This window comes from Sturnira hondurensis, unplaced genomic scaffold, assembly GCF_014824575.4.
Source record: "Sturnira hondurensis isolate 20B ecotype Veracruz unplaced genomic scaffold, ASM1482457v3 Scaffold0004622, whole genome shotgun sequence".
NCBI classification, from domain to species: Eukaryota; Metazoa; Chordata; class Mammalia; order Chiroptera; family Phyllostomidae; genus Sturnira; species Sturnira hondurensis.
In genome coordinates, this window is record NW_028077253.1 from 1758017 (window position 1) to 1902195 (window position 144179).

The 144179-nt window shown below is 37.6% G+C and overlaps 1 protein-coding gene across 1 annotated transcript; it reads left to right on the forward strand.

Moving 5' to 3' along the window:
* The first annotated feature begins 40034 nt into the window (after nt 1–40034).
* Nucleotides 40035–84630, forward strand: IL1RAPL1 (interleukin 1 receptor accessory protein like 1). Its single transcript, XM_037045938.1, has 5 exons — nt 40035–40156; nt 42049–42194; nt 66626–66769; nt 82532–82702; nt 83143–84630. Exons 1-5 carry the CDS (start codon nt 40095–40097, stop codon nt 83859–83861), a joined length of 1242 nt encoding a protein of 413 aa, XP_036901833.1. The 5' UTR covers nt 40035–40094; the 3' UTR covers nt 83862–84630.
* Nucleotides 84631–144179: the final 59549 nt, after the last annotated feature.

Here is a 144179-nt window from a genome sequence, read left to right on the forward strand (position 1 = left end):
TTAAATTTATAAATGGTTAAGTGCTTTTTTGTTTGTTTAATTCATGTGCTAATAGCTTTTGATTAATATAACAACCCAAAATTGTTAATTATTTTTATACAGTATTTTTCTGGCAACATTAATACAATTTGTGTGTGGTGAGTGTTACATTACTTCCTGCCAAACTTGGAAACCAAGATGACAAGTGCCATAAGTGCTAAAAATATACAAAATTAATAGTTTCGTGCCTAAGAGCCTCTCTTTGCACATGAGATTACTACACCATTCCTAGTTTCATTTTGTAGTATAATTGGCCTCTTCAAAGCGCTCACTTTATTCTATTCAATTGCAAAGCTGGAAGACTTGATATGCCAGTAATAAATTTAGAAAATTAAGTTACTACTACAATGAAGTTTTCAAAACTTCATCCATTCAAATATTTTAGCCATACTTTTCATAATAGAGCAGCTAGAAAGACAGGTGCTATCAACATTTCTCTTTCCTCCCTGAATTCATCCTCATATGCCTTAAAAATGAATGCATGATGTGATATCACATCGGCATGCAGGCCTATACATCTAAAAGATGAACGAGTGTATATCTTTGAAGCCAAATCTTTGTCCTACATTTTAGTATCAGATATAGGTACCTTTTCTTATGTTAGAATTTAAGCCAAAGAAAATTAAATGGCCTACATAATTAATGATTTTCTTTTATCCCAATGTAGGTTTCCTCCTTCGTTTTGCATGCAAAGTAATGCAAGTTTGTTGGGGTCTTTTCCATGGAGATATGCTAAAAGGAATCCTGCCCTGGCTGGTGTAGCTCAGTGGATTGAGCTCAGGCCTGTGAACCACATGATCCCGGTTCAATTCCCAGTCAGGGCACATGCCTGGGTTGCAGATCAGTTCCCAGCAGGGGACTCACGAGAGGCAACTATACATTGATATTTCTCTCCTCTCCTTCCCTTCCCCTCTAAAGATAAATAAACAAAATCTTTAAAAAATAATAAAATGAAAAAATAAAGGGAATCCTTATGACCACGAAGCACGGTCTCTAGAAGAACTGTGTGCCATATGTAACTCATAGAAGAACTGTGTGCAATATGTAACTCAAACTAAACAAGAGTAATAAAGTAAGGTATTCAAGTGGCTACTGAATGAATTGTTATGTTCATTTTATGACATCTAAATATTTCATGTTTCTATTTTATGTCAAAAGTTTAACTGTAATAAAAAATTATTTCTGGGTAAATTCGGTTGATTTAGAAGTTTTAGGCCTGAATCAAAGCTTTCAATCAGCACTTCATTCTGTCAGATTTCCCTTCACATGGAAAATTCTGCTCCTCATTTTTTCCCTTTAAACATTATCAAAAAGAATAAGAGAACACCAAGTGTCTCTTTTTTTGTTGAAAGAGTTGTAAAACAGACACCACAATAATCCTGTGTTTTCTTATTTGGAAGCTACCTTTATAAAAAGGCAAAGTTTGTACTGGAATCTGCTATTAAAATTGTGTGACTAAGGTTTCACTGTGAATCATGATCACCAACAGGGTCCTTGTGTACAGCAGAGCTGAGAGATGCTTTCAAGCACCATTCGACAATAGACATTTGACTTTAAGGGAACAAATGTTCCAACAGACAAAGAAGGGCATTGTATATTGATACAAATGTTAACCCATCAAGACTATATGACAATTATAAACATATGTGAGCTTCAAAACAGAGCCCTAGAGTAAGAAAATAGGAATAAATATTTGCATGAGTTTGGTTTAATTTCCCCTATTTTCATGGGAAAGATTCCTTCTCTTGCTTCTCAAAGCATTCCCTTGCACCTTCCCTTGGTTCTCCTTGCATCTGGGCCTCCCTCTTCTTACACACTATGATACCCTGCAGGGTCAAGGGCCTGTGGATCGGGAGGGTTTCTTGAGGCATTTCCACAATTCAATTCCAGTTGTTGAAGACTCATGACAGACCACATCCTAAGGTAAAGCAAAAGTGAGGGTTAATAGATCATAAGCAAGAAAAGATGCCAGGGGCCAGGCCACGGAGTTGATCAAATCCACAAAGTCTTAAAGGACACGTAGAGCCAGAGGGAGGCTATCTTATTTTGGAGTCATCAACTAAGGGCTAAGGAAAAAATGATCTGCAAATTCTGCTGTGCCAAGACACAGGTAGGGATTTTGGAAGGAAATAAGAATGCTGATTTTGCCATAACAAGTCTTTCAGCCATTACTTTGCCTTTTGCTAAAACTCTTGCCATTTTTCCTTCTCTTTCATTCTATTCCATTCTCTTTCTTGGCCTTCAGAAATCTCTGGTTCATATAAGGAGAGACTTAGTAATATTTATTGATCAGAATTTAGCATATGAATACTTTGTTCTTTTTTTAAAAAATTTTATTTACTTATTTTTAGAGAGAGTGGAAGGGAGGGAGTAAGAGAGGGAGAGAAACATCAGTGTGTGGTTGCCTCTCACATGGCCCCCACTGGGAACCTGGCCTGCAACCCAGGCATGTGCCCTGACTGGGAATCAAACTAGCAACCCTTTGGTTCACAGCCCATGCTCAATCCACTGAGCTACAGCAGCTGGGGCTAATTTGTTTTTTTATATATTCATACATATGTACATATGTGTTATTCATCATGCTATTATAGTTGTCCCAATTTCCCTCTTTGCCCCCTTCCACCCAGTACCCCCATTCCCTTCAGCAATTCCCCCCTTAGTTCATGTCCATGGGTCATGCATAAAAGTTCTTTGGCTACTCGATTTCTTATGTTATTCTTAACATCCCCCTGTCTATTTTGTACCTACCAATTCGTTCTTAATCCTTGAACCTTTCACCCCATTTTCCTCATTTTCCCTCCCAAATAATAACCTTCCAAATGTTCTCCATACCTATGATTATGTTCATGTTCTGGTTGTTTGTTTAGTTTGTTATTTGGATTCAGGTATTGGTAGGTGTGAATTTATTGCCATTTTAATCATAGTTCAATCATAGTTCATAGTTTTGACCTTCTTTTTCTTAGATACGTCCCTTTAACATTTCATATAATAAGGGCTTGGTGATGATGAACTCCATTAACTTAACCTTATCTGGGAAGCACTTTATCTGCCCTTTCATTCTAAATGGGAGCTTTGCTGGATAGAGCAATCTTGGATGGAGGTCCTTGCCTTTCATGACTTGGAATACTTCTTTCCAGCCCCTTCTTGCCTGTAAGGTTTCTTTTGAGAATTCAGCTGACAGTCATATGGGAACTCCTTTGTAGGTAATTGTCTCATTTTGTCTTGCTGCTTTTAAGATTCTCTCTTTATCTTTAACCTTTGGCATTTTAATTATAATGTGTCTCAGTGTAGTTGTCTTTGGGTCCATCTTGTTTGAGACTGCCTGTGCTTCCTGGGCTTGTATATCTATTTCAAATTCACCCAATTGGGGAAGGTTCGTTTTTTCACTTTTTTCAAATAAGTTTTTAATTTCTTGTTCTCCCTCTTTTCCTTCTCGCATATCTATGATTCTGATGTTGGTATGTTTAAAGATGTCCCAGGTGTTTCGAAGCCTTTCCTCATTTTTTTAAATTATTTTTTCTCCCTGCTGTTCTGATTGATTGCTTTTTCCTTCCTTGTGTTCCAAATTGTTTATTTAATTCTCAGCTTCGACCTCTGCACTGTTGGTTCCCTGTAGATTTTTCTTTATTTCACTTAATGCAACCTTCATTTGTGCCTGGGTCTTTTTTATAGCATTGAAGTACCCAATGACTTCCTGGAGCATTCTGACAATCAGTATTTTGAACTGTGCATCTGATAGGTTGCTTATCTCCATTTCATTTAGTTCTTTTTCTGAAGTTTTGTTCTGGTCTTTCATTTGGGCTCTATTTCTTTGTTTCCGCATTTTGTCAGCCTCTGTATGTTTGTTTCTGTGTATTAGGTAGAGCTGCTTTGACTCCCTGTCTTGGCGCTCCTTGAAGTTGTATAGGGCATTGTCTTAGGTAATTGCTAGGGTGGACAACCGGCATCACTGCTCTGTTGCTCTGTGTGGGGGAGGGCATGTAGAGACCACAATGCCATTTCCTGGCCTCTGGAATTTTGCCTGAGAGGAAGCTATTTCCCCACTTGCAGTTCATCCTCAGATGCCACTGGTGCCCTTCCAGATGTCGCCCTGGTGCTGAATCCCAGAGGCGGATCTGTGTGAGTCCTAAGTCTGTTGCAGGTGGAAGAAGATGCAGTTTCCTCCACTGCCCCACTAGTTTTTACAGCCAGATGTTATGGTGACTTATCTTCCTGGTGCTGTAGCCCTTTGCTCCCAAGGCATCTCTCCTGTTTCTTATCTACCACATGTGGATGTGGGACCACCCATGCCTCTCTGTGCCCCACTGTGTCTCCACACCTCTCCAGGTCTCTGCACCCTCCATCCCATCTGGATGAATGTGGCTTGTTTAAATCCTTGGTTGTCAGACTTCCACACAGCTTGATTTTCTGACAGTTCTTGGTGATATTTGTTTTGTGGTATAGCTGTATTTTTTGCTATATTTATGCATGGAGGTGAGGTGTATTTACCTATGCCTCCATCTTGACCAGAATTCACCTTATTATATATTCTTTACATATGGCTGGGTTCAAATATTTACTCTGGCACAAGCTACTTGGTGATTCAGTCAAGTAATCTGAACCTCATGTATTCAAGTTCTGAAATGGCTACATACTATACTATGAGAGAGAAGTAATTCAGTAGAGCGGAGTCCTTGAAAAGGTTATATGTGGTGCTAATATATATGTAGTATAGCTAATGGTACATTGTTTCATTTCTATAGCATTGATGACAGGTGAACTAAATTTTTTTCTCTAAGCAGTTAAGTTGCATATCTGTCTCTATCCATCACATTTCTTTATAGCTGAATACCAGAATATTGCTAAGTATATCTAGGATCACCATGGTTTTTGGAATACAATTTTCCTCTACACATTGACACTTGCATTATTTCTGCTAATATGGTCACCTTGAGACATTATTGGGAGGCACTGTATGTGATAATTAAGGTCATGAATTTAGGAGTTAGTCCTGGATTCAGATTTTTGGTCTGAGACTTTCTAGCTTGTAATCTTGGGCAATTTATCTAATTCCTCTGAATTCCAATAACTCTTCTTCCATAAACTGGGATAATAGTAGTACTAAACATCAAGGGTTGTGAAGAGTATACCCTTATCCATGGGGGATACCTTCCAGGACCCCCAATAGATGCCTGCACAGTGCACTGAACTTTATATATACTATATGAGGGGTGACCCCCCTAAATGAAATTACCTTCTGGAGGGTAGGCCCCTTGTAGTAAAGGCTTCCCCTGCCAGATGAGTATTCTAGGAACCCACCTGTATCAGTGTGCCAGCTGGTGTTATTGTGAGAGGTTGAGTTTGGCTACAATGAATTTTTTTAAGACTCTTTCAGTGTGTTTGCCTATTTCATGCTGGGTGATTTATGAACACACCTGCCCACACTGCACCAAGTGTTCAGCAGTTTTTGACACACACACAAAAAGTGCGATCCTGTGCCCCACCCTCCTTGTTTACCCAATCTTGCCAGATTAACTTTTTTTGTTACCCAAGATGAAAAAAGTCCACAAAGAGAAATGTTTTGCCAATATGGTGAGGTGAAATGAAAAACTGCAAAAGTACTAAAAGGCACCAAAATTGACAAGTTCAAAAGCTGTTTTGATCCAGTGGGGGGAAAAAAACCGTCTCAATAGGGGAATTTCTCAAATGGAGAGTATATTTTTAAGGTGACTGAAATTTAAACATGTAACAATGCATACACAATTTTTATAAATACATTTGGGGTTTTTGGGTCCCCCCTCATACACTTTGCAGCTTCTCTTTGGCATATCCAAATTGCCAGCAACTCAGAATGGTGCACAATTTAAAACTTACGAATTGTTTCTTTCTACAATTTTTTATTCAATATTGTCAGACTGCAGTTGACCACTGGTAATGGAAACTGCAGAAAGCGAAACTGTGGATAAGGGAGGACTACTGTGATGCACATCAATAGCCAACAAACATTTTGTATAAAAAACCAGATAGCGAATCTTTTAGGCTTCGCAGATCATATCGTAGACTGTCTTTCATGACTACTCAGCTCTGTCTTTGTGGTGCAAAAGCAGACCTAGAGAATATGTGCATGAATGGGTGTGGCTCCAATAAAGCTTTATTTACCAAAATAGGCTGAAAGCTGAATTCAGTTCGCTGACCCTGGATTATTAACTACCCACAATCTACATTAATGCTAAGCATCATTGTAAAAATTAATTTTAATTAATCTGAATTAAGAGCATATTAATTCAGTAACATAAATTTAAACTTATTTTGTGATTCAAGAATATGTCACAATCGAGTAGTATGCCATTGTGTAAATGCACCACAGCTTTTTTATCCACTTGTTTACTGATGGGCACTTAGGCTGTTTCCAGATATTGGCTACCGTAAACAATGCCGCAGTGAACATAGGGGTGCATATATTCTTTTGAATTAGTGTTTTGGGTTTCCTCAGATATATTCCCAGAAGTGAAATCCCTGGGTCATAACACAGTTCCATTTTTAATTTTTTGAGGTAATGCCACACTCCTTTCTACAGTGGCTACCCCAGCCTGCATTCCCACCAGCACAATACAACATACAGATGATGTATTATAGAATTACACATCTGAAACCAATATAATTTTATTAGCCAATATCACTCCAATAAATTCAATAAAAATAAAAGTAAATTGAGATAATAATTCTAAAAAAGAATATGTCATAATCATATGTGGCTCTATTCTATTATTTCAGAAACTAAAATCACTAGCTCATAAAGGCAAATATCACGGTTTGAAGAGTTATGTGTGTGACGACTTCTGCAGTAGAATCTGCTTTCCCGATAAAAGAGAAATAAGAGTCATTAAACACTTTGAAGGGGTTTCAAAACTACTAAGTAGACCAGGATGATAGAATATTGAAACAAAATTCAATTAGATGAAATTTGCTATCAGGCATGGCCACATATTTATTCATCCTTCAAAGTATTTATCCTCTGACTGGCATTTCCTCCCTAAATGTTGCTAAACATGTGCACCTAGTAGAAGCCTAATGTGCTGAACTTGGAACATTACATCCCTGTTCCTTGTCTTCCTAATATAGTGAAGCTGATTATATCCCTTGTTTTATAATGTTCACCCTATTAGGATAGCGAAATCCATTGGCTACCAAGCTCAGCCTTATGTTCATGTTCTTATCATTAGCACTGCTCTAGCTATGGAGCTGTCAGCATTTTCAGGGCTTTGCAATTCAGCCATAAAAATTAGCTGCAGGGAGAAACTTGGCATAGGAAGTCCAGACCCAAGAGAAAAATTTTATTACATTTTTCGCAGGGAGAGGGAAGTACGTTAGCCATTATAAAAAGCATAAATATCATTGTAGTGGACTTCCTCTGGATCTTTTTCTGTCTTGGCAGAACTCAGATTGTATTTGTACTCTGCCTCCTCCATTCACCACGTATCCACAGAGGAATCCTATGGACTTCCAGTGTTAGACAACTTGACAACAAGTTTCCTTAAGGCTACTGTTCTATTTAAGATTGGACCAAAGCAGCTTTTTTGAGTGCCATTTGTCAATGGGAAAAGGAAATGTTAGCTTCTTACAGTAGCCTTCTATGGATTCAAACTCTGAGTCATTCTTCTGCCACAGTATAGCAACATACGATGACCTGTGGCAAACTTCATGTTTTATGCTCGCACTTTAGAACTGGCTTGGGTGGGCCGAGACCATTTTTTTGTGTGTGATGCAAGATTGAATTAAGAAAGATTAATTAACATTTTTAATTAAATACTGCACTGCAAACTCAATCATGTTATAGTCAATCTCGACATTGATGAGATTACTCTATTTTCATTGAAATAAACAAGATGGGTTATAGGATTAACGGCCTGGACAGTAATCATCTCTTTCCCACCTCACCCTGTTTTCCAGAAACATTTTGAGCCGCTCATGTAATTGCAAGAATTTGGTAGAAACACCTTTCTCAGAAATGCTCAAGGATATTAAAAATGATACCTGATTTCATGACTGAGAGTGGCATTGGACCCATTTAATACATAATTCAAGGTTATTCTATTCATTAGAGACATAGCCTATTTTTTACTCCCTTTAAGCTTATTCTCTACAGAGCAGAACATGTGACATATAACATACATCAGGGGATACATATATGTGAATTCCTGTGACCTCCATGTTGTTCAATGTAACAGCTAGTGCGCCACTCTCGCCTCACGTGGCCTGAGTACAGCACTCACCCTCCTCCTCTGTGACAGTCCTTTTCCCTGGCTTCCATGGCACCCGATCCCTGCTTTTCCCTCCCACCTCTCTGGTCACTCTCACTTTCTTTTGATGATCACTCCTGTTCCCCCTGAGCTCCCAGAATTGCGAAGCCCCAGGTCTTCTTCACCCTCATTCTATGGGTGATCTCATCCCCTCTACATGCCAGTGAGTCCCTAAGTGTATCTACCGATTCCTGATAATTCTCTAAAGTTGCACATCTAAGCACCCACCCATTGCTACTGGAATAGATACCCCAAACTCCACAGCTTCAAAACTGAGTTTCTGATCTTTCCCTGCAGACCGGCACTGTTCACAGCCCGGGCTGTCTCAGAGACAGTAACTTCAGACGGGAATTGCTCAGGCCCAAAACTTTGAAATCATCCTTGATCTTTTCTTATTCTCTCACTCTTCATCTCCAACCTATCAGGGAAAGCTGATAGTTCTAACTTTACAATTTTCCAGAATTGGACCACCTCTCACTTCCACAACTGTTACTACCCTGGTGTGAGGCACTTCTCCTTACTCATCTGTTCAAAAGCTCCCGATTTCACATGCAGTGCAATAGTCCTTGCAATTCCCTGCGAGGCCCTCCCCAGGTAAACTCTCCACCCACTATATTACCACATCTCTGCCCTTCTCTGACTCCACACCAGCCCCTTGGTCTCCTTGCTGTTCTAACAAGCCTGGCACTCTTCCTTCTAAGGACTTTGTACTCACTGCATTCTGCCTCTGCCTCTGCCTGCATTCTCCTCTGTAACATATCTACCTGGCTAACTCCTTCCTGTCTTGCAATTTTTTTTCTCAAATATCACCAGTTCAGTGCACCCTATTTAAAATTGCAGACTCAGCCCTGACTGGTGTAGCTCAGTGGATTGAGCCCGGGCTTGTGAATCAAAAGATCACAGTTTGATTCCAGGTCAGGGCACATGCCTGGGTTGCAGGCCAGTTCCCAGCACGGGATGGACAAGAGGCAACCATACATTGATATTTCTCTCCCTCTGTCCTTCCCTTCCCCTCTAAAGGTAAATAAAGAAAATCTTTAAAAAAGTTGCAGACTCACCCCACTGCCAGAATTCCTACGTTCTAGTTTTTCTCCTTTTCCCATATATCTGACGAGCTTTGACATAATGTGTTACCTTTGCCCATTCCTTGTCATCCTGCACTAGAGTCCAAGTCCCATGGAAGCTGAAAGTTTTACTTTGTTGTTTTACATATCCCAATACCCAAGAGTAATGCCTGGCACCAAGATTAGTGCAATAAATACCTAAAATGCTGAAGCATACATAATCATTGAAAAAATTATAACATATAACAATAAAATTTTAAGCATTCACCATAGGTAGTACAATGCCAAATGATTTGTTAAACATTTTTTGACTTTTCATTATTTTTTCCATCTTTTTAAAATTGTTGTTGAAGTATGGTTGTCTCCATTTTTCCCCCATCACTCCCTCCACCCCAGTCATTCCCACCTCCCACCCTGGATCCTACCCTTCTTTGGTTTCATCCATGAGTCCTAGGGGAGATGATCTTTTAAAGTAGTATTTGTTATAAATGATTCTTTTTAATATCTTAAAAGGTAAAATTTTTACATAATGAAAGGTGGATGATGACCTATATTAAGCAAGTTTCAAATAAATAACAGTTACGTTGTCATGGAGTGGTAAATAAAATTTTCACATGGAAAATTTTCACATGTAAAGCGATTGCATCCTCATGATTTAGTTAATAAAATGTCCCAGAAAGATAAGCTCAGCTGTAGATTTAACTAAGTGGCTCATGACAAAAGCCATTTTGTACAATGGGAGCAAAACCAAGAACTCTGGAAGATTTTTCTCCAAATTTTTTGAGTGTTGTTATTTCCTCCTAAAGCACATGGCTTCTTTCGTTATGCATACTTACTGGAAGCAAGCAACCATCATTTATTTTAATCTTGGGTGTATAGAACCTCCTGCTTCTGTCTCTTCAACCTATGTTCTGCTTTCTCTACTCCAGAGGTTTGGGTCATATAAAATCTCCCTTAATGAAGATGATTAGAGGGTGAAACCCAGTGACAAATTTGGGTCAGAGATAGATTTCCTTTGGCATTGAATTCTTACCAAGTGAGATACAGATATTACTGATACTTATTCAGCATTTCATCTTTAAGAATGATGATTGTGGAGTCACCACTAATAACTTAATGACAGTAGAATATGTTAGGTGCTAAATAAATAAATGGATCTAAATTACAACTCCTGACTCAAATAACTATAATAATTTTTCCATAGCCACCTCTCCCAGAATGCAGTTTAGATGGAGCTAAAACAAGAGTCAGATGCAACATGGAGTAGACCTGAGAGAACATCAGAGTTGGGTTGAAAATTATAGTTTCTGATGTCATTGTGCTGCAGAAGTCTTTCATTAAAAATATAAACTATGAGATAAAACTTGTATGAAGTCCTTATTGAAACCTCATTTTATGCACTTACTGTTTTGATGATTTACACTTCTAATTTTATATCTTTAGTTCAGTGTGCCTTAAGCAAAATTATAAAACCATGTTTCTCATTAGAGTACTTGGAATCCCTTCATATAACTGATCCCATCAAGCGAATAGGAATTTTTTTTCTGCAATGAATATTGCTGCTATCCCATTATCTATATTTTACTTGTATATTAAAACTGCTTCAGCACTGATTCCTTAGCTATTAAAATAGTCTAATCAAGTTTTGCTACTCCCACTTGTAAAAACAGAAAAATTATTAAAGTAAAATTACTACAGATTATCTTCTCAAATTATCAGAATAGCAAAATTATAAAGGTTTAGCAAAATATATTTTTAATATCATTCAACTGTTTTGCCTAAAGTATTAATGCCATAAAAGTTCTATTTTGAATTATTTGATGGAGAAAACTTATAGCTGAATTTCTGCAACTTTCCATTCCAGTACACCTAACAGTAGAGTCAATTTGACTTCTTTATGGCTATTTCAACGTTAAAACTTTAAAAAATTATCTACCTTTGGGAGTCTATTGTTGTGCTGTTTAGTGAGTGAGACACAGTTACACTGAATCTCTCAATTAAAAAAATTGGGTTGACACACATTTCAAGACTTCTCAGATGAGGTGTTGCAATATTTTGATTGAACAGGCTTATGTAACTATGAGGATAAAAGTAGCAAGAAATAGTTTATGTTTTTTCAATTGCTTTCAGTTCAGTCAGAAAGATTTCTCAACATATATACCCAGAATGATGCCAAGAAGTGGAAAAGAACATTTAGCACCTTTTGGTGGATAGTTTTTTTTACTAAAAAATTTAAAAAGATTTTATTTATTTATTTTTAGAGAGAGGAGGAGGGAAGGAGAAAAACAGAGAATGAAACATTAATGTGTGGTTGCCTCTTGAGCACCCCCTACTGGGAACCTGGCCAGCAGTCCAGGCATGTGCCCTGACTGGGAATTGAACTGGCAATGCTTTGGTTCCCAGGCTCACGCTCAATCCACTAAGCTACACCAGGCAGGGCTTGGTGAATATTTTAATATAAGTTCTTTCTCTTTCAAGATATCAAGTCACCTGTGTCCAGTGATGGATATAAAGGCTCTGTGAGGCATTGATTAGTGCTCCTTATTGCTTTGGGGGAAAATAAAAGGGCTTTATTTTATCATTAAGGACAAAATGACCATGGAGTTCTATATTTATAATTAATGGTGTGATTTTTAATTTGTCAATCAAGTAAGAATCCCAAACAACTCATAATCTCCATGAACTCTTTGCCCAAATTCAATATTCATTTCACTGTAGTAATATTATCATGAGTAATAAAAATAGTTATAGCTTTGCCTTCAAGTTGTCAACAAGAAGACTCAATTTAGGGGAAATCTTATCTGGGCTTCTACTGTTTCTTACTGTATTAGTTCAGATAATGGTAACTGTTCTAATATAGGAAAAAAAACTATAAATCTCAGTAGCTCAATATAATGAAAGTGTATATTTGGATCACGTGAAATGAACTCTGTTAGTGGCAGGGATTATTGGTGCAGTTCTCTGCTGTCATTTAGAAACCCAGGAACATAGGGACTCTGTCACATTCAACAACAAATGTCTTCCCAATTTAGCCTGGGTGTTAAAATCCAGGCTGGAATTCAGAGAAATGAGTGAATTTTTCAGGTGGGTGGGGAGAAATAGAAAGAACAGGTCAGGCCTAGAAGTTTCACTTCACATTTCTGCCTACCTCTCATTGGCCATGACTCAGTCTTATGGCTGCATTTAACTGCAAGGAAGACTGGTAATGCTATTTGGCTGCCTGTCTAGAAGGAAAGGAATACAGATTTGGTGAACGGTTAGCCAGTGTCTGCCACAATCATGTTTTATTTGTTTGCTTGTGTCCATGAAGACAATGAACAATGCTTCATAGAGTTTGAAAGTTTTTCCCTGGACCATATATCACACATATGTGCAATAACCAGGTTTTTTAAAGTCGCTTCCCATTTTGATACCAGTATGTTTAAAGCATGGGAATTTCAACTCCTGCTGTTTACAAAATCCATGCTTTTTACCACACTGTGTTGAGCACCTGGGGAAAAATCCAAAGGTGAACTATTTTAGAAGGTGTCCTTTGTAAGTGATGCAGCATCAGGGGAACTGGGGGGTGGAAAGTAGGCCCAACCAAGGCTACTGTACTTCAGCTCTATCTTCTGTGAGGTGATGATCCTTTCTGTGTACATATCCATCTGGTTACTTTTCCATTCATTTTATGCTCACTTAAAAACATATACCTTGTTGAAAAGTTTCAGCAACTGTTTTCCATTAAACAGGGCTTCACAAAGATTATCATTTGAAATAATGAGGATCAAAGACTAATAAAACAACAAATCATCTAGAGCTTTAGTACTGCACTTCTTGAAAGCTTTAATAAAACTATACGGCACACTGTAGATGTAACCTCAACCTGGAAACCAATTGTTCTACAGTGGTTCTAAGCACTTTAAAAGATGTCCCTTGTTAATGTCAGTAAATAAAGGCCTTTTTTTCCTCATCAGCTTTTTCACCTCCCATGCTTTTTCCTCCATCCTTTTGGCTCAGAACAGATTCGAGTATCTTTACTATCCAAGTTTCAAGAAAATTGTCTCATATTAGAAATTCACCCTCCAAAATGATATTTCCAAGATGAACTCTTTTGTTTGCATTTTTCCTGGCCCAATTTTATAATTGTAGAAAAAATAGCCCATTGTTTTCTAAATGTATACAATTGACTTTAAAATGCCAATGAAGAGGGATGGTTTCATGGAGGAGAGCTTCATGCTTTTTTATGTGTCAGATGCTAAAATGTAGGCTCAGTTACATCACTAAGTTAAAAATCATATTTGACATAAGAAACTAAGTGTAGGCTATGCAGGTTCAGATTCACTGCTGCTTACTGTTTACTACTGATTGGACTACTTTAGGTATTAAGTTTCATAAATCTCATAGCCCTTCATCATTTCAGATAGTTCTTTGTCATTTATCTTGCACATTTTCACCAGTTTCAAGAACTCGGGGAACAACAACAAAGACAGCCCAGAGCAAGTAGAAGGAAGGAAATAACCAAGATCAGAGCAGAATTAAATGACATAGAGACTAAAAGCACAATTCTAAGGATCAGTGAATCCAGGAGCTGGTTTTTTGAAAAGATAAACAAAATCGACAAGCCTTTAAGCAGGCTCATCAAAAAAAGAAGAGAGAGGACCCAAATAAACAATCAGAAATGAAAAAGGAGAGATCACAACTGACACCACAAAATAGAAGGGATTGTAAAAAATTACTATGAAGAATTGTATGCCAAGAAATTTGAAAACCTAGGTGAAATGGACAAATTTCTAGAAAAATATAATCTTCTAAAACTCAAGGAAGAAGAAGCAGAAAACCTGAACAGACCAATAACAGCAGACGAAATTGAAGCAGTAATCAAAAACCTGCTGATGCACAAAAGCCCTGGACCAGATGGTTTCACAGGAGAATTCTACAAAGCATTTAAGGAAGAGCTAACCCCTATTCTTCACAGACTATTCCAAAAAATCCAAAAGGATGGAAGACTCCCAAACTCTTTTTATGAAGCCAGCATCATCCTAATCCCAAAACCAGATAGAGACACAACAAAGAAAGAAAACTTCAGGCCAATATCGCTGATGAACGTAGACGCTAAAATCCTCAACAAAATTTTGGCAAACTGCATCCAACAATACATTTAAAAGATCATACACCATGACCAAGTGGAATCCATCCCAGGGATGCAAGCAGTTTCAGATTTACACTTTAAACTTTCTGTTTCCATCCATGATCCATTTCAACAGACAGGGTCTGGTGCAAATGTCACCCCTTTTTCTTACAAAACTGTAAGTATGTAATTCTGTTACATAACAATATTACATTTAAGCACACCATATGACATTTTAGGTGAAATGTTTGATTGAAAATATAATTTATTACACCCAAATTATTACCCTACCAACCACACTCAAGCAGGCCTTACTTCAGCTGGACCCTGTATAGTACACTTTACTGCAAATATATCTATTCAAAGAGATTTAGTACATCCTTTTTTATAATATAAGTACAAAAAGAAACTTTAAAATATTCATGAGGATGCACTGGTGAAAGAAGCTATGATCCACATATTATCATACTCTGTAACTAATGCAATGACAGAATACAGCCACTTGTACTGACATAATCTAACTTGTACTTCAGACTGGACATATGTGTATGTGTTCATGTATTACATGTGTATACACCAGACAGATATGTGCATTTATATTTACATGCATATATGCATATGTTTTTATGCATATGATTAGCAGAGAAATAGAAGAAACTGTTTCTATGGTTACCTCTGGAGGAGTAAAGCCATAGCATGGACTGTGGGTAGGAGATCTTTTGTCTTCATCCTACATCTTTCTTAACTGCAGGACTTTTGTTTTGTTTTGTGTGTTTTTTACCATGACCATCTGATGTAGCCTGTCATTTGTTCCATATATGTATGTGTAGATACATGTAAACATGCATATGATATATATAGCATGGGGAGAAAGTAGATGCACAGTTGTTCATATGGAAAATAATACAATAATTAGTAAATAAAAATACAAGAATAAACTTTCACATACTTAAAATTGTAAACCTACTTTTGCCTTACTGTGCAAAAATATATATGTTTGTATAGATATTGCATATGCACATTCTTATAGTACCTGTCATTAAAGTTTTCATATAACTAAGGAATAAGAACATTATGCCTGGGCTGGTGTGGCTCAGTGCATTGAGTGCCAGCCTGTGAACCACAGGGTCGCCAGTGATTCCCTGTCAGGGCACATGTCTGGGTTGTAGGCCAGGTCCCCAGTAGGGGGCGCATGAGAGGCAACCGCACATTGATGTTTCACTCTCTTTCTCCCTTTCTTCCCCTCTCTCTAAAAATAAATAAATACGATCTTTTAAAAACAAAGAACATTAAAGATGGAGGGAAACTTCAAGATCCAAATTACTTAGAAGTCTTTGAATTCTACTTTTTCTTTCTGTTCTGCCCCTGTCTATTCCACTTCTCGGCTAAGTTCATCCTCACTTGAGAGTTAAGGGCAGCAGCTTCCAGAATCACAACTGGGAAACTTGTATTGGGGAAGCAGACCATAGCTTTAAACCAGCCAGCAGCCATGGAAACTAAATACCAGACATTAGGAGTGGTTGCAAAATGTAGTCCCAGCCCACTCCCTGTCCTTTCTAATTACTCACTAACTGTTTCTTAACTGCTGGAAGCCAGGCTGCTGTGATTGGGTATGAAGAGTGAAGAACTTTTGAATAAGGCAATGCTTATTCTGGAATAAGACAATGCTAACCAAAAACTCAATTGTAACTAAAATGAGGCAAGAGTTCCTATTACTTGCAACAAATTTGTTCTGCTCCCAAGGAAAAAAAAAGATGATGATTCTATCTTAATTATGCTAACAGCATTTTAATAGCCTCCAGAGGAAATGCTTATTTTCCAAAATACAGGTCCCTAAATTATACTGTATTATTTAGCAACTCCTACCACTGAAGATTGAAAGCATATCCCAACTGTGGTTGGTTTGGGCTATCCTAGGATTCTAGTCTATGGTTTCCTCATAAATGCTGCCTACCCTTCAGTTCCTAGGACACAGTCTCTGGGAATAAGGGTCCTTTCAAGCCACTGTGATTCCTCTGATTCACTCAAGATAGCTCAGATTCTGGCTGAGGACTGGCACTGTATTCTCTCTCTCTCTCTCTCCCTCTCTCCCTCTCTCTCTCTCTCTGAATGCCCCACCCTTTGCCTCTAATGTCCCAGATCTGTTTCTTTCTGTCACAGCAGGAAAAAACTTGGAGGTTCCTAAACCTGCTATGTACCTGAGTCACCAGGAAAACTTAAATAAACAGATTCTTCATTCTGAGACTACACACAGACAGGTTTGAAATCCCTTCTCCCAGTTCATTGCTTCTGAGTCATATGTACAGGCAGCCTCTCCCTGACAAAGGGCTCCCTACACTCCACTTCATGTAACCCACCTTTTTATCCATAAGCGACCTTCTATTTTTTAACTCCCAGTTTCCCTTTTATGAACTATTTAAACCAACTCATTGAGAACAGTATAAATGATGCCAGCACCAACAGAAGAACAGTGAGACCTTTGCTTTAGGCCAGGTCTGCTTCCTGAAGAGGACTTTTACTTCCAGACTCTTGATTCAGAATGAGTTTCCCACTTTTCCCAAATGGTCATTAGCAGGGATTGAGGGGTAATCACAATTAGTGTCCTCTGGAAGGCATTTGTAGTCCAAAGTAGGAGACATGACTTTGGGGCTCAGAATCCTCCTCACGGGTTCAGAGGCTCAGGACTCCAAGAGCCTGCTGTAATAGGTCTCATTCCAAAGACATGTCGGTGATGTCATTAGAGGGCATTGTTACATTCATGTAGGTTTTCAGAAGGGGACTTCTCTTCATGAAGAACTACCTCAAAGATTATTTTGCACACTCTTAGGAATGAATAAGAGGCCCAGAGTAAAATAATCTTCGCTGAAAAGACTTCAGTCTAAGAGTTTGATTTATCATTCAGTGCGTAACACCTATGAAAATCTTCCTTGGTTACCTTAGAGTTTACATAGGAGGATATGAAGCTAGCCCATGGAGCTAAAATAAAAGTATGCACATTTCATAAATTTTTAGTTGTATGCAACTGTTGTTCACAAATATGTTTACAATCTGGTAACAAAAAGCAAAAAATAACATGTGGTTATGATGAACTTGAAAAAATGGATTGAATTTAGATGGTATCTGGATGATATAACAAGGGCTTGTATGAGCACTTGGGAACATGATGGGGGAAATGATGGAAATACTTGAGAAAGGCTTTCTGGGTGGGCTGGATCAAGTCTAAGTTCTAAAAGACAGTCACAGAATAGTAGGTGAAACAGCAACTTGAGCCCTAGCTGGTGTGGCTCAGTGGATTAAGCGTGGGCCTGTGAATCAAAGGGTCACAGGTTTGATTCCCAGTCAGGGCATGTGCCTTGGCTGTGGGTAAAGTCCCCTGTAGGGGGCGCACAAGAGGCAACCACACTTTGATGTTTCTCTCCCCCTCTTTCTCCTCCCCTTCCTGTCTCTCTAAAAATAAATAAAATAAAATCCTTTTAAAAAAGCAGCAACTTGAAGTGAGATTGGAGATGAGAAAAAACTTGAGCACAAAGCTTGGCAAGAAAGGGTCTGTCTCAAGATGGAATTCTGCAGAGCAGGACAAAGCAGTGAAGAATCTCCAGTTTGGTGGACAGCATTTGTTCTTTCATTCTTTGGATAGACTAAACTGGAGTTCAACAGTGCTTCTGGAGACTAATACAATATGAAGGGGAAACAAGACACAATCTATTAAATCAAAAAGTTTGGAAACATTGGGAGTGTGAAAATTAAGCATGGCCACTTCTGTTTGCAGAATGCTAGTTCTGTTTTATCAAGGGATGCTTTTCAGGTACCTAGTAGGCATTTTATTTTTGGGCACTTTATTTTTTAGGGTCCTGTATCATTTTTACTAGTACTTATACCCACTAGTTATTGAACTATTACTCTCTCGTAACATACAATGAGCTAAGTCCTTTATATACCTTGTTCATACATTTAACCCTCATAATAAACTAAAGAGTTAAATAGTTTCGCATTCAGTGTTGCAAATGAAAAAATTAAAATATTAGAGTTAAATGGTATAAATTGCTTAAGTTCCAGGAGTTGATAAAAGATAGAGTCCTATTTGTACATAGATTTAGCTGACTCAGGGGTCTGGATTTCAGCCACATTTCTGCTTTAGGATAGAGATTGCAAAGTGGTGACCGGAGCACAAAAATCAGCCTAGGAGCCTGCTTCGTGCAGCCTACATAGCATGTTTTTAGACAATCTAAACATGCATTTTTATAGAGGAACTGTTAACTGGAGTCACCATGCTTCATTGCCTTAAACCATCTTGACATTTAAGATTTTAGTCTCTCATTTAAGGTTACATGTTGAATGTTCCCCTTTATCTAAACTCTGCATGTATGGAGGGGGGAGCATGGGGGTGGGATGGGATGGGAGTAATAGACAGAAAACTGTACTTGAAAAATAATTAAATAAAAAATTGGGGGAAAAAAGAATAGTATAGGAAACAGAGAATTTGAAGAACTTATATATACCATCCATGTACATGAACTAAGGGGGGAATGCTGGATGGTGGAGGGATACAGAGTGCAGGGGGAATAAAGGGGAGACAAAATAGGGAAATCTTTAATAGCATAATCAATGAAATATAGTTCAAATAAAAAGTAAATAAAAAGACATTGCATATATAAAAACACACATACACATATATATATACACAGTATTAGTACTACCCATGTTTAGTGGACATCCTTATTTTTTCCTCAAAAGTCTGGGTAAAGTATCCAATATACATGGCAAAATATGGCATATGATTGTTAGAAATATTTAAATAATTACTTTTTTGGTTTGCCTTTGTTATGATAGTTAAATAAAAGATTCCCTTCCTTTCCACCAAAAAATAAATAAAAATAAACTCTGCGTGTATGTATGCATATATATATGTGTGTGTGTGTGTGTATATATATATATATATAGAGAGAGAGAGAGAGTCTATAAAGAAGGTATCTAACCATATAATGTGAAAAACAGAGACATTTGTTGAAGAAGATATAAGATAACAAGAAACATTGGACATAGGACAATGACACCTCAGTCCCCTTCAAAGTAGGCACTTGGGACCTCACACAGTTCTCCCAATCACCATCAGCTGCCCTGTCATATTTTCCTGAATCTCATGGATAATCTGAAGTCTCTTCCCTTTCAAAGGTGACTTTAATTTGGGGAAAAAACAGAAGTTACAGGGCACCAAATCTGGGCTGTAGGAAGGCTGAGTTAGCTGGGTGATTTGATATTTCACCAAAAATCTCTGCATGAGACATGATGCATAGACGGGTGCATTGTTGTGGTGAAGCTGCTAATCACCAGTTGCCTATAGCTGCGACATTCTGAGTCACATGAATAGTTTCCATGGATGAATGTTGAGACTTAATGCAAAATTTGATGCAGATTCGTTATTCTGCTCACTCAGTCCTTTTGAATGCAACAGCCACACAGTACACGTAGTTACTTAACGGTGTCTACTGCCCCCACTGACTAGCACAGTGAAGTTCTCATTGTTCATGCAGGTACATTTCAGTTCACTCTCCTTGGCTGCCAGGTTACATTGAGGTCATGCAAACCATTCTAGTTCTGTTAGTAAAGGCTGCACTTTTTCCAGACAGACCTTGTATGTGTGTGTGTGTATACAATGCAATATATTTATAGAAACAGAGCACATATTTAAGGAAAGTTCCATTGTTTATGCTAAAAATGCAAAGAGAAAACATTGGGAAAAAAATTACAACATTCAGAAAATACCCCGGTATATTGATTTTGCCATCTTGAAGTGGCATATTTCCAAAAATTCCTTCTTTGTCCTTCAATTTTACATCTTTTTTTTTTCAATTTTACATCTTGCTTTCCATGAATAGACACATCCAGAGGGATTCCCTTCTGAAATCCCCATCCACATGCCTCTGCCAACCAATTAATTGATCATTAATGCATCAACCTAGGTGTTAATTTGTTGATAGACAGATGCATTTGAAAAAGAGGGTGTGCATACTGTCCCAGTGGCCCTACCCACTCTGGAACATAGGGGAAACGGTAATCACAGTGAATGTAACATCAAATTTCTTGTCTCAAACATGTACTTCCAGCTACTGTGATAATGTTTCATCAATGTTGTATTGACTATATTTTGCTTTTATTTTACATTAGTCTCTGTTATGGAACTCAATTTTTCTTTCAAAATAAGCATATCTTGAGGGATGTGGCTATTTTTAATTTCTTTTCCATCTTTCCCACAAGCTGGTAGGCCAATTACTATTTGGATGTGTATAAAACTATTTCATTTTCCTAAAACCGATAATAAATCTATTAACTAGAGAAAGAGTGGTTGAAAATTCATGATATGATCAGTTATTTTAACACAGAATTGGTTTTTGCATTTTTAGCACATCAAAACAATTTTAAAAATTGATTTATTAAGTTCTGCCTAAACATTATGTTAAGTCCTCACCAATGTTTTAATATTTTAAAAAGAATAGCTTATTTTGTGTACATTTTTTGCTATTTTATTATTTCAGATAAATCGTCAGTATTTCAGTTATTTCTTTTCAGAGGTAACAGCAGGACAATTATGTTTGTTTTGAAAAACAACTCTAGGTTTTCATTCTGTTAACCCATATAGACAAAAAATATATACATTTACTAAAGACAGCATGGATCTCCCAACACTTTCCTGAGAAATTATAACTCATATAGAAGTTCACAGGTAGGCTGTTGGGAAGGGAAGGTAATGAGCAGGGCAGAATCCGTGAACACAAGCTGGGTTTACAGTCCACACAGTCGGCAGTCAGGCGGGAAGAGCCTGAGCAGGCTTGAACTCAACTAGGATGCTTAAATCCATGTGAGTTCCTGTTGCCTCTGAACTTAGCAACAAGAATGAGCTGGGCCTCTCATCACAAGCTAAACAGGTACATTTCCAGCCAAGGATTCAGAGACACTGATGGGAGGCCCAACTGCTACTTTATGTCAACAAAGTGAGGGAGCATAACAGCATATCAGCAACAATGTGTACACACGTGTGTGTGTGCATGTATACACATACACAAATGGCTGCTGCCTCCTTTCCATTCTCCTATTAGTATGACAGAATCTCTCGTAGCCCACTCTAATGGAACATACACCATTTTGTGTGTGTGTTCCATTAGAGTGGGCTAGGAGAGATTCTTGTGTGTGTTCCACACACACACGTGTGTACACATTGTTGCTGATATGCTGTTATGCTCCCTCACTTTGTTGACATAAAGTAGCAGTTGGGCAGGAAAATCTCAGATATTCACGCAGCAATATTTTTACTGATATGTCCCCTAGAGCAAGGGACATAAAGGAAAGAATAAACAAATGGGATTTCATCAAAATTAAAAGCTTCTGCATGGCTAAGGAAAATGGTATCAAGATAAAAAGAGAAGCAACTGTTTGGGAAAACATATTTGCCAATGATACCTCAGACAAAGGTTTAATCTCCAAAATATACAAAGAACTCACATGACTCCACTCAAAGAAGATGAGCAACCCAATTAAAAAATGGGCAAAGAACTTGAATGGACACTTCTCCAAGGAGAACATACAGAGGATCCAGAGACACATGAAAAGATGCTTGATATTGCTAGCTAGCTATCAGAGAGATGCAAATTAAAACCACAATGAGATACCACTTTACACCAGTCAGAATGGCTATCATAAACAAAGAAACAAACAAGTGCTGGAGAGGTTGTGGGGAAAAGGAACCCTAGTTCACTGTTGTTGGGATTGCAGACTGGTACAACCACTATGGAAAACAGTATGAAATTTTCTAAGAAAACTAAAAAGGAACATGCCTTTTGACCCAGCAATTCCACTATTAGGAGTATATCCTGAGAACCCAGAAGCACCAATCCAAAAGAACCTATGCACCCCGACGTTCATAGCAGCACAATTTACAATAGCCAAGAGTTGGAAGCAACCTAGATGCCCATCAGTAAATGACTGGATAAAAAAACTATGGCACATTTATACAAAGGACCTGTTGGGGGAAGGAGTGAGAGCATCCTATGTGTCTTTCTAATATTTCCTATACACCTTGAGTTCTGGACCCCATCCCAAATCCCTGTTTGGGGCCCCCATCTTGGCTGTACCCTGTTACAAAATCCCTAATTGTGGAGCAAGATGTTGCTGGGAAGAGGGAGCTAGTTGAAAAATAAACAAAAATTCAACAAGGCTGACTTAAATTTTTTATCTGTGTTGTGGAAACCCACAATTCCTAACTGTGAATGAGGAAGATGTCTCTTCTAATAGTTATGTTAATGCTGTGCTCTCAAGAAGTATCCTTAATCTATACTCTATACAACTGCACTTCTCTCAGCATATTGAGTGTCACAGAGCAGATCTTGACTGAGGGAGGATTGTTCCTCCAAGGGCCACAGGAGGAAAGAGGTAGTGGAGGGAGACAGTACATGACCTGCGGTGCTACCTTGAAGTAGAATATATGGTGACATTTTCATGTTATCATTAAATCTCTCCTAAATTATAAAGGCAATAATTTTATATTGGATCAATTTTTTAAAATAAAGACAAAACTAAAGAAAAAAAGAGTAAGTCCAGAGATATAGAAAGTGCTTTAAAGCTTTATCCATGAAATCATAAGAGTTTCTCTCCTGCTTCAAATGAGAAAGTCAAGAAGCACACATTTTGAGTAAATAATGGTAGAAAAAGTACTAATTAAGATGTTTTAGAATTGTGATCTTCAGCTCACAAGAGTCTGATTAGGTTTAATAGCTTTATTAACGTTGTCTTAATTTTTGCTACAACAACTTTTTATTATATGATAGGCCTGGTTATGATAAATGAAAGTGTCACATTTGATCAAGTTAATCAGATCAGTATTTTCATTAATCCACAATAGTTCCTGATTCAGAGTGTTCAGCCTATCAGCAAAACTTACCATTAACTTTCAACACACCATATTCCAACAGCTAGCTGCAAGGAGTTAACATGTTAGGAAACATTATTCAGATATGAGTGAATAGCTTTATTATTTCTACTCTCTTGGACTGTGTGAAAGTTTCCAGGGTTTCCTGGAAAAGATTTAAAACTGAATTGAATGTATATACTAAAGGGCATTCCCCAGGAGAGTCAAGTGTTGGTGAGGGTGGGAGGGCAGGTGAAACAAGCTTATTCATGTAACTACAGATAGAACACCAATAATGTGAATGATCCATAAACATGGTGGACAAGATATTCATCTCTTTGAAATAATAACAAGTGGTCATTTTCCTAAAGACAAGAAGAGTCAGTTATTTTAATTCACTTCTACAACTTTCCACTTAGAGCATTGCTAATATTAGAACATAATTTTTTTTAAATCGTGGAATAATAGTGATGGGCACAAAAATAGACTTCAGAAAGTCATACAGCTTCTGTAGGTAAGAAAGCTGTAACAATATTCTCACACGATCACCTTTATTAGATGCTGACAAGTCTCAGATGCTACTTTACAATCTCTTTTATTGAAGACATATTGAGGGTTATAAACCTTCCAGATAGGTGTCTCATAAGCCTTGCATAAGGCAGTTGTGATTAAAAACTATGTGAAAAATCTCTCAATAGCTCACAAAAGAGTAATCAGTATGGGTAGTATTTGGGGTGTGTGTGTGTGTGTGTGTGTGTGTGTGTGTGTGTGTGTTTTAATAAAATACTGGTTTAGTATAAATACAAGGAATAAAGGTAACACCATGAAGGACAATAAAGTTACAGAAAATGAGAGTAGAATTCCAAAAAGGAAGAAAAAATTAAGAAGAATTTCATACCCTCTCAAGAAATTTCAGGTATAGACATAATAAAAATACTTTTAAGCATGGGAATAAATGTCTTCTAAACCTGAGTTTCTATTAGTAGGAGAGAGGGATGAAAGTTAGCCTAAAAGGTTTACTTTCAAGTGATTTTAAAGACACCAGTAGTGGAATGAACTGAGAAGGCTAGATGCAGGTTCCAAAGATAAATAATGCATCTGTTCAAGAATGAAAAGAACTGAGAGAAATGGCTGTGGTCATACACTGAAAGGAAAACTAGCAGTGAAAAATGTTAAATACTAAAAATATCTATGAATACTATCCACTTCTGATTAACTCAGCACAGAAAATGTCCTCCCATTTTGAACTTCAGTTTTTTAAACTATTTCCGTGGTGGTTCAAACTGCTATCATTTCTCCTTCTATCAAATGTAGACCCAAAAAATGCCATAGTGTATTTTAGGCTCAGAAGCTGTCAGAAGCATTTTACTAAGCCACTATGGAGGGGAGACAAGCAAAGCAAACCAATGTATGAAACACCAGCAGCTATACCAAGTGCTTTCAACATAACGCTGACCAACAAAATCCCTTCCAGACTGAGTTCACTGATGTTCGCTTGTATTTTAAATAATAGGTATCATGCACGAGCTATCATTATGTCCTGCATTAGCCATGTTTTATAAGCTTATAAAACTTTTAAAGAATATTTCATTAACTGTAAAAGCCACATAAACCTAAGGATTATGGGTTCTATTTTTAAAACATAAGAAAAGTAGGCTTCGTACATATGTAAATTGCTTGTTATGACCTTGGGTGTTAGAAAACTTAAGGGAAGGTGTCTTATTAAATTGCACGGATATAGCAAAGTGCAATTTGTTTTTTAATTATATTTTATTGATTATGCTATTACAGTTGTCCCAATTTTCCCCTTGGCCCCCCTCCAACCAGTTCGCCCCTCTCTCTCAGGCAATCCCCACACCATTGTTCATGCCCATGGGACATGCCTATAAGTTCTTATGCAATTTGAGTTAGACCTTTCATTTAGCCCAACCAGCCCATGTAAGAAACAACAAAGCAAAACAAAAAATCCTTTTTAAGTCACAAGGTATATATGTGCTTTAGAACAGATGCTATTGACTGTATTGCCCCCTAAATAAACTATGACCTAAGTAAATGCCTGATAGTTGTCTTCTGATTAAAGTTAAGGACTTCCTTAAAAGCACCATCACTCCTGATTTCATACTTTCCTTCTCAAAGCGAGTATTTTGTATTTTGCTGCTTCTCCATTTTATACACAGGTACTGTGGGGAATTGTTAGAGTACTAACAAGAGAGAAATATGGTTCTTGTCTACAATACTGATTGGCTCAAATGAGCCAACATAGTGTCATGGATTTTATCCTGCCTCACTGCAAAATGGCAGGCAAGGCGGAAAAGTATATTCTACTGGTGCTGGTTTGGCATAAGCAAGCCTGGGTAACAAAGGTACCCCCAAATGCAATGTTTTCCAAAATTAGAAGTAGCCCTGGCTGGTGTAGCTCATTGGACTGAGTGCAGGGCTGTGGAGCACAGGATCAGGGTTCGATTCCCAGTCAGGGCACATGCCTGGATTGCAGGCCAGGTCCCAGCAGGGGACACAGGAAAGGCAACTATACATTGGTATTTCTCTCCCTCTCTCCTGCCCTTCCCCTCTAAAGATAGATAAACAAAATCTTTAAAAAATTAGAAGTATATTTCTCTCATCAAACAGACCAGTAGAGAGAAGCCCAGACCAACGGGGTGATTATGTTACGTTAAGTAAATCTCGGATATTGATTCCTTGTATCTTGCTGCTCCAACATTTTGTCTTCGTGAATATGATAGAAACCAGTTCACTGACACAGTCTGCTTTGCAGCCTACAGGAAAGAGAAAAATAAAGTCCAGGACATGAGACTTCATCATGAAAGAGATGACCAGGAAATTGTGCACATTGCTTCTTCATACAACTCATTGGCCTGATCTCAGTCATATGGCTGCATCGATCTGCAAAGAAAGCTAGGAAATATAGTCTGTAGCTGGGAAGCCTCGTGCCCAACTAAAACATTGGGGGTTATGTTACTAAAAGGAAGAAGGATAAGAGACACTGGGAATTATTTATCTGCCTCTGCCTTAATAAGTACCAACCAGGATTTGAAGGTTACAAATTAAGCACAAGAAAGATGAAGGCAATGTCAGGACAGGCTCTGTTCAAGAACATGGCAACCTATATGGAACACTCGTGTTTGAGTACGCTGTTGGGAGTTTTCAATATCATTCACCTCCGCTACTAATAGCCTGTTCTTACCTCCTCCTTTTATTATTCTTTCCCTCTCACTCCTTCTTGTCATATTCCTATTTTTACCTCAGTCTGTTTTTTCCCCTTCCTGTCTCAAGTGTTTATGATACTGAAGCCTAAAGGACTCACTGATCACTCGCCACAGATGAATGCTGTCTGTACATATGTTAAGGACTGATTTAAACATACTTGGAGGCTAAGGGGGGGAATACTTTGCTTTCAAATGAGAGACTCTGGAAGGATAAGAAAGCACCAAAAGAGTTAAAAGAATCAGTGCAGGATTTAGTACACTGACTATGCCATTAATGGAGCAAAAATAAAACGCCTTATCAAGATGCAATCACAAAGTTTTGAGATCAGTAAGGCCTCTGCAATAAAATCCTAAAAATGTCTGCCCTACAGAAACAGGCTTACATCCTGGATGGCTCAAAACAGTTTTAGAAATGAATAAAATCCTGAGCAGTTCTGATGTCTTTGGCAGAAAGCAAACCACAAGTCACTTCTTTCATTCACTCTTCAACTGATGAGCCAAATGGCCCTACCTCCCTGTAGGTTTCAAAATGGCTAAGATTGTAACATTTACGCGATGTGTATTTTAAGTCAATTAAAAATATTAGAAAGTTGATCTGAATGGACAATAACTAAGGGTGGGGAATGGAAAGGGGAGGGAGGTGGGGAGCATGGGGTGGGGGGCGGGCAGGGTTGGGAATATAAGACAGACACCTGTACGTGAACAAGAATTAAATAAAAATTATATTAAAAAAAAAAAGAAAGTTGATCTGAGTTCCTCTTCTTCATCATCACCACGAGTTTCTGAGTAACCATTGCGAGCAAGTCCATTTTTTGGCACTTGAATGTTTCCCCTGAGGCAGTCATCTGTTTCCCCGCTTCTTTTAACTAATTCCCAACCTTTCAACACTCAGGTGCAACCTCACACTTTCCCAGGGTGAGGTACTCAGGTGGCAACAGGTGTTAACTGATGCATGCTAAGTCCCTCTGTTCAGCCCAATGTCCTTTGATTTTGCTAGATGCCATTAACTTTTGTAACATGCGAATGAAAGGCAGCCATCAAGAGCTACAGTTTGAGTCCTTACAAGGATCTTTGAACCGGTGAAACACAGTGCAGCAATAATACTCTTACACTGCACACCCTTTCTTTTCAAGTGCATGTGTTTCCCTCCAGTCTGGAGGGGCTCTGCCCCTGCTTCTATTCCTGTCTTTAGTGTGGGTAATATCTCCAACATTTCATTCAAATTCTAGAATGCAGCCCTCAGCTGAAAGACATACCTGGCCTAACTTGATGCACGAACTGCAAGTCATCACTTATAGAAAAACGTGACAATAGCAACATGAGTAATATTGGTAATTGTTTAACAGCTTGTGAGTGCTCACCCACCATGTATACTATAGATGTATATTAACTCAGTTGATGCCAAGTTATTGTGACTACTTAAATCCTCTTGCAATTCTATTAGCCAACCAAATAAGTTGTTTTGTCCTTAAAAGCTAAAGAAATATGTTGTAAGATAGTCTGAAATACACTATCATATATAAATCTGACATGACGGCTGAGTCATGGTGAGCAGATTTAAAAGTGCATGTCTTGTTTTTTCTGTGATTTTATTCCCCTGAAATTTGAGCAGACATTGTTACATCCTTCAGGAGTAAGATCCTGAACTATGCGCTTAATATAGCCCATCCCTTCTATTTCTTTCCTTTCCTTTGGAACCCTGAGAAAAACCTCTGATTTCCAGAGAACTCTCTGCAGTTAGATACTGTCAGATATTATGTGCCATAGGATCTGATACTTATTCGGGCCAAAGATCTTGAGAAAGTTACAAGGGAACTAACTTTCTTTCTTTCTTTCTTTCTTTCTTTCTTTCTTTCTTTCTTTCTTTCTTTCTTTCTTTCTTTCTTTCTTTCTTTCTTTCTTTCTTTTTCTTTCTCTCTCTCTCTCTCTCTCTCTCTCTCTTTCTTTCTTTTTCTTCCTCTCTCTCTCTCTTTCTTTCTTTGAGAGAGAGAGAAAAAGAGAGAGAAACCGGATTGGAAGTGGGGGTTCGAGAGAAGAGGAGATTCTTCATTTCTGAATAAAGCTTTCTGGAAGAGAAGCCATTCAGTGTAACTGATGACAAAAGATAAATATGTTTTGCAAGCCACCTTGTTTTATCTTAAATGAAGAGTCTTTGGCAAATCATTTATCTTTACCATGACCATAGTGTAATTTTAATGTGCATGATTAATGGTGCAAATGAAATTAAAATCCCCCTACCATTCAACATCTTATTTAAGAACAAAATACACATATATTCCAATTTCAGTGAGTAAGATCTCTGAATGTTGATACTTTTTAATTAGGCAAGAAATTTCCTTTTAATTAAAAAAGACGCTTCTTTTTTATTTAAACTTTTCAATAAGTTAGAGAGTGTCCTCTAGTGGAGAAAGAATTTCTGCTCTGAGCACTTTTAGAAGTGGCCAGATAATCCCTAATTAGAAGGCTGCACTAAATCACAAGTGACCCTACTTACTGCCCATTCGAATCCAACTTTGAAAGGGGAAATGTATCATTTTTCCTCCAAGGCCTCCTCACATGGTGGCTAACTTGAAATCCTGATGTATGACAAGCATTGTTCTCCTTTTAGATAGCAAATGATTTTTTATGACCAATTTTAGAGTGCTTCTTTTGTAACCTGGTAAGATTGAGCTGATGGTGCACCTTTCTGCCAAAAAGGCGGCAGAAGCATTTAGTGCAATTTACTGTAGTTTTTACTGATATCAACATGAGACAGCAACACTATTATCTTCAAGACTCCAGGCCTGGCTGACTGATATATCTGATGTGTGCAGCTACCTAGGGCATACATTAAAGAATTCTGCTAGTGCTTGAGGAAAAACAAAGAAACAAAATTAAGATGAAAATGAAATTGTGTCTCTCTCTTCTCTGTAACTCATGGAATTCTCATGCTAATCCGCTATTTGTGGTCAAGTGTAGTAAATACTATGAGCGCTATCACTTGGGTGTCAGAGGTGGGACTGGAGGTGTGTTTTCAATATCTAGATGGAAGGGGTTGAAGAAGAGCTGTGATGTTTGAGTCTCTGAATTACAAGTTAGGATTGCCTTATCAGAAATTGCAGGTTCCAGCAAATTAGAGACTAAAAGGGAGGAAAGATGGATAGTTGCTGTTGATAACAAGATAAATCATTTGGACTTCAACAGAGTAAAGATAAAATTTTACTTCTGCTCTTATAGTTGAAACAAGAAAGAAAAATAGCATGTTCATAAAATCCTTCAGTAATCCAAAAAATGCCAGAGATGTATTGCATAAGTAGAAATATTATGTGTTGCTTATTTTAAGGGCAGTGATAAGCATCGAGGCCAGCAATGTATTCCTGTTAACAGATAACTTTCAGAAAAATGTATAATCATTACTTTCATACAGATGTAAGGATGAACACATGTTAAAGACATTTTTGCTCATATGATATGAAGGGACCAGTCAGATTATGACCAGTACAAAGGTAATATCAAAGCAGCAGACTTGCCCTGGCTGGTGTAGGTCAGTGGATTGAGCATGGGATGCAAACCAAAGGGTAGCCAGTTTGATTCCCAGTCAGGGCACATGCCTGGATTGCGGGCCAGGTCCCCAGTGGGGGGCATGTGAGAGGCAACCACACATTGATGTTTCTCTCTCTCTTTCTTCCCCCCTTCCCCCTCTCTAAAAATAAGCAAATATTTTTTAAAAAAGCAGCAGATTTATATAGAATAAAGGAATCTTGAGATGAATTTCAAGTAGAGAAAAAATAGATTTTTCTATGTGTTTTGGGGGTGGTGGCTAAAAGACCAGAGGGAAATAAAATCAATTAAAACACTGCCAGACAGGGGAGAATTTACATGTCAGTTACCTATAATTTACAGAGTCAAAACACAGCTCAAAAACAGTGAAAGAGTTAGAATCTGGTTACTCAGAAAAGTGTGCAATAGGTAAGTGAGTAGTTTTCCACTGAAACACAAATATTTTGCTACATTTCTTTGGAAAGACAATATATTTCCATAGCTTGGATGGGGTCACCAGGGATGCAGTTGTACATTCTATGTCTTATCTACACTAGCTACCTCTCTACCCACCATTGTCATTATTATGAGCCCTCTTTCCTCTTTCCCAGCCTCCCTGTCCTTGCTCCCTCATTAAGGGCCCTGCCTGAATGGTTTTCAATCTTGTTGCTTTTCTGAGCCCCAGTTCCACTTTAAACAAAGTCCAAGGTAAAAGGAAATTGTTCCAGACAGTTAACTGTAACCACTTTGCATGACAATCTCCTGAGAGAGCTTGTCAAAAATGGAATTCCCCAGAACCCTCTGCACTTGCTGAGTCAGCATCTGGGGGGGGCAAGTTATTTGCCAATAAGTTTGCAATTCACTGGCTTAAGTAAAATAAGAAAACAATATACCACATTTGTCAAACTATAAGATGCACTTTCTTCCCCATCTCCAATTTGGGAGCGATAATGGTTGTTTAGTTCTGTTTACATTTACATTGGTGAAATATTATGTTATTTATGTTATTGAATATTTTACCACATTTTTTGCTTCAAATTTTTTTTTCTATTTTCCTCCTCTAAAACCTAGGTCTGTCTTATGGTCCAAAAAATACGGGTAACATGTTAAATTGTATTTATCTAAACTAAATGATATTGTAGAAGATACAGGAATATAAAATAAAATCTGGTATGAAAGTTAATGAAAATATGCAAGAAAAGTTAATTGTGGCATGAGGAGATGCAATAGTAATAACCTTTTCTCTAGTTTCTTACAAAATCTGTCTGTGTTTTGTTTTTTTCTTTTGTTGATTATGTTTCAGTTAAAGGTGTGATCATATGGTATTTGTCCCTCACCACCTGGCTTATCTCACTTAGCATAATGTTCTCCTTTCCATCCATGCTATCCCAAAAGATAGGAGCTCTTTCCTTCTCTCTGCTGCGTAGAATTCCATTGTGTAAATGTACCATAGTTTTTTGATCCAATCATTTACCGATGGGCAAAATATAACCAGGGACATTGAAATTAAGAACAATCTAACAATAACCAGAGGGAAGTGGGGAGGGGACTGTGGGGAGAAGGGCTTTCAGGAACTACTATAAAGGACACATGGACAAAACTAAGGGGGAGGGTGGAAACAGGGAGGAAGGTGGGTTTGGCTGGGGTGGGGGCAGAGTGGGGGGGATATGCAGACAACTATAATTGAGCAACAATAAAGTAATTTTTTAAAAATCTGTCTATGATCATTTTCGAGTTAAATGTCTGGAATATTAATCCATTAAAGAAATTTCAAGGCACTTGGCTAAGTGTTATTTTATCACATTTTTTTATAACTGAAAACATACTCAGACACACATTAGATCAAAAACATGATCAAGAAAATTTCACCTCTGTTGCTTTACTTTTCTTTATATTGTTTCCCAGTGTACTGAAGCTTTACTAATTATTTCTTTAAATCTGCCAATCTTGAATTTTCTTGTTATGTCGAGGCTGGAATTCTAAGAAATTATTTTTCCTCCATAGATTCCTAAAATAACATACTTCTCCTAGATAGTATGTCTGTTTTATAATAATAAACTCTAATAAGTTTCAATTTTTGTTATATGAAATTAACCTGTTTCCAGATCATAATTTAAAATCTGATAATTCATTGCCTGAAGTTAATCTGCTACTATTTTTAAGCATTACCCATCATGCTTTACACCTTAAATATATGCAACATTTATTTTATAAAAATCAATGCATTTTGCCCTTTGTTTGGACCATTCACATGCTTATACTTCTTTAGGAAATTATTCATAATATCTATCTACCTAAATTTCTAAATTAATATGGACTTATTTTTTTGAATTCTGTAATTTATTGGATTTTCACTAGCAGTAACATTGAATATAAACTATAACTTGGGAATGGACCTCAAAAATATCTAGTTTTTTTATCCAAGGCTTTGCAAACTTTCTGTATATGCTGCATTTCATAAAACCTTTCATCTGACTCAATATTATTTTGTGGTTCACTTATTCCCAACCATTTCTGATTATTGTTTAGTTTTTTGTTGCTAGTATAAATAATATCTCTACTATTTTATATTCAGTTACTATGAAAATCATGTATAATATAGAATTTTAGATATCATAGACCATTGCTAGCCCCCAAGTTTTCTTCTTGAGGCTAGCAAAATGGTGATAAAAATCATTGTCTCCTAGAGAGTAAGATTAAGGAAAAATAACTTCAGACTAAATTAACTATAGCTAAAATAAAAGTACATTAATTTCCTACCAATCATCTACTTTAAAAAAAAATTTGTCAAACTTACCCCTTTAAGGAAAACTTCTTTTCTCCTGAATTGCCTTCTTCAATTGCTTGCCACAGGGTTCCAATATGCTGAGATGGATTCCCTGACCATTTCATATTGGGCAGAGTACATCTCATTTTAAAATTTCATAAGCCAGTTTTTAATAATTTTAAAATTAATGCCCTTTAGATTTGCATAGTCTGTTGTTTTTGTTTTGCGTACTTTAGCTCTATTGAATTTCTTAAAGGCATTTTTTTGCATTTTTTTGACGTGAAGTTCTCTTCAAATATATGGAGATGGTGGATAGTCCTTCTCTAAGCATTACAACATACACTCCATTTGTTCGACAGGTATGTATAGTGATATGTTTACATGATTTTGACATGGTCTATTTAGAGTAACTCAAATTACACAGATTTTCACATTTTGTGATACAAATACAAAAAGTATGTTATATCAAAAGGCTAAATATTAAAACTTTTGCTAGTAAGATATTCCTATGTATTTCTTTTTTTGTTTTTGTTTTTGAGAAATATTTTATTTTTATTTTTTTAAATTTAATTCTTGTTCAAGCACAGTTTTCTGTCTTATATTCCATTCGGACATTTGAAAGAACTCTTTTTTTCAAAGAAAGTAAAAATGTAAGTTCTTCTGAACTGTTTAAGTATGCAATTATATTATTTTCAAATAATGCTTTTATCACCTTTTAAAGCATCTTATTATATTTTCACTTCTAAGTGAATTAGCAAAACTACAAAAAAGATAATCGTATGAAAATGATGCCAGTAGGTGTTCTTATATTGAATTTAAAGGATATGATCCTACAGGCCCCATCTATATTAATTTCTTGTTTAAAATATGTTTACTTTTAAACACTTGAAAATAACTCTTTTCAGTTGTTCTTTAAAAGTATAAGCCTTCAGTAATAAAGTTCTTATTATTCTCAACTAAAATCATAAATCCATCATAGGGTCTATAACACAACAATGAGGAAATTAGCATTTTCGGTGTGATGTTGACACACACACACTGTGGTCCGATAAAAGCCCTTTTATCTTTATATTGGTTTTATAATTTTGAACCACACCAGCTATTAATAAAATAATTATATGTAATAATAACTTTGTGGTTTTATATGAATGGTAAGGATCACAAAGAAATACTATTTCACACTCAATAGGATGGCTATAATCAAAGAGACAGATAACAAATACTGGCGAGTATGTGGAATTAGAACACTCGTACACTGCTGGAGAGAATGTAAAATGGTACAGCCACTTTGGAAAAAAAGCCTGGCAATTCTTCAAAGATTTAAATATAGAATTATCTTATGGCCCAGCAATTTAAGTTCTAGCTATGTATATACCCAAGAAAATGAAACATATGTTCACACAAAAATTTGTACTGGAGTGTTCAAAGCAGCATTATTCAGTACTGGCAACAACCCAAGTGTACACCAACTGATGAATGAATAAACAAAATATGGTCTATCTATACCAGGAAATATTATTTAACTATAAAAAGAAATGAAGTATTGATACATGCTGTAATGTAGGTGAACCTTGAAAGCATTAAGCTAAGCAAAAGAGGCCAAACACAAAAAACTATATAATGTATTATCATTCCATTTATACAAGATACCCAGAATCGGCAAATCTATAGAGATAGAAAGTGGAAATTGATTAGTGGTTGCCAAGGGCTGGCAGGTTAGGAGGAAATGACAAGTAACTGCTAATTGATTCATGGTTTCTTTGGGGGGGGGCCATGAAAGTGTCTTAAAGCTGATTGTGCTGCTGGTTGCACAATCTTGTGACTGTGCTGAAAACCATTGACTTACATGGTATTTTAAATGGGTAGGTGGATGATATGTGAGTTGTATCTCAATAAAGCTATTAAGGTGTGCTTGCAGTATCTTTGAAAAAAGCAATTTGATAGAGAGTATGCTGGTAAATGCTTAACAATGGGATGTACAAGTACAATTCTGACATATAGGTGGTTGATACTTTTGTTTACATTAGCAAATGAGTAAACATAGGAGATACATGTTAGAACTTTGTTCATCAATGATATGAATGACTTCCTGGCTGAATCAAATTATAGTTTTGGGCGTTGTTTGCCAATGATGTGAATGACTTCCTTGCTGAATCAAATTATATTTTTTGGATAGTAGAGGAATATGTTTCTAATATCTGTGCAATTACCAATGTAACAGCTATACATGTGACACTTTTAAGTTTAATCTGCATTATTAACATTTTCTCTGTAGACAATCAACAAAACAATAAATCATACCTTGATTTGTATGTAGCATTTTGAAACTTACGGGTAAATATTCCTACCATGGTTGACTTCAAGCTACCAACATAATCTTACTAAATGGGCTGCTGAGATGCACAGTAGCACACTGTTACATAGTATTTCTGCCATATGGATGCTACAGATTAAAAATGTTGCAAAATACTATAGGACATTTTGATTTATCTACCTTTGTTTTTAATAAAGTATTTTGATTGTAATTTTTCACCATTTAATTGTAAACAATTACTATGTTTAACAAACTGCTTACAAATTTTCCAAAAAATGTAATAATCGACTCTTGTAAGCTGGTATGAACCGGCTCCAGCCCACAAGTGAAATAATGTCTGAATGAGGAGATTCTGCACATGCAATGTTGACGGCTAGTTTCAAGATAGATTTGGCCTGTTGAGATAAGCTGTACGCATGTTAATTAATTAATTAGTTAATTAATTAAGCTTTGATAAAAGGAAGCAAGGGAAAATGCACATTTGAAAGATATTAAACAAGTTATTAATTGATTTGAAATTATTTATTGAATTCCTAATATAGTCAAAACACTGTAATGGGTCCTGGTAACACATAAAGGTAAATGCAGATACAATTTCTACCTTTGGGAGTGAATGCTGTAGTTGCTTGGGTAGATATGCAAATAAACCAAATATTGTAGGGAATATATTCTGATAAATACAGGGATGCTTCAAGGACTATGGGAGGTGAAGACAAAGTGCCTGACTATTCCTGGGGAGGGCATGTCAGTTTCTATTTGAGTTAGCTCTTAATGGATGAAGAGTAGTACCTTAGGTGGGAAAAAAGGGAATATAAAGCAAAGAATATACCTTTAAAAAGCATGAGAATATGAACTGAATAGTGCATGGACTACTTCTAAAACTCAGATGCTAATAACCTATTGTGTAACTGGCATGTCCTACCTCATCAGCTAAAGGTACAAACATAGTCATAACATGTTTACTTTCCTAATTCCTATTTCCTAATTGCCTAATTAGCTTCATAAATAAAATGTCCTCATTTTCCTAATCATCCTTATATTAATCTCAGTCTTCCCTTATTGAGTGGGAGAGCATCATCTCTCCCTAGACCCCACCCTGCCCCATGAATGTCGATCAACTCCTGGTTCTTATTCAGCCTGAAGGGAAGTGATGATAGTTCTTTATTACAGCTTCCAAACACAGGCAATAGAGATGTGGGAGCTAAGGTCACAGCTCCCTGACACTCACATAATTGGCTATTATCTAAAGGAAAAGGACTGGGTGATCCTAGCTTTCCTCCCAAACATTTGGGTGGTTGGATCTCAAGTGTGAGCCTGACTTCACCTTATCTTGTCTCAAGATTGACTACATGGGCTCCTAGTGTCCTTTTCTGGCGGTGGTGCCTTTTGCCAGGCACAGATATAAGTATAATTAAGAGAACCCACTCAAAAACCTCTTCACAGAACAGAGCTCTGCCAAGTTGACTTTCTATCCTGAGTATATTGAGAACCATCTGGCAATGTCCCAATTCCCCCAATCTCTCCTATGACACACAGTGATGCATGTAAACTATAAAAAAATAAATAAAATGTATTTCTACCTCATTAGACTTCCTATGAAATCTCTACTTTGAGAGGTTCTCTATTATCACATTGATAAAAAAGCATAGTGATCTGTCACCAATGCTATGCTTTATCCTTTTAAGTAATTATGTGAGAAAATTCCAGTGTTTGTGCAGTGACTATTCCTCATGTTATGATCCCCAAATACTCTAACACTCTCAATGCTCTTGATTCTCTCTGATCCAATCTCAGCATCAAGTACAGCGAAAGTGATTTCTTTAGCATGCAGATGGAATTATGTCTGTCTTCTTGAAATCTTTCCCCAGGCTTTTTAAGGGCATTGCCCTTAAAAGCACATCCCAAATCTTCAACATGGCCTGTAGGGAAAGTTAGGGCTGCCACTACTCAGGCCTCATTGGTGCTCTATTTTCCCCCTAATCCTCTCCTCCACCCCACACCCCACCAAGTACACTTCAGCTTTAGCCAGTCTGAAGTTACTTATTTCCTCCAAAGTTTTCTGGCATTCTTTTACTTATACTTTTTCCTCTGTGCCTGGAGTGCTTTACTATTTTTCCCTCATCCTCTTTTAATTCCTCTCATGAATTTTAGTCTATGACCCACAGCAAGACTGATCCAAATCTGGATAGAGTTCCCCAAGGTGCCCCCAAACACTGCAGATACCCCTAGTACTAGAGCTCAAGGCAAGGTAGATAGTCAAAGACCAGGTGAGCCAAGAAGATTGAGAAAGCAAATCGTTTCTGACATGGGTGCAAGAGCCATTTCCTAGGTGTGATAGCAAAAAGCCTGCAGGTAAGAGAAATGAAGAATTAGGTAATGGAAAATCACTTGATCTGCAAAGGTAGAATTGTGACAGGAGAGACAAATTCAGGTCCCAATGAGGGATTCAACTGACTTCTGTCATAAGGAATGTCAGGCTGAGTTGCTCAATTTATGATCATTATTTATAAGCCTCATATTTAGTCAAACTGTAGTGGAATGTTAGGTAATTTCTGGAGACTTTTAAAATGAGTTTTAGTCATTAACTCCCTCCTACAAGCTAAAACTTGATCCCTTAAAAAATAAATTTTGTAAATTATTGCCATAAAAATGTAAAACTCTCTGATGTATGTTCATTCTGTTGGCATGTAATGTTTATTATCACAACAGGTAGTATTTTGAGATTTACTATAGAATTCATGACTATCTCAACACTATAACGGGTAGTAAGGTTGCATATAAGTTAGTGCCCTTATAAAAATGTAAAGCCAAAGAATACTGGGTTTAAAACTGTTTTGTCACATTGAATTGAGACTTCTCATAGAAGTCTCTGGCTGATTTCCAATCAACAGGTTTGGCATTTGAATATCCACTCTGTAATGTAAGTATTCTCCAACAAAGGTGTGATGCCATGTTAGAATATGTAGTCAATATTTATGTACAAAATTAATAATAAAGGACTTCTTGGAGCTTCTTAAAAGCTTATAGACATTTTCTGAACTTGCCTTATCTGGTTTTTAATGTCAACTATTGCATATAGAACCAAAGTCCAAGAGTAATCACTTACTTGGAAAAGATTCAGGCATGAACAAAGATAAGATAAGAGGAGAAAGCTATAGCATGCCATCTTAGAAATAATAGAAGAGTGAGAATTTATTTATGAACTATTCTTATACAATGAACATAATTAAGATAATATTGATTTTATCCAATGAAAATTATCTTGCTGTGGGACTTGGAGAATAGAATTTGCATATAAGTATACCCATAGCAGGGTTGGAAAGAGTTCATCTAAGCACACTGTGCTCTCCTTTGGATTTACATTGTAGAATCCCTCCTAAGCATAATTTCGGTAGATATTCACTATTAACTCATAGCTTAGCTCTGAAGCTTCCAAGTCTTTAGTCTTGTTCTTCTTTGACCTTGTCAGGTCCTCAAGAACCTTTACAGGAATTTCTGAAATTGAGAAAGTTTTCTTACAACAAATGCCAACAAAGTTTTCTGCCTTCAAATGCCTTCAAATGCCATGCTGGGGCATCGTTTTCAGCCTCTCATGTATGTAGTGCCCATCCCTGAGAGTTCCCTTTCCTCAGTCCTACTGGAGTCAGTCCTCATAGGTTCCCAGCCCACCCTGACCCCCACTTTCTGATTCCACATGGAGGCAGTGAGATTTGAAAACAAGCCTGTACTGAAATATTTAAGTTCTCTAATGCTGGCTGAGGCTTGGGTAAACCAGATGTTCGCAAACTGGCATTACCTGTCTAGAGATAAATGTTACGTTTTCTGCAGGCATGAAATAAATGCACTTCCACCCTTTAGTCAGGGGCCCCTACTTAGCTTTTTTTTTACATTTTATTTATTTATCTTTAGAGGGGAAGGAGAGAGGGAGAGAAATATCAATGTATGGTTGCCTTTCATGCAGGGAACTGGCCTGCAACCCATGCATGTGCCCTAACTGGGAATTGAACCACGATCCTCTGGTTCACAGGCCTGTGCTCAATCCACTGAGCTACACCAGCCAGGGCTTCCCCTACTTAAGCTTTTTAAGTAATCAACCAATCTGCATTCACCATTACAATCATCTCCCCTGAGGAGCATGTTGAAAGAAACTCACCTTACCATGGTATCACTGATTTTACATCTAAGAAAAATCCCTACTATTGACTCTTAGCCATTCCTTTGTTTTTCATGTTCTTTTCTACCTGAGCATGTGTTGGTTTTCCTAATTAAATTATTATTCCTTATATAATAAAAGTAATTTAATAATGTTTTTTGAGGATCCTGGATTTCCAGTTCCTTTTCTTTCCCACTCAGTGATTTTGTTCCATTTCTATTACTTGTATTCAGGAGTGAGAAACACCTTCTACTTGCACTATAAAATCTAATAATTATCAAAACTATGTATCTCCTGATATCATACTTTGGGAAGGGCACATCACCTCTGTGGTACTCTCCCATATGTTTGTAGCCTCAGTCCGATCATGTGAAAACATCAGGCAAACCTATATGGTAGAACTGTCTATAAACTGACTGGCTAGTCTCATTTAAAATTTTATAAGTCACTATCATTTCATTCAATGAGTCGTCAAAAGCATACATTTTATAAACTTGACAAAGATTGAAAAGAGCAGAAAAATGATTGTTTTAGAAAGATGTTTCATTAAATCAATTAAGAAATCAAAATGGTACCTGCCAGTCTGCCTGAAAAAAAAAAAACAAAACAGTGTACAAAGAGTTTTATAACATATTTCTATCACTTCTCTCCACAGGCGACTCAGCTAATCTAACCTGCAGAGCTTTCTTTGGGTACAGTGGAGATGTCAGTCCTTTAATTTACTGGATGAAAGGAGAAAAGTTTATCGAAGATCTGGATGAAAATCGACTTTGGGAAAGTGACATTAGGTAAAACATTTTTTTTCTTTTACCTTGTAGTCAAGATTAACATTTGCTCAGTTGGTGACTAGAAAGTAAGCTGAAAGAAAAGACCTTTTTTGTTTTGCTTTACTATTATAGTAAAAATACTACAACATTTAATGGCAAAGAGGCAAAACACTGTTGAGAGACCATGGAATTGCAAAACATGAATGCCATTTGCAAAGAATTAAGAGAAATAAAAAGGAGTTTTTCATGGAGGAATGTACTGAATGTGAGACAGACCGAAGTATCAACAAATTCAAGAAATGCGATATTGTGCATTTTGTTTGTAAGAGCTCTTTGTTTTAAATTGTTAAAAGGAAATACTAACAAGGTACCAGGACTCAACCAGACACAAGCTCAGTCATTTCTTTTTATATATTTTCATATTTGAGGCATCGGGTAGACTATAAAGCACTTGGTAGGAATGATAAAGGATACACTGAATGATTTTATTACCTTTTCTAGTCTGACTTCAAGTTCTAAATATGAATATAGTGGGAATGATAGAGAATAGCCATTAAAAATACCATTGATTTGAGGGCATAAGGCTTAAGCCTCTTTTTAAAAAATAATTTCTTTGTTCATTTACTTTTAAGAATCAAGGTATTCAATTAGAACTAAAATGATGCTTGGGCATAGATACTCATTTTGAATCATAATGTACAGAAACAAGCATATTAATAATAATTAAGTTATAACTGAATCCCAATGCTGGTCATTTGCAAACACTCTCCCATGTAAAGGTAACATGTTCCGGGAGTACAGGAGCATTTTAACCAAGTTTCCTCTTCTTGGAGGAGAACACTTTTAAGTGTGAGGACTTTTAAAATTTTCAAAGGTAAAAAGGGATCAAAGGTAAAGGGGAAAAAGTTTTTCAATAGAAAATGAAAACACATAAGACTGTCACATAAGGCCACTTCTACTAGGATCTTCTTCCTGGCAACAAATACACAAGGATCTAACGTACCAACTGGGCCCAGATAGGCAGTTCTCCAATATGTATACTAAGGTGTTCTCAGCCATTTTCATATTTACAACTTCATGGTTACCACTGACCCACACACTTGGAAATGCTAAAATTAAAAAAAAAGGACACTAAATCTCTTAACTGTCACCCTTTCTCTTTTTGTGGGTGCTCAGGGAAGGTTCTAGAAAGCTATTTTTCTTTAACTCTGCCTTAAGAAGTGTCATGCCAAGATGGGTTACCAAACAGGTGGGAAGTTAGGGGTGGAAACTTTTTGAGCAGGGAAAAGGAGCTTTATTGTGAAATTTCCCATTTGCTCCAAAAGATTGCTAAGCTCTTTGACAGTGAGATTATTGAGCACTTAGCATTCATTTTAAATGTCAGAATTAAACACTTCATCACACTGCTTTGTCTACAGGTTTATAATTTCATATTTTAAAAAAAAGTTGGCAATTGATTTGTATCAGAAAAAGAGGCCAGGCTGGAGGTTTTGACTGAAATGTCAAAAGAACTCAAGAATGTTTTCTTCTTGAAACATAATTAGTCCTCTAGCCTAAGACATTAGAATTTCTTATCTCACTTTTACATCATATTTCTTCTTAGAGGGAAAGCAGTTCATAAACTTTTCTTCAAGGTCTCTCTCACTTCTTTATTTTGACAGTGTGATTGTCCTGCTAAGAGAGATAATTAACTGCAACTTCATTAGCATCTACAAAGACAAATTTACTCATTAGAAATGAAGAGGGCATGATATAATTTGATTAAGATAGCATCAATCCATAGCTAAATTTGAGGCACAGATGCTGCAGGTGTTTTCACATCAGATTCAGATTCATCTAATTTTTTCTCTTTTTCGTGTATGTGTATGTTTGTGTGGGTTTTTTTTGTTTGTTTGTTTTGCTTTATATTTTAGAATTCTCAAGGAGCATCTTGGGGAACAAGAAGTTTCCATCTCATTAATCGTGGACTCTGTACAAGAAGGTGACTTGGGAAATTACTCCTGTTATGTTGAAAATGGAAATGGGCGTCGGCATGCCAGCATACTCCTTCACAAACGGGGTGAGTACAACCTTCTAAGCTGCAGTGGTCGACTGACCCTATAATGGGAAGGAAATAGGTGGGAAACAAAGAAAAATTCAAGTTTGTTTTTTGACACAATTTTATCTTAAATAAAATCATCCCATTAGCATTCAGGCTTTCAAGGCAGGTAACACAGTGGATGAGTGAGTAGCTCAGGCTCTAGAGTCAGATATGGATTTATTGATCTGTTTCAATACCAACTGTATAACTTCGGCCATGGTGTCAAACTTCCTTATGCTTCAGCTTCCTGATACATGGGATGGGGGAAAAATAGTGTCAATTCTGTAGAGTGTTCTCAGGCTGAAAGAAGGCAAGACATGAGGAGTTTGGCACAAAGCCTGTAGACAGGAAGTACTTAGTTAAATGTAATTAATTACTATTAGAAAGAGGCAAATCAGTGAAAAATAACCGAAATAGTTTTAAGTCCTGGACTGCATTTCTTATTAGAAGTTATTCCTTTAGTGTAAAAATTCTGCCCAATGGATTCCCCATTGCAGTACTTCTTGATATGTTTTCCACTTTGGATAGCTTTTACATGTATAATATCCTCCCATATTCAAATAATAATTCATTAATAAATTATTACAATTACTATCTGACTGTCACTCCTACCTTGTCCTAATGAACTATTAATGAATTATTATTTAACTATAATTTATTAACAATGATTCAAGTAAAATAGGTTTTGGTGGAGTACAACATCTGCCACACTAAATCTGATTCCACAACAGCTCCAATGCCTTATGCACAGGGTTAAAATATGTATATATATATGCATATTGAATTCTTCGAAAGTAGGGGTAATTGTGAAATTTGAACCATGCCCTTCGGTTGGTAAAATTTTTCATATACATGACAAGAGAAAAATATATTTTTCTGTATTATGCTAAGGGAAAACTTTCTAGTTTTTGCAACAGTTACATTTGATGTTCTCTTACTCAGCAAATTTACAGCAATTTTCAATTCAAAGTATATGTTTAATCCTAGACTCTTTGAAGAAAAGAAAAGAGAATACTGATGACTGTTTTCCCCATTTTATTGGGAAATGGAATCCCTTTGAATAATGTCACTTAAAACTATTAAAACAGGCACCTCTGTTGTCAAGGTGACTATAATATTAAAATAGTTTACTTTAGGGGAATGTAGGTAAGGGGAAAGGTAGGCAGCAGCTAGCAATACTATTGTTTCTTTCTCTAGGCCAACATATCTGTTGTTCAGTGAAGGGATTTTGAGTCAAAATATATTATGCTTGTGAAAGAGCTTCTCAGGCTTGGAAACAGCCTCCATGGTAAAACTACTGCACATCTTCACGAGTGATCTAATAGCTTCTACTGGATCACATTCCTTCTCAAGGAAGCCAATTCTCTCTTTGGAAAAGCTTACCTATTAGAAAAGCATCCTTGTTTCAACATGTGTCAGCCCCTTGTCTGCAGCTCTACACTTGTCTTCTCTGTTTTCCAAAACAGCCCTTTCAAAGTTTGATGGCATTCACCATGATCCTGCTGGATCTCTTCTTCCTTAGATTCTACTTGTTCAGTTTCTTTTACTCATTCTTCCTTTATGTGGGGAAAGCGGTGTCACCACTCTTGTCATTCTCTTCAATATGCTCTAATTAAAGAGTCTGAGTTATTCCCCAAGAAGGGAAGGAGTAGAGAGAACATATTTGGGCACAAATAAATAACTGTCTGTTGACTCAGACATTGTGTATTTCATCTCGGGAAAAGACAGGAGTGACAGTTAGGTAGTAATCATAAGGAGAGAGGCAAGAAAATGAAATGCATCTAAGGAGGATACAACTATTAAAGCCCCATTTTTGTAGTCGGGCACACAGCCAGGAAGGGTCAAACACCCCCTAGCCTATTTTTAGCATGTGTAGCCAAAAGTTAAGTTGCCCATAGCTAGGTAAAGTTCCAGTACTACAAAAATAAATGGTTGAAGAATCAAGGAAATTGAAAAAAACTTGCACAATAATGTCTGATTACTTAACCATGAAGAGGAGAATTGTAGCCAATGTTAAAGCACCTTTCTTTTCAATAGTTAAATCTTCCACAATGGTTTTCAAATATGTATTTATCCCAACATTATGTTAGGTAAAATAAAAGCATTAAGAAGCCAAAAAGAATCCTTCAAGGTCATATATTCCAAAAGTTCCTCTTCAAGTTTAGCATGTACCTTCTTTTAAAGGAGCCATAGCAAATGAGTCATCAATTCACCAAAGCAGCAACACATGAAATCTCCAGCCCTTGAGAGGTGTATAATCCTGTGGAATGATCCACCCCAACGATCTTTGGAAAAAAGGAAATGACTTTGGTTAACATATAGCATAACTACAAGTTCACCAGCTCTGCAAGGTGCACAGCACACATGAGCTGATAGTTTGGGGTTTTCATCACAGGGTCCCTTAAAGAGTCAAGTTGCTGTCTTGCTAGTAATTGGTTAAATTATGAGATGAGTTGCTACATCGCACACAAGACCAAAGCTGAGAGAAGGAACTAGGAGGTATCACTATTAATCATATTTTTCTGCCGTTGATTCAAAAGTCCCTTAACTTACTTTACAGACCATCAAAGACATTCATTTGGAAACCTCCCTAGAAAGATATGTTAAAGCATTTGATGAATATGCATTGTGCAAACCACAAATGATCAGTTCTGTGAGGTAAACATGCCAGGACACACCAGAAGTTACTTGAAGCACTTTTTCCTTTGCTATTACCTTTTTTTTCAGTACTGTTAAAATAATAAAAGTGATGTTAGAGCCCTCCAATGGGTTCTGTGGATTCTTTGAGACATCGTTTACATGTATGAAGTGAGTCTTCCTAAATTCCAAGTCGATGCTGCAATAAATAATTCAGCTAGAATTCTGGACCATCCTTTTATCAAATATACATATCATATATAAATATAAATTTGTATATAAATAGAAATAAACATAAATACATATTTATATCTATCTACCTATATAAATATATAGGTATTTATATAGAGATATACATATATATCTTAGTTCCAGAAAAACTGGCTGAAAATTTACCAGGGAATTAGACCATAGAAAAGCCTTACTTGAAAATATTTAAATTTGTTGATTCTTGCAGCCAGGGAAGGTATTTGGACAATTAGGATTATGTCAGACATTCAGTAGACACGTATTTTACATACAACACAGAAAACTAGATTATGCAGTGAAAGAGGAAGCAAAGAATGAAGGAGAAGCAAGGGCCATGGGGCTATATTAGTCTATCAGTACCCTGCCACTTATTCCTCACTCTAGTTCTTGTCCTCACAAACTGGAAAATTAGACTCTTGCTTAACAAAGAACCAAAGCAGAGTTGATACATTCACTACTGTGTCATTTCTTGTCCCTACTACTGTTCATATATGACTGGGTTCCCTATTTGAAAACTTTTACCCAGACGCCCTTGTTTAGGTTCTAATTGCGGGTACCTGACTTGACTTGCATCAGATACTGACCTTCAGTTTCCCTCCAAAACCCTGAGCTTTCCTATTCCCTCCATTTTTACATTTTACATGTCCCTAACACAAACAATTCTCTAGAGAGAAATTGCTGGGGTCCAGGGTAGGCCAACCCAAAATATCCACTGTGACATTGAGGTTTTGGAATTAAAGTTACTTAAGAAACTTCCAATGCAAGAAGAACAGTCTGACCTCTCTCTCTATCTGCCCCCCTTAAATCTCCCAGGTGAAAGCTGCCCTCCCTGCACCTGGAGGCTAAGAGATGCCCTGATTGCTAGGGTTAAGGAATCCAGAGCCAAAAAGCTCACATAAACAAACCTTGTTGCACCTTTATTAATTTACTATCCAAGTCCAAACTTTGCTTCAATTTCTTCCTAATGAATACTCACTTTTTTTGGTCCCATCAATTCCTCAAAAGTGTATTATTTCTTCATCCAAAATGTATGAAAAGGTGCCTGCTTCAATCATTTTTCTGAGCATCATTGATTAAATGGGCTTTTCTCTTCTTAATCCGGTCTTGTGTCAGTTTTATTACTAATCTAGCCATAAGAACTCAAGAAGGGTAGAGGGGGGATTTCACCATCCCTGACAACACCCAGCAGCATTGACTCTGGCCTCCAGCCTAGCTGCTCTTGCACCCATCAGGCGCTCTGACTTTCTTCTTCGCTCTGTGGTCTTGGTCCATACTCTAACTCTGCCTGCCCTCAAAGTGTGGACATGTTTACTATCTGGAGCAAAGCAGTCGAATGGTTATGGGGTGGACTCTGGAGCAAGGCTGTCTGTTTGAAACCCATGTCTGTGCTATACCACCTGTGCTCTCTTGAGCAAATTACTTAATTTCTGAGAGCCTCAAATCTCTTTTCTATAAGATGCTAATAGTATTAATGTCTTCTATACAGAGCAGCTCTGAGGGTTAAATAAACTAATACATGTCAATACAAATCACAATATGTTTATTATTATCAAGCAATGAATAGTAGCAGCTATTACATGATTTTTCTGCTCCAACTACATGATATTGTGGGCAACTTGGGGTGCAGTATTAATGTGTTTCACTTTTTAAAAAATGCCTCAAATCTAATTTATCTTTCATTAAAATAGTCAGCTTTATCTCTAGCAATTTTGTCCAATTTTGAGTCTATATTTTACCTTATAATAGATTTATTTTAGTTTAAATGTACTGTCCTAAAGGAGATGTTCATTCATTTAGACATGAATTTAATGGTAATTATAAGAACCTACTGTTAGTGGTGGAAGTAGGACCCTTGTAGTGTCTAAAGGAAAGAAATTTCCTGAGACCTGCACCCGAAGATGTGGTTCTGTGGTATGGTTTATTGATGATATACAATTAAGGGGATTCCCCTCCTGACCTTCCAATGTCCCATCTTCATCCATCTCACCATAGAAAATGTCCAGTCTTGTCCTCAGTAGGGCCAGGATGAAGGTCATTGCCCAGAGTTTATGCTCCATATGAAGGTACAATCCAATCCAGCAGCCAGCTAGCTTAGCAGATGTTTACACCTGAAGTCCATTGCTGTGCTACAGATTTCAAGCTCTGCTAAATGGCCTCAGTCCCCATCCAGGTAGCTTAGCTTATTCCCAGCTGCTCTGGTGGTGGAATTTCTGTGGCTGTGGAGAAAGAACACAGGAGAAAGCACACGGAGCAAGAGTGTTCCCAGGTGGGAAAGGGAGAGAGAGAGTTTAGTCCTTTTGGAAAGCACGCCATCTACTATGGGCCTGGTAGCTGGGAGACCCTCATGATTGTGTGCTTCCGGGAAAGAAAGCACACCAACACACAGGTGGAGTACAGGTGGAGTACATTACCAGGTGGGTGAGAGAGATAAAGAGAGAGAGAGAGCAAGAGAGAGAGAGAAAGAGAGAGAGCATCTTTGTTCCCCTGGAGATATATAACCAGGAGCTGCAGTTTGGGACAGGCCAGGTACTTTTTCAAAAGAACTAAATCAACTTCCCGAACTTTCAAAGGTTTTGGATGGGCCCACCTCCTAACCAATCCCTTCTTTCCCCAGGCTAGATTGACAGGCCTCTTTGGTCAAACACTTCCCCTTGTGCCATTTTGACTTATATTGTGCCTGTGTCTGCCTTCTTCTGCTCCCACCTGGCAGTCTGCTTCTGGGGGGAAGGGAAGAGTTAATCCCCTTGGTGGAGTAGGATGCTATACTCCCCTGGGTTGTGAAACTATAGTTTCCTGACTATCAAGCAAGCTTATGTTCCCAGTTTATTAAGCCCAATGTCTAAGTTCCATTTTGCTCTCCTTTGAACATCTAGGTAAATACTGAGAGTAACACTACTATGTGTCTGGCACTCATAACAGGAAATAATGAATAGGAAATAAGAACCAATATAATTTGGAATGCCATCATCTACTTTTTAAATTGCACTGTTATTAAGCATTCCTAATGTAAAATTGTGCTTCTCGGGAATGTTTGACTGGGAAACTGTCATGTTAAAGGGATGCTCATTATCAATCCTATTCTGAATGGTTAGGTTTAGATATATTGATTACAACACTATGGCAATTCATTCATCATGTAGTAGTTTGGGAAGTGGCAAAGTAGCTATCTGAGAGACTGTTACTGAGCAAATTGGGGCTCAGCCATGTGGCACCTTTACATATGACCCAACAATTAGTGTTGAAGAAAACAAATTTTTATTAACACCTGGAGTAAGGGGTGGGCGGCCCCAGAGCACTGCTGCTCAGAGCCCTCCTTTCTCACGAGACCCAGAGCCTCCCTTGCTCCACAAAAGACTACAAGCCAGAACCATGCCCCGAAGTTCCCCATGTCCTTATCTGTTCTTAAGCTGGTCACACAAACAGGTCTCCATCCCCTCTGGAAGGTGCTCTTGTGGGTCTCAGAGTTGCCATCCCCTCGCAGCAGCTCTCTCCTTCAGGATCTAGGATGCGCTGTTCTCAGCCTCCATGCAGTGGTTCAGGGAAATATGTGCCGTGTTACACTGGGTCATGGTGCAGTCCAGGGAGGCACACGTCCCAAAAGAGTGACTTCTCTGTATATCCTTCAAAGAAGCAGAAGTACCTCTCTCTCTCTCCAGACAGCATAGCTTCTGTCCCTTCTCTTTCAGCCTGCTGTTATTTAAATTCTTGGACCTGGAACTTCCTCTATGATCTTATATTTGGTCTTCCTATGGTGTGTTAGCATCCACCATTTTTGCCAGTTCCCCAATATCTTTTATCTTCTTTGGGCTGCCATCTTTAGTCAAAGATGCCCAGGGCAGAAGTTTCCATCGATGCACAGACATCCAGGGTGGACATCCGCACTCTACCTCTTGCGCAGGTGAAATATAAGTTCCCCCATCCCTGGCTATGTCACCAGTCATTGCAACTTGCCCCACCCCACCACTATGTCAGGAGCCTGTGAGCATTTTCACAGTTGTGTAGACAATTCACCCTCAGCCACAACCCTCTTCCCTTCAGGAAGGCACAGCTATTAACTTGCCATTGTTATGCAACATATCTCAAAGGCCGGATCATCCACTTCCCTCTTCTTCCAATCTAGGAATGTGGGAGGTATTCTCACATTTTCGGGGAACCCTTGCTCTGTACCCTGTTGCAAGACTAACTCTACTTAATAATGATGAACATTTAGGTTTTCTCTATTCCTCCTCAAACCCATTTTAATTCTTGTGTACATACACACACTCTCTCTCTAAAGGATGTAATCAATGGGAATTAGACGTGTTCAATAAACTGCCTAGTCCTTAGAATATCTTTAATAATGTAATTAACATACACATCATTTAGGATGCCTTGTTTTAAAGCCAGATGAATTTAAACCCAGTGGACTTCTTATGCCTTCTTATAATGAATCACATTTGTAATATGTGCCCCTATCCTTGTTATTACTTACCCAGTACATTTATTTACTGAGAGATGCAATAAGACCAAAAGAACTATTTACACCTCTCTTGGGGCTCATCTTTGACAACTTTAACCACTCATTTCAGAAAATGAAAAGGCCAAACTTTTCCCAGATATCAAAACCTCCTACCTCTCTATATTGGCAGCATCTCCCTGGAAAGAAAATGATCCATTAAAAACTGAGTAGGCGTCCAGGAAAGAGTCACTTTTACTGAGTCATGGCTGTGGGGGAGAAACAATAATTTTCCCTTTACCTTCTAAGTTTTCAGTGAGACACCCCTTGCAGTAAGAAACCAGATTAACAGGAGAAAAACAAACAGAAGTTTATTAACATGCATACTCTCTGTATACATGGGGGACACCCAGAAAAACTGAGGAACTCCTCCAAATGGACCAAGCCACCACCTTAAATAGCATTTCAAGCTAAGAGCCAAATAAGATGTTGGAGGAGGGACCATTACGAGAGATTACCTACAAAATCACAGAAGATAAGCATAAGGTTGTTACGTAGATTTAAGTCATTGCCTTCACCATTGGTAAGAGTTTGCAGAAATTTAAAGTCATTCTTCCCTTTGTGGTACAGAGAAGGAAAAAACCTTACAAATGAAAATTTCCCTTATAAATATCAATCTCTATTACAACAGGGTAACTTCTTGGTTTTCAGAGCCTCTCCTGTGCCTTCTGTTTCTTAAAAATAATCAGCCTTAAATAATACTAATGCCAAAAAGGCACATCTTGGGATGGTATATTCTGCTCCCCTCCATTGCTTATACAATGCCAAAATACTAAAGAACTTAAGTTATGTTGCTTCAGCATCTTTAAATCAGAGGCATCGAGTTTAACAAATTCTCTCCTTGGATGAGATCTGATATTTTGCATTCAAAATTTTTTTCTATCCTGTAGCATTTTTCTTACTTCTCTGCTCTTCAGTTGTATAAGACACATAAATAGATGACCCCAACTTTTGTTCCTGTTAATTTATGCTGAAATAAACAAACAAACAAAAAGCAAACAAGTAAGGACCACACCTGGAGGCTATTTATTAGGAATGCCAAGAATACAGATTGTCTGACACTAGTGATTTTATACATTTTAGTGTCTTGACATGGACACTCCAACAAGGTTACTTGATTGCCACCAAAATTACAGGCATCAAAACTGAACTTTTCAGCTCCTTCCTTAGACATGCAATATATGATTTAAGTGGGGTTAACTTATTTTTACCTCAACACTAGAATACCTTTCCAAAGGCCTGTTGATCATAGGTTTTCCTGATCAACTACAGCATGGAGATGTATTATATAACATAGCTTTGCATTTTAGTAGTTTTGCTCATTCAGTTCTCTTTATTGTGAACTAGAATATCCAAGCAGCATATTTTTTGGGAAAAAAAACAGGACGGCTAGTTGCTGATGATTAGCTTGTTTCTTAATTAATAAAGAGCTTTGGCTGGTGTAGCTCAGTGGATTGAGTATGGACTGTGAATCAATGGGTCACCAGTTCTATTCCCTGTCAGGGCACATGCCTGGGTTTTGGGCCAGGTCCCCATTGGGAGCCACGTAAGAGGCAACCACACATTGACGTTTCTCTCTCTCTTTCTCCCTCCCTTCCCCTCTCTCTAAAAATAAATAAATAAAATCTTAAAAAATAATTAATAAGGAGATAATCCTTGGTAAAAACCAATATGGAGAGCCAAGAATGATAACCCCTTCAGTTTTTTTTATTATTCCTGGTGAACTAATCATGAGTGCCAAAGCTCTTAGTACTTAATCATACAAGGTATAGCCTTTAAAAATCCTTTATTTGCTTTATTGAATTTTTTGCTTGTTTTCCTCTAAATGTTAAATTATTGATAGAGATCTTTAACTTGTACTTGTCTGTTATATGGTTCATTATGCACAACCCATTTTGATGAATGGGATGCTTAAACATATTCTGAGTAACATGAACTTTATCTGCAGTAGGATTTCTCAATCTTGTCACTATTGACCTTTAGGCTGGGTGATTCTTTGTTATAGGGGGCTGTCCTATCACTACACACTGTAGATTGTTTAGCAGTGTCGCTGGCCTTTATCCATTAGATGCCAATAGTAGCTTTCCCAATTGTCAAATATTGTCTTCAAAGATCGCCAAATGCCCCCAACACACAAAATCAGCCCCAGTTGAGAACCACTGACCTACAGTATAAATATCAGAAGGGTGAATATTTTATTATATTTTATTTTAATTCTTCTTTTTATTGCTGTTCAAGTACAGTTGTCTCTATTTTCCTGCCACCAATTCCCCCCATAGCATCCATCCCTGCCTCCCACCCTTAAACCCACTCCCTTTGGCTTTGTCCATGGGTCCTTTATGAATGTTCCTTGATGATCCTTCTCCTATTTTCTCCCAGTGTCCCTCTCCCCACTCCCCTCTGGTTACTGTCAGTTCATTCTCACTTTCAATGTCTGTGGTTATATTTTGCTTGCTTGTTTGTTTTGTTGATTTGGTTCCACTTATAGGTGAGATCATATGGTATTTGTCTTTCACCACCTGGCTTGTTTCGCTTAGCATAATGCTTTCCAGATCCATCTATGCTGTCGCAAAGGGTAGCAGCTCCTTTCTTTCTTCTGCATAGTATTCCATTGTGTGGATGTACCAGTTTTTTGATCCATTCATTTACTGATGGGCACTTAGGTTGCATGAGTATTTAATCTCATCCAAGATTATATCCAATGCAATTGGAAGGTCAAGAGAATGAGTGCTTCTTATGCCACAGGAAATGATAAAAAATACGTTTCTTGTGTTTCCACTCTTGGAGAGTCGACTAGAAGTCACCAGAGCAGTTCTTCACAATCTTTTTGTTGTTGTTGTTGCTATTGCAATCTTTGCAGTGCACACCAATCACCTAGGGAGTTTGTTTAAAAAGGGATTCAAATTCAATAGTCTACTGTGGGATTCAAGATTTGAATTTCAAACAAGTTCTTTATTGATGCTGATCTTATCAGTCTGTGGACCCCGATTTGCATGCCAAGATCTTTGCCTAGGCAATAGATCCTCTAATAAACTTGGTAGCATCTAATAGATTAAGAGCAACTAGCTTTCTTGAGTTCACGGTTTCCATGAGAGGGGAATGAAAAAGGGAGGAATAAAGCCTGTCAGTGGGACTAATTCCAACTAATTGCTCCATTCTTTTTACATGGTCAGCACCTTTGAACCTATTTGAACATTGCCCTCACACTCTACTCTTAATGAGATTACTTGCCTCGTGTGTTGAAAGAAATTGTGCTTTATAGGACATATTTGCCACTCAGAGAGATGTCTGAGAGGGCATTCTCTTCAAATATTAAATAATTAACCTCTTAAGTGAAGAGAGCTTGCATTGTTAGATATAGTTCTTCCATTACTTTTTCATTGAAAAAAGGAAATCCACTTAGGAAGCTCTCTCTCTCTCTCTCTCTCTCTCTCTCTCTTTCTGTGTGTGTATTAGCCTATGTAAATAGCCATTGCCAAGAGGGAACAAGGTATATGATGGGCAGTAAATACTGCTAATTTCCTGTGTTGAACACTTGTATTCTGCTAACTTTCAATCATATACAGTAAGGAAGGGCAGGCATAGTATGAGAAATAAACTGCCACATATTATTGATCAATGATATGACAGCAAAAAGGCAAAGAAAGGAACTAATACAGAAACACAACCTGTATAGATAGTTCTGATGGGTTCAAAAGTTTAATTCATTTTGTATTATTTTTATTTAAGTATAGTAGGCATACAATCTTATATTGACTTTGTTTGTCTCAGGTGTGTGATATAGTAATTCAACATTTTATACCTTACAATATGGTCTCCCCACTAACTCTAGTAATCATGTCACCATGTAAACTTATCACAATATTATTGACTATATTCCCATTCCCCTTTTCACCCATCCTCTACCCCCTCACCTATCTAGCATCTAATAACAGAAGTTATAAAACATGAGTAAACCTAAGGTGAGAGTAGTGGGAATCCACTGAAACTCAGATCTTTGTGTTAGAAAATGACAGGCAGGCAGTTTTTAAAAAATAATTTAATTTAAGGTATTTGCAAGAAGCCCACCAATATCATCTAGCACACACATAACACATTTCCATTGATGTGGTCAAAGATCACAAACAAGATAACATATTCATGGCCAAACACATCACTCATTCTTCCTTCTCAGAACCAGCTCAATATTCTTATTGTTTTTAGGTGAAAACAACCTGTTGACTGATAATGTTTCATAACCTGCTCAAAAATCTCACTTCACTGCAGCCTGCTTAGAGATGATTCATATAATGCTATTGTATGAAAGAGCACCAAATCATTCCTATTCACCAAATATATATTGAGTGCCAGCTATGGGCAAAGCACTGGGTTAGTTGTCTTTAGTAGTTGAGTCAGTGCTGACTGAGGGATGTCTACCACCATCCTGGGGCACTGAATCCACATTGTTGGGGAGCGGGAGATGGCTGTGCATTTTTATGGCTGTGAATTCCTGCAGTCAGTTGAGAAATGGCACAACTGGGTCATAAAATGCAAGGTTCGACTTTTAATAGGCAGTTTCTGCATATCGTACTTTGACAACCAGGTCAGTAAAGTGAGAAATTAGACAGGACACATGAAAACTGCTAACTACTCTCTCAGGCCATACAGTAGGAAAAAATGTGTTTATTTCCAATAAATTACCATGGTAACTTGCATTAGATTTTGTTGTTGAAAATTACATTTGCCATCTGTAAGAAATATATTAGGTATTTGTCTCTTTTTAGGACCCATTACTATTTTTAACATGTGTTCTATGAAGGATGATCTATCTGCAGGTTGATTTCTCTAAATTAAAAGTTGACATTTAACTGTTATTAAAGTAGATTTTACTTTTACTTCACAGAAAATCCAGTGGTATATTTAAGAAAGCACAAAAAGGTCATTTTTAAAACCACCCAAGAATCATTACCATAAATTCAAATTTGATATGAATGAGGATTGACTGGAAAGAAATTGCAAACTGTGAAAAAAACAGCATTTTGTTTTTGTCTCTTCACTTGAGTTCAACCTAAGCAAGTCTCTTTCAGTCATTGTTCTTCATTTTTATTATTTGCAAACTAATTACCCTTAAGCCTCAGTGCATGAATCTTGCAAGAACATATTAAACCCTGGGTGACTAATAGTATATATTAACCCATTTTTCAGGTTTTATAGATTCTCAAGAGTTTTGAGTCATTGTACCTCATTTTGCAAATCTTGAAAGTGAAATAAAGTAGTTGCTCTTCCCAGGCATTTTCTCTTTTTTTAAGCTTTTATTTATTTATTTTTAGACAGAAGGAAAGGGATGGAGAAAGAGAGGGAGAGAAATTTCAATGTGTGGCATCCATTACTGGGGACCTGGCCCACAACTCAGGCATGTGCCCTGACTGGGAATCCAACTGGCAACCCTTTGGTTTGCAGGCCTCAATTCACTGAGCTACACCAGCCAGGGCCAAGGCATTTTCTTATATTTTTAAGTATTTTTCAAGTTGCCTCAGATCTTTAGATGAGAAGTTCTTAAAACTGCACAGTAGAAATTGCAATTCCTTAGGAAATGTGAGGGCAGTTAAAAGTACTGACTGGTAATGGTTGTCAAATTCATAGAAACGAAAATGGAAGAGGCCATTATCAAAGCTTAAAAGAATGACAGACATAAATTGCCTGACTTAAATCAATTTGGAATTCTAATTCTAGTATGTAATGCAAAATGAGTATGACTTTAAAACTCATTTCTACTATCCCACAGTTTCAAGGGAATGACTCACAACTGCTTGGGTGCACTTTTAATTTTCCCCAAACAAATTTGTCTGTATTATTTAAATATCTTAGTAATGGAAATAGCTTAGAGGAATATATTAAAGGTACTACAATAAAATTTCATATTGACTGTCTTCTTAAGTAGGCTGCTGTCACTGACAACTCAGTAGTCACATAATTTGTATTATTAAAATGTATTTCCAACCGTTGACTACTCACACACCAGGTTAATCTCCTCATCTGTAAAACAATGCAATTAAAATAAATGAAATTTGAAATTCATATTTTCTCTGAAACAAGATTATGTTTTTACCTACTTTTTCAATGAATACTTATAAAATGTTGCCAAAATGATTATTTACACATAGAAAAGCACCTTGATGGTGTTAAATAATTTCTGCTCAACTTGCCTTGCTGAACCAGGAATTTATAAATGATAGTTGGATAAATAGATATGTTACTGAAAGATTAATTTGGCTAAAGACTTTCCCATGACTCTTAGTAGAAACACAGATTATAAACCACCTTGTACAACACTATTCCAAACTGTCCAGAGTAAAAAGCAAAATACAAGCTATACTGGAGTATTAGCATTTAAAGCTATATATCCCTTACCTCTTTTAAGGTTACTTGAAAACCTAATATATTGGAAAAATGTATTAAAAAATAATTTAAACTAACTAATAATAGTGGTTATCTCAGGGCAGTGTGATTACACATGACCTTTAATTTATTCTTCATGTTCTTATATGATTTTCAAATTCTTTATAATAAGCATGTTTTATGGAGTCAGGAAAAAAGGAGAAAAAATAAATCTGTTTTTGTACAGACACTGAAAAAAATTTAAATCCTGACAGGAAACCTATTATTACTCTGTTTGCACTAAAATCAAGTTATTTGCACATTTTTCGAGTGTATGAAAACCTATTTGCTTGAATGTATGATCTTGCTCCCATTTTATGTCTGTGTATACTAGAAAAAATTGCATTTTAGGGGACACCTCTCCTTCTGCATTATTTTCTCAAACCACTGCTAATTTTCGTGCACCAGAAATCAATACACAGAGTGCAATGATAAGATACTCTTATCATTCTTTGTGAAGCAGGGCTCTGTTATTGCCATTTTAGTTAAAAGAGAATTTATTCTTGAGGACAGGCCCTTTATGTATATATCCCAACTACATATACCACTAAAATATACAAATTAACCACTTCATCTCAACTTTGTCATAGTTTAAGAAGTCATTTACTGTTTTCTTATGAGGAATCAGGGAATGGTAAGTTCTGCTGTTGATAGTTCCCCAAATATGTCTATTTCCTCATAGAGTATTAATGGGGGGGGGGACCTAACCAAGTTTTAATTAATTATTGACCTGTATCTCTTTACAAAATGAGAAAAGAAGGCACATGTACCACTATTTTCCTCAGCAGTTTTATGTTATTAAAAAACAAAGAGTGATGAAAAAAGATTCAAGAGATAAGAAATGGGTTTTCCTATTACTTCCATTGAAGGAAATGAACCAGCATATGATTTGATTATTGTTTTTGCCTTAAGAGTCTCTAGCTCTGTAAAATCCCTAAGACTTTGAATGAAAGTTGTCTCATGAGACAAACAGCTTTTGCTGAACACATAATTTCAATAATTAGGAAATGTGTTAAAACCTGAAAGGAAGAATATTAGTATAATAACATAAAATTCTGAAGTTTATCAAAGCATCCCATTTTGTATATTACAATGCAATCAGGTTTTACACGTGTAGAATATAAAAAAGAATATTTTATAAATCTATTTTCAACCATTGAATATACTACAAAACACCGTACAGTCTTTTTTTAAGGGGTTCAATGTTTCTGTAGAGAACATGGCTTCTTCTATTGGTTATCGAAGCAGTCCAGATGTTCTGGATTCTCTGGCCAATCCAAAGCATTCCCAATGGAAGACCAAATTGTTCTGTGACAATATATCCTCTGGTTGCTTCCAGGATAAACATTGTAGCCTTTAACAAAAAGGAGAAAAATGGCAATGCCACCTTCACTGTGGCAATTTGCTCTCGAGAGATGTTTTGCGACATTCCATCTGTGTCTGTCTATTTGTATGACATGTTCAGAAAGAAATCCCTAGAAGAGGAAAAGCAAATACTTTTTCTTCTGAGAGATTTTCTTTCAGGCATCAGTGAAGTTTGACACCTTGATATACAATAGCCCTGTCTTCTGAGCTGGTTACCTGAGGCCCAGTTTGTTCTTTACTGTAGCAGTATCCTCTTTCTTTTCTGGTTTCTCCTCATCATACTCAACTGTATATGATTTATATGATCTAAGATGAAGGAGTGTTCTTATGAATATTTTGTATGTTTGTATGTGTGCAAATACATAGTCTGTGTACATCCCATGTTACAATCTTTAGATAGACCTATGTCAAATACTGCTTTTATAATCTAAAGAAGAAATGCTTTCAACAACAAAAAAAGCTCTGTGTTAGTAAACCAAACTGTCCATTTTTTAAAATGTTGATTTTGCACTGGACAGAATGAACCATCATCCTATTTTTCTGACCTGATTTGGGGAACCTGGCTTAATTGATATCATGAGTCCTCCAGACAAATATTTATTGACAAGGTACATGCCAGTTGCTTTGAAAAGGAAAAAAAGATAAACAATGTATTCTAGCTGAGAACTCACTGTATGAATTTGCCTACCATCACCCACCATGCCATGCATTTGCTTTCCTTGTCCTCCATACCAAACTACTTGCCAAGGACCTTTGCAGACAGTGTGCTGCACTGTGCCATGCAGTGTCTGATCCCCATCTGTGAAATCCCCTAACAGAAACCCATGTCCGCACAAACACTCCAAAAGTTGCTCACCTATGGTTATGCTACTTAGAGTAAAACATTTCTAGACTTTGGCTAGTGTAGCTCAGTTGACTGAGTGCAGGCTGCGTACTAAAGGATCACTGCTTCAATTTCCTAGTCAGGGTACATGCCTGGTTTGTGGGCCAGGTCCCCAGTAGGAGACACACAAGAGGCAGCCACACTTTGGTATTTCTCTCCCTCTCTCTTTCATTTCCCCTCTCTCTAAAAGTAAATAAATATAATCTTTAAAAACAACATTTCTTACACCCATATAAAAGGCCTGGCAGAGTGACACCTAAGTGTACAATAAATAGTAGCTTTTATTTTGTTTTTAAAAATTGCTTGCATGCCCAGTTCTGCAATTAGACAAGAAGGCAAGAAGCATATTTCTTTTTTGTTTATTTTTAAAATGATTTCATTGTTGTTCAATTACAGTTGTCTGCATTTACCACCCACAACTCCCCCCCTACCCCAGCCAAATCCAACTCCCTCCCTTGCTTCTATACCCCCTTGGTTTTGTCCATGTGTCCTTTATAGTTGTTCCTGAAAACCCTTCCTCCCACTATATTTCATTTATCATGTTTTCACTAGGACTTAAAGCAGCACACCTGACATATGTAAGGCACTTACTACACAAAAATAAACTGAATGACTGAATGAAAAGAAAAATGAATAGCAGTATAAAAGATATAAAGCAATATGTGATTTATTTCTAAATACTAATTGAATACAAACTTTTCTAGTCTGTAAGTCTATATATGTCTATAGTATCAGTGGACTTATGAATGAAAAAACATTTCTAAATCAATATTATGAAGTTGACCATTTTTCTATGGAATGTAATGGATTGCATATTAATAATTATACCTCATCAGTTGTTTGAACCTTCTGGGTGGCTGTAAAACATGACTTATAGAGATATTCTTGGAATTTTAGAGTGGGGATGTACAAAAATCTAACATTTCAACTTTTAGAAAGTTGAGTTTGTTCTTAATTATCCAGTCATTCATTTAGTCAGCAAGTACTCACTGAACACCTACTATGTGTCAGAGAGTTTTCAAGGCACATAGATAAATAAAAAATATGAACAAATAAAAACTGCCCTCATGAAACTTAAGTTCCAGTGGGATGAGATAGATGATAAATAATAATAAACTTATTAATAAGAAAATTAAATACCATGGTACATAGTGATAAATGATATAGGAAAAAATTAAGAAAAGCAAATGGAAAGACTTGAAGAAGCAAAGGGAAACATGTAGAAATCTAAGGAGGAACATTTCAATTATAGGGAACAGCCAAAGCAGAGGTTCCAAAGTACAGCACATATTTATAATGTAAAAACCACAAACACAACCAAATTATATAATGCAATGTGGTAAGTCACAAAAAAAAAACTACAGAAAATACACATTCTAAGGAGATGATTCACTTTCAGTTGAAAAAGTGTCAAAAGTTCAAATCTTAACCTTGCCTTGCAGAATTGGTAGAGCGTTGACAAACAAAAAAAAAAAGAAGTTCTAGGTCTGCACACAAATGGGCAAACATGTCGAGTTCAATTCACATTTGGAGGGATGATTCTGGCTGGGGATTAATCAGCTGCTTCAATTAAAGGAGTGAAGGACTTTGAATGCCAACGCAGGGGGTTCACACTTTCTTCCATCAGCAAGGTAGACCAGCTAACAATTACTGAAGAAAATCCCAAGGTTAGGGCATGTTTTTGGAAAATCAAACTGAAGGCTTTGTACAGAATGCATTACAGTAGCTGTAAATCATAAAATTTCAATCCAAAAGTAATCAACCCAAAATACACTCTAATTACAGTAATGCTTGCAATAATGTAATCTTGCCATACGACCTGTCTTTTAGTTTTTTAACTTTTTATTTTGAAATAAAAACCAGCAGACATTACAGAAAAACTGCACAAAAATCATCCAATAAATTTCCATCTATTCTCTCCAACTACACTGACCAGTTATTAGCAATTTGTCACATTTGTCTCATCTCTCTTTGTTTAGATAGGTAAATAAAAAGATAGGACTACCCTCTGTGTAGTAACACACGATGCATATTGGCATCTTCGGCTGACAGTAAGTTAAAATTAATTTGGTACGTTGTCAGAAAACTTCTTTACAGAATGGCAAAATATGCTACTTTGAATGTAATCTTTTGCCAAATGTTGCCACACCAAGCTGCGACATTCATTTCGTCAGCATTATTATTATTATTATTAGGTAATAATAATAAAAAAACCTGTCTTTTTTCAAAAAGCACTTTTTCAAGAGCAAAACTGCTGTCTTTACATATTGGTTTTTACCTTTCTAAAACATTTCCTTGCTATTATGTGAATAGCAATTCAGCTTCTTAATGTGTTACCAAAAAATTATAACTGCTTCTAAATTGCATTGATGTATTATGGAATTGAATTGAATATCTTTGTAGGTTGAGCATAATTATCCTCCTGCCAGGAACAAATAAGTTATACTGCTCCAGAGAAATAAATATGCATATGAATTTATGTGGATGGATAAATCCTTATAAAGTTTAGCTCTTTGTAACACAATGAAAGAAGAGGAAATGTACTTGGTGAAGCTAATGAATAAACTGGGATCATTATACTGCCTATCATGCATTTCCCCCCACAAACTTTCATTTTACTGCATATAAATCAGTGCAGAACATTTCAAAGGGCTTTATACAATGAGTGAAGCAATTTTCACCTAAAATCTTCAGTCATACTTTAAATTAATATACACACACATACATATATGAAGAGAGAGAGAAGGATAGATACAAAATGAGCAAGTGACGAGTTCAAAAATACATATAAACTTTAACTTTGTTAACATCTTTACCTGTTCAAAGATACCTAGCAGAAAAAGTTTGTACATAATAACACCAGATATAGACCAATAAAAATTAGAACCCCAAACTATACTAGGTAATTGTAGCAAGATTAGTGTACACCAAATGCATTCATTATTTGCAGTGTAATCCAATATACTAAGAGATGGCATGTGCTTTATTTTAATTAGCTGTTTCTTTAAAGGGTTGCTTGGTCCAGCTGTCTTGATAAGAAAAAATTGTATTCATTGCTCAAAATGCTTGTAGCAAATCTAGTTTCAAATTGAAGCAATTTATTCCAAAAGCAGTCTACTACTGCAGCAATAATCAATGTGTTTTCCCTTAGCCCATAGTGGAGCTTTCCAAGGACTATTGTTAATTGCGTGTAACTAAATGACTACTGGTGCCCTTAAATGTAACTCTTTGGCATTTGTTCACTTGTTGTGTTTAACTGAATGCCAGTTTCCCATAGTTTTTGCCCAGTGATTTTGCTTTACGATTTTCAGTATTCAGTCTTAGTACTTTAAAGGAAGCAAAGTCTATCATTTTAACAAAATGACACAAAAGCTAAACAGATTTTAAAAGGTCTGCACTTTCTCTTTCCATCCTCTGATGTTGACTTGTGCTGAAATGGAATCTTTATTTTTTAAATGCTGCTACTCCAGGCAACTTGAACTTGAGTTGAAAAGCAGATCCCATTTCAAAGGGAAAAATGACATTTGCAGCTCATATTGTAATGTAAAGATATTCTTTTGAATTAGTGTTTTGGTCATAAGGCAGTTCCAGTTCAATGTAATGATAAAATACAGATGTGGGCCCCAATCATTTATTTTAACAGTAACAGGGTTTAACTCCTTGTAAATTCATCCTCGCGTGATATATAAGCAACAAAGGGTAACACTCATTAATGAATGTGTTCAGCTTGGAACAAAAGAAATGTGGAAACTACATGTAATACACCATTTTCTTTGGGAGAGTTTGTACATGCTTTATAAACCAATGCAAGTAACTTGAATCAAATGGAAAAATTTTAACCTACAGGCATTTATAATGTGAAGACACATAAATTACTCCTGCATAAAAATCCCGTAACCGAGTAGCAAGCGCTGCTGTGTGTACTGTGCAGAAAGACACATTTCTTTCCTGACTTTCAAGGACATTGTAAGACCACCATGCTTCTGCATGTAATTCTACAGAAGTATCGGGGACAAAGTGAGATAATCTCAGGATTTCAGTATCCATTAGCTCCTCATAAATGCCATTTGTCTTTACTGGGTTTTGGTATTCTTATTAGTAAAAGACTATCATGTGGCTCTGAAGACTTATTCTTGCTTGTTGCCCATACTCTAGGTATATACAACGTTCCATGTTTGTACCTTAAAGGAGGTATGCAGGCGACACAAGACCATTTTGTAATGCCTTAGCCACATCAACCCTGCTCTCTTTTTCTCATTACATTTCAGACAGTAATAATGGATTGGCCTAGTAAATAGTATACAAAACTTTTTGAGTAGTTCATGACATCTAGAAATGGGAGCCATTCACATCTGTGCGAGTACTTCTCTGAAAATAAAAGGGATTACCGTTATAAAATTTTTCTCTAACTTATACATATCCATTTTTAAAACTTTTTAAGAACTTTATAGAGACCAGTATTATAAATACCACCCAAAGAAAATGAGAACTCTGCTTATTAGATTAATAGGATTATGTTTCGAGCATAGGTGTTGATTGTTTCCAGATCTATTCCACTAGATAGGTTTGTAAGGCATGCTAGAGGCCCAGGCCCAGTGGGATGCACCCATAATCTGAGGGCATGCTTGGGGCACCAGGAAGAACCACTCCCTGCAGATCAGCTGTCCACTTCCATCTTTCTTTACAGCATCTCCCCACATAGGCCTTGGGTTAGAGCTTACAATGCCTCTTTAAAAATTTTTTTTAAGAATTGAAGTACAATTAATAAAATACTGGGTTGGCAAAAATGTCCATTACTTTTTTTCCCATAAAACAACAGACACATTTTCTATTTTCACCAATAACTCTGTCGATACGGATATGTTGAGCACGTCAGCTATCTCCCGCTATCGGCTTCTAGTGAGTAGAGCCCAGGGCTGCTGCTACACGTCTTCCAGTGCATCAGACAGCCCCACAGCAAAGAATGATGTGGCCCAAAGGTCAGTAGCACCAAGAAACTTCACAAATCACTTTTGACATGTTTGCTCAGAGCACCTTCTGCACAAATCTTTTCTTACCTTTGCATTTTTACCTTTCTTGATATAATAAAACACAATATGCTGAAAATGTTGTGTATTTCCTTCCATCTTCAATACTACAATGGACACACACAAATTCACCAATTTTGATAAATTTGTTTAAATGCACACTGATATGGCAGATGTCACAATACAATCTGACAAAATTTTTTCGAGAAGTTTAAGACAGCTAAGCACTACTAGAGCCATCGTATGGAAAAAGAATGAATAGACTTTTTGGCCAACACAATAAAATGCATAGATCCTGTGTTCAGCTCAATGAGTTATTTCCTTTTTAATGAATTTATTGGTTAACAAAATTATATAGGTTTCAGGTGCACAAATTGTGCAATACATCACCTGTACACTGTATTGTGTGTTGACAAATGTATATCCTTGTATATCTACACCCCCAAAAAAACCCACAGAATATTTCTTGCACCTGAGAAAGTTTCCTCTTGCTTCATTCCAATATATTTTTCCCATAACCCATCTGCAAAACAATCATTTAGTGATTTCTATAACTATGGTTAATTTTGACCTGCTCTTGGACTTTGTTCAAATAGAATTGTATAAAAAAATATTACTTTGTGCTTGGCTTCCTTTACCTAACATCGTTTTGTGAGATTCACACATGCTACGTGTATCAGTAGTTTTTATTGCTTGTGCTGCGGAGTATATTCTATCATTTGGACACACAACACTTTGTTCTCTGTCTCCTGTTAAGGAACATTTGGGTTGTGTCCAGTTGTGGCTACTTTGAATAAGACTACTCTGAACATTCTTGTACACATCTTGTGGACCTCTGCTTATATTTCCAAAGAAAATACTTAGGAGTATAATTAGTGCTGATAGGGTACATTCATATTAAAATTCACTAGAAGCTACCCCAAATGTTTTAATATAGTAAGACCATTAAGCACTACCACTAGTGATGTTTGGGAACAGAAGTTAGGTGTTCTCCATTACTTTTCCATTTATTTTCTCCCACAAGACATTTTAGCGATACATTGCAAGTGTTTAATGTATTAAATTAGAAAACAGAATGGATCTTAAAAGAAGGCATAGTCCAGCTTATCACTCCCATCATATTCACTATAATTTAAAGCAGATTTTTCTAATGCATAAATTAGCCTATGGGTGTAAGTTCTATGCAGGTTTCTATGGGTGATAGTGTTGAACACATATTCTGAGAGAGCAAGACTCAGTGTACCCCACAGAATTATCTACCCAAAGGGTATCTATCTATACCCTTTCTGTTTACACAGTATTGGGAAAACATTGCGCTGAATAACGTTTTGTATTCCATTTCTAGTACATTCGTAGGACTATTTTATGTAGTCCCTCACAAAAGTCAGCAGATAAAGCTGTCTGATATTTATAACTATAAAATATTAAATTTCCTGGAGGTACTTTTCAGCCTTTCATACTTCATTTTAATTTACTTAGACTCTAAAAGATTTAATAGCTCACTTCATTTTTCTTTCTTAAGTACATAAAATCCAATCACTTTTTCTAAGACTTTTTTCTCTGTCCCTTTTAATTTCAATAACAGAAAAACACACTTGATTAAACAGCAGTTATATGTGTTTATTTATTAAACTGTTGAATTAGAAATGAAGGACTAGGAAATGAGAAGTTAGGCTGAAGTTTTTCCCATGGTCACAAGAAAAGCAACATCATATGCAAACACACACACACACACGCACACAACATCCTTGTGAGGAAGTGATAGCTGCACTTTTCAGTTTGTTTACAGCTGATGTTGCACTGTGCCCATGGTGATGTCACCCCCATTCATTACGAGCTCTCAGCAATGATCTTGTAACACAAGAGTAATCATCACTACAAAATCATATATGAATGTTCTCAATCTAAGCCTATTTTGACTGTGACAAAATTAGATAACCCACTGATGAAATCTAAATTACAAACCCCAAAATACCATTATTGTAGAACCATTGTTTCAGGATTATTTATCTTTAATGACAATGGAGGACAATGGTACTTTTCAAGGTGACTACCCATCAATAACAACCTTTGGACTATGATGATCAAGAACAACCTGCAGACACAGGCAGTCAGGTGAAGCGAGTTTCAAAGTCTGTGCAATGTAGCCTAATGTTTAAATAACAGAAGCCTTGAATTTGTTCCAATGTCCATGAATACTAAAGGACAAAAAAGAAGTGGATATTTTTTTTAATTTTATTTATTTATCTTTAGAGGGGAAGGGAAGGAGAGAGGGAAAGAAATATCAATGTATGGTTGCCTCTTGTGTGTCCCCTGCCGGGAACTGGCCTGCAACCCAGGCATGTGCCCTGACTGGGAATCGAACCGTGGTTGTTTGGTTCCCAGGCCCACGCTCAATCCACTGAGCCACACCAGCCAGGGCAGAAGTGGATATTTTATCTCCCAAATTGCCTGATAAGTTCTGATGTAATGTAGATATTTAATAGGAATAAGAGAATTTGTGTACTATGAGTGGCCAGAAAAATCTCTCTTTTTCGGATAGAATGTAGTAACATGCCTAGTGAAGGGGGAAACAAAGAAAAAAAATAACATTTTAAGTAGCTTAGTGAGAGGAAAATACTTCCAAAACAGTCTGGTGTAACTTCCACTGGGCGGACTACTTCTAATCAATCAGAGTAAGCATTTAGCCTCCAAGACTGTGGCGCCACTTTATTCAGAAAGGTATAGGACAAGAGTCATCGCCCCTGGCAAGAGCCACGAGACAGTATTGATTACGTGGTCTACCCAACACTCTCTGCAACAGTCCACTCTGCCCTTCGGAAACTGTGCTTTGTCACTCATCATCTCCCCTCAGCCCCAGTCCCCAGGTGTCAGCTCAGGGCGAGAAAGATAAAGATTCACACAGGGTGAGTTAAGAAGCCATCCTGGCTGAAAAGTTTCATAGCAACAGAGCCAACACTATAAGCATACCTTGCAGAATTCCTACAAGGGATATGTTTGTATCTGAGAGTTACTGCACTCAGGCAAGCCAAAAGTTAGAGTTTCCAAACAGGTATTTATAATTCTCTCCGTCCAAATACAATCTACCAATATAAGTTCATTTTCACTGTAAGCAATGTTGCTTAGCAACACAGTTACCACATGCCACCTCATCTGGTTACCACGGAAACAAAACTAGAAAGTTATCCAAAGGTCAGATTTTCCTGCCAAAGGGGAAGGGGTTGAGGCAATTCATTGCCCATATCTGGTCTTACCCACAAAACTGTGAAGTCAAGTTGAATTTATGATTTTCAACGTGAAAATGGTCTAATTCTCTCTTGTGGGTTTTTTTTTCTAGAGCTGATGTACACAGTTGAACTTGCTGGAGGGCTTGGTGCTATCCTTTTGCTGCTTGTTTGTTTGGTGACCATCTACAAGTGTTACAAAATAGAAATCATGCTATTCTACAGGAATCATTTTGGGACTGAGGAGCTGGATGGAGGTAAGAAGAGTTCCCTCTTCTCATGTTTTTCTGAATATCCTTATTTGCCTCATTAAGGGGAAAGAGTCATTACCCACATAACCACTGACGGCAGCTCTTATAATCTTTCCACGTCCAGTTTATAACTTCACTTTTTATATGAAACTGTATGTGTGATGCTTTGGAGCCAATAAGTATTTTCCTCTGAAAATTGTAAAGCAATACCTACCCTTTTCGGCCTTGTATTCCACACAGCACTTGCGAATTACAAATGCTGATTGCAATGCCGTCAGTGTTCATTTTCTCTCACCTTGTAATCAGCACTGAAAGGCCAGCTTTACTTTTGTATAGGTAAAGAGTGTCTCTTTTAATTGTGTTCCCTAGCCCAGTAGTTTGAAGTGAATCTCAATTTGTACCTTGTTTAAACTGATCAGCTATAATAAACTGTACTGAGTATTTTAGAATTCATCCAGCAGTCTTTCAATCCTGTTTATTTAGCTATATTTAGACAAGCTAATTTTCATTCCAAGCGTGGACCAACAGATAGGAAAGTGCGCAAGCACATTGTTTCCATGATTATACACCTAATAGTTTGACTCAAACTGGACAAGTAAATATTATTTTCATAGAAATGGTAATTGTTATGTGCCTCTGGTCAGTCATAAATATGCATATAATCAAAGAGGAAAATTCTTGGGCTCCTTAAACCACGTATTAGAGGACTTCAGTTTTTTCCTTCTTGGTCATTTGAGAGTGATTCATATATAAGGTAAACTTGTAATATGGAAAGTATATGCAAATTGACAATAAATAGTGCAGATGATAAAGGTTTCTTGATCACATTTATACACTTTTTTTTTTCACTGACCACCTGTTTTGCACTAAATGATACAAAGGAGGATGAAGCATTTGCCCACACTACCACATTTCCAGGATCCTCTGGAATAAATCCACAGGTAGAACTATAAATGGTCAGATTTGTGAAGGAAAGCAGTTTAATCAACATTCCTAATACTCCTCTCTATTTAACTTGCCCTTTCCATTATGGTAAAGTCTATGCTGTAGCAAAACTTTTTTTTTTTTATTTTAAGGGCTGATTTGCCTATTTGTTCTTTGTTCCTAACTTTCTTGCCTATTCATACAAAGTATTAACTTTTTGCCACTGCTTGAAAGAATTATGAGAAAACCGTTAATGTCAGAGCTGTTGTTGAATGGGTACCAAGCAATGTGCTAGGAATTCTTAAAATCATTCTTGCTAAGCCTCAAAAGATTCTGAGATCAATTATCATCTCCATTTTACCAATAAGGCAAGTGAGGTTTTTGGAAGTTAAATGTCTTACTGAGGAGGATAACACAAGTATTACTGTACGTAGCCAAGATGGGATTTGAAAATATGCAATTTCCAAAGCCTTTATCTTACTGTGAACACTGAGTCCATAGTCTTAAATTATATTTTATTGATTATGTTATTACAGTTGTCCTGACTTTTTCCCCTTTGCCCCTCTCCACCCAGTACTCCCCACTCCCTCAGGCAATCCCCACACCATTGTTCATCTCCATGAGTCATGAGTACAGGTTCTTTGGCTGCTATACTGTATCTTACATCCCCAGGACTATTCTGTAACTTCCTATTTGTGCTACTCAATTCCCTCACCTCTTCACCCATTCTCCCACACCCCCTTCCATCTGGCAACCATCAAAACGCTCTCCGTGTAGCTGATGTAGCTCAGTGGATTGAGCACGGGCTGCAAACCAAAGGGTCGTTGGTTTGATTCCTAGTCAGGGCACATGCCTGGGTTGCAGGCCAGGTCCCTAGTAGGGGGTGTGTGAGAGGCAACCACACATTGATATTTCTCTCTCTTTCTCCTTCAGTTTCCCTCTCTCTAAAAATAAATAAAATCTTAAAAAAAAAACACTCTCCGTATCTATGATTCTGTCTCTTTTCTTCTTGTTTCCTTGTTTGTTTTTTAGACTCAATTGTTGATAAATACATATTTATTGCCATTTTATTGTTCATAGTTTTGATCTCCTTTTTCTTAAATAATTCCCTTAAACATTTCATTTGATAATGATTTGGTGATAATGAACTCTTTTATTTTTCTTGTCTGAGAAGCTTTTTATCTGCCCTTCAATTCTAAATAATGGCTTTGCTAGGTAGAGAAATCTTGGTTGTAGGTCTCTGCTTTTCATGACTTTGAATACTTCTTACCAGTCCCTTCCAGCCTGCAGAGTTTCTTTTGAGAAATCAGCTGACAGTCTTATGGGAACTTCCCTGTAGGTAACTAACTTCTTTTCTCTTGCTGCTTTTAAGATTCTCTCTTTATCTTTAACCTTTGGCCTTTTAATTATGATGTGTCTTGGAGTGGGCCTCTTTGCAACCATCTTATTTGGGGACCTTCTATGCCTTCTGGACTTGCATGTCTATTTTCTTTACCAAATTAGGGAAGTTTTCTTTCATTATTTTTTCAAATAGATTTCTAATGTCTTGCTCTTTCTCTTCTCCTTCTGGCACCTCTCTGATGCAAATATTGGAATGCTTGAAGTTGTCCCAGAGGCTGCTTACACTAGCTTCATTTTTTTTAGATTCTTTTTATTTTCTTGTTGTTCTGATTGGTTGGTTTTTGCCTCCTCATGTTCCAAATCATTGATTTGGTTTTTGGCTTCATCCATTCTACTGTTGTTTTGCTGTAAATTGTTCTTTATCTAAATTAGGGAATCCTTTGTTTCTAACTGAATCATTTTTATGCTGCTGAGGTCCTCACTAAGTTCCTCAAGCATCCTTATAACTAGTGTTTTGAACTCTGTATCTGATAGATTGCTTAACACCATTTTATTTAGCTATTTTTCTGGAGTTTGATCTGTTCTTTTATTTGGACCATGTTTCTTTGTCTCCTCATTTTGGCAACCTCCCTGTGTTTGTTTTTATGTATTAGGTAGACTTGCTTTGACTCCCTATCTTGGTAGTGTACCCTAATGTAGTAAGTGTCCTGTAAAGTCCAGGAGCACAGCCTCCCCTATCACCCAGGCTGGGTACTGGAGGTGTGCCCTTCATGTGGGCTGAATACACCCTTCTATTGTAGTTGAGCCTTGTTTGATATTGGCAAATCAATAGGAGGGATTTACCTAGGCCGGTCACCTGCAAGGTCTGCCTGTGTGACCACTGACCACCAACCTCCACTCTCAGTGGAGGATCAACCATACAGGAGCAGGGTAGTGGTGCTGTGATGTGGTCTATAACTGTCCACTGTGTGTGCTGGCTTGGGATTTCCTAGGTGGTGCAGACCAAGGTCGGCCTTCACATGTGTTTTACCTGGGGCCACCATGCCTAAGCTATAAATCAATCTGAGATGGCTGCTACTTGTGCTGGGCTTGGAGATTCCCAGGTGAAGCCAAGTTGTGAATCTAGGCTGGCTGCTGCTAGTGCCGGGCCTGGGGCTCACTGAGGCCAGCTGTTGCTTGTTTGAGAGGATTTAGGAAGTTGTAAAGCAGAAGCCAAGACCAGCCATTCATATGGAAAAGCAGCTTGGGTGGGCCTATAAGTTGGGTGTGGTGGACTCTCTGGGGATTTCCGATGTGTGTCAAACAGTGTTAGCCAGGTTGATGGAGTCTCAGATTCAGCACCTGCTTGCCAGTTCTGTGGGTGGAGTGTTTAGAAAATGGACAATGGCCTCTGCTCACCTGGAAGCCAGACACTTCAGTTTTTTCTTGTACACCACTGGCACCTTTCAAGCTGCTACTCTGGCACTGGAGCTCAGAGGGAGTGAGTCTGAATAGGTGAGTCTGTGCATGTGTTCTTTAAGAGGAACTGCTTGGGGCTCCAGAAATTTCTTCCACTGTCTCATTCCCCACTGGTTTTTGCAGCCAGAAGTTGTGGGGACTTAATCTTTCTGGCACTGGAACTCTGGGCTGGGAGCCTTGGTGTGGGGCTGAGACTCCTTGCTCCTGACATATCTGTCCCGAGGTTTTATCCACTGCATGTGAGTGAGGGACCAGCCCATTCCACATCGGCATTCCTCCTACCAGTCTGGATGGATGTGGTTTCTTTAATTTTATAGTTGTTAGACTTCTATTCAACTCGATTTCTGATGGTTCTGAGTGATGGTTGTTCTGTATTTTATTTGTCATTTTGATGTGGTTGTGAGACGAGGTGAGCCATGTCTGCCTATGCCACCATCTTGATCAGAAGTCTCAAGTCCATATCATTTTTAACCTTTTATAAATTTGGATGTTCATTATAATCTAAAGAGTGGCTATTGTTTGCACAACTAGCACAACAGAAGATACTTGAAAGAGCAGGTGACCTAAACCACTCTCACTTGATCTATGAACCCTATTTTGAATGTTTTATTTTGTGTTCTGAATGACATGAATGCTGTTACCTAAACTATCAATTTCCAGCAGTTTTTATTTGTTATGTTCTAAATGATGGAAGATTCTGATGGTTTAGATACCTATAAACCTTAGTCACATCCCCTTGGATCCTTCCACACATGCTGTCTTGGTCAAATCATTATATAATCTTCCAGTGATTTTCCTGACATTATCAAATTCCCATTTTTCCTGGCTTTCCCTAAAGTCCTCTAATCTTCTGAAGAAAAGATAAGTGTTAAGAAGAGACCCCAGGCTTTTTATATTCTCAACCTAACTTTTTAAAAAATGTAAATTGAAAGTCAAAGCTAAGCAATGTCTGCTTTACCTTGGTTACCCTTTTTACCTCCCCTGTAATGGGAATACATAAAATAATTTTGGTAGTAAAGAAAGGCAAAGAGTGTGAAGAAAAATAGGAAAAGAAAGTTTAGCTAATGTTTTGAGATAATGTCTTACTATGGTGATATAATTATAACAGATCCACTGACCATTTATTGAATATTTATCAAATAACAAATGCAGTGTTGACTATGTTATTGATACTCAAAAGATCACACAACTAGAAAGACAAAAGTTAAACCCAGGTCTAAAGAACTCCAAATCTTAACAATTTCATCCATTGTATCAGACTAGGGGAGGGAATATTTGGCATCAGAGATACATTCAGCCAGTTCCTTGTAGGCTATTACAATAAACATTACCTAACTCTATCAGTTCTATATCAGAAGGATTTGCTTTTTCCAAGATAGAACATAATACTGCTTTGCTCTCTGGGTTTGCTCACATCATTTCCTGCCCCCCTACGTAAGTTTACATTTCATTGTTGCCCCTGGACTCAGGCCTTAGCACTTCTAATTTGGCAACACCTTCATTTTGGATTATACTTACAACCTTATCTTCAACTGCCTGTATACATAAATAACTCCTAAATCTTAACGTCCTTTTCTGAATTCTCTTGTTTCGATTTTTTCTTCTATAACTTATTGTCTACTTCCACCATATAAGTCCCAAAGATCTGGAGATAGCCAAACTCAGCTTTTAAGTCATCCTCCGCACTTATTTTTTTCATCCTGTCTTTTTACATCTTATTTTTTTGGAGCATCCTCTACCTCATTTGCTTCACTTTCTCCTCATTTGCCAGTTCCAATTAGTTACCAAGGCCCGTTAATTTGACCTCTTAAAAATAGACTCTGCCCTCCCTTTCATTGCAACTGCCTTGTCCAAGTTTCCTACACTACCTCTTGGCCTTCATTCTCCAGCCCTTCATTGTACCCACTACACTGGGCAGACTTCTCTCTCTCAGTGCAAATTTACTGTGATTCTTTGGGGAAAGAAAGTGTGCCTCTATGTTGACCCAACTTATATTTGCAACTTGCCACCCCCATGGAATCTGACCGTGAAGAACTCCATTGAGGGGCATATACTGGCCTTTACACAAGCACAGCTATTGAGAACTGACCCAAGACAAGGCATCGTGCATAACTTTCAGGTCCTTTGGGTAAATGAGGCAACGATAATGGTTAAGGGTGGGAGAAGATTAGCTACTCCCCCACCACCTTGATACCATAATATAATAAAAGAGAATTTGGACAAATTCTGTTGCATATATTTGCATTTATTAACAAGCCGGTGTGTAAACCATCCTGTAAACTTGAAGATATTCTCTCCATCATGTTCCCTCCAAAAAATCATTACAGGACAGTTTTCCTTGAAAAAATATGATATTCCAGTGGGAGGATTAGGCTAACTATTTAATGACATCCAAGGATATTCTCCATCGGGACACAGGCCATGAATCTCCCATCCTTCTTTAGTTCTTATGGCTAAATTAATAATAAGATAATAAAATTAACACAAGACTAGATTAACAATAGAAAAAAACAGTGGGATATATCTGAATTGGAAGGATCATAATATGATTCTCAGATCATGAATTGAGACTCAAAGAAATGATCAAACCAGGTATCTTTTATACATTTTAGGCAAACAAGTTTGTGACAAATTTTTAGGAGAAAAAAGTTAGTGCTTATTAGAAAGGAATTAAAGTTAAATTTTGGTATTCACTATTGAGAAATTTAAACAAAGTAGTAAATTAGAAATGAGGCAACAAGGTTTTGTTTATGCAGATTCTTGGGCTCTCTGCTGAGTCACTCCAGCAATAAGTGGTGTCTTCCAGGTGTGGGGAGGGTATCTTTCACGTGGGAGATTTATCTCCTGCTTTTAGAGGGACAGAGATCAGAGTGTTCTTGAACTGGCAATTTCTCAAGTAACTTTAATTCAAAATAATCAACATGCCACTGTGGAACATCATGGGGTGCCTGTCCTGGGCCACAAAATCAAGCCTGGAACAATTTCCCTAAGTGGGAAGGCCACTGGCCCCACTGCACTCTTGTAATGGTGGATGTGCCTCTAAATTATGTTAAGTAATCCATGTCTTGAATAGCACTGATTTCACAACGGAGATTCCATTTCCAAGATCCGTTAGACTTAGTAAAAAGCCACTAATTTTAGCAATGAAACTTGATTTCTAACATCCATTTTGCTAATTAATGAGGCATCTACTTTTGATTCAGAAATAAAGATAGTTGAAGTACTTATGATGGCTGCCTCTGGAGTGTTGCCTTATTCTAATTAAATGCTGGCCAACTGTCCTGATAAAGATAACCTACTGTCTCCAGAGCAGAAGTAATACTAACACAAGATCTCATCTTTTTTGTTGGAATAATTACAAATAAAAACATAGTTATCCTAACACCACACCCCTTTGCTTCTCCATGCTTCTGCCTAGGGCTTCCCTGGCACTGTAAGCTAACAGTTTGTATAACTCTAATCCTTTCTTCCCTTCTTTCTGTTTCTTCTTCCTCCCTTCTCTTTCTGTTTCTTATACACAGTTCATGTTTTCCCTGTAACTTATAAAGATTTCCCTCATGATTTCAAGGCCTGGTTATTTTCTCCTTCATTGATACTAAAATGACTCTACAGACACATTGACATTATAGCTCTTTTCACTTTGAGTAATGAGTGCTTACCTGTGAATGCTTACCACTTGTAGGATATTGTGAATTCAGGATTCCATAACTCTCTCTACTTCTGTGAAAGGAAAGCTCAAAGACAAAGTCATGAAGAAAAGAATTATTACTTCCAAAAGTTTGCAAAGGTATCTAGATTTTAGAACTGACTCTATAAATAAAAGATATAATTGCTATTTAAAGAAAAACAAGGCTTTAAACTTATAGGTTGTATGTTAATAGAAGAAAACAGCAAGCAACAATGCTTACATCATGATTATATTGGTAGATGTCAGTAAGGTACTGCATCAGTTTTCATTAGGATGTAACTTGTAAGAACAGGCTTAAGACTTCATTTTGGGAGAAGGTTCTAGTGCAAGACAAGTGATTCCATTTTATGTTTGTTTTTCTTAGAGTGCAAACTGTTTTGGTTTCATTTTTGTTTGTATACCTCTGACTATGCAGTATAAAGAGCATGATAAGTTATAATGATAGCAGAATAAGCTCATAAGAACACTGTAAATGCTAATACAATTCCTAGTTTCAAGATAAAGAAAGAGATCTGTAGTTTTTACTTTGGGAGTTATTACAGGTATTAGACAAAATGAGTCAGGGCAATTTTTTATAATCTTCACCCCCCAACCCTTGGAAAATGTAAACAGCTGTTCCATTTCAAGTGTCTGAAACAAATTGGTATCTATGCAGTCTTAGGTCACAGAGTTGATTTTTCTTTCATTTTCAATTATAAGGTTACCATTCATTATCTCAGTAATCTTCCATTACTATCCTCATGTGCATTACTGAAACACAATATTTCTGAAAATAATTTAGAAACCCTGTAGGGCTTTGTTTCTGTTTTTAGGTACTGATGATCAGATCATTTGCATATATGTGAACAATCCAAAATGTGTGCTTGAGTTTCAGAAGGTGAGACCTATAGTTGTTTTGGGTATACAACGTGCCCCGCTGTAGGCTGTTAAGTGGGAGGAAACCACTGTTTTCTTATCACAAACCCTGTGTCCCCTATATATACATATATCACTTTGCTAACTCTACATCCTCCTAGGACCTCTAACATCTATGCTGCCCACTGACCTCTTCAGGAAATTAGTGTCTACTGAACACCTACCCTGTGCCAAGAAATTTGCTATATGATGGGGACTCGTTTAATCCTATATATCTCCTTTAGAAAGGTGCCATTTTATAGATCAGGAAACATAGCATCAAATGAGTTTAAGAAAAATAATGGCGGGCAAGATTTGAGAGCTCGGCTGCTTTTTTTCCTTCAGTATATTGCACCAATAATATTTAAGTGAGTGCCACATTTCAGTGTTGGAGACCCAATGGATTTCAATAGTTCAGAAAAGTGCCAAATAACAAAACATGTACCAAAGCATTGCTTGTTCCTGAAGCATTCCCCGTAAATAAATTACAAAAATGAGAAAGAAAAAAAAAACATGTAAGCTAGAATAATGCAAAAATTTCAAACTGCAAAACTAAAGCAGCTTTACTGTGGGAAATAATCATCAGACATCACATGGCAGAAACAAAGTGAAAGGTAAAATTTACTAAAACAATGACATTCAATAGTCATAAAATGTAAGTATTAAGCTACCAATATCATCTCTCAATTATTTCATAAACGTTTAAAGGTGAAAATCTCCCAAAGACCCAAGTGTCAATCTCAAGACATTTATGTTGTCATTAAATCTCTTTCCTAGCTCACATCCAATAGAGCTACCCCTTGCATATTGAGAAGAGAGCCTTAAATCTACATTTTCTTAAAAGCTGTGTTTTTCTAAAAAGATCCATGCATCCGCCCTGGCTGGTGTAGCTCAGTGGATTGAGTGCTGGCCTGTGAACCCAAGGGTTGCTGGATTGATTTCCCATCAGCGCACAGGCCTGGATCGTGGGCCAGGTTCCCAGTAGGGGACATGCGAGAGGCAACCACAAATAGATGTTTCTCTCCCTCTCTTTCTTCCTCCTTTCCCCTCTCTCTAAAAATAAATAAATAAATAATTTAATAAAGAAATAATTTATGGATCTTTTGGTTTTTAAGCCATCTAAAGAGCATTGACTAATATCCTCTCATTTGTCAAAGAGAAAAGTATCTATCATTTTTCAAAATCACTTTTTCATTCCTGATACACAGTTCCATGTATCCCTTTGCTCATCAAGATTTCTTACTAATGATATTTTAAACTCTTTTATTTTCTAGCTTTTTAGAGTCTAAACATCTTTTTTCCCTCAAATATATTTTTATAAAAATGCAGTAGTTAATTCAGTCGATTGAAGGAGAAAATTCTACTGGACCCATTGCTTCATTGGGTCAACTTACCTTCAACTGCATACAAAAATCCTGCACTTTTACTTTCCTCCCCACACACTTGATGCCATTGTTCTCATAGTTTACATCTTTTTATATTGTGTATTCATTAAAATAAATTATTGTAGCTAGTTATTTTAATATTATTATTTTTTTAGCTTTTATACTATAGATAAAAAGGATTTATACACCATCATTACCATACTAAGCTACTCTGAATTTTACCATACATTGACTTTTATCATAGAGTTTTATATTAATGTTTTATATGTTTTCATGCTGTTTACTTAGTGTCCTTTCACTTTAACTTGAAGAACTTCCTTTAGCATTTCCTGTAAGGCAGATCTAGTGCTCATGAACTCCCTGAACTTTTATTGGTCTGGGAATGTCTTTATCTCTTGCTTATTTCTGAAGAACACTTTTTCTGAGTATAGTATTCTTGGTTTGAATTTTTTCTTTTATCACTTTGTGTATTTCATCCCATTTTCTTCTGGTATGCAAGATTTTTACAGAGAAATTCACTGACAGCCTTATGAGAGTTCCTTTACATGTGATGAGTCATTTTTGTCTAGCTGCCTTCAAAAATTCTATCTGTCTTTGACATTTAGCATTTTTTCCAGTTCTTTTATTGTTGTTCAGTTATAGTTGTCCCAATGTCCCCCTCATTGCTCTCCCATGACCCCCACCCCTCATTCCCTCAGTCAAAGAAGGAACTCCTACCCTTTGTGACAGCATGGATGTAACTGGAGAGGGTGACATTTAGCATTTTGATTATAATGTGTCTCAGAGTAATCATATTTGATTTGATCTTGCTTCAGGTCCTTTGAGCTTCCTGTACCTGGATGTCCACCTCTGTCCCAAGATTTAGGGAGTTTTCAGTTGTTATTTCTTTAAATAAGCCCTCTGCCACTTTTTTTCTCCTTTTTCTTTAACTTCCATAATGTGAAGTTGGTTCACTTGATGGTGTCCATAATTCACATAGGCTTTCTTTATTTCAAAAAACATTTGTGCTACTCCATCTAATTTAAAATGTTTTGTTTTCAAGTTCTGTTTTTTTCTTCTGCATGACCATGTTTGTTTTTGAAGCTATCTATTGAAATTTTTTTTAGTTCTGTCATATTTTTCAGCTCTAGTATTTCCCCTTAGTTCTTTTCAATTGTTTCTATTTCCGTATTAAACTACTTATTTTATTCATGCATTGTTTTTTTTCTGATTTTGTTAAATTGTCTATCTGGGTTTTTTCTTTTTGCATTTCATTAGGTTTCTTTAAGGTGATTATTTTGAATGCTTTCTCAGGAAAATTGTAGATCTCCATTTCTTTGGGCATGTTTACTGGAACTTTATTATTTTCCTTTGATGGTGTCATATTTTCCTGATTCTTTTTTATCCATGTATCTTTGCATGGGTGTCTGTGCCCCAGGTTAACTTCTTCTGTTTCCGAACCCAGTAGGATTACCTCTATAATTGCAGTCATGCTGGGTTGGAGCTAGTTTTAAGGCTGTTTCTGGGTCTGTAGTAAGGTCCATGGTTGGCAGGCTTGTTACAAGGGGTTCAGGTAGACAAGGATCCTGACTGGGTGAGTGTGACTGCTTCTAGTACCTGTTCAGTAGACTATCACTTGGACAAGTGCGTACTTCAGGGCCCACAGTTTACTTCTTGGTCAGCAGGCCTATTACTACCTGGTGTATGAATGGGTATGGTTACAACCAGGTCCCTCAAAGGGGTCCTGCCTGGTCACTAGATAAGACCCTGGGCGGGCAAGACTGGCTCTGGACCATGGCTGAGAGGACACAGGCAAAGGATGTCTTATTTGGCCATTTTACTGGCATCACTCCTGTTGTTCATTGTGTGTGTGTGTGTGTGTGTGTGTGTGTGTGTGTGTGTGTGTGAAGCCTAGCAGTCAGAATCTCTTGAAAGTCATGGGAAGAGTGAATCAATGACTATATTTGAGTTTATGAAAGTTATTACAAAGAATATATACATCAGCTGTTTTCCATCTCTGCAGTGAATAGAATTTAGTTAAGGGTTTAAATTAGAGAAAAAACTACTTAGAGAATAAAGTTCAGAACAAGAAATATACTCAATAGCACCCTAATATGACTATATATTTATTTTTAATTTATTTAATTGTCCAATTACAGTTGATATTCAACATTATTTTGTTTTAGTTTCAGGTGTACAGCACAGCAGTTAGACACTCATATAATTTACAATGTGATCCCCCAATAATCCTAGTACCCATCTGGCATCATACATACTTATTCTAATATTTTTGAGTAAATTCTCTATGCTTTACTCTACGTCCCCATGATTGTTTTATAACCAATTAGTAGTTCTTAAGACCTTCACCATTTTTACCCCCAACCTCCCTCATCTCTGGCATCCATCAGTCTATTTTCTGTATCTATATATAAGTCTGTTCATATTTTGTTTGTTCATTATTTTTTTAGATTTTACACATACGTGATATCATATGGCATTTGCTTTTCTTTGCCTGGCTTATTTCACTTAGCATAACACCCTCTAGGCCCATCCATGCTGTTGCAAATTATGACTAACTATTTTCACGCTGTTTATAAAGTTAAGTTGACTTTAAAAGATCACCTACCCTTTAATGGTGATCTATGGTTCTAAAATGTCATTTTTTTAAAAGTTTCTCCAGTCACAGGAAGCTCATACAGACTAGTCGGTATATGTTCTTACAGGTATTTTTTAAAAATCTAAGAGATGTTGCCCAAGCTTCATCTTCAGCTGGTAGTTTGGAAAAAGGAAGACACCTTAGAATCCATGATTTTGAGTCAGAACACATTACTGAATTTATTGTAGTATCTGGCACAGTGCTTGCAGTCTGATAACTTTCAAATCCAGAGCTTGCTTCTGGTGGTAAATACATGTCTAGTCCATTATTGCACTGATGTAGACTGTGGGAAGAGGAATTAGATATCAATCAAGTGTCTCATTGATTTGAGGATGCTGATGCAGCTGCTCACAAGGGTCTGTTTAGCCACTTTTTCTCCCAGGATAATATGCATGTGAACAACTTCTTTTTATCTGAGAGTTATTCGTTTAAATGCTATACATCCATCCAGATGACATAAAGACATAGAAAACTGACTTAGGCCATAGCACCGATTCCTGAGGTTCACTCAAGCAACTTGCTATAGTTGCTGTGTATATTCCTCTAGGCAAGAATCTATCCCCTTTTGGATGGAAGTGTGGATTTAAGTTATTTTATTGAGAGCACATGCCCCGTCATGTAAAGACCAATCATCATGGAGCTGAAACTACACTGTTTAAGTTTTGTGGTGCTCTGGTCAATTACCTGGCTGCTAACTGCAGTTCTTTGATGTCTTTGAGACTTCTAGATGCCTATATCCTATCCTAGAAAGAGTTCCTCAAAGTGTGGTCCTTGAATCTGCCACAGCATTACCTGAGATTTTTCTATAAATGTAAATTCTCAGGGCCTATTTTAGACCTTCTGAATGAAAAACTCAGGAGGTGGGGCCCAGAAATCTGTATTTGAACAAGCCCTCCAAATCTGGTCATTAGTGCTCAACTCTGAAAACCATTTTTCCAGAGGAGTTCACAGGGACTCTAGGACCTTCCCTTGAGTCACAGTGGGAAAATACAATTCAAGACTATTCTAAATGAGCCTCACTAAACTCCATCCTCATAGCTACTAACAAGTCCTTGCAGAATCCATCTAGGCAGCATGGAGTATGTACCACCAAAGCCTTCTCCCCTAGGAAATGGCCCAGGCCTTGAGAAAATCTCTACACTGGCTATAACATATAAGTCATGTGATACCCAAATGAATGGCCATTCATTCATTTAATCAATACATATATTTGAGCATCTACTAAGCTCTAGTCACATATCTCAGTCAAGAATCTTGTGGTCAAAGATGGAAGATAATGGTATAAGACAGTACTGTAATATATGGGAAAAGAGATCTCCTCCAATGTGGATATCAGACTCAAATTCAAAGGAAACAAACTGCATATTTAGCTGCTGGTTTTTGACAATGGATAGGCATAAATATTTTTCAAGCTACCATAAATGTAATCAGTGGTGAGGTTTGGAAACATAAATTTGGTAACTCTATGTGGAATCAGTCAGAAGGAGAAGGAAACAGAGAAGGCAGAGCCACCAAAAATAATTATAACAACTGAGAAATGGCCTGACCTAGGAACTACTATGAGATTATTGGTAAATGCAAAGGGATAAGTGAAACATGCATCTGAAGTTTGGAGACTAAAGCACTAAGATTGTTATATTATTAAAATTAAAGTAAAATAAAATATGAAGAATGGAGCTTTGAGATGCGAAGCTTGTTATTTTGTGGGCATGTTGAATGTAAGCTACATGCTGAACATGCAAGTCAAGGAGTCTGAGTTACAGTTAGAAACAGAGGACTGTTGGTAGCTCATAAGAAAGAAAACAGGATTGGACATCTGTTAGAGAGACAGCTACACAGATGTGATTGTTGATGTTATGGGAAGAAAGGAGATTTTTAAAGGAAAGTGGGTTGAGAGAAAAATGAAGCAGGCTATAGAAAACATCTTGAGAAACTATGGCATTTTGTGAGTTGGAAGAGAGGCATCCATGGAAGAGGAGGGGGAACCAGAAATTGACAGACAATATCATGTAAGCAAAAGCGATATCCAGGTGGGACTAACTAGTATTGGTGGACCAGTTGTCAACATGTCTTCTGAGTCATAAGTGCTCTGTTTTTATTGGTATTCATAATGGTCTGGTTTTCAAATATTTTTAAGCCTAGAAAAGACAAAGGGAAAGAGCGAGGTTCCGGTCATTCCACATCCCAGATTTGGGCAAACTTCGATAGTTTATAGAACTGTGGGGCAAACTAGAGGAGACAACCTCCAAGAAAGAAAATAGTATATGCATAACATCATTCTACAATTTACAGTCTGGCTTAAGGAACCCTCCCTCAGCATAGAGACAGTAATTAAAACTGAAGTGAATTATGAATTCTGATGTCACATTCTCAAAAAGAAATTGATGAATGAGAGACTATCCAGAAGATAAGTGACTTCTTGTTCTTAGAAACAATAAATGAGAAATCTGGGATGTTTTTCTTAAAAATTTAGTATAAAGATACTACATGAGAGTGGTCATCAAATATTTGAAGAGTTTTATGTTTAAAGGGGCAAGAATGAGGAAAACGCAGATTTTAGAACCAAGTTTCATTCACTTATATTGTAATTTTTTATTCTTATTTTCAAACCGATTAACATGGTGAGAAATAATTTGACTGTATTTTACAGGTAAAATAATTGGAGATTAGTAAAGCAATATGCTTTTTCTGTAATAATTCAGTGTAACAATACCCTCTGTCCCAAAATCCAAAAACTGACTTCCAGTAAAAAATTAAATATCCCAGTGTCAAGCAAGGTGAACATTTCTCTCTCTTTTTAAAAACAGGATAAAATGCCTAAAGGCAGGATTAATTAATTGATTGAGTGTTCCATTACTTAGAGTAGGTGCCCACTATCCAAATATGTGGCTTTTTAAAAAAGATTTTATTTATTATTTTTTTTAATTTTAGAAAGAGGGAAAGGAAAGGAGAAAGAGAGAGAGAGAGAAACATCAATATGTGGTTGCGTCTCATGTATCCCCTCCTGGGAACTGGCCTGCAACCCAGGCATGTGCCCTGACTGGGAATCGAACTGTGATCCCTTGGTTTGTAGGCCTGCGCTCAATCCACTGAGCCACACCAGCCAGGACCAAATATGTGGCTTTTTATAAGCAGCCAAGATTCTCTATGATCTATGCATCAAAAAAATGCTGGTAGTTAACATAGTATTCTTTTTATTGATTCTTCTCCTGCTGCCTTCACAACAACAACAAAACAAAAATGTGCCCCCTTACAGCTCGAAACCAGTTCCAGAATATTTGGCACTATGAAGTCGTTATCGAAAACTAACAAAGGCTTCTTTCTTTGCTCTCTCAGAAGTGGGACATTTGGACATGTTTGTGAAAAGAGGTGAATGTTTTCATGCCCTGGTAGTTTCTTTGTAAAGTAGTGACTTCAGCTTTACCCTGTAATGTTTTTGACAGACAATAAAGACTATGATGCATACTTGTCATACACCAAAGTGGATCCTGACCAGTGGAATCAAGAGACTGGGGAAGAAGAACGCTTTGCTCTTGAAATCCTACCTGATATGCTTGAAAAGCACTATGGATACAAGTTGTTTATACCAGACAGAGATTTGATCCCAACTGGAAGTAAGTTAATGTTTTCATCTGAGACTATGCATCTTCCTGTGTCTATCTGTGTAGTCATCATTTCTAGACATAGTGTTACCTTCTGGTTCTTTACTTCAGAAATTGTATGTGTCAGATTCTCCAGAAAGAAATGTCATTATGTGTTGATATAAAACTTAATTTTTGACACGTCTGAGGAGTGCTATTTCCATTATTTTATATAGCATCTCACTTGATGAGCCTTAACACTGAAAGAAACCAAATGAGAGATTTGTACTTGGAAAAATATTTCTAACATTAAAACAGGCAAATCCCGCACTCTATTCAGAGTGATCATTGGCTGTTTTCATCTTCTCAACAAACCCCAATTCTCATTGAATGTGGGAAAAAGAATCTTCTAGGGCTTTCTGGACCGTGTGCTAAATTTACTCATTCTGATAAACTTTTTTTCTCTTTTGTAGCCTACATTGAAGATGTAGCGAGGTGTGTAGATCAAAGCAAGCGCCTGATTATTGTCATGACCCCAAATTATGTGGTCAGAAGGGGCTGGAGCATCTTTGAGCTGGAGACCAGACTCCGAAACATGCTTGTGACTGGGGAAATTAAAGTGATTCTGATTGAATGCAGTGAGCTACGTGGAGTTATGAACTACCAGGAGGTGGAGGCCCTCAAGCACACCATCAAGCTCCTGACGGTTATTAAATGGCATGGACCAAAATGCAACAAGTTGAACTCTAAGTTCTGGAAACGTTTACAATATGAAATGCCTTTTAAGAGGATAGAACCCATTACGCACGAGCAGGCTTTAGATGTTAGTGAGCAGGGGCCTTTCGGGGAGCTGCAGACTGTCTCGGCCATTTCCATGGCTGCGGCCACCTCCACAGCTCTAGCCACGGCTCATCCAGATCTCCGTTCCACCTTTCACAACACGTACCATTCACAAATGCGTCAGAAACACTACTACCGAAGCTACGAGTATGACGTACCTCCTACCGGCACCCTGCCTCTTACCTCCATAGGAAATCAGCATACCTATTGTAACATCCCTATGACACTCATCAATGGGCAACGGCCACAGACAAAATCGAGCAGGGAGCAGAATCCAGATGAGGCTCACACAAACAGTGCCATCCTGCCGCTGTTGCCAAGGGAGACCAGTATATCCAGTGTGATTTGGTGACAGAAAAGTAAGGGACACCCCGTCGTCCCTGGGAGCTCGAGTAGAGTCTGCAGTCCAGTGCCTGGAACTAAATCCTCGACTGCTGCTGTTAAAAACATGCATTACAATCTTTAGAACACGAGGAAAAACAGGGTCTTGTACATATGTTTTTTGCAGTTTCTTTGTAGCATCAGTGTTTTCCTGTTTTACCATGTCTCTGACCCATTACATTTTTGACTTTGTTTTATATGTCATTGGAATTTGTAAATTTACATTTTTTTAAAGAAGAGACTTATGTGTAGATAGAGAACCCTTCTTTGCTTCATTAGTTTAGTTTCAGAATGGGTTTCGTTTCCTTTCCTTGATTTTGTTCTGCTTTTAACATTTCCTTGGGGTGCTTGGACAAATCCATCTGATGGGACAAGGAGCACCGGATCCTCTCTTGGGTTCTACCTGGGATCAGCAGGGCCACGTGGGCCTTCAGAAAGCAGTGCGACGAATGCCAGCATTGCGATTTGAGGGGAAAGAAATGAGAACACTTGTTCATAGAAGGGCCCCGCCAATCAGAGCCCTGAATCTCTGCCTTGTCCCACCTCATTCTTCACCTCTACCCTTCTAATGGCGGCATGATGTGTAAAAACTCTGAGGAGGGGTGGGGGTGGGTCTAACTGTCTTAACATTTAATTCACTTTTCGTCAGAATACACTCCAGACCCAAAAGTGTGCTAGTCACTTGACAGTGACCGCTGCAGCGTGCTAAGAAGAGAAGATCAAGGGCGTGAAAATGGGGGAAAGAGTGTTGTTTCCATTTTTTAAATGAGTTGTTGTACCCTTCTATAAATATATACATATATATATAGAAAAACACACAACAAAACAAAAGTAACAAAAAAAAACACAAAAAAACACACACAAAAAAAAAAAACAAAAAAAATAAGCCCTATATTTGATCACTTCCTGGAAAGGCATGAATGTGTTTGTGGCTGTTTTTGTTTAATATTCTACTTCCTCTTTTCCCTCTATATTTTTTCTGCAAATGAGATTATGTGCAAATGCCAGGCAAGTTAACTCGAAAGGGTGAATCAACACAAGTCAAAATGAAATTTACACTGAAGGCTTCCAAACCAAAGGGAAGGACAGGATGTGTCATCAAATATGTTTCATCACCTTGTATTATACAAAGCGTTATTTTCTAAAGAGTCAGAACAAATCCGTGAAACTTATTATGGGGTCCCCTTGTACTAAGTGTTAATTCACTGTACTTACTTTTCAATGCTACATTTAGAATCCAGTGTTTGGTTTCAGTTTGTGAACATAAACAACACTTACTAATATCAGTGTTTCAGTAAGATCTCAGAAGGTCGAACATATGAATACCTACAGAAGTCAGTATTTTCAAAATAAACATTATTTACACAAAATGCTTTTATAAATTAGGTGAGAATGTGTTTAAAATTTTACTGTATAAAAACTTAGTTTTATTTTCACTGTATAATTCTTTCAGAAAGCTGATGTTCCCCCAGAAAATTCCTCCCTACCATGTAGCTTTGTTTGAAATCAGTGACATAAGCAGCTAATATATATTTATGTTAAAGACAATGCAAAATCAGTCATAAAGGAACTTGCAGAGGGCAGAAGTGTTAAAGGGAAATAGTACCTAATTAGCTTTCAGTTAAAAACAATGTGATGAAAACACTGATAATACAACTTTCACATTACTTTAGTGACTCCTCGTAGGAACATCCATTCCAGTCATCGTCTGTGGCTCGTGTAGTGACTGTAGTATGTTTGGTTTGTTCCTATCACCATATAATAACTAAACAAGTCTACAGTTTTGGTCACAATTCTAAGGTGTGAGTTGGCTACAAAAAGTATAAACTTCAACAGAATTCTTCAGGGAGGGCAAAATTGAATTGCAAATGTCCAAGAGATACGTATCAAAATTTTGTAACAACACAAAGTTTTCCATATTTGCACGACAAGGTAAAGGAGCCTTGGGATGTGCATTGATTTTTCTTTGCTTAGAAGAAAAGTGTATTTCCCTGACAACTCACCTGGGTCTTTCTCTAGAATCTGTTCTTTATTCCCTTGCTCCCTTTGGACCTGTGTCACATTTTCACAAACCAGAACTGAAGCTGCAAGGACGCATAAACTTTTTAAGGTCAGCTTTGCACATCGGGTTATTTTCAGAATCCAAGAAAGCCGTTGTTTACTTTGTGCGATGGACGCCTGTCAGAGACTGGTGGAGGCGAATCTCATCGGACTGGATTCTCAACTCCCCCAGGGCTCAGAAAACTATAAACATGGCAGTGGTCTGGTTTATTTCTTTTTCTTTTTCTTTTTTAAGTGCACGATGGAAGTGTGGAATACATGTAGAGGAAGTAATCACAACACAGTCATATTTTAGGCATCCATAGGTGTTACTTTAGCTGCCTTGGGAGTTCTTTTCTTTTGGTTCTATTTTTAGTGTAGATTTAAGCACTTTGAATAGCATGATTCAGGGACTGATGGGTAATATTTGATATCTCACAACTTAAGAAATATTTTTCCTCTAATGCTTTGTCATATTTTTTAAAACTGAAATAAATGGAGAAGCTATCTATGGCTTTAGAAACATTCCTCCCAAGTATCCCTCTATCAGCTCCATGTGAGAACAAATGAAGGAAACTGTCGTGTGTTCACATGCTCTCTGTTTAACAAAATTTATGTTAGAACTCACAATAAAAAGAGAAAAAAATGTATTTTCCCTAGTGCTTAGGTTTCATCCTTCTCTTTATTATTTTTCTGTGGGGGCTGTTGGGGATAAGCATATTCTAGTTTTCAAAACACAATTGAAAGTGTAAACATTTAGCCAAGCTGAGGGAGAGAATGGTCCCCTGGACTTGGACATGTGTGATGTTTGGTATTGCCTGGTTTTGTCCATCATAGCTCAGGCTCCAACGGACACATTATGGATTCAAGAGTTCATCTGGTTCTTTAAATGTAACCTCTACTTGCTGCCTATGAGTGCCCTACCCTTTATACTGGTGCTCAAATCTTTGATTATTTAATTTAGAATTCATAACTTAGATTTCCTATGGGCAGAGAAGAAATTTGTATCTCAAGCAGCCAGCTGATTTAAGTTTAGATATATTCTTTGAAATAAATCTGAGACACGAAGAGTTAAGAGACTTGAACCTACTATATTTCTATAGTTAAACACCCAGTTCAAACAGTTGACCATTTTCAGTTTATTACTTTCTGGATAATGTATGTATTTGAACCCTATCGACTTAATCTTAAGTATCCAGATACTGGTTTCTTTATTTCTTTATTATTTAGTATTTTATAACAAGAGGAAATATTAACTGAGAGCCAATCCCTAAACTCTAAGTGAGTTTTGTTTATCTAGAATAGTCATTAACTTCGACATACTATTTACATAAATTAAGATCACCATTTCTAGGAAAACATTAATTCATACATTTGTACATTACTTTCTGGTTCTGGAACGATATTCTAGTTATGCTTCCTTCCTCTAAGAAGTATTTTTTTCAGTCTTGTGCTTAATTTATTTCCTTTTTTTCAAGTATCGTTTATGCTTATATCATTAGTCCCAGAAAAAAAAGTGTATTTAAATTCAAAGGAGACTATTGGTATTCTACAAGAGAAATGGCCGAATGGAACTAAGGAAATGCACAGACACGGAAGAGGAAAGTCCCTTACCGTCTGTGACCTGAACTTGCTTGGTCATTATTCCCATTTTTGTCAGAGCTGGTTAAGAGACGTGAAATATTAAATGGGTTAAACATCCTACCTATAGACACACATACCTTCTCACTGAAGAGGTTTTTCGCAATATAGATAGTTATTTAAAAGAGTTGATGATGCAACTGAGTTCCCTAAAAGGAGAAGTTTGTCAATGGAAGCAGAGCTCTTCCTTGCCTTATCACAAACACTTTCTACCTTCTGAGCAAAGAAAGTGACTAACAGTCAAATTTTGATTATCTGGAACAATAGACCTTACTTAAACTGGGGTTCAGGAGCCCCTTGAGTCTATCAAAAAAATGAAAGGAAATCTTGAAGTCCTTGAAATTCCAGACAAGATGGTGAATGTGTGCCAAACATTCACCATTCACTATGTTTTCCTGGATGTCAGAGTTGAAGACATCCATCACCTAAAAAATCTACTGATGTTTGCATTGAGAGCACAGTCTCAGAAACCAGCACTCAGATAAACCACATCATTTGCGGGCATTGTCATAGCTGCTGTTTCTCATGTTCATTCATGAAAATCCACTGGCTGCTTATTGTTCTTTTAACAGACAAAGGCACTTCCTCTTTTAATTTGCCCTGACCTATGGGAGACTTGGTTTACTGTGAGGAGAACCTTTGTACAATGACGACTACTTCAGGCCCAGATAAATGAGAAGTGACTTACTATGATAGTTTACTCATTTCTTAATGGGGGAATGTGAAATCATGTAATTTGGCATGATCTCTTTTTTCATTAAGCTTCTTTATGCTTTGGGTTTAATCATGTTTCCTATCGCAAAACGAAGAAGAGTTAATCTAGTAAAGGAGTAGAAGAAACAACCATTTGACCCGCTTTTCCAAGGGGATCCAGTTTTCTCATGCCAAGATTTGGAATTTGCTGTATACTTGGTTTTCAGCAATTGGGCTTTTGCCAGTTTCAGGATATATAATATGACTTTGGGGGAAACATGAAGAATTCTGAGAATCAACCGGAGTGAGATGGTTATTTAGTTTTACTTTTTACCCGTTATTGGCATTGGCAGCAAGTGAAAGTTTGTGATAAATTGATAGTTAAGGTATAAGGAGCTGTAAGACCTAAATTTGAGTAAAGAGAAAGATGAGGATAGTTCATCCTAATCCTAAACTTGCATGTTTTGTCATCATTAAACCTCAGTCACGTGCATAGCAAATACCCAGACGAAGGAGAAGAAACTCGGCTGTAACCTTTCATTGAGTATCATTTTTTTCCTTCCAGGCTTAGAATGCAAAACATCTCTCCATTACAGACACATAAGATATATAAAAGAAAAATTTCAAATGTTCATCTGAATAGTCTGTGAGTCCACTGACAAACTCATGTTTCTGAGTTGTTCATTGAAGGAAGTAAAGCAAAGCACTGTTGTTTTCCTACCATTCACTACCCTCGCTGATGCATTCTCCAGGGTCCATGGCCTGAAAGTATTGTCTTTCTGACAAACAAAGGCAATCACTCTCAGTCATTACACTGTATTTTCCCCACAACTAAATGGATAGAAACCGAAGAACTGCACATGAACTTGAGACTATTACATGTAATATTGATGTTGTGTAAATTTCAATCTTCATAGTCCAGATAACCTTAAGTTTCAAAGGGCATGCTGGTCATTAAAAAAAAGATTTCATGTAAAATGACATATTACATAGTGCATGAACATGTGGCGAAGTAAATTGGATCTATCCTTACTAGTCAATGAGAGACTAAATTGGGGGAGATCAGATGTGAGTGTTGTAAGTTAATTCTCAACTGGGATGAAGACACCTTCACGTTAGGGTACGTGGACAGTTGTCCATTTTCTTTGCAGCATATGCTCCTGGTAACTAGAATCCTTAGTGTGTTCTTTCCACCAAAATAGTGGAGATACGTTCATATAATCTGCTATTGAATTGTAAAAAATTTTACACTTTCAGAGTTTGAGGGAACCCAAAGTAGGAAAGTGATTTGAATCATTTTCCTCTGCTGGTGTTCAAGTCAAATTTTAAACTCAGATACTCTCACATATGTTCAACAGTCAGTAAACAGTGCATTTTACATAGTGTTTCCCTTTAGTTTTGCCTACCCTCTTTGATTTCTGTACAATCTAGAATGTATGTAACTCATGTGTAGGTGATGGAGGCGCTCCTTTCTTCTTAGAATACTTACAATTATATATTTGGTTTTGCTTTGACTAGCAATAGGAAAATAGACAAATACAAGTGTAAAAATGAGAAATTTTAAACTTGAATTATAATTTGTGTTTTATAGTCGTTTCATAAGTCTGTTGCTCTCTATGAGTATGCTCTCTATATATCCTGTAAAAATAAATTTATATGTTACATAGAAATTGAAGAAATTAAATTATTTATTAAGCTACAAATGTTTCTTCTGGTTTCTACCTGATCATAGATAAAAATAAATTAATAATGTGTTGTTGGAACATATGTAAGTACCTTCATTAATTTGATAACTCTTGTTATACTCTTCTTTCTCTCTTTATTTATGTCTGTATAAGCTTATAACTCTTAGACTTAATTCCTCTTCTAAGTGTGAAGAAAAGGACTTAAGAAATGTGCAATTAGCTGAACAAAAAGAAAAACTTTGTTAAAAGATCAAGTCCACATTCAAACCCTTTTATCTTCAGCACTGGCTTATGGAGAAGTTTCAATCACACACTTGATCACTGAAAAGTTATCACATTAATGAGCTTTTCAAGGTTAAATTCTGTGCTTTTCCCTCACCTATTTCATAAAATTCTTTGAGAAACAGAAATGAAAGACATTATAATGTGTGCGTCCTCTTCGCTGTTTCTCTTTCTCATTTCTTGCTCCCCAGATATTTTCTTCCTTTCTTCTTAAGGTACTACTCACAAAATGTTCTTAATATAAAGTCCCCCTCAGGGAGTATTTTTAAATGACCAAGATCTTTAACCATCTTATTTTTCTACTCTATTTGCACCCACTTGTAGTGCACAGTCATTCCTAAAGGGACTTGTTATTGGCCTTACTTTTCATTTTGCGTTAAAGGTAAATAAACTTACTATTTGTTTATTTGCAGGGAGGGGAAAGGTGGTAAATCTTTTCATCACAAACATAATGAGTGAACAACCAGAAGCCCCTTTGAATGAATGGGCTGTTTAGGCAGAATTCATGCCTTAGCAGAGCCTTTTGAGAAACACTTATCAAAGATGAATCAGAGTGAAATCATTATAAAACTGTAAAGTAATATTTTAAAAAACTGTAAGGTTATTATTGCAGGTTGAATTTTAAAGTAATTACCACATTTGAAATTTTCATAGTTATTTCTACCTCAGTAGGGTTTCTCAAGGTGAAAAATACCTTCTACTGAAAAAGTAAAATGTTATATGGATTATGACCCCGTGTATCATATCCACATTGTATTTGAATTGTGAATCATAGGATTCAGCCTATTATTAAAAACATCAGGAGAGAACTCTCTATTAGATGAATATTTGCAACTATTTGTGCCCCTGACGCACACACAAACTCTCAGGAACTTTCAGTTACACTCATATTATCAACAGGTGTTTAAGAAACTGATACTAATAAAACATATTATTTATTTCCAGAAGATTCCTGATTGATATCAGATCTAAACTTACAGGAAAAAACAAAAACAGAAAATGAGGCAAATACTCACAAAATTAAAGTAGGGGTGACCCAATCACTTACTGCTATAGTATTCTTAGCATTGGTGTATGGCCTGTGAGAGTAACTCCAACAAGCTTCTTGATTAATCTTGAATTTTCAATTGACATTTAATGCCCAGTGATGTTGATGTGTGTGGAGGGGAGGATGAGGTAAAGTTCTGAAAAATAGAAAACAGCAAAATTTAACCAATAGTTTAGCCAATTGTCTGCCCTAATTGGCTAAACTATTTAACCGATAGTTTAGCCAATTAGGGGATTTTATCCCAATGGTATATTAATTGTTTTACATGGTATGCAGAAGCAGGTTTTTATTTGAATAGTTATATATTTAATATATATTTGATTTGAAATATCTTAGGTTTTAAAAATACTTAAGTAGTACATCAAACTTCAATTTACAGAGACTCTAGTTCTGCTTCTGTGATAGAATGATATATACTTACCTGCTTTAAATTACAACATAGGGCCGTGGCTGGTGTGGCTCAGTGGGTTGAGTGCTGGCCCATGAGCCAAGGGATCATCAGTTTGGTTCCCAGGCAGGGCACATGCCTAGGTTGCAGGCCATGTCCCAAGTAGGGGTTGCACAAGAGCCAACCACACATTGATGTTTCTCTCCCTCTCTTTCTCCCTCTCCTCCCCTCTCTCCAAAAATAAATAAATATTTTTTTTAAAATTACAACATAGGTAAATAATAGTTTAGGAGAGGTGATATAGGCTAAAAGTCATCAAGATGCTTCATGAATGAGTGGATTGTGGAAATACTGCTAAGACAGTCAAATTTCTAACTTCTGGAAAAAATTCATAAAAGGCAAACTATCCCAAGAAACAGATAGCAGAACATGCCAAAAGCGTATATAAATGACAAACATAACTAACTGTAAGATTATGAAAATCAATGTCTAGTTTAAATGAAGCAATGAAATATCTCATTTCTCTTATTGTCCTTGGCAATAAAGAACTGTTTACACAACTATGAACTTGAAAGGAAAACTAGACTTTGAATGAAAATTCCTTCTTAGGTGGATTTAGGCTGAACAAAGAAAGAATCATCTCTCAGCATGCTTTTCTACAATAAAATGAAAACAATTGATAGCTAAGCATTATAATATATAAAGAGAAATTATGGGTTTGGGTATGCTTAATACTGTGACAAAAAGGTTTGACAGGGGTGAAAGAGTTCTTTTATACCATCCTTCTAATAGGCCTACTAGCAATAGCTCTAAAACCTACACGTACGTGGAATCATCTGGAAGTTTTAAAAAGTGTCAAAGTCTCAGAAATTCAAAAGAAAATAGTTGGGGGTCTGTCTCTATTGTTATTTTCTTTTTTAAAAAAATGCCTCCAGATGATTCTATGAGAACCAGAGTTGAAAACTACAGGAACCAAACAGGTGGGTCTCAAATTTTAGGCTTCAGAAGAATTGCCTGGAAAGCTCGTTAAAAATGGAAATTGAAATTGAACCCCAATAGTGCTGGAGTGGGGCCCAGAATCTCTTAACTCAACAGGCTTCCTAGGTGATTTCCATGTGGGGACCCGCAGACCACTCTGACAAACTGGGTGTAGGATTCATTGTTTCCATCATTGCAACTGCTATCGCTCTTTGAAATACAACATTCGAGTTTGCAGAGGATTAATGCCACCATAAGCTCTGTCTTCCTTTTCAAACAATTCTTCCAAATTTGTTCATCAAAACTCACAATAAAGTCCTAGACAAACACAAGGCCCGCGGGTCAGATCCAGCCCTCCACCTCGTTTCTACCAGCGGCACTGCCGAGCTCTCACTTAACAGTTAAGGGGTAGTTACATTTTACACAGTCCTAAAGTTACATTTGGCCCTTTGAGGGCGACCATGAGGCTGATGTGGCCCCTGGTGAAAATGAGTTTGGCACCCCTGATGTAGACGATTACACTTTATTTGAGAATATCCCTGAGAAAACTGAATCCAATTTTGTAGTCAAGAAAACTGGTGTAGTCAAGAAAACTGAATCCAATTTTGTCATGAAATATATGACTTCAGAAAAGTAACTGCAACATCATAGAAGAAAAATAAGCTAATGAATAGGTAAGTGTTAATTAAAAACACATCTTCCAAGAAAATATGGGTCTATTGTGACTTCTGCTTCTGTTAAGGAAGAAAAACAACAAAAATAGACAGGGGTATCAGAGATATTCATTGTGAAATGAAATATATCGTTATCCAAAAAATTTAATTAGTTGTACTTAATTAACAATTATTTTCCCTCATGTTAACAACAAATTCATTAACAGATGAACCCCAATGAAGATATTTCCAAATGTCCTTTAACATAAGAATCACTTGTAGCACTTGTTAACAGCACAGGTTCCTGGTTCACACTCCAAAACAACTGAACCACAGGAAATTTTTATGGTCACATAATATAGGAAGTCCTACAAAGTCCAAGACTGTATTCATGCAATGCCCATAAATGTAGTTAATTTTATGTAAACTGTAAGTCGAATGCATCATCCTGCATTACTTCAGCAAAATGACAACCTACACAATGACAAACCACTTGGTTCTTTTATCATACACCAATCACTTATTCTGACAATATATTTCCAGCCACATACATTTAACTCATTGGGCTAATGTTGATCTTCGTGTCCCTCGTCATGTCAGGAATGACTACCAGTGATGAGGTTGTTAGCTTCTGTTCTTAAGACAAATGTCCTTTTTTGATGTCTGATTCTTATAACTAGTCATGTCTCTGATGCTAAAAGGCAAATTTCAAGGACATAGCTTCTGTTAGTTGAGAGAAAATATTTTTATACATTCTTTGTGGAGTACTCACATCAAAGAGTTTCTAGAGAACTAGTTTGTTTTTCCACCTATCTTTTAGTCACTTCCATAGCCACTGTAAACCCTCTTCCCATCTAGGGTTTTATAACACCAGAAAAAAATAATATTAAACAATAGAATTTTATTGAATGCAATATAGCCTTTTTTATTTCTACATTCAACTGAAGGAGACAATGTACCAATTGAGCTTGATTTATCTTCAGAACATATTCTGGGTGACAACAATTCAAAACAGTCAACTTTGACAACGTTGAGCATTTAGGATGCTGAGTTACACCTGTGCATGCACATGTCATGTGTGCGCTCTAAAAGCAGGTACTAGCAATATATGTAAATAAGCTAATCAATACATGCTCTCTAGTCAATAAATAGTTTTGTGAGTTCCCAAGATAATGAACTCCTTCAGGAAATTGCCCAGTGAATCATTTTTGCACAGACTAAAAATACATTCCCAGATTTCTGTTCGACTAACTTTTCTTTAAGGACATGTATTTTATCTTAAAGGAGAGAGCCAGCTCATTCTTGCTTTTCCCATAAAAATTCTATGACTGTTTCCATTGCTTGCTCTTTCCATTATGTGGTAGGCTTGAATTATTTATTTATAAAAATGGAGGAGGTATTGCACTCAGCAACTATCATAAGAAAAGCTTGTGAAAGCACCAACGTTATTACCTTGGGTTTCCTATCTTTTGATCGATTTTATGTTTTCAGGACTGTGAAATAGCTTATTTTTTCAGACTCCATTTAAATTATATCCTTAGCAAATAACATGTCCTCAGCAAAGCCTAACTTTAGAAACAGTTACTGATAAGATTTCTTTTTAGTTTTCTCTGACTTCACAGAATCTGTGCCATCACCGAAGTGAAAGAAAAATGCAATAGAATTAAATGAATTTACAATTGAGTACAGCTCCTTAATTATTCTGCAGTATGAGGTGACCTTGTATTCATAGCCATCTTCAAACAGGAGTCTGAATAACTTGCTGTGTATTATCGTGAGGAAACTGAACCTGGAATGAGAAGTTATGGGAAGAGGATCACAGAGATTCCTGCAGGTGTAGCATTAAAGAAGTAGACCTTTGTGTTTCTATCTCTAAAGATGTTAAGTATGGCATATAGGTAAGACTATGTAACCTACTGTAGCAATTATAACTCACTTAACATTTTGTGCTTTCGTTTTGAAGAGGGAAGGGGATCACTCAACAAAATATGAATGCTGCATATGTTAGCAATAGAGAAAGTGGTTTTGTAATTTTGATTGCGCTTGCCTTAAAATTTTTTCCAGAAAGAAATTGTATATATAAATAAATATAGATGAGGATGGTTAAAGAACATTGTTTTTAAAACAGGCAAGTTCTGCAGTGATTATACATTTTTTAACATAACTTAATGCACAATGACAGGGCATATTTACCAGATCCATGTAAGGAGTATATGAGCACATGATGACAGCAGTTTGTATAAGCACAAGGTGTTCTACGTTTAGCTTAAAAATTCACATTGATAACTCCTGGTGTGACTGCTTTAAATTTCAACAAAGTTGGATGCTTAAAGATAAATTTATTACTTGCATAAGAATATTTTTGTATGATACTGGGAAGGGTTTAAAACATGGGCTTGCTTTCTGGAGTGCGATTTTTAGAGAAAACAAACCATGTGTCCAGTTTGTACAATGTTTTCTTTCGAGATTACTCTTCTGCTGGCTAAATGCAAGGATGCGATGGCTTGAAATGCATTTTTTGTGTGTGTGAACTGAACAATACCACCACCACCACCAAGAAAAATAAAGTAATGTGAATAAGTTGTGTATGCAAACTTCTTTCAATCATTGATAGTATATTCTGAAAACAGTAGCATTTTGGGAGCATAGTGGTAGAAATAAGTACCAGTGTGGCCTGCCAGTCAATGCATGAGCTTATATTCATTATAAGAAAAATATAGAAAGTGTCTTGTTTTTAGGAGAATTTTTGTTCTTCATGCCTCAGTCTAAAATTCCATTTCTTTTCTAAAATTAAAAAGACAAGTTAATAGTTTCTCATACTTTTTACTAAAAATTTATGACATCAAAACTAATATATGAAGAAAGTTCAGAATTTATGAGGTTCTATGTGTACCTATTAGTGAATGTATGTCTTTACCTAAAATTGTTAGATTTTTGAGAAACACCATATCTACAAAAATGGTGTACTGGTTAACATTTATATATATTATATACATAGAGATTATATGTGTGTAGATATAATATATGTATATATGTATATACAATCTCCCTATAATGTATCTATATTTAAATACTCTGCTTTGAAATCTATAAATGATTCACATGTGAATTAATTCACATGTGATTGTGAATTGGTTTGGGCACTGAGGAGTATCCATAATACTAAAAATGTCTCTTAAACATTTAAGTGAGAAGCTAAAGTTTTTAAGAAGACAATGGTCACAGATAAGATGTGGGGATTTTTATACATGCATTTATAAGTATTTTCCAATATGTGGTTTTAAGGAGGTTCTATTAACTCTTCCTAATTACGAAACACTATAGAAACTGAAAATAAGCCTTCTTTACTGGGGATAAGACTTGTGACAAGAAAATCAGAAAAACAATTACATTTTTTAAAAAACATGTGGTATCATACCTGCAGCACTATGAGGTGTGGAAAAAATAGTGGACTAACATCAAATTTTCTTTTAAGTTTGTGAAACATTTCTTCCAAGAGACCAAGGGCATTAAGATGAAAATCTAATTTCTGCTTGATCACAGATGTCCCTATACCCATGGTAAGTATTATTATCTCCTAATGATGTACAGTTAATTTTATATTTTGAACATCTGTGTAAAAGTTTGCAGATATTACTGTATTAGGTTGTACCCAAGGGAAATGCCAAAATCAAGAGTGGGTGAATGAAATTGCTCCAAAAAACATTATAGGAATTTATTTGGAAAAGAAAATGAGCATTTAGATGAATAAAAAATAAAAAACTAACCTGTAGAAATTGACCTTAATGTCTTACTCCCCCACCCAATTGTCATATATAGCGTCACTGAATCTAATATATTGACACACCCTAATTATTTTCTTGTGATTCATTTAGGAATTTGGTTACATTAACAATAGAGTTCTTTTTTGTTCTATCTCTCTAATCTTTATCTTTAATATAAAAAGAAACACTGGGAGACAATATTGACCTTGATACACGCACAAACACACACACTCACACAGGTCTGAAGGGGTGTTTTTCTTTCTCTGATGTTCTGAGCATCCCTGCTCCAGAGCCAGTGGGTGGTCACAAAGATACAGCCCCAAGTTTGTATTATGGGTGCAGAATTTAACCTTTCTGTGATACTGTTAACACATGTAGGGAGTCAGCTCAGGGTAGGACCACTGGGATAGCTCTTGGGTGGGCCTCCATGGTTAAGAATCTGAACTATAATCTTAAACTGTCTACCTCTAGATCTATTAAAAGACTAAGGAACAATTTGTATAGAATCATGCTCATCAGGTATTTAAGACACTGTTTTCAAAGCAAATGACAACTATTCATAGTGGACAAGAAGACCAGAATGTTCTTGTCACCTTGTAAAAAAAAAACATTGAACAGTAGTTTCTTTGCAGAATGTTGAATCATAAAGAGAAAAGTTAGTAGAAAGAACTTAATGTCAACTGTCACGATGCCTCTGCCTCTACCACTGAGATACAGCTGCCAACCAGTCTCTGCCCTGGGCATTTTCTTCCTTACACAGAACTAGAAAGATAGAAACAAATTCTGGTTACTGTTATTTCTTTTTTCAGGACTCTCAGATGTCCCTCGCCCTACTGTTAAATACAATATAGTCATACTTGTTCTCCCTACCTGGAATATCAGTGCTAACAAGACCACTCAGACATCCATTTATAAATCTCTCCTTAACCACTTTCTTTGGTTTTAGTCTCAGAAGATAACCTTAATTTTCAACTTTTAAGTCACATGTTCCTTCTTGTTAAATAAGCTCTTACATCATTAAGACCTACTGATTTGTGTTGCTGATCTTCAATAATTGAATTTACCATTAAATACCTCATTTACCTCTTAAAATGTATGGGGGACAGGCACTAGAGAAATGTTCCTAGGGCTTGTTTTGACATTCTGGCAGAGGACAGCAGCTATTTACTCTACTCAACTCATCTGTTTTGGTCTTTTCTACACCCCCTTTAAGACTGTGCTTAACAGATTGTTTATCTCCTAACTTAACTACATAGAAACCCTGGAGAGGACAGCAGAATAGTGTCAAGAACAGAGAAAGTAATTTGCTTTAACCCAAGAGCCCTTGAGCATGTTATATGACTAATTTTAACCCCGAATTCCACATTGGAAAAAAAGTAGACAATAAGAGTTATTAAATTGTAAGTTATAGAGTTCCTTCCTTTCTTGCTTCATTCATTTATTAATGCCAGGCATTGTTCTAGCTAGGTCATCCTGAAGGATCAGAGAGACAATAGTCTTGACTCATGTGTCCTATTCTTTGCTTGGGGGTGACACTGAAGGCAAGTCCCAGAATCAGTGAGAACATTTCAGATAGTTGTATATGCAAGGATACTATAAATTAGGGGTGTGTAACAGGGAGTGGCTACCTCAGAAGGTTAATTTACTTGGAGTGGCTATGAAAGGCTACTTGGAAAAGATGAAATTATGCCTGGACATAGATTCAAGAGAAGGGGCCACCTAGGGGAAAATGTGCCATTCACAGTCATTCAGTCTGAAGGACAACCTAAAACAAAGACAAGGCAAGAATGAGCTTGGCGTGTTTGAGAAATAAAAGGAAGTCCGTTGTGAATATAGCTTAGAAGTAGTATATAGAAGGCATAGTGGAGGAAATAAAGAAAGGGCAGTTAGTATTACTGAAAGCAGGCTGGGGATTAAATTTTTAAATTCTGGTTGCCTTAATTCTACATGAAAATATGTAGAGTGACTTTTCCTTCCATTTTTTTTTTGGTTCAGTCCTGAAAAGACTTTAATAGGTTGAATTGAAGAGTATTTATGCTCACCAAATCAGACATAAGAAAAACCAAACCCCTAAAACATATACTCAAGACTTGATATGTTACATTAGAGCCATGGGCTAATTAGAGTCTATATGGTTCTTGAGGGAAAGGCAGCAGAAGATTAAAGATAGACATGCAATGCCCACAAACTGGGGCAAGAATCAATACAATAGTCTCTCACTTATCACTTCAGCAAGATGTGCAAAGAAACACTTGGGAAGGAGAGACACAGGCAAAGAGTCCTGAGAGAAGTGCATTGATTTAGTTCTTGCCGTGTGACAAGCCATCCCAAAAGCCAGTGATTTCAAACAATAACCATTTTATTACCTCTCATATGAATTGACTTGGATCAGCTGGGCAGTTCTGCTGGTCTTGTTTAAAATTTGTCATATGGTTGTGTTCATATTACAGAAGGGAATGAAGTCATAGCGAGTATAAACTGGAATTCTAGGATGGCTGTGCCTCTCTCCCTCTTTGTGTAGTTTAGCGACTCCGCGCTCCACCTGGCCCTTCTACAAGGTCTCTCCTTGTGGTTTCTCCATGCTAGACTTCTTATATAGCAACATCAGCTTTCCAAAAGTGTAAAAGTGAAGGCAGCACGGCCTTAAAGATCAGCATGACTTCCACCACATTCTGTTGGTGAAAGTGAGTCAAGCCAGATTCATTGTGATTGATTGTGGGAGGGAGCCACACAAAAGCATGACTTGTAGAAGGCGTGGTTCTTGTGGGCCATCTTCAGAGAATACTACAGAGTCAATGAAAAAGACAGAATATGTAGGGCCAAAGTTTCTGTGTAGAGCCCAGCACATGGCCCCACCTCATGAAATCACCTTTGAAAGGCAGGAAGTTCACAGCTGCCTTCATTATCTAAGCAAAACTGTCTAATCTTGAATTCTCATTAGTACCACCAAATTTAAACACAATACATATAAGCAGGAAAATCCTCACTTCTTTCTCCCCTCTTCATGTCATAAGGGTTTTTTCTTATCTCAGTCAATACTCACTCTGCTTACTGGAGAACAGAGAACTAGCTAGGGGAGGGTTTGTATTGAGGTTTAGTATTACTAGTGATGAACTAGTAATGCCAAACCTCCATCAGGAAGTTCCAAAGAATCATTCCCTAGATGAATAAAAATTCTGAAATACATAAAAATCAGTTATTTTCTTAAAAAGTCATCAGAACTGAAAACAAACCATATATATATATGGTTTGTTTATATATATATGAAGATCCTCTAGCCAAAAGGTCATACTAACACTTTTAACAAGAATAGGAAAGTTGATTGTAAGATGACTGCAGAGTAAGTGAAAGCTACACTCAGGTTCTCCTGGCCTCAAACCAATTTACAGCTAAAATATTAGAGAAATCAACCCAAATAACCAACTGAAGACTAGCTGAACTGAAACATTATAACCACAGATTTACAGAAGAAGCTAAATAGAGACTAGTAAGAAGGGTAAAGATGTGGAAAGGACTAGTCACCACACCAAGGTGTGGCCATGGCTGAAAAGCCTGAGGGAAGGCATGGCTGAAGAACTCCCTACCCCCAGGAATCCCCAACCCAGAGCAATGGAGACAAGAAGAGGAGCATACATAACATCTGGTGGTGAAAATCAGTGGGGATTCAGTCCACCTAGAAGATCCAGATGCCACCTTCCCAGGGACAAGCACTCCTATTGCTTCAGTCTGGAGAGTGTACTGCCTGGTCTCCAATTGATAATGAGGCCACTCTACTGTACTCAGGTCCTATGGAGGGGACTTCTGGCTGCACCCATTTACTATTACCAAACTGTAATTGCATAATGAATAAAATATATTTTATATAAAAAAGGAAGTACCTTTTGACCCAGCAATCCCTCTTCTGAGAATACATCCTAAGAATCTTGAAACACTAATCTGAAAGAATATATGCACCCCTATGTTCATTGCAGTGTTATTTACAATAGCCAAGATCTGCAAACAGTTTAAGTGCCCATCAGTATGTGGGTGGATAAAAAAGCCATAGTACATTTACACAGTGGAATACTATGCCGCCATGAACAAGAAAAATATTATCTTCTGTGACAGCATGGATTGACATGGAGATTACTACACTAAATAAAATAAGCCAGTTATAGGAAGGCAAATAACATATGTCTCACTTATATGTGGAATCTAATGAACAAAATATACTGATGAATAAAATAGCAACAGAGGCCTGGATACATGGAACATACTGACAGATGTCAGAGGGGAAACTGGATGAAAGAATATGAAGGGATTATCCAAAAAAACATATATACATATTCCATAAACACAGAACAGTGTAGTGATAGCCAGAGGGAAAGGGGGATAGTGGTACACGGAGGTAAGTTTTTTGGGGGAATATAGAAAAGGAAAGAGACTTTGCTTGGGGCAATGGGCACACAATGCAGTGTGCAGATGATGTTTTGTTGAGATGTACACATGAAATCCACATGGTTTTGTGAACCATGTCACCACAATAAATTGGATTTAGAAAAAAAGAATGGGAAAGTTGAAGCTATGTTAAATTCTCATTAGCATTTTTTTATCAAATGTGTATTTTTCCTCTTTTTCACAGTTTTTTTCAAATGCAAATATATGTTTAAACATTAGCCACTGAGCTGCTACTGGGGGAGGGGCATTCACGGAATGTTTAAATATGCAAATCACCACCTTAGAGAGGAAAAGATGAACTTCCCTACTTGGCTCTTTTGTAAAGTGCAGCAAGCAGTGGAAAATAAAATTAAATAGAGTCTCTCTAAACTCTTCCATCAAATAGTGTGTATTATCAACTGAACTATAAGCAGCTGTACTGCCAGAAGTCTTAGCAAAATGCCACTTGTGCCCCAGAGATTCCAAATGGAATACAATTGCAGTTAAATTGAGACACCATTAAGAAGAGTGGCCCAAATCTGCGTTCACACAGGCCAAATACAAAGTTTTGTTTGAAAATGGGCTCCGCCATTTTATTTTATTTTTTTTAGTTTTATTTTTTTATTTAATTTAATACTTGTTCAGTCATTTTATAGTGTGGATGATTTTTAGAAGTAAATAAACATGAAGGATGAAAAACAAGAGGCTTGTGGAAATAATCCACTCCATAGTATTTTATTAAAAGGAAATCACCTAATTTAAGAAAGAGTGGCATTTACTAAAATTTTGAAGTAATTTTTCCAAAAATATGAACAAATAAAAATGAAGCTACAGATACTAACTAAATGATGCACCAAGCATTGGTGCAGCCATGAGAAGATGATGAAAGGGGTACGCTTGTTTACTATGGGTTAAAGGGTGAATTGGCACAATGGTTCCTTTAGAGTGAAAAAATGGTATCTGTCTCATCTACCTGGAACCTTTCTTTCTCTTCACTTTAAGGTCTGTTTAATAGTCTATCATCCACTAAACATTGCACTGAACCTTATCCAGGGTTTCTAGAATTACACACTGGTGGAAATACCTTTCTTCCCCCATTGGTTTGTTTTTTCCCTTTAGTTATATTTTTTATTATGTTGTTACAGTTGTCTCAATTTTCCCCTTTGCCTCCCTCCAACCACACCCCCCACTCCCTCAGGCAATCCCCCCACCATTGTTTATGTCCATGGGTCACGTGTATAAGTTCTTTGGCTACTCCATTTCCTGTACTATATTTTACATCCCCACAGCTATTCTATAACTACATAAAAAAATTTCTTTTGAGACACCAGCTGACAGTCTTATGGGAACTCCCCTGTAGGCAACTAACTTCTTTTCTCTTGCAGCTTTTAAGATTCTCTCTTTATCTTTAACCTTTGGCCTTTTAATTATGATGTGTCTTGGAGTGGGCCTCTTTGCATCTATCTTATTTGGGACTCTCTGTGCTTCCTGGACTTGCATGTCTACTTACTTCACCAAATTAGGGAAGTTTTCTTTCATTATTTTTTCAAATAGATTTCTAATCACTTGCTCTTTCTCTTCTCCTCTGGCATCCCTATGATGTGAATGTTGGACCCCTTGAAGTTGTCCCAGTGGCTGCTTACAGTATGCTTGGGTTTTTTTTTTCATTCATTTCTCTTCTTGTTGTTTTGATTGGTTGTTTTATTCTTCTTTAAGTTACAAATCATCGATTTGTATCATCCACCCTGCTGTTGTTTCCCTGTAAACTGCTCTTTATTTGAATCAGTGTATCCATTTCTGAATGGGTCATTTTTATGCTGCTGAGGTTGTCACTAAGTTCCTTGAGCATTCATATCACCAGTGTTTTGAACTCTGCATCTAATATATTGCTTATCTCCCGTGTGTTTAGTTCTTTTTTCCTGGAGTTTTGATCTCTTCTTTAATTTGGACCATGTTTCTTTGTCTCCTCATTTTGACAGCCTCCCTGTGTTTGTTTCTATGTATTAGGTAGAGTTGCTTTGACTCCCTGTCTAGGTAGCACGGCCTGATGTAGTAGGTGTCCTGTTAGATCCAGTAACACAGCCTCCCGTATGACTCAGACTGGGTACTTGAGGTATGCCCTTCTTGTCAGCTGAGTACATCCTCCTCTTGTAGTTAACCCTTGATTGCCGTTGGCAGGTCAATGGAAAAGATTTTCCCAGGCCAGTCAGCTGTAAGGACTGGTTATAACCAGTTACCACCAACCTCTGCCCTCTGTGGAGGATCAGCTGTTCAGGGGCAGGGTGGTGGTGCTCCAATATGGTCTATAGCTGTCCACTGGGTGCACTTACCCTGGGGTTTCCCAGGTGGTGCAGGCAAAGGTCAGCCCTCACGTAATTATATTTCTCCCCCTCTGTCTCCTCTTTCTTTTTTTCCCCACATTAAAAATGAAAACTAGCACACTGTGAGGAAAGTGATATAAGTTTTATAAGCTTGTCTTTCAATCCTGGGTTCTCAACTTTTTTATGAACCTTTTTCAAGTTAGTTATAATCTGTTTGAGCCTCAGTTTTTTTATCTTTAAAACAGAGACAATACTTACCATGTCGTGTTTTGTGAATTTTAAACTTACAGGTAGATAGATAGGACCAAATAGAAGGTATCTTAGTGTATTATGTAATGCTAAGTTCTGCAACAACTTAAAAATATCCAATGGCTTAACTTATTACAATGTTATTTTTGGAGGTATTGCTAGTCAGCCAAGATATAATGCTAGGTATTGGGATTTTTCCATTTTTTAGCTGTACCATTCCCTTTGTCTTACACAGGCTATAAGTATGCAGGAGCTCACCTCTACCTCATTACCTATAAGGAAGTGATATATCACTTGCACTCATAGAGTCAATATTAGGCATTTGTCAACATCTGAAGCATGTGGGCTAAAAAGTATAGACCATGGCTAGACAGCCCCTCTCAGCAACAATTCAACATGATGGAAGTCTCAACCAATGATGAATGGCCATTTATTTATCTAAACAATCAGCCTCTCTGTTCTCCACATATTCCTGCATACCTTCTACCCACATTTAGAAAGTGCCTGCCTGCCTCTATAGAGGGAATCTAAATTCCCATCCCATCTCTGCATTAGGCTCAGTCTTAAATCACAGGCTAAGGAATCATTCTCTTCATGTGGAATGAATGTGGCTTCTCATGGTTCAGAGACTTATAGAACAAAATACAAATTCTATGTTCTGTCCTCACCTCCAGGATACAATAGTTGGAGCAAGTATAGAAAATTATAATTAAAAATACATTTGGAAAAGAGAAGAATGGGAAACAGAAAGGTTACTGGTTTATGGCAGGCAAGCATTCTAAAGACTCCACTGCTCCACTGTAGAAATGAATAAAGTCCTTGATGAGACTTTGATTCTCTACTTCTGTAGAACCACTTATCTATTGTTCTTTATGTCTCATGTTGCCATTCATTGTGGGAATCTTTTGCATCCATTTCCCTGATGGACTCCTGTAATATAGGTAGTACGAAGAAAAGATGTCCTCCTTGGGGGCTGCACAAATTTTGCTGCTGTCTTCATGTTTGTGCCATATAGGGGCCTGAAGGTAATTTTAAGTTTTGATTAGCCAAAAATTTTGACTCCTACATGTGTTGAAGATTTCTTTGACAATACAATCCCTTCAGCCAATTAATTGGCTTTTCATCGATTAGCTTGTAGTCAATTTTATTTGTTTGCAATCATACTCAAATTTCTTTTTCAGACTGAATTCTCACTCCTGATCTATCTGCTTATTTCCTTATCCCTTTGGCACTCTCTCAATTTAATAATCATTGTCTTGAAACCATCTAAAAGAAAGGGCTTGGGTGAGAAAGAAACATTCATATGATCTTTGCTGCAGGGTTGAGTCCCTTCATTCTAATGAGAAGTCCAAATAGACTTTTGCTCAAACTTTCTTCAGTTTTGCCTTTAACTTCTTAGCTCTGCAAGAAACCTCCTTTTCCAGCCCCACAGGGGTCTACATTTCTCAAATATTTTTATTTCTTTTTCTAAGCAAAGTTTAGTCTATTAACAAAACTTCTAATAGCAGAGAATTGCAATTCAGGACAAGCAAGTTATGGTGACCATAGACAAGTCCAGAGAATAAAGGAGAGAGGCTTGCCTTTATGGAGGGAAAAAGGGGATTTGGGAGGGATGATTTTGACAGAAAGTCCATTGCAAAAGAATTAGAGTCCAGAGTGGCAACAACTTGGTTGTTGCTAAGTAAGGGGAAAAAAAAGATCTTCCTTTCTCTTGCTGGGGAATAAATATAAAAGATATCTCTCCCTGTTGTAGTTAGACAAGATATGATGAGCAATAAAGTGTGAGAGGTCCTTCTACAGGGATTTTGGACTCCATTTTATTTTTAATTTTTATTGAATGTATTGGAATGACATAGGTTCAGGTGTACAATTGTATAATACATCATCTGTATACTGTATTGTGTGTTCACCACCCCAAGTCAAGTCTCCTTCCATAATCATTTATCCCTTCTTTACCCTTTTCTACCTCCCCTGACCTCCTTTCCCTCTGGAAATCACCATATTATTGTTTGTGTCTATGAGAGGGTTTTTTTTTTTTTTTTTTTGCTTAACCCCTTCACCTAGTCTCCCATCCCCCTCCTCTCTGACAGCTATCAATCTGTTTTCTGTATCTAGGAGTCTGTTTCTATTTTATTTCTTAGTTCATTCTGTTCATTAGATTCCACATATAAGGGAAATCATATGGTACTTTTCTTTTTCCAACTAGCTTATTTCACTTAGCACAATTCTTTCCAGTTCCATCCATGCTATTGCAAAAGTAAGATTACCTTCTTTTTTACAGCCAAGTAGTATTCCATGTGTAAATGCACCACACACTTTTTATCCACTCATCTACTGATGGACACTGGGCTGCTTCCAAATCTTGACTGTTATGAATAACACTACAATGAACATGGGGGGGCGTGTATATTCTATTGAATTAACTAGTGTTTTGGGTTTCTTAGGATATAGTCCCAGAAGTGGAATCTCTGGCTCTCTATTCCCTTTTATTTTTGTTCCCAGACAAGCCAGTTCTTGTGTGTCTGTATGATACTTATTAAACACATCATGTTATAACCAAGCACATGCTAACATTATGTTTTCTCACCCCTTCCCTTAGACCCAGTGACTCAGTAGGAACCTAATGTTCCTTCTAGAGTATCACAGGCAAGTTTTACTAAACATTTTTCCCTATGTGGGGTTCCATCTTTCCAGTCTCTGATACATTTTTGCACCGCCATCCAACTGCCTGCTAAGCCAACAACACGTTTAGCTTGATAATAACATCCAACTTCAAGGAAACGTTTCTGTATTTGTAGAGTAGTGTAGACCATGCTAGATGATGTAACAAAAAAACACAACAATCCAATAAAATCTCGCTTTTGACAATCAAATACTAAGGTCACTGGTCATCCCACAGCCTTCCACAGGGCAAGAGCTCCATTCAGTTATGATTATAGCACCTCCTGAAGCCTCAGAGTCCTCTCCATCTAGCTGACAAATGAAGAGTGTAGAAGCCCTTCTTGCTTTTTCAAACTTTGTTTTTATTTTGAATTTTTTTTCAGTTACACTTTACATTTAGTATTATTTTGTGTGAGTTTTACGTGTACAGTATAGTGGTTAAAAATCATATGCATTACAAAGTGTTCCCCACAGTATTTCCAGTACCCACCTGGCATCATACAGAGTTATTACAGTATTATTGACTATATTCTCTATGCTGTATTTTATATCCCCATGACTCTTCTGTAACTACCAATCTGTACTTCTTAATCCCTTCACCTTTTCACCCAGTCCCCCAATCCCCCTTCCATCTTTCAACCATCTGCCAGTTCTCTGTATCTGTGAGTCTGTTTCTGTTTAGTTTGTTTTTTTTTAGATTCCACCTATAAGTCAAATCACATGGTATTTGTCTTTCTCTGACTCCTGCTTTTGAAAGGCACTGATCTAAAGGTGACATTCATCCCTTCTGCTCAATTCTATTCAAGGATGCATGCGGTGATTGGGGTTCTACAGGATGCAGACTCTGAGAAGGAGATTAGCATAAATTAATTTCTTTAGGGAGTGTTTTTGGAATCATCTGTATGAGGGATTGGAAGAAAGTAGGATTAGGCGGAAGAAAAAGTTGGTCTGTGATTCTGTTCCATGAAAGACCTCAGCTGACACCCACAGGGAACTATAAAGTTGAAAATGGTGCTTTAGAATTGTGGCATGTCATGACAAAGGTACTAGTCAGCTGTACCCCTGGGTAGACCACTCATTGGATGCAGGTTGCCTCTGGAGCAGCCATGTGAAATTTCCAGTCTTCTCTTAAGTGGCAACATTCTTTGAAAACACCCTGGCTGGTGTAGCTCAGTGGATTGAGCATGGGCCTGCGAACCAGAGGATCACGGTTCGATTCCCAGTCAGGGCACATGCCTGGGTTGCAGACTGGTTCCCTGCAGGCCAACTCCCAGCAGGGGATGCACGAAAGGCAACCATACATTGATGTTTCTCTCCCTCTCCTTCCCCTCTAAAGATAAATAAATAAATAAAATCTTTAAAAAAAAGAAAACAATCATAAAATATTGTAATAGTTTATGACAAAAAATACATTCCCCTTTTCCCCTGTGATTCTCACCCCTCTGGACCCTGTCAGCACGTTCTGTATTTCAGTGTCTTTGGTTACATTTTGCTTGCTTTTATTGAGTGGCCTACTAGAAGAATGAGATGAACCTGAATGCCGCCTACTGATTAAACGAATAGAAATATAATCAAGTTTGTGCATGGGGAGGATGTATTAGCTTTCTATGGTAGCATAAATATTACCCCAAGACTTACAGGCTTCCAACAATGTTTATTTATTCTCTCTCATTTCCTGCACAGTTTGGGAAGAGCTTACCAGGATCCAGTGTTTCAGGGCCTATCATAAAATTAAAGTGAAGGGGTTTGCTGGGTCAGTGGTCTCATCTGAAAGCTCAGTTGAAGAAGACTCTGCTTCCAAGCACAATCACATGGTTGCTAGCAACATTCAGTCCCTTGCCCAATTTTGAGTGCCTCTGTTCCTCACTGGCTATTGAACAGAGGTTTCCCTCAGTTCCTTTCCACATGGCCCTTTTCAACACAGCAGCTGGCTTCATCGGTGGGAAATAGCTGCAATGGCAAGAGAGACAGAAATTGCAAGAGAGTAGTAAGTCGTAGTCTTGTAACCTAATCATGGATATAACATTCCATTGCCTTTGCTGTATTCTATTAATTAGAGATAATAATATGTGTAGTGTTTATTTTCTCTGAATGTTTATTGATGCTATAATATTATTCTAAAGTTATATGTGCAGTTAAAAGATTTAAATACCTATTAGGATATATTAGATACTCAAGTAAACATTAGAAAATCTTAGATCTGTACCAGAACTACTAAGTAGAGAGTATATTTAAGTGATAGATTTCATGGGGCCTTAATTGTCCTTTATTTGGAAGTCAATCCCTGTAAAATGATTATTTTGTAGTGATTGACTTCCAAATAAAGGACAGAACAATTTCATTCCTCAGTGCTGTATGCAGATTTGGAATCTGCTCCATCAATGTTCAGTATACAAGAGGCTGGTAATTGTATTTATCATGAGACCTGCCTTATCATGTACAAGATTATTGCTGAAGTTAAAGAGGAGAAATCCAAATACTCTTAATGCAGGCAATTTATCATTGTCTTGATTCACCACAACCAAGGGACTCTTCTTTATCTAATTTTCTACTTAACTCATGCCAAACAAATACTTAAAATGTGCCGTATTGTTGTCCTGCACTATTTTCTCCATTCTTTCTCTTCCATTATAAAGAATGATAATTTGGGGTCTATTTTTTTTACATCGATCTCTTTTTAAATGCATTTAAAGCTCATTCATTCCACAAACATTTATGCATTTTCTACAATGTCTTTTTGGGAATTCAGTCTTATTAAAAAATGGACTCACTGACTTTAAGGATCTTAAGATCTATGAGAGAGAAATTATATGTGTATTAACAATATAAATGCTGGGAAAGTGATCAGTTTAAACTAGTGTGATCAACAAAGGCAACATTAAGTGCCATTTGACACCTGATATGGAGGCCAAGCTTTGAGATGTGCACAGGGAATTACAAACAGTGGGTCAAAGTATTTTCTAAATGCTAAAAACATGACACTCATACAAATATAGAATCAGCATGTGTCAAAAATTTAACCCATTAACGGAAAACCAGTAAGAAGGTAAAACTGGTTCAAAGGAGACTTTTAAAAAAAGAGATTTGGCCTGTGAAGCAAAGGATCACGGTTCAATTCCCAGTCCGGGCACATGCCTGGGTTGCAGGCCAGTTCCCGGCAGGGGGCACACAAAAGGCAACCATACATTGATATTCCTCTCCTTCCCTTCCCCTCTAAAGATAAATAAAAAATCTTTAAAAAAAGAGATTTGTATCTCAGCAAGTCAAAAGAATCCTGAAACAAATTTGCTAATAGATGAAAAATTAATGTCCTACAGGGTAATGAAACTGTATTCTTTGAAGGACAATAGTATTCCCTCCCAAATAGAAGTGTATAAATTAGCATGTGACTTTGGAGCCTGCACCCTGATCAGTAGTAAACAGGAAATCAAACAAAGGTAAATCCTTTCAGAAATGAAATAACCAAAAAGGGGAAGGATTTACAGGAACTAGTATAAAGGACATATGGACAATAACTAAGGGGGTTGGAAATGGGAGGGAGGAGGGAAGCACTGGGGAGGTGGGCTGGGATGGGAGTAAAAGACAGAAAACTGTACTTGAACAACAATTAAATAAAAATAAGTAAGTAAGTAAGTAAATAAATAAATAAATAAATAAACCTTTGGGTGGGCCTGGCCAGCAGTCATTCACTGTGACACCAAAGTGACAGGTAGTCATTCCTTTGTCTTATTTATAAGTTTTGAATACTTTCCCTCAGCAAAGACAAGTGGCATGAACATGGCCACAGAGGTACATTTTCAGAGAATAGCACATGTGGAAGGGGAAGACATTTTTGTGTGTGTGTGGAAGGCAGAGAGTAAATATTTTAGACTTTGGGAGCCCCATGATCTCTGTTGTAGCCACTGTCTTGGCTATGGAAGTGTAAAATGGCCTTAGGCAATAGGCAAACAAATGAGCAGGACTGTGTTAGCATACAATTAGGTACCCTGAAATTTGTTTATATCCTTTTTACAGTCCACAAAACATTCCTGTTCTTTGGTATTTTATTCAATCATTTAGTACTGTAAAACCATTCTTTAGGCTGCACAAAAACAGGTGGCAGATCGCATTTGATTTGCAGGTCACAGTTTACTGACTCTGATAGACTATCTGAAGCAATAAGTTGCTATTAGGTATCAGAGGCAAATAAGATAGCAGAGAGGTTGGGGCCAGGAAATGCATGATCTTAATTAATTCCACTTCTCAGACACAGAGAGAGACAGGTTCAGTTCTCAATTTGAGCATAGTGGGGGATTGCTAAATGCCATTGTGATGCTTTCATAAGATTAATATGAACCGTGTTTTACACCGGGTGCAGGAGGGAAAGATCAAAAATAGCAAAAACAGGTAAGAATTTTTCATTAATTATGAAGAGAGAATCATGTGGTCCCGAAAATGGCTAAAGAAGAATTTCTCAATACAAAAATTGCATTGAGCAGGAGAGAGCAAGTATTCAATGCTTACACATAAAATTCAAGCCACAAACACTGAGGAATGAAGATTTCTTCATCAGAAAAGGGGCGTGATGGATACCTTGGTTGTAAATCAGCCGAGCTTAAGCTGTCCACAGAATTCCCGTTGTAAGAAATTAATCAGATTGTCAGGAATGCTCAGATGAATTTTGGGAGACAGTACTTGCCCGAAGGTGGTAGCGTGTGAGAAATTTTTCTCAGGGAAGGCAGAGTGAGGAGGCACAGGAATTGGAAGAAGTGTTCAAAGGAAAATTGAACACTGCATGGACAAAAAAACAAACTAAAGACAGAAGCTGGTGTGTGTGATGGTGGTGGTGGGAGAAGCGGGAGTAGAACGTAACTTAATAGATAGGATACTAAAGGGGAAAGGCCTATTCAACAAATATAAAATCTGGAAAATGAGATCTGTTTATAATCAGAAGTCAGATACTTCATTCATCGTGAAGAGAAAGGATAACGAAGAGTTGAGAGAGATCTAGTTCATGGACATACACTTGCTGATTTTGCTTTTGTTTATTTTTACTTTGGGGAGAATAAGAGATTCTAATTTATTCAATTGCAAAAGAGCTTCCACGGTGGAAAAATATTAGATAACAGCTAACCAAAGAGCCTCAAGACCCACCTCTTAGTGCTTCTCAAAGCGGCATTAAATAGTGGGGGGAAAACACTAGGATTATAATTCTGTCTTGTTCTCTCCCTAATTGTGTAAACTTTCCAATGTCAATTCCACACCTTAGGACCTTAGTCTCTGTATGTGCTTAGTGAGCTATCTCTAAAATTCCTTGTGGGCCTGAAATTCAGTGATTCTATTTTATTCTTGTACATAAGAACAGGCCTGTGTAATCCCCAAAGGGGACAGTGAAAAATTGCACCTGCACCTCTGGATGCCAAACTCTGAATCCCCGAGCAGTTAAGTGGAGGTGGTCATGGAGATTTTGAGGTTCTTAAAAAGCAGTTTAACATATCTAACTATTTCAAAAGCTAATTAAAATGGCACCTCTATCCAGGAGAGTACTTGAAACATTAATATTCTTTGCTGCTAAAATCTTACTAGTTCAGAGATGGAATATTCTCGTGTGGATCAGAAGCTCTGATTGGCATTGGTGACTCTTTAACATCCCAAAATATTAAAAGGGCTCTTTATTTTAAAAGTCTGGAAATTTGTGGTCAAGACAGATCCAAATGAAATTACTGCAACAATATTGATGCCTAGTGAACAGGTCATTATTGAAAGTCTGGCACTGGCAACAGTTCCAACATATGGTAAAACATCAGTGACTCTCAGAAGACAGGAAAACTCCATAGCTGTGGTTTGCTTCTGTTGAATAGTACATTGTATACGCAATTTGCCACCTGTCAGAAAAGAGCGAGGGAAATGTCTCACATGTGCACCAGAAATTAAGAGAAGCTTCAGATCATCACTGGATAAAAAGGAAGATAGGATTACATGGTTGCTGCTATATAATAAAATAAGTGACAATAAATTACATTTGGAGCACATTTTACCTTTCCAAAAAGAACTTCCGTATACATTACCATGTTCTCTAATTTGATCTAAACAACAATAACTTCATAAAACAAGAAAGAAAGATGTTATTTCTATTTTACAGCTGGATAAACTGAGGCTCACAAAGGTAAAGGCTTGCCTAAGATACCAGAAGTAGTACTCTTAAAGCTGGAATGTATTAGTAGTCTACTGTGACAGTACTACTGTGTAACAAACAACCACAAAACCTTAGTAGCATGCAAAGCAAGCATTTATTACTCACACACCTGGGCTGACCCCAAGGCAACTCTATGGACCTTGGCTGGTCTCATGTGGGTAGGGTGTGGCTGACTGCTGGCTGACCTGACATGGCCTTGAGTAGAATGACTGAAGAGACTTGCATCTACCCCACTATCTTTTATCTCTGGTGGATGAGCCCGGGCATGTTCTCTGAGCAGTGGCAGAAGAACAAGGCAAGGAGAAGAGACACACAGGTGCTTTTTTCCAAGCCTCTTATAGTATCCCACTGGCCAAAGCATGTCACATGTTTAAACTCAGAAATTAGAATAAAGAATGAAGTTAGGAGTAAAAACATTGGTCCACTAATATTTACCACTTGGGACGTGAACCTATGGTTTCTGCTTCTAATCTCAATCACTCTCTTTTCACTTTTCTAATGTGCAAACAGCTCCCAAACTGAAGCACAATTTCAAGAGAAATTGCTCATCCTTAAAGAATGAATGAGATTTCTATTTATATGTACAGGATGACAGTTAATATGATCCTCCTTTATTCTCTCATTCACTTAAAAATACAGAGTGAACATATAGTAGGTTGACAGATGTTCATGTGGAAAACAATACAATAATTAATAAATAATTATACAAGCATAAACTTTGTGTTTCATGTACCCACAACTGTAAACCTCCTTTTGCCCCGCCCTATATTTATTGCCTATTGCATGCTAGGCACTCTGCTGAGAAGCTTATTGTTTATAAGTGAACAAAGCAGTCACATCAGCTCTTTTATAATTATATATCGAACCTTTGTGTTAAATCATGAAAGTACAAAATTTATTCTATTTACATTCCCCAAATTCACTATTCAGATATCAGCACCTGAAAAAGAAAGGGAGAAACCAGTTATAGTGCAGTTCAGCAGTTCTGCTCAATTATCTCCCACAGCTCCTGCAGCAGCTGCCACATTCTTCATGGTCTCATACACCAAATGCGCCTTCAATTCTTTTCTCTTTCCTGCCAGACCTGACCCTGCTCATAAGGAGAGTCAGCAGCTCTTTACCTGCTGTAATATGCTTGCAACTGCCTCAAATTCCAAAATTAGTTTCTCATATTGAATGGGTCAGGTGGAAAAAGCAGGGCATTTCTCCCCAGGTTGACGGATAGAATGCCGTATGTATTGATATTTTAGAACTGGAAGAGACATGGAATCTTCTAGTCCAGACAGTTTTTAAAGTATTTGTATTGTTTTCATTGTAAAGCAATGGAATTTCTTCATTAAATTTCCACATGAAATTTTTGGTATGATCCATGGCCTGGACTAGGTAAAAGCCGGTTTTCCTACTTAAGAGTTGATTATCCACAGCCCCATCCACTGGCTCAGCTTGGACCAAGCTAAAACTAATGGAAACATTCTGGAAAAGATAAGATAAATATGTCCTAGGTAAACCCTGCCAGTTCTGAAGATCCTATTCTTTTTTTCGCCCTGTAGCACTAAGAGGTGCTAATGTATGACATGACTAATCAAGTACAGCACCACTTCCTACTAAAGCTGAATTTGGCGTCAGAATTCCTTTCAATATAAAACTCTAGCCCTGGCTGGCGTAGCTCAGTGGATTGAGCACAGGCCTGCGAACCAGAGGATCGCAGTTCAATTCCCAGTCAGGGCACATGCCTGGGTTGCAGGCCAGTTCCCTGCAGGCCAACTCCCAGCAGGGGACGCGCGAAAGGCAAGCATACATTGAGGTCTCTCTCCCTCTCTCCTCCCCCTCTGAAGATAAATAAATAAATAAATAAAATTAAAAAAAAAAAACCTCTAGAAAATCACTATTTATCAGTGTAAATGTCTCTATGAGAGGCTTTTTATTCACACACACACGTGTACATCTTCCTTAATCACACACATATTTATTACTTGTCTTATATGTAAAACTGATGTTACCTGGCTACGCAATCAGGTGAACAAGGTATGAGCTCTACAGAGGTTGAACTAGGGAATTACAGTCAGCTCTTAAAACCTCGACTTCTTCCCTCACCCAGGCAGAATTCATCTTGAGAAAACAGCCTGCCCACATAGTCCAGCAACCTCGAGAAAACGAACACTGGTGGATGTGTGAGTGTTGGAGGAGTCACCAAAACAACAGACCTGGAGAAGTCTTTATTAGTTTACAATACGCAGAGACAGACTGAGGGGACATTCCTGTATGTCTGCTTTTATAGTATATACCATTTTTATGAGAAATGACATGTATATTTAAATAGCTCACTATTCCACTTTCCACCAATAAAAGTCCTTTTTACATCCTTCCCTAAACGAGTCCGATATGAAGAGGTAAGTGGCATTTTAGTGGATATAAAGTCTGGATGTTATGCTTAAAAGGCCTATTTTCTCAAATCCATTTCCCTTTACCCTACATGCTTAGCAGTAAAATTATTGGCTTTTGGTGTTAATTAGATCAAGGTCCACCTCTCAGCTCTGCCTCTTGTTTGCCATATGATCAAGTATTGGTTTACTATTTTGGGTTCTCAGAAACCCCTATTATTACAACGTTTATTTGAAGAAGATACATCAGCATGGTGACTCAGGAACCCTACAGTCAAGAGACTGAGGTTCTAGTACCGCCATGTGCCTTAGAGATCCCTGCGAACTTCAGCGTCTTCAATTTTTTCAAGAAGATTGGATTTGCTGTGCTGTGAGGCAGCCATTGGTGGTGTGCCAATCAGATTTTCCATCAGGAGAAAACTCACCATTTAGCTGCAAAGAGTGCACTTCTATTTGCCTAGCTTTTGATCTGAGGCCAGCAATTCCCAAGCAGCCCCAGCTGGCAACGGAGCCCACAGGGGCGGAGCGTGCCATTTCTCCTTTAATGGGCGAACTTTGCACCACAGTTCCCTGTTGGATTCACTGAGGCTTTGTCAGAGCTACACCGTGATTGCTCCCCGCCCAATGCTATTTTCTCTTTTTTGTTTCTGCGGGTGTCCTATCTGAAATGCAGTGTGAAAGCTTTCCTTGCTCACTCTCCCTTTCTCTCTCCTTCATCATTCACTAGCATCATCTTCCTTCTACCTCCAATAAACCCTTTGCACTCTTAGCTCCATTTCAAAGTCCATTTCACGATTGGCCCAAACAATTCATTTCATAAGGTCTCTTTCTGGTCAATCATCTTTTAATAAGCAATATAATGTTGAAAGTGATGCTTCTTTCTCTATCCTTATGTTTGGCATTTTAGCAATAGACACAGGAGAGGCTAAGTGGGATGCTTAGGAGGACCATACATCCCAGTTTGCCTGGAACAGTACCAGTAGACACTTGTTGTCCAGATGTCCCTTCTGACCTAACATTTGCTACCTTAAAATTTGTGTAAGAGGGGAATAAAGTGGGGGAAATGGGACAAATGTAATAGCATAATCAATACAATATATTTTTAAAAAATTGTTTTGGAGACCATAAATTACATGGTCTCCTTAGTGATACTGAATAACATCTACAATTTCTTCCATATCTAAAGTTTAAAGGACTTGAACAGACATTTCTCCAAGGAGGACATAAAGAGGATCCAGAGACACATGAAAAGATGCTCGATATCGCTAGCTATCAAAGAGATGCAAATTAAAACCACAATGAGATACCACTTTACACCAGTCAGAATGGCTATCATAAACAAAGAAACAAACAACAAGTGCTGGAGAGGTTGTGAGGAAAAGGGGACCCTAGTTCACTGTTGGTGGGATTGCAGACTGGTACAACCACTATGGAAAACAGTATGGAATTTTCTAAGAAAACTAAAAATGGACGTGCCCTTTGACCCAGCAATTCTACTCTTAGGAGTATATCCTAAGAATCCTGAAACACCAATCCAAAAGAACCTATGCACCCCAATGTTCATAGCAGCACAATTCACGATAGCCAAGAGTTGGAAGCAACCTAGATGCCCATCGGTCAATGACTGGATCAAAAAACTATGGTACATTTACACAATAGAATTCTATGCCGCAGAAAGGAAGAAGGAACTACTACCCTTTGCAACATCACAGATGGAACTGGAAAGCATTATGCTGAGCGAAATAAGCCAAGCGGTGAAAGACAAATATCATATGATCTCACCGTTAACAGGAATCTAAACACACCAAACAAGCAAGCAAAATACGACCAATGACACTCAAATATGGAACAGGCTGACAGGGTCCAGAGGGGAGAGGGGAGAGAATCATAGGGGAAAAGGGAATGGACTCACATGAACAAGTATAAAGGACACATGGACAATAACTAAGGGTGGGGGGTGGAAATGGGAGGGAGGCGGGGAGCATGGGGCGGGGGGGCAGGCAGGGTTGGGAATATAAGACAGAAACCTGTACTTGAACAAGAATTAAATAAAAATTATATTAAAAAAATAAAGTTTAAAATGCTCCCATATATTTCCAAAATACCTCCACATATGCATCAGTGTGATAGTGTTCTCATTCCATTCATGTATTCCATTTTTTTTCTGGAAATATTTATTGAGTTTCATTCAGTAAGCATTATATACTCAGGACTTTGATAAAAGATCATAAATACTCAGGTAACATTTTAAATCATGTTGTTGTTGGCTAAAAGACTAATTTGAAACACCTATTCTTCCCTGATTCCCCAGCTCACAAAGAGCATTTGGAATGGCTAGTGTACCATGACAGATATTTCCTCCAGTGGGGATGACATTCTTCCCTTGGGAAAATCACTGCAGGCAGCTGCAGCCACAGTGCAGGTTGTTGACTCCAGCTAGATTATATTCGACAGATTGAAAACTTACAGGTGCCTGGAGTATACCAGAAAGAAATATTTGTCTGTCTTCATAGCAGAATTGGAAAGATTTTAGTTGGTTCTGCCAGTTTTTTTCATTTATACACGTTCAGTTATCACATTTGTGCACAACAAAAGTAACATCACAAGTATATATTCTGCTATGTGATAAGTCATTAAAGATTTTTCATTTTATTCATAATCTTCATTGAATTTAAGTAGCTTAACTATATATTTGCTTTTTTTAAACAGGTTGAGACACCCTTGGGATTTTGCATGTTTCTCATAGTTGGAAAAAAACCCACATGACTCCGCCTCTCCATACTTCCTAACTTGGCCTTGCCATGGTAAAATCTAATAAGCATGGTTAAAATGGGCTACCACAGGGAACGCTTGTTTCAAACACAACAGAACAATTGTTTCTGAAGTCAGTATCCACTTTGTGTTCTTGAAAGCTAGGCTAGATTGTATTTCAGTTGAAAAAGGATGAAAAAGGATACATACCCTAAGATGAACAGCCTGAAGATTGGCTACTACAATGACTGATTGCATCTCTAAGTAGCTCCTTATATTTAAGTTTTCTCTTGAAATCACGAGGTGGTTGCAACTAAAATGGTTTGCATATGCAATTAATTCTATGTCGTTGTTGTTTATGCCATTCAGTGGCTTTAGAGATCTCTGAATTTCCATTTAGGGCACAAAACTCAGTTTTTGGTGGTTATTGTGTAATAAAAACATTTTAAAATATTTTTAATATTAGAAGGTGCCATGGTTGATTATCGCTTATACTTTTCAAACAATATGCTTAAGATATTTTCTACAAGTTTTACTTTGATTATGCAACAAGTATGAATTGCTCCACAGCATATGAGGTGCCAATAATGTTACATTGAACTACTTTCCCAAGTTGACTGAAATCAGCTCCAATCCCCACCTGAAAGGACCAATATCACTCATTATCGGGGGGAGGAGGAACAGCTATTCACCTTTTCTATAAAGTCATAGTTCATTCAGGAAAGTAGAAATCATTGTAGATATTTCTTCCTCGTAGGAATTTAATACAGGGAAACAAAGGCTTCCACTTTTGCAGTGTTGCTGACATCAGGGAAGCAGAAAGTGCCGGGACCAGGAGGATTCCAGTGATCATCTCAGATGGCTGCAGGAGCCAAGAGGGAGCTTCCTGCAGGATGCTCAGAATTTGTCAAAGCCCTGCCTGTTCTAGCCCAGCACTTGCCTGCAACCTCAGGGTGAAAAATAGTGACTTTTCTTTTTATTATATTTTTCCAAATCTCACATAAGCCCCTTTCCGTGGCATTGTCTAAGGTGGACACCTTGCTGGTAAGGGGACCCTGGAAATGTATTTCTAGGATTTTCTGTTTCTGAACCAACATAGAAGGGTAAAAATGATACAGAGTCGGGATTGACAACATCTGGCATAGTCTCACAACCCTGAGGGGCACAAACAGCTCCAACAAGACTGTTTCTAATCCTCGTCATGATAGGCCAACAGTTCTCAGCCATGACTGTTTTCACTGGTCTTATCGGTTTCTACACCCATGCCCATTTTTCCTCTTTTTAAAAGATTTTATTTTTATTTATATTTAGAGAGAGGAAGGGAAGGAGAGAAATATCAATGTATGGTTGCCTCTTGTGTGCCCCCTACTGGGGACCTGGCCTGCAACCTAGGCATGTGCCCTGACTGGGAATCAAACCAGTGACACTTTGGTTCGCAGCCCGCGCTCAATCCACTGAGCTACGCCAGCCAGGGTTCTCATGCCCATTTTTCTCCAGACTTGAAGACCCTGGCCCAACCCCCCTTACCAGCTGACCAAGATCTTTACAACGAAGACATCTCTTTCTGAATTCTGTCTTGGCTAGGCTGGCACACTGGCCCCATCTTGCAGGCTCCCTAGGCTGTGGAGTTATACTCAACCCTTGCTAACATAGTCCTCATGTCACCTGCTGCATGAGGGGGCAATCCGACCACATCCATCCCTACCCTCCAGGACCCCAAACACTCCATTGTTCTCCCTAGGTTCCAGTCATGGAGTTATATCCAATACAGTTTTAAAAGCTTTAAACACAAAGATTTGTTCTCACTGCTTTTTAAACGGTAATACTTAATTGCATCCATGGATTTCTTCTATGCCTTGTCAAAACAAAGGTCTGTTTTTTTTCTTTTTCAAAGGTCTGTTTTAAGGGAGCTTTCTGTTTCCACCCACATGAAAACATCTCCTTCCAGCCCTGAAACCCAAACACTGATTAGTCTCCACTACAGGAAATGTAACCCGAGATCCTAGGGAGAGAAAAGACTTACTGGCCTCCTGGTGGGGTAAAAAGCACTTCTCATTCTTTCCCAATGAATTTCCAGCAGCAAAAGCACAATGCTATTTCTTTGTAGGTCACCGTCACATTGCATTTGCAATAAATCAACCTGCCACCCTTCCTAAAGGATCGTCTTTTCCTGTAGACTCTGAGGTGAAAAGCACTCCTCTCTGGTAAATCACTGTGGACCGAGAGCCATGTCTATCTCCCCAGAACACAACTGCTATTAAATGAGGGTGGATTCTTGCTCTATACTCATCTCATCAAGAAGGAATCAAAACCCAGGTATCCCCATTTATGACTGTGAGAGGAGATATGGTAATACTTTTAAGTGCAGGTGGAGGTTAGACATTCTGGGCCACCTAACTGACTGGTCTAAGTTTGGAAATGGGAAAGAACAAAGGGATTCTTAGAGCTCCTGCAGAAGACGTATGGTTATGGGTCATGGCGGGGGCCAGTGAGAAATGGACAGAGGGAGAGAGTGAGTGAGCAAGTGAGCAAGCAGGGAGGGGTTGATGGGCATGAAAAACAATACGTTTAGGGGAACCCTGTAAGAGGTTAAAGAGAATTAGAACCTCAAAACTCACAAATCAGCACTTGACCTCCAAAACTGGTATACTATCTCCAGCAGAATGAGACAAGGGAAAGGAACTCAGGATTGAAACCTACATTGATTTACTAGAGTGGGTAGGTAAAACTCTGCAACCAAGCCCAGACTTGAAGCCAGGCAGCGGATCTCAGAGGATCTAATGCAAATCTGTGGAGGTATCCTGATGGATAAAGTAAACACTGTAGTAAGGAATCACAGACCAAGCCACATGCAGAAATCTACAAAAGTAGGTGGTGATGCCCATCCAGAAAGTCCACTAGCAGGTAAAGGGACTCCAATCCCTTGGCTGGGGTTCAGACTGGGATTATACTGTCTGAGAAGATAAAACAGGCATACCCAAGGCCAAAAGTCATGCCTATACAGTTATGCTGTAGGCAAGGTTCTTGGTTCAGAGAGTCATATCATAATTTATTTACTACTAGAGGTGCAAGATTTCCTGAAACTAGAGAATTCCAGTTATGAACATGAAGAATAAAGTCAGGATTGAAATAACAGAAGTGATGATAATAATAATAACTATCATTTATAGATGTGTTACCAGATTCCACAATCTCTGATATATCCTCTTAATATCTTTTTTCTTTCATTGTTACTACTAATGCGGTAGATGTTATTATATGATTTAATTGATGAAGAAACTGAGCCCCAGGGAGTTAAATTATCACAATCATATAGCTAGTAAGGCACAGAGCATGAACTGAATTCCAGGCTCTCTGATTTCCATTATAATCCAGTGATAAACATGGAATTGAGTTTGATGTTCCTCAATCATTACAGTGGCCAAGCGTATTTTCCAAAGATGTCTGCAACATTATCTGCTATTCCACACGGAATGTGCTGCAATGTGACTTTGCCACAATACCATACAGAAGAGTCTATTTCTCTACTCCCTTGAATCTGATACAGAATATGGCAGAAGAGATGCTGTCCCAGTTATGGCTTCATCTCTTAACTGGTCTGGAAGTTTCCACTTACAGTGTCCCGGAATGTGTGCTCTTGGGATGCTGCAACTCAGAATGCATCCACCATGCTATGAGAAACCTAAGCCACGTGGGAAAAGTCACATGTAGGTGCTCCAACTGACCACTCCAGCTAGCTCCCTGCTGACAGCCAGAATCAACTGCCAGCACTTAAGAGTGGGTTGCCTTAAACAACCAACCCACTTGAGCCTTTAGATGACTCAGCCTTGACCATCATTTATATGACTGCAAACACATGAGTATTATGTGAGTATTCATGTGACCCCAGAACCACAAGAACTGATGATACACAGTGGTACCTTGGTATTCATCGGCTTCAGAACTTGTCCAACATGGTACTTGTCACATTTTAATGAGAAAAATGTTTCTGCACTTGGCGTTTGCTCACCACTTGCACTTGCTAGAACTTGTATGAGTCATGATGCCACACTGCAAGAGGAAATGCTTCATTAATTGTTGCTTGCTCACCACTTGTCAAAGCAAATTAATGATGAGTATCGAGATACCCCTGTATTATTCTTTCAAACCACTAAGATTTGGGGATTTGTTATGCAGTCTGTTATGCAGCAAAAAATTAGAATACTGCACAAAGTAAAATGTGGTCCTAGCTACTGAGCTGGCACTGAGCCTTGACATGAGGGTTGGGTAGGTCTGGGGTGGGGGAGGGGAGATGGAAAACTAACCACATGACATATTAGTTACTCTTAAGTTTGGGGTAGGGGGTAAGTAAGATGATTGAGCAACACAAAATTTTGTACCTGCTACTTAGCTCAGTAGTATTGTAGTGTTGATTTTACATTGCTGCATAAAAATTACTATGATTAGTAACTTAAAACAACATACATTTATTATCTCACAGTTTCAATTGTTCAGGAATCTAGGTACCACTTAGCTGGATCTTCTGTTCAGGATCTTGCAAGGCTATAATCATGGTGTAGGCCAGAATGTATTCTCATTGGGACCTTAGTCTCCTCTTCCTGTCTCACATGGGTGTTGGTAGAATTTAGTCTCTTGTGGCTGTAGGACTACGTCCCTAAGCTCCTAGAGGCCACCTGCAGTTCTTTACCGTGTGGTTCTTTCCATGGGCAGTTCACATCCCAGAAGGTTGCTTCTTCAAGACCAGTAAGAGAGTCTTTCTAGTGTATGCTAGCAAGATAGATACATCAGAATAGATACAGGTATAAATATAATACAGATATAGATTTATTAATCAGTTTTTAAAGATTTTATTTATTTATTTTTAGAGAGAAGGGAAGGGAAGGAGAAAGAGAGGGAGAGAAACATCAATGTGTGGTTGCCTCTCACACACCCCCTACTGGGGACCTGACCTGCCACCCAGGCATATGCTCAGACTGGGAATCAAATCAGAGACTCTTTGGTTCGCAGCCTGAACTCAATCTACTGAGCTACATCAGCCAGGGTCAGATATAGATTTAGATGCAATAACATAATCATGGGAGTGACGGCTCCTTACCTTTGCCATATTCTGTTTGTTAAAAGCAAGTTACAGCATCTGCCCACACTCAAGGGGAAGAGATTACTCAGCATACAAACTTTAGCATCTCTGTAGGATCTGTCCCCAACAGTGTATCCTCCTTAATTTGTTCAGTATTCAATATCCATCCATCCGCTCCCCCCCCCCCACATCATTTATTCTCTAAGTATGCTCCCTCAGAGCCTTGGCATTTACTTTTCCCTCTGCCTGGAACACTTCCCCAGAAATTTGCACACTCACCCCTCTATCTTTCTTCAGGTTTCTGCTCAAAGTTCACCTCATCAGTAAGGGAGTCCATAGACCAACCTGTCCAAAGGAGCAGCCAGTCTTGGGCCCTAGCATTCTGTATCCCTCTTATCCTGTTTAATTTTTCTCAATAACTCTTACAAACTATATATATCTTTGTTTATTGGCTGTTTTTACCATTACAGTATAAGTTCTATAAGAATGGGGAATTGCTTTATTCACTGTTGAAATACCAAAACCTAAAACAATGCCTAGCCATGGATGGAACTCAATAAATATTTGTTAAATGAATGAATAAAGAAACAAATGAAAATTTATTGAGCCCCTACCATGTGTAAAGGATGGTTCCAATTGCTCTGGGGACCTAAATAGTTTCAGCTGTAAGAGAGTTAACTAGGACAGTACAGAAACTTGAACCTGAGAATGAAGATTTTGGAGCAAGAAGGCATTTTAAAATCAAACTCAATCTGAAACAACATAAAGGAGACATTAAGAATTTCTACAAACCCCAGAGAAGGTACAAATTAAAACTGAGGCAGCTGGAGTTAGTGTTTCAGTGAAGACAAGCACTCAGAAAATTAAAACCGTCAAAACAAAGATGAAAACAAATCATTTCAAGAGTACCAGTTTCTGGGTTCACTTTTCCCAGAGGCTGAGAGCTGTAGGCAGATGGCTAATTTTCACAGTATCCAGAAGTGCTTTCCGTGGTGTGATACCCTAATTTTAATTGTTCCAGTGGAGAAGCTACTTTCTTACAGATGATGCTTGACAGGTCCTGGATCATCTTGAGGCATTTTCTAGAGCTGTGTACAATGCTGCAGGTGTGAGTAAGGTTTCAGTGAGAGGACACTGCAAAGGCTGACTTCCAGATGCTGATCTCTATCAAAAAAAAAAAAAAACCACATGTAGGTGCAACTTAGAAGCAAGTAGTGAAGCCAAAGCAATAGTAGCTAAGAGGAAGACCATTTCTTGGAAACAGGAGAGTGTGCAAAGACAGAAAAAAGATAGCTCTTAAAGTTGGTCTTGGCACAGAGTAGTGAGGATACAAGTGACAGTGATGGCACAATGTAATTATGAGTAATAAATAGACATAAAATCCAATCACAATATGAGGAGAAGTGGCTTGGTGCCCCTATGTTTCCAGTCTTATTTTGTGATGCTGAGGATCATGCTCAAGATGTCAGAACACCCATGGAGAAAGCAAGAATAGAACGACGCAGCCCACAGCTATTGCCTTCTTATCTAAAGAAAAGCATGAAGCCAATTTCAAAGTGTGAAATCAACTTGGACTTTGGTTTTCAGCTAACTGCCTAGCTGCCGCCACCCCTTGTGATTGGTGAGAAAGAGCTGCGGACAGCTGATTCAAAGAACCCTGCAAGAACTGAGTTGGTGATGGTAGTGAAGTAAAATTAATTTCACTATGAACACTGCATAAATTCTGAAAGCCCCATGAGCATTACTGGTGCACTCCTGCGTGCCAACCAGATACAGCATCTATCCGGCAGAGAAATGTAGCCAAGTCGGCACACCCAGCTGCATGACACCTGGATGCCAAAGCCTTGTATATTGCAATTAGCTCTTAAATGATCATAGATTGGAACTAATTGGTATCTCTGCAAAATGTAATATGTTTGCAATTTGGAAATATCCAATGTTAAAGTAATGGGACTAGTGAACGTGGCATTCGGTAATCTTGGAATCACTGAGTTCAAAAAAAAAGAAGAAGAAAATGAATCTTTGAAGGTGCCCTCCCAGCTCTCACCATGTAAACAATAGATCAGTGGTGGTTTGGTTACATTACTTGACTGTAAGTCAGATTTGCCAAAGAAACATTTAAGTTACAGAATCCTGGGCCCTACCTCTTGGAGTTTTGGGATTGATAGGCTTGAGATTCAGAATGTATTTTTTTTAATTCCAAGTGATTCTGATGGGCATTTTTGAGAACCTCGAACATTGATAACTTAAAGGAAGCCTACAGTTTATATAAAGGACTGAAAATAGATGTTTAAGAGACAAAATGTTCATTATACTTTAGTATTACCTAGTACTTTGGTTCCAAATGACAGGAGGTTCCTGAATTGAATGTCTTAGAAGGCAGATTCTGGTTCAACAGAGGGAGAAATCCTCTAAATTTAAAGGAGAAAACTCTAGTAAAAACCAAGCACAATGATCAGTGAGGTGGTAAGTATGGAGATGAGTCTGTTATTATATATATGGAAATATCCAGTGGAATAATGATTTCTGGTGGCAATGAGTATCTTGTTGCCACTGGATTTGTGCAAGATCTATGAGAACAATTTTAGCAGCAGAGTGTTTGCCCTTTAACCTGCTACGGCCCACTTTATACTTCCACTGACATTACTATGTCACTAACACCCTCTACTTTGCCAAATCAAAAAATACCCCTTAATGTTCATCGGGGGCTTACTGTTTACAAAGTATTGTTCTGTGCAGTCTAGGTGTTGTGTTTCATTTTTGTGAAATCGTGTAAAGTAGGTAACATTCTTTTTTTAAAGATTTTATTGATTTATCTTTAGAGGGGAAGGGAAGGAGATAGGGAGAGAAATATCAATGTATGGTTGCCTCTTGTGTGTCTCCTGCCGGGAACTGGCCTGCAACCCAGGCATGTGCCCTGACTGGGAATCAAACCGAGATCCTTTGGTTCACAGGCCCGTGCTCAATCCACTGAGCTACACCAGTCAGAGCTAGTAGGTAACATTCTTATCTGATCTTACAATGTGGAATCTGAGGCACAGTGAGGATAAATTATTTTCTCAAGGTCACATGACTAGTCTAGTACAATTAATGTATGTCTCCAAGAAGCCAAATTCTAGAGCCAAAACTCAAAAAAATTCTACTACACAACTCTCTTACCAGACTTCCAGCAGCATTTGGCATGGCTGACCTCTCTCTTGGAAGTAATCTTAGTTTCTATGATACCACAATTTCAAGCATGTCCCCTTACTATTCCATCCTTTATTCCTACTTTTCTTTACTAGTTCCTCCTCCCCTAGTAAAACAATGACTTTATTGTATATCTTGTCACCATTCCATCCTCTTTGTAGGCATTCTCATCCACTATTATGGTTTCTCTTTGTCATCTATATGCATTAGACTGAGGAGCTTACATCTGCATTCCAAGACACATTTGTGACATTTTATAAGTATACTTTAAATTCCTACATCAATTCCTAATAATATTTCCACAATACTTGGAAATATTTATTTTGAATTCATTGCCACTGATGTGACACAAGTCCATCTCTCATTAGACTGTTGTAAGGCCAAATTTATTAGCTCTTTGCTTCAAATACTTCTTTCCTGAGTGGCTTCCTTACCAAAAAAAAAATAGTTCTGGATGTTGTCTCCCTCTCATTCCTGAATATGTTTCTCTAGGATTAGATTAGGGATGATTTTTTCATAAACATCATTTTTTATTAGTGCATTATACTCCATCTTATACTTTTACATTAATTTAACCATTTTCCTAGTATAGGCAATGAAGTTTTTCCTACTCCTGTTGAATGCAAAAAATTAATAAACTTTACTTTTAGAGCAGTTTTAGGTTGACAGAAAAACTGAGCAAAAAATCAAAGTTCACAGACCCTCTCTCTGCTTTCTTCTTGCACAGTCTCCCCTGCCATTAACATCTTGTATTAGTGTGGTACACTTATTACAGTTACACTAAGATTGATACATTGTTATGAACTAAAGCCTACAGTTTACATTAAGCTTTACTGTTATATTGGTTTTGACAAGTGCATAACATCATGTATGCACAATGACAGTATCACACAGAACAATTTCACTGCTTGTAAATACCCTGTACTTCAGCTATTTATCCTTACCTCCCTCTCCCTAAACCTAATGGCAACCAATGATCTTTTGGCTCCCTCTTTACCTTCCCCTTAAACCCACCTCCCTCCATAAACACATTCACTCTCTGGGCACCATCACAAGAACTAATATGTCCAAACACAGGCTTTAGAGACAGACAGGCCTGGTTTTGTATTTTCTTTCTCCCTCATAGAATTTTAGAGCTTTGAGAAATCTTAGCTATTATTCAATCCAATAATTTTTATCCTTTGATATATTTTGCACTGTTTATCCTTCTATTTGGGGGGGCTGCAGGTGGATGGAATGATGAGACTGAACCAACATGATATTTTACTTTATAAGTACCAAACATGAACAGAATTCTAAGCTGTGGAGGAAGTTGGAGACATCAGACCAGCTTAGTCTTGCAAATCAGATATCTTCTGGGCCTGCTTGGACCAGCTTCACATTGGCCTGTGATTTCAACATGCCCAGATCCATGCATACTTGCAGTGGGAAAGGGTTAGGGGGCAAAGGCCTATTAAACATTATGTGGTGTGATGATTAACTTTATGTGTCAACATGGGTGGGCCAGGGCACCCAAATATTTGGTCAGATATTATTCTGAATGTTTCTGTGAAGGTTTTTTAAAAGATGAGATTATCCTTTAAATTGGGGGACTTTGAGAAAAACAAAGTGCCCTCTCTAAAGTGGATGGGTCTCATCTAATCAGTTGAAGGCATGAAGAGAACAAAAGGCTCACCCAGCCTATGCAAGAAACAATTCTACTAGCAGATGGCCTTCTGACTCAAACTGCAACATAAGCTCTTCCCTTAGTCTCTAACTTCATGGCTCACCCTGCAGATTTTAGACTTGCCAGCCTCCATAGTCTTGTGAGCCAATTTCTTTTTTCAAAGATTTTATTTATTTATGGAGAGAGGGGAAAGGAGGGAGAAAGAGAGGGAGAGAAACATCAATACATTGATCGGTTGCCTCTCTCATGCTCCCCACCAGGGACCTGACCCGCAACCCAGGCATGTGCCTTGATTGGGAATCGAACTGGTGACCTTTCAGTTTGCAGGCCAGCGCTCAGTACACTGAGCCACACCAGCCAGGGTTGTGAGCCAATTTCTTTCAAAAATCTTTGTCATCTATCTATCTATCTATTCTACCTAACTATCTAGCTTCCCATTTCTTTTTCTACAGCATATTGGCTCTGTTTCTCTGGAGAATTCTGACCAATACACATGGTTAAAAGTGAATGGGAAATGCTGAGTCATGTGTTTGGTAGACAGGATTGAGAACATGGGGAAAAACCTACCTTCTGCTTGTACTATTTCTGATGCTCAATGTGGAGTCAAAAGATGGAGTGAAGAGAACAGGATGTTATGTGGGAGGGAGGATAGGACGAGTGAGTATTACTACCTTAAGTTTCCCAATTTTCAATTGAATACAACTCCCTCAATAATGTATTTCCCCATGGCTGCCAGTGGCTTTCAAGATAATTACGTAGACTTCATGGCTCCTCAAAGTAATATGATTATTACTCCTTTACTATGGTAATGATAATGCATCTCCCTTAGAAAAAACAATTTTTAAAAATCAAGTCTGAAGCATAGTTTCTGTCTTGCATACCTTCTTATCTCCTCAGCTTAGAGAAGGCTAGAGGATGAAACCAAAAAGTGAAAAACTATCATTAAATCCTTCCATCATTATTTTCAGTGCTCCAGAAAGGCAATCTCAATCTTTTCTTTTTTAAAGAAAAAAAATATCAGCAAGGACTTTTCAAAGGAAATTTCAAAAGAATCACTTACAGAATTTCTAAGACTAGCAGGAAGGAATGGGGCTGGCTGCCTTCATGTGTGAAGACAGACAGCTGAATGCATCAAAAAAGGCAAAAATAATCATTTATGAATTTTATTCAGCAATATTCATTTATTTAAACCAATGTTTGGGGATGTTCTACCATGTGAAAAGTCATGTGTTTCAGGACCCATTTACAATGACTAGTAAGACATTGTCCCTAAATTCAGGAAGTCCATAATTTAAAAGAAAATCAGTAGTCAGTCAAACAGTTACCTAAAATAGACTATATGATAAGCATTATAATAGAGTCATCTCAAGGGTGCCTGGAGAAATCTGTGTGGAAATAACATTCAAGAGTTCTGACAGGCTGAGTAAAATTATAAATGAATGACATGAGACCAAACGCCACTGATAGTTTTGAAAAACTATCAAGTTTTTCAAATTCAGTGAAAAATTCAGTTTTGAAAAATTCACTCATACTCTACTCTTCACTCTACTCTTCACTCAGCAAAGAGATTATTTTAAAGAGCAGTCATTTGAAACAATTAATATTAAGTTCTTGTTGTTTGACTCTCTTGAGTCTTCAAAAGTAGAGAAGAGTTATGTCTCAGTTTCTCTTTTCAGTATAGTTGATATATAATTTTATATTAGTTTCAGTTGGACCTTCCCAGAACATTACAAAAAACAAATAGGATAGAAAACAAAATATTAAAGGTGTGCATATGCACGAGACAACTAATAAGTGTGATAAATTGTTCCCTTTAAAAAAAACTATTCATTGTTAATATTTGAATGGTGCTTAATTAATTTATGGAAAAGTAAATACTATTTAAATATTTATAAGACGGTTTCAGATAGATCAAGTTCCTTCAAAAACTTGTGTGTAATGAAAAATCACGCTTGGTGGTTGTTTAATAGGGGTTTATGCCTAACTTTAAAAACAATGTGTTATATTATTTGATCTAGTGAAATACCATAATATTGGATAGCTCAATTTCTGAAGCAATGTAGCATTATTCAAACAAAACCCAAAAGAAATCATTTCCCTTGATCCAAAGCACCTATATAAATTATAAAAATTAAAAAGTAAAAGCATTGGGTATCCTATCTACCTTTAGTTAAGTTTGCATTTATTTCATTTCTCTCACTTACAGGCCTATAAAGAGTAACTGAAGAAATCTTAGAGCCCCTGAAAAATTTTGCAGATAAAAAGGCCACAACTGCTCTTGTTTTTGTACTGCCCGGCCGGAAGCCCCCGTCTGCACCAATGAGACCTCAATGAAAGCATGTGTATCCCTGTGAAATGAAAGCGATCACACTTTGTTGCAACAAAGATTACATTTTTTGTTTTTTAGAAAAAGTGTGAATATGGTAGATATAGGCATACATTATTTTATCTTGAAGTGTAACAAATTATATAAATTAACTTCATGCTGAGAAGTAGGGATATTACTCAATTGTACAAAACCTCATCCTGAGTGAGAATAATTGTACAATCGCTTCTGTGTTTTGGAATGAGGCACTTCAGTGTAAATAAAAAAATACGTATTGTTTTTTAAATTTATTTAATTATTTTTTATTATTTTTTATTTTTTTAATATAATTTTTATTTAATTCTTGTTCAAGTACAGGTTTCTGTCTTATATTCCCAACCCTGCCCGCCATCCCACCCCCCCGTGCTCCCCCCTCCCATTTCCACCCTTCTCAGTTGTTGTCCATGTATCCTTTGTATATATGTTCCTCTAAATCCCTCCCCTATTTCCCCTGAAATTCCCTCCCTTCTGGTCACTGTCAGCCTGTTCTCCATTTCAGTGTCTTTGGTTATATTTTGCTTGCTTGTTTGTTTTGTTGTTTAGCTTCCTGTTAAAGGTGAGATCATATGGTATTTGTCCTTCAACACCTGGCTTCAGGCACACCACGTGACCCTGGGCCACTTAGTTTGCTGATGGCTTTTCTATTGTACTTTGTAGAACAGCCAGACAAGTGGCAATGAGGATTCATGTTAAAGGGAGAGACACTAGTAATAGAAACATCTTGTAGGAGAGGCAGTAAATTAAAAGAGGGGAAAAGAAAGGCCAGTCCTCTGCTCTAGGACAGGCCTTTCAGAGGCTACAGAGACCAAGCACCCTAAAAAAAGAGAAAAGAGAAGGTTCAAAAGGGATCACAGTGTGAGAGACTGGCAAGATTGACACAGGGATGCAACTTTTTAATAAAAACATGGTAAAATGATTCAATTCATTAAAATTTATTATGCTCCCCAAAAAGATACATATTGCATTTGGAAAAAGAAAATAACGACTCCACATATGAAACACTCATGCTATCATTTTTGTTATTTTTTTTTTTGCAATTCTAAAGTGGCACAATGACAGAGGGAGAACTTGGCACGAATTATAACTTTTCATTCTCAAAAACAATCTACTTAACAATTGCATTAGCAGTATAAAGAGGCTTTTTCTGAGCTACTGTTTGTGATGACTATGTCTCAATCTGGAATCGTAAAAGACTATTATCAGCAGTTCGTGAACACATGAAAATCAGCAACTAAATCTATTGCAGGCATATGTTTTCCTTTTTCATAAGACCCTGATTTAACACCTGAAAAATAATGAGAAAGCTTTGGAAACATGTTCATTAAGCACAAGATTATATGTGAATGGAATGAACCAGTTATAAACATGCAGGCAAGTTGATACTGTGAATATAAAACATAGGCTCTAACACTCATGCTTCCTTTCCTAAACCTGAAAATATGTTCCTTTATTGGTGTTTCATTCTTGGTCATATAGGTAAATAGGGTTGGGTGATAAAGTTTTATAGCTTTTTTAAAAATTCAAACTATCCCGTCAAAATTATAGGTAAGGCTTGCATAAACTTTATCCACTTTAACAGAAAACAATAGCTATTTTTAATAATTATACCATAAGAAATACAATGAAATGAGAACAAATAACATGGACTCCTAAAGGTAGGGGGCATGTGTAAAGTATCAGGTGCTTATTCATAGGCCCAAAGGAAGAAATTAAAAGGAGACAGAACAAAGAAGTGGAGACCTATTGTTTGAATACCATCTATACATCTTCCGAGCACCCCAGTGCTAACTGAGCAAGACATGGGCATGAGGATCAGACAAACTGATTTGTGAGAATAGAATGTATAGTCTCTGTCAGAGGTACCTGAGCCTGGAACAAATAGCTCCTCCTGAGATCCTATCTCCAAACACATGTTTTTCTTTTGAAAACCCTGTAGGAAATCCGGGTGTAAGATATTTGAATGTTGTATATATCACAGTGGGTTCCCACTAACTTAGTAGTACCAAACTTCTGTCTTTGTGAAGTGAGTGGGAGCAAACTCGCCCTTCTGCTATAAACAAGTAGAAAACTGCAGAGAATAGATGAAGCAGCAGCTTTGAGACTTTGGACAATGGCTAGTGCACTACAGACACCCCCAAGAGAAGGGAAACAAATGAAATAAGTTCCAGGATTGCCTCGCCTTTCTGCTAGGGAAGTGATACTGGAAGAGCAAACGCATGCAGAGAATGGTGGCTTCTTTGCATGGAGGTGTTTGGGGAGGCTGAGGCAGCTGGACTTTCAGAGCAAACTATCAGAAAGCAGGGACCTACACAAAGAAAGAGCTCAAGAAAACTTCCTAGGCTTTCCTTGGAGCCTGTGGCAGAGTACTGTGCACTTGTGTAGAATGAAATGCGCAACACTGAGCAAGGATCGATCAGGAAGCTGATTCTGAGCAATTTACAGCAGATCAAGTTTTTGTGTATGCTCATGTTACAGAATTTGTGGGTTTGATCACAGCTTTAGGGGCAAGGTGATAATTTGTACTTTCAAGCACTATAGGAAGATCTAGGTAGACAAATGATGAAAGAAATCACATTATTAAAAAGCAAATTGTAAAACTGGAAACACAAATCTGAGAATCATTTGAAAATCAATTCACAGAGATAGTAAAGAAAATGTATATACTCCCTTAGTGAAGTTATGTAAAGAGATGTGAAAATTTACAATTCTTGATCACCTGCTTTGTGCCAGTACTAAAGTGGATATATTCATATGGTATCTTAATTTAAAACACTGCAACAATCCTATCGGGTAGGTAATGGAATTCCAATTGTAAAAATCAGAAAGTTGTAACTCAGGAAGGTGAAGTGATGTGCTCAAGTTTCTACATTTGGAACCAATAATTTACTTAAGAGCGCACAATGGTTACCCAGATATGTGAGGCTCCACAGCCCAATCTCATCTAAGGAAAAAAGACTGGCAGGATTCCCGTACTGAATTTCAAAGAAGGAAGTGAAACGGTCTTGGTGCTCTTGAGGCCTAACTATGCCTGCCTAACCTGGCCCCTGGGCCTTTCTCTAATCTCTCCCAGGGCTCACCTCTCATTCACTCTGGTCAGCCCTGATGACACCTAGCTGTTTCTGGAGGCACAGAGCATGTTTCTATCTCAGCATCCGTTCCAGAAATGCTCACTCCCACAATATCCACACGGCTTACTTTCTCATTTTGTTCAGGCTTCTTCTGTTCAACGATCAGTGACCCATAGGAGACTACCTGACTAACCAATGTAAAACACTAATCCCTTCTATTCTCTGTCTCTGTCATGTGCTTGACTTTTTTTCCAGAGCACTTTTGTCTATCAGATGATATGGCACATAATTGTTTATGTTTTATTTTCTGTCTCCCCAGATAGAGTTAAACTATCTGGGGAGGCAGAAATTATGTAGAATTATGACATCCATGAGGTCAAAGATATTATCGGTTTTAATCATCGCTCTCTCCCTAGTACCTAGAAAGTGCCTGGAACATTGAATGTTCTCAATAAATGTGAGTAAATGAATGAGTGAACATGTTTTAAGTTACAGACCTTTTGAGAACTGATTAAAGATATGGAAACCCCTATATGCACCCTAAAAAGCTTTACATCCCACTGGAATAACCAATCTAAAAAACAATTTGACCTGATGTAGAAACTAAAGATATCGAGAAGTAGTAAAGTGAGGACAGTAATTTTAAAAGTGGGGAGTGGATCCCTGGCTGGTGCAGTTCAGCGGATTGAGTGCAGGCCTGCAAACCAAAGGGTCGCTGGTTCGATTCCCATTCAGGGCACATTGCCTGGGTTGTGAGCCAGGTCCCCAGTGTGGGGTGTGCAAGAGTCCACAACACACTGAGTTTACCTCCCTCTCTTTCTCCTTCCCTTCCCCTCTCTCTCAAGATAAATAAATAAAATCTTTTTTAAAGGGAGGAAGTGGAAAAGATAACTGAAAATAGAGACATGGTCAATTATGTCACATGAGTCAAAGAATATTCAGAGTGAATGAGCTTGATATGCTATTTGATTTGGCAAAGAACAGAATGGTGACCTTCAAGAGTTCAGTTTCCACACAGAGGAGGAAAAATTCTGGTAGCCAAGGCACTGAAGTGTATATGGCAAGAGACTAGAGTCAGGTTAAAGACAATTATAGATCATGGCAAAGCGTAGCTAGCTATACAGATTTCTAAAGATAAAGACAGGTGACTTGCCCTGTCATTGATGCAGAAGTTACTGGCACAATTAATACTAAATCCTCAGGTTTCTTGGTATTTGCTCTTAAGATAAAGTATAAAGGTTCAGAGCATAGGCTCTAGAGAAAGAGCCAAGTTCCATCACTTGCTCTGACTTTAAGCAAATCTTTAAAAATTCTCCAGGACTCCATTCCTTATCTGTAAACTTTGGTCAATAATAAGGTCATGATGAGCTAATGTATGTTGAAAGATTAATGTGATAAACGGCACATAGATAGCACTCAACACATTTTATATATCATTATTTTCCCTGTCCCATAAAAGTAGCCTCAGGTCTGTCATTGTTACTATTCTACACACTATTGTTCAACACTTCTAATCACATAGCAAGCTTATTTCATTATGTGAATATTGTATGATAAGTGAATATTCTGTATAAAATATAATACTCTACAATAAATGGGAGGAAATAATTATAGCAAGAATGGTTATATGGTTAAGGAAAGTTTTCTGTTATCTAACAAACTACCATGAATTTGTTCACTATGCTGTGGATTCCGCCGAATGGGTATCTCTGCATCACGTAGTGTTGTCTAAGCTCACTCATGATTTCGTGGTCAGCTGATGTTTCTTGTGATGGTCTTACTCACATGTCTGATGGTTGGCTATCTATCGGTCTGACGGGCAAAAGGGATATCTGGGTCATGTGTCTCTCATTATCTAGCAGGCCTGAGTGGACTTGTGCACATTGGGATTATTCTTGGGTGGTCATGGAGTTTCCTAAGAGCAGCAAGAGAGAGCAAACCCTAATTTCAAAGCCCTGTGCAAGTCACTATTTGCATGATATTTGATACTACGCCATTGAACACAGCAAGAACTATAGCCGAGAGTCAGTGTAGGTAGAAACAACCCAGGTCTTGGATAACAACCAAGGTAATCATTGCAGCCACTAACATACAGGTTAAAAACCTGCATAGGGTAGATCCCAGAACTGAGCATATTTAATGGAGAAGGAAAATTGTTGATGAAGCAAGATAAACTTCAGAAAGGAAAGAAGAATGCACAAGACCAAGAAATTTCAGGAGTCAGAGAGGGATAAGTGTTCTTCTAAAACTAAAAGGAGGGATGAAATAAAGGGTACAAAGAGGAAATGTTGCTATAAAGAGAAATCAGGCAGTTCACAACAGACTTGTCTCATTAAGATTTAATCTAATGTCTTAGTCATCTTCCTCTTACTCTTGCAGCTGCTCTTTATTCTTATTGGTGCTCCCTAGGTCATCTATCATAGGCACTATTCCATCTGAGTGGCAAAATTCTCCTTCATGTTTGTATCATATTAGAACACTCCGAACCTAAAAGGCACTTAAAAATAGATTGACTTAACTTTGGGTGGTGAACACACAATACAATATACAGATGATGTATTATAGAATTGTATACTGAAACCTACATAGTTTTAATAACCAATGGCAGTTCAATCAAAATTAACATTTTTTTAATATTTTATTTATTTATCTTTAGAGGGGAAGGGAAGGAGAGAGGGAGAGAAATATTAATGTACGGTTGCCTTTCGTGCGTCCCCTGCTGGGAACTGGTCTGCAACCCAAGCATGTGCCCTGACTGGGAATCAAACTGCGATCCTTCAGTTCGCAGGCCCGCGCTCAATCCACTGAACTACGCCAGCCAGGGCCAAAATTAATTTGCAAAATAAAATAGTTTGACCGTAACTAGGCACTGGAAGAGATATTTTGAGAAAGCGTTCTTGTTGATTCTTCACAAATTCCACACCACCTCAGCTTGACTCTTTGGGTTACAGAAAACCCTAAAAACTGAAATGGGTATGTACATAATTTCCTCTCTGAATAAACTGGCCATTGATGCACTCATTGAAGCACTTTGGTAGATCCACCCCAATTTGACACCACATAGAGATGGCCTTAGATCTAATCACTTTATCCCAGAACCCATGAGATTTTCATTTTTTAAAGAATAGTTATTGTATAAAGAATTTTATCTTAAAATCATGTTTTAAAATTCTGTTGAATTTTTAAAATATTGCTTTCAAATTAGGCTTAAAATTTTGTTGAAAATAGGTGTGTATTGTATAAAAATTCCAGGAGTCAAAAATTGTTTAAATGAAAAGAATGTCATTTCCCCCAAAGACAATTACTTTTTCTGATTTGAATACTAAATGAATCTTTGATTATATTAAAAAACTGATAAAATTATGTAGGTTCATAATTGTATTACTGTTGGTTTTTAAGAGTAATTCTTTTCTATAGATAATTACATATTTGTGATTAAAAAAGAGTTTCTATACCTTACCTGAAATTTAGTTTTCTATGTATACACACAGTTAGAAACATGTATATACCAATATATGCATCTTTAACACTGGCATTAACTTTGGATTACCTTATATTCAGGGAGTATTTTTGGCTGAGGGTATTACTGGACAGGGGCCTGGCCCTGAGGGGGTCTGCCTAGGGTCAGCCGTAGTGTGTGGGTTCTTAAATTTGTGTAAGAAACATTTCACAGCATGAGTCAGGTGACTATGACTTTAATAAACCCCTCCTGTTTATTAAAGCTGGGGACAGTGAAACAAAGAAAGGCTTAGCATAGAAGAAGCAACAGGAGGGCCTAGGCTAGGCTGCCTTAGCTCACTGGGAAATCATAGAAGAGGGGTCCTAGGGACAGGTTCAGAGGATTAACCTGGGACAAGCTGTCAGCTGCCCATTGCCTTAGAGTTTAGGAGACCTGTGCCTGTGGAGAAAGAAGTAGGGAGAAGAGCGGAAAGGGAATTGTGAGGGCTGTTCCCCAGAGGGAGAGCACACGAGCTAGTTGCTTTGTCTTGAGGGTTTTTTTCTCTCTCTCTCTTGCAGGTAGGAATCTCAGGAGAGGTCTCAGGGGAGGGTTCATCAGAATATTCATCAATTCTCCATGTGTGCCCTTTCAAGGTCATGGTCTCCACTTGATTGGTCAGTGGCAGGCCTGGGGCTCTTTAATCATTGCATTTGGTTCTGGCATCACCTACTTGGATTTGTTACTTTTCTGGACATGGAGCTGAAACACAACTGAGGCCTAGATGTTACCCCTAGGGAGGTAACCTTTTGTATCTGGCTATAAATTGCCTGGCCATTGTGTTCAACTATCCGTCTCAGTTTCCCTACTCAAATTGCCAAGGAATTTACCTAGCTTCTCACTGTACTGTCTTTAAGGCACTTGTCAGGGCCAAATCATATTCACTGGAAATCAGATTGCTTCATTTTTCTAATTCCCATGAGCCAAGGACAGTACGTGGGACTACATCCAAATAAGTTTTTACTAGACACTCAGTTTAAGTGGTGTTTCTCAATAATTTTGTTTGTTGATTTTATTTTATTTTTTTAAGATTTTTATTTACTTTATTTTTTAGAAAGGGGAAGGGAGAGGGAGACAAACATCAATGTGTGGTTGCCTCTCACATGTCACCTACTGGGGACCTGGCCCGCAACTCAGGTGTGTGTCCTAGACCGGGAATCAAACTGGCCACCCTTTGATTCACAGGCCGGCACTCAACAACTGAGCCATACCAGCCAGGGATGTTTATTTTTAAATAATTGCAAAGCTACCTGAAGATAGCCTAATGTGCAAATCTAGCCATAGAATTGAAATTATGGGGTCAAGAACCATGGTTTCAACCATGCAAACATTTCATTTTATCAGACATTAAATTGTCATCAAATAGCTAGGAAACACGGCATTCGATGATAATCAGTTCATCGGCTGCTTTTTCTAGTCATTTCATGTAGCTACATTTGTGGAACACAATTCAGAGGCAAAGGTATTGAAAAGGTAATTAGTGCATTGATTTTGTGGTTGTCTTTAAGAAAAATAAATAAATAGAAACTCACAATAGGAAAGAAATTTAGGCAATTGCTTTATTCATGAGACAGGTTGAATGCTTCATAATGTTCAAAAACAAAAGACACTAGTATGCTTTTAAAAAGAATGGCTAGTTCCTGATTAAATTTGGAGCAGCAAAATCAATACTTTAAAATTTTGTTAAAATGGGAAGTGGTTAATCACATTTTAAAAGACCTTTTATGTTATGAATGGATAATCACTAAATTTATCTCCATAACTATTAAGTATGATTCTAATTTATAAAAGTCAAGCCTTATATCCTCTTAACAAATGCTGAGTAGGTTTGTTGTATGTGCCTAAAGGAGTACACTGAATATGCTAAGGGGTTCTGAGATCTCTTGGTCTTAAAATAATTTTTCCCATGGGGATATGACAACTAAGTATTGTCTCCCCAACCAGAAAAGATAGTATGGCAAAATGAAAGAGGTTTACTATACTTGATTTCCATTACCTTTGTTAACTCATGAAAGTAGGTACAAAGATAACTCTAGCTAGTTAAGAATAAAAACATATTTTTCAACTTCAGAATGATTCATAAGGTCTTTTGAATCAATACACGTGGTTTGTAGATTTTGACTTTTTTAAAATTTCAAAAATTTTTACACATTCCCCCTGGCTGGTGTAGCTCAGTGGATTGAGCGTGGGCCTGCGAACCACACGATCGCGGTTCAATTCCCAGTCAGGGCACATGCCTGGGTTGCAGGCCAGTTCCCAGTTCCCGGCGCGGGACGAATGAGAGGCAACCATACATTGATATTTCTTTCTCTCTCTCTCTCTCTCTCTCTCTCTCTCTCTTCTTCCCTTCCCCTCTAAGATAAATAAATAAAATCTTTAAAATTTTTTTTTACACATTAGCCAATAAAGGTATTAAACTATAAAGATATTTCCTTTTCTGTATTTTTTCTAAATATAGAAATTGGTAATAAGCAATATTAAGAATTTAAAATATTAGCTTAGATTGTTGATTTGATGTTTTGATTGTAAACATTGTGAAATGTCTTAAATCATTTGACTCTTACATTGTCTTATAGTCTTATCTTGCAGAATTTAGTAAGAGTAAAAATTGGAGAGAGGATAAGTGACTGAATTTCACATACAGGAAAGTAGGTGCATCCTACAGATGAATTCTGTATCATTTTCTGTGTACAAGTGTTCTTTAATTATCCTAGTAGTGTTACCATAAACGAATCAGTTAAAACCAAGATTATAGTGCCTGATCTTTCTATGATACTACTACACTTCAGGTTGAAAAGTATGATTTATTAGAAATGGTTGAAAGACAATGAGGCTAAACCAGAATGCCTCTGGTAATACTTAAGATGAATACCAGAATTGGACATCTAATTGTATTGTCACAGTCCTTCAGCTGTAATACAGAAACTCTTTCTCAGTATCTGCACTTAGGCATTTTTCTTTAATTCTAGTACCTAAAAATACAAGAGGAACAAAACCAGAAGAGACAGACTTTTATGTACCTCTATGGCAATTATTTTCTTGAAAAAATTTAAAAGTTCTGTAAGGATATCTATGAACAGGTAGATATTCAGCATCATAGAAATCTAACCTCATTTGAGACTAGATATTAAGAGCTATGGACACTTACACAGAGATTAATATGGGAGATAGTATGAATTTGCACTGAGACAGATATGAGTTTGAATCCTGGTTCCATCATTTACAAATGGTATAGCAATAATAATTAATTGAGTGTCTACTGTGTCTTAGGACAATTATTTGCGTGCTCTGTGTCTCAGTTTCCTCATCTGCAAAATAGAGGTAGTACCTACTTATTTCTTTAATGCGAATGTACATAAACTGCCAGATATAAAATAAAGGTCTAATAAAGTTTGCTTTTTTCCCTCTTTTTGGCTATAAAATGCATAACACCAGTACATGCCCATTTTCAGCTATAAATTTCAAATATAATGACCTCAAATTTTAGAGTAAGTACATGTAGTTTTGATACAGAAGCTAGGCTTCTTGGGTGAAAAATTCTGAATAAGAATTACATATAGTGTCAGTCCATACTCAAAACCATCTTTATATGCTTAGAGTGTTAGAAAGATAGGGTCAGTGGGAAATGAGCCTAGGGAGGCTGGTAGGAGATAGATCATGAGCATCATTATGTAGTAAGCAGAAGCATTTGACTTTATTTGGAATGCTAAAGGGACCTATAGAAGAAAGATTTAGGCAGTGGGACAACATGATCAGATTCATACTTAAGAAGATCACAACAGTGGTGGAGTTGGAGGTAGAATAAGATCAAAATAAGAAATATAGATAGGCTATATGGGGAAGTTCTAGTCTAAAGAAATGACTGTGAGTTTGCAAGAAGAAGATGGATTTGGAAATACTGAGGATACACAATTTTCATAATAGATTTAACAGCAATCTTCTGCCACACAGGCTTTCATTTACAGCAAAGAAAACAAAAGTTAATTACCTCTCTTACACATGCTCCTTTAGGGCAATTTTAAAAGATTCTTTTTTGATTTTGTATTGTCTTCGTAATTACTGATTCTTTCTGACAGACAGAAATCAGTCCCAGTAGTACCATATCCCAGAGATAAGCAAGTATGCCTTATGTATTAATTTCTTGTGATCTCAAGCAGTTAATAGACTTGAGCTAACACATCATACTAATCTTTTGGGAAATGAGTTTCCTAGCTACTCATATGTCCTCTAAACTTAAATATCCTCTTTGTTTGAAAAATATTCTCCAACCAAGTTCATTATTATTACTAGCTGCAACCCTGAATCTTCAATATTAAAAGTATCTTTCCTAGTAGACTCATTAACCATCAAATACTAGTTACTTGCCATGTTGCTTTGAATAAAACGTCAGTTCTATGAGATGCATATGCATGGAGTAGAGAGGATGTAGAAGGAAGGAGGAAGATAAAATGATGGTAATACGACTATTTGGAAAAAACAAATAAGCCTTGAACAGAGGAAGACCAAAACAGTATCTAAGAGGAAATAATATTCCAGTAGTAATATTAAGATCAATGGATCCAAGAACCAGAATATGTTTAATGACCAATACACAGAAGTAAAGGAATGTAGCGGACACAGCTGGTAGCATATCCAACACCTATTCCCTTCTTTTCTATTAGAATAGAATTCCAACTATGTTTGGGCAATGTGCCAGCTAAAAAAACTACATTTCCCAGCTTCCCATTCAGCTAAGGATGGCCCTGTGACATAGCTAAGGCTAACAAGATATAAAGTGAAAGTTGTAACATGGTATCCCTGGGAAACTTCTTTAAAAGCATAGCCTCAACTGACCTATATCATCTGTCTTTAACTTTTTTTTTCTGGAACACAGTTACAATGTTCATGGTGGAATAACTAACTTGAAATCATAATCACAAAGACAAAAGCTGCCAACTAAAATTAGAGTAGAAAGCTAGAAGAAGCTTGAGTCCCCGATGACATCCATTGAACTGATCCCAGGCTGATGAACTCTAGACTTCTCGTTTTACAAAAATTAAGAACACTGTACACTGGTCAGGGTTTTTCAGAAAAACAGAACATATACTACCTCCACCACCCACTCTGCTCCCCCTCCACACACACAATAGAAAAAAAAAACAGAAATAATTCAGATTTCATGAACTGGTGAAAGGATAAGTGCAGTTTTTAAAATCCAAACAATGGAACACTGCTCAACAATTAGCTTTCATGTGATTGTGGGAGCAGACAAGTTTGAAATTCACAGAGCATGCCAACAGGTAAAAACTTGGCAAGGTTTCTATTTTGTAGTCTTGAAGCAGAATTCCTTCTTCAGGAAACATGTCTTTGCTCTTAAGGCCTTATGCAGATTGAATAAGGCCACAGCTGCATTACAGAGAGTAATCTACTTTATTTATTTAAAGTCTAGTCATTGTAAATGCTTGTCACATAAAAAAATACCTTCACAGCCCTGGCAGGTGTGGCTCAGTGATGCAGACACCGGCCCGCAATGTCCACATCATGAAATGGATGAAATGAGACATTCACACGGACTACTGAGTCCTGTAGAGGAAAAGGGTGAGCATGACTTCTCTCTCAAGGGGAGCAAAAGCTTTGGCCCTTGCCCTGACTGGCCTTTATTGAGTTTCTAGGCACATTACATGATGATCCTCATTTACTATGCACAGGTTGCTTTAGGTGGTTATCTTTTACAGAAAACAAAGGAGCCAATGCTAATCACATCACAGAAGAGGGATATTTGCAAAGGAAAAGGGCAAAAGTGGTTGAACCAGTCACACTGGAAAGTTTAGCATGGTTTTTAGGAAGTTACTTTGAAGTAAATGTTTGCCACAAATCTGGGTGAGGGAGTTTTTAGCAAAAAGCAAGACTCAAAGTGGCCTGATCCCCCATGAAAGAACCTATCTGTGGGCGTGGGTCCTGTGCATCTCCCAGCGGGAGCTCGTCCCACGCCATGCAGAATGTTCTCCTACTGATACAGGGTGCAGCCAGTGGGGGGGGAGGGGGCAAAAAGATTTGGAGTGGTGTCCAGAACTCAGTGTATAGGAATATTGGAGGAAATATTAAGATGTCCTCACCCCCGCCCCAGGTGTCAGTTGGGGGAAGGGACAAACGGAGCAGGGCCATTGAGAGCTGTTTTGCATAGCAACAGTTTTGCAGCTAACCCGTGAATGGTCATTTAACATATCTATAACTTTTAACTGGTTTCATAGATATGTTAAATAGCTGTGGCCAAGTTTTGAGCCAGGGAGAAGTGAGTGGCATCTACCCAGGATGTAACTGGGGGCTGATGCTCTGAGATAGTGCCTGCTTGAGAGATCTGTGGCTTTAGTAGAGTGAGGACCCCCTCTTGGCCAGGTGAGGGGGAGAGCCATGCTGTTTTGGAAAGATGTAGACCCCTGTAGCCATTAGGAGGGAGAGTCACACGATTTCAACAGAGTTAAGATCCCCTCTTGGCCAGGTGAAAGGGAAAACCACGCAGCTTTGCCAGAATGGAGATCCCCTCGGCCAGGTGAAGAAGAAAGACATATGCTTTTGGTGGAGTGCGGACTTCTGCAGTTTTGGTAGAAGAGGCCCACGTGGCTTTGGGGCGCCCCCTTTGGCCGAGTGGCCTGGAAAGCAGGAGAGACTTTGACTGGAACTTGGTACAAAGAACTCTTGCCAGTGGAAGGTGCTGCATGACTTTGGATTAATTGGAGATCCTGCCTGGACAGGCAGGCGACACAGCTCATGTGCCAGTGACCTGAAAAACGGACGTGTGCTCTTTTCCTGATTTACGGTACCCGGAGTTGGGACAGTGGGAGAAGAGAGTGCTGTGTGTGGGTGTGTGTGTAGGTGTATACCCTTAAAGACTTTGATATTTTAAGGAAGGCATTAGGCCTGAATAGCATTAAATAAACATTTTGTTTCCTTTTCACAAATCTCTGGCATTGAGAGATGTCTTTCCAATTGGCGGCGGACAGAAGAGCCCAATAGATATTAGTATACCACCCTTGGGAGGGGCCCCTGTTTTCTGTAGCAGTTTTTTGGCATCCCTCGGTGGGCCAAGTATTGCCCCCCCCCCCCCGCCTTGGACCTCTTCTTCGGTAACACTACAGCTCAGTGGATTGAGCACCGACCTGTGAACCATAGGGTTGCTGGTTTGATTCCCAGGCATATGCCGTGCCTGGGTTGTTGGCCAGGTGTCCAGTAGGTACCACATGAGAGATAACCACACATTGATATCTCCCTCCCTCTCTCCCTTCTTTCCCCCCTCTCTCTCTGTAATAAGTAAGTAAGTAAATA

What these genes read in the sequence shown, in the direction of transcription:
- IL1RAPL1 (XM_037045938.1), top strand. Translation starts at nt 40,095, where the DNA reads ATGAAAGGAGAAAAGTTTATCGAAGATCTGGATGAAAATCGACTTTGG. An exon ending in GACTGAGGAGCTGGATGGAG is followed by an intron (nt 66,770 to 82,531) that starts GTAAGAAGAGTT and finishes TGTTTTTGACAG; the next exon opens with ACAATAAAGACTATGATGCA. An exon ending in AGATTTGATCCCAACTGGAA is followed by an intron (nt 82,703 to 83,142) that starts GTAAGTTAATGT and finishes TCTCTTTTGTAG; the next exon opens with CCTACATTGAAGATGTAGCG.